This window comes from Corvus cornix, chromosome Z, assembly GCF_000738735.6.
Source record: "Corvus cornix cornix isolate S_Up_H32 chromosome Z, ASM73873v5, whole genome shotgun sequence".
NCBI classification, from domain to species: Eukaryota; Metazoa; Chordata; class Aves; order Passeriformes; family Corvidae; genus Corvus; species Corvus cornix.
This window is the reverse complement of record NC_046357.1, coordinates 30,141,581-30,266,804: the sequence shown is the minus strand read 5'-3', so window position 1 is coordinate 30,266,804 and position 125,224 is coordinate 30,141,581. Positions and strand designations below refer to the sequence as shown.

The window sequence follows — 125,224 nt, the reverse complement described above, 5'->3', positions numbered from 1 at the left end:
CAGGAAGCTACTTTAAATTACAAGCCTTGGTTTGCCATTGCAGGGGTGTTGCTGTGTGTACTGTGAAACACTGAGTGTTCCATAGTTTAATGTGTGAGTTTGGTGCTCCTGCTGGATCTGCTCCTCTCCTGACCCCTGCTAGCCCAGTCATTAATGTCAGTCTCATTAGAAAACTCAAAAATGCTGACAGCATTCCTAGAAGGTGTTAGTGGAGTGTCTGATCCAAAGACTTTCCTCTTGTCACCAGTTCCAAGATTTCACATTACTCTGGGCTTCTGAAGGTTTTAAAGCAACGGATTCACTAGACTTCATGTGGAAACTGACCTCCAGCGAAGCAGAACCAGAAACCGTCACCTACAGCAGTTAGCTACTGTGATATCTCATAGCTCTTCCTTTCTTGCTGCACACCTGCTCTGTTCACATCCTAGCTGTGGCTCACCTTAGAGGCAACTAAGGTGCCAGGTTCTGTTCTAGGCATGTATGAACCACAATAACTGGCCTCCTACATCTTTTTTCAATGGATTGGATTAAGGCTGTTGAATCCAGTGTATATGCTATGTAATTTCATGCTGAGACATTTTTATATAGTATGGCTAAACTTGTCGGTCGTACCTTTACTGACTCATCATGAAACCAGGGATGAATGCAGGAGTTTTATAATATTTGTTTTATTACCAACATTTTTTTTCCCCTCAACTATCTTCACTGCCCTCCCTTTTTCTTCCCCCACTCACTTCTCCTCACAAGGCTTTTCTGCTGCTCTTACCACCATGAGCCTAACACGTTATTGGACCTGGAAATTCCTCACCTGCTTCTGTGCGCCCACTGCAGCTGTTGCCCCATGTGTGCAAGGTACGAGCCTCTGTCAGACCTCTTTATTTCTTCCCTTGTGTGTGGGACCAATGAGGACCACATCTCCTGTGGAGAGTTGAACTGCAATTGTTTACCATCTTCAGATATATTAAAGGATGTTTGGGGGTTTCTTCAAAAATCTTCCTAGGAGTTCATCCAAGGGGGAGAGGCAGAAAGGATGTCAATCTGTGCTCTGCTTTTTCTAATGCAGGCAGCTCTTCTTGGCCTGTCCTTAGCCCACCAACCCTCCACCATGTATAAGCAACCCCTCGTGGTGGGTGGCAACTTCATTGCTCCCCTGAATAAAATGCACCTGACTTCATGTGGAATTATTGCTCGTCAGTAACCATGTTTCTTTGTTTTGATTGCCATCTGCTGGCAGAATGATGCATTCATCACCATTTCACACACCACATAGATTTTTTTACTACTAAGCCTTTTAAATGTGTTTGTGCAGTTTGTATGTGAATGTTGCAAAAAAGGGCTGCTTTTGGACATCTGAATTCACAGGCTGACAATGCCTGAGGAAGAACTCACAGCTCTCTGGAGCTAGAAGAGCAGCAGAGGCACACAGCTGCTCTACCCGAGCTCGGCTGGGGACTGTGCGGTGCAGCTGCTCCTTTTTGCAGAGAGGGCACTGCTGTCTCCTTTAGCCCTCCAGGAGCTCACAGCTCCTTTTAACTCCTACCCCATGAGAACAGGTGCTCCATTCCAAGTGGACAGAAGCAAGTAATCTATGCTGGAGAATGAGGCAGAGGAGACATGCAGCACACGAGTCCTGGAACTTTGGGTGGGGGGTTGGACACACGGACTGGAAACAGCACAGGAGAGCACAGGGCTGTGCACTGCATGTGCTCAGCCTGTGGTGAGCAGATGTGACCGCAGCACACACAGGGAATATTTAGAATGCAGGTACTCAGAGAGCTGCAGTGGGAGGAGGAAGGATAGACCAAAGCTTCCTGGCAGTGCGAAATGCTGTACTGTCCCAGCACCTGCTCTGAGTAAATGAGGCTGCCCTGACTGTTCGGCCCAGGCTGCTTCACCCATGTGAGGTTGTTGAGGTGACTGGGGTGAGGTTCCTGGGTGACTGAAAAGGGTACCTGCCTGCACGGTCCAGCACTACAGCCAGGGTTAGCAGCCTTAACAAGTGCTCTCAGAGAAAGGCCAATCTCTCACCAGTGTTCCTCTGCCCTACCAATAATGCCACAAAATTCATCTGGTGGGCATCCTGAATACTCAAACTCAGGTTTTGAATCAAGTTCTGTCCTGGAATATTTCCTGTATGAAAAAAAATGTCCACAGTTTCAAAGGAAAATTGATGTGCATTTATTCATCCTTGTACAGAATGGTATAAAACTCAGCCTAACTAACAGCAATTCAAAAGGATTTGATACTAACAAGACCTTAAAAATAAAGTTTGAGTTTTACCTGGATAAATGATTGGAAACTGCATTTTAATATGATCAAGCATCTTGTGTAAGGTAAATAAAATCAGATGAGCTTCAACTTTTAATTCCATTGCTGTCAAGTGTAATGTGTCTGCTTCAACTGAGACGTGATAAATGAAGTTCTTTAATTTCAGTGCTATGCAAATAATATTAGAAGATTACTCCTGATGCTGGAAAATCAGAATCTGCTGAATTTTTCAGCAGATCTTTAGCATAGGCTGGAATTCCTGTTGCTGTCATCTGTGGTGGCATTTAATACTTCATATCCTTTTCCACAGACAGACTGAAATGCAAATACATTTCCCAAAGACATTTCTCCTAGCAGTGTTAGCAATTTCTGCAGAAGCATACATGTTAGCAGACCATGCTCTTATCCAGAATTGTGAAATGAAGCTCCAGTTCTGCGGAGCAGTGGTGTACCTTTTTACCCCTTAACAGGACAAAGGCTGCATCAGTTTTAGTGATCCCCACTGGACAATGAACAGGAGAAGGCACACATCTACCTACTGTGCCAACCGTGTCCTCCTGCCAGACCCACCCCTGAATTTTCTCCCAGGAAGTCACTTGAGTTCAAGATAAAGAAAACCAAACAATTTTTCCTCACCTTCCTCTTAGAAATGGTTTGAGTGTTACGCATTCTCCCTCCCTACGTTGCTCTCGTGAGATGCCACCTGAAGTACTGAGTCCATCTCTGTAGTCCCCTGCATAAGGATATGGACCCGTTGGAGTGAGTTCCAAGGGGGCCACAGAGATCATCAGAGGGCTGAAGCCACTCTCCTGTGAAGACCTGGGATCGTTCAGCATGGAAAGAGAAGGCTCTGAGATGACCTCATTGTGGCCTTCCAGCACCTAAAGGATGCTTACAAAAAGAAGGGAGAGCGACTTTTGGAAAAAGCAGGTAGTGACAGGATAAGGGGCAGGAGTTTTATTGAAGCTCAAGAACCTGGACATGTCCTGGCTTCATCTGGGGCACAGCATTGCTCCTGAGCTGGCCTCTCCAACATAAGAAAAGGAAAAGAGCAAAAAGTTTGTCCTAAAAGGGACAATGCTTTGCTTGTAGCACTGGTTATTTCACCAGTATCTTGCCTTATCCCTTCCTGTACATTGCTCATTGGCATTTCACAGCATTTTCCAGGAAAATGCTTTGTGGATAATGGTTACTATTTTTCTTCTTTTTCTTGGGTACATTTAGGGAGATCTTTGTATGTATCAACCTCGCACATACTGGTAAGTTATACTTCCTTGTCTCCTGTGGGTCCACAGGATTAATTATATCATGATTATTCAGGTTTGCTGTTTCTTTGTGTAAGAAACAATTTCTTAGGAAGGAAGAGCAACACAATTGCATGAACTAAACAAAACTTACGCTAAAAGACATTTGAGGCAATAGCTCAAAGAAAAAAAGCTCAAAGCCACAGGACAAGAGCAGGCACAATTTTGCTGTTGCAGCTAAGACAAGCTAGATGCAGGTGATGCATCTTAACAGATTTTGCAAAGGTGGCCAAAATCAAGCAAAGATACATTTAAGGCCTGACAACTTGAGGTCTAATAAAGCAATGTCACGAAGCCCAAGATCTGTTGTTAGTATGTGTCATGGTTTAGTATAGTCTGGGTTTTTAGTTAGAGGTCTCCATCAGCCACGGAAGTGATTCTTTGCAAAGAGGTGCTTACAGCTTCCTCTATGACCTGACAGAACCAATCAATTGGCCAGTTTGAATATTGGCGACTTTTTAAGCCACTTAGGAAGCTTGACACGCCTCTGTGATCCACATTTAAGATTGAACAAAGCACGGGAAAGCTCTCTTGCTTCTGGCTTTCAGACAGGTAACTGGGGAGCCTGTGCAGCCCAGCGGGGCCGGGCCAGGCCCTATTCGGCCCAGGCCGGCCAGGAGAGCCATCCTGGAGCCGTGCGGCCCTGCGCCACCCACAGCCCCTCAGTGCAGGCCAGGCCCGCGGCCCTGCTCCGTGCGGGCTCCGTGCGGGCGGCGTGGCCCGGCTCCCCCCTCCAGTGCGGCTGAAATTCATCTCAGGCCGCTGTCCGCAAAGAGCAGGTGACCAACAGCGATAAGGGAATTCCAGCTGCGGGGCCGGGTGACATTAACCCTTGTAGGGCTGCAAGCTCCCTCCAGAACAGATGACGCCTGCAGACATCAATCCTCTCCCAAGTCGGAGGAAGAAGAGAGGTGGAGGCAAGTGAAGAAAACACCATAGAGACACCAAAGTCAGTGAAGAAAGAAGAGCTGAAACTCTGAGAGAGGAGAAAGAGGAGATGCTTCAAGCCTAGAAGCTGAAATTCTGTTGTAAAGCTATGGTGATGGACTATGACACATCAGAGTACCTGTTGTATGAAAGCATGGGGGGGTGGAGCGTTCAAACTGCAATTGTGAGCAAAAGTATCTGTGCTGAAACCAGCAAATGATGAAGTAGCTGTGATTTGATGAGAAGCTTGAACAGAGAGAGATGAAAGTGATGAAGACCCTTGCTCCCAGGGAAGAAGAAGACCTCTGTTCCTAGAGATGAAGAAGCTCCCAGAGATAGGTGAAGAGAACCTTTGCTTCTGAACAGCTCAACCTTAAAATGGTACCCCATCAGCTCAAGATTGAACCCTCGAAAGCAGTTGTGGGGAAAGCTGTAAGACAAGGGAAGGGACTTTCACATGCGAGCAGAGAACCATCCTGGGTAGCTGTCTGGCTGTGACATTGAAGCCATGAGAGAACTGTTTCTTGTGGAGATGTCTCCATAGCATGAGCAAGAGAGACTCCTCTCCCTAAGTGAACTGAACAAGGTTATTATAGAGGTGGTAAACTGACTGAAAGTCTCAAGGGTTGTCTTTTTACATTGTCAGTGGGAGAAGGGAGAAAGGTGGGGGGCAGAGAAGTGTTCTGAAGGTTTAGTCTGACTTTTTTTCCCTTCTTTTAGGTCTGTTAATAAACTTCTTTATATTCTTTTAAGTGTTGTGCCTGCTTTGCTTTCTCCTAATTCTTATCTCACAGAAGGAAAATAAGTAAGTAATGGATATTTTGAACCAAACCACTACACTTAATTGGTGCTTCTGCCCAGTTTACAAACTGAACCCGCTACAGTATGACTGAGCTACAAGGTTACAATTTCTAGGTGAGAGAAGGCAAATCCGAGGCCTCTTTGATATGGAAGATACGAAATGTCAGAAATTCTGTTTTCAGTGATATATTTGTGGAGAACAAACAGGCACTTTACTCTGTCAGGAGTTTCCAAAAGTTACAAGGAATTAAGCCCTTAAAGCAACCTACAGTACTGTGGACTTTACAATGGGAGGTCAATACGTCTGATAACTTAGGCAGCTTCCAAAAAATCTAAGGTTTTTAGATTTTCATGCCTTTAGTACAGGCCCTACAGGCCTATGTATTTTGTATTTTCTGATGTTTGACTGTGTCTGAAGTAATGTTTGCCCTTGTTTTACGCATCCAGTTATCAATGCTGAAGCTATTTATTTTTGGAGAAGTAAGCATGAACAAGAAAGCAGCCCAGCACCCTAGGCAAATATGTGCTGAGGCAGAGACTTGTTTTCAGATATGTGGCTTTTGCAGAACTATCTGCTTATCAATCTCTGAAACTCCAGCATCAGAGTCATCTGAAATAGTGGTGATTTATCTGTTTTTCTCACTATGGTATTTTTTGAATTCTGAAGTGGTTCCCCTGGCATTAAGCACTATGGCAGGCACATCCCCACTTATCTTTTTAGCTACAACTCAGGTTTCCACAGCAGTGATTGGCTAGTGCTGTGGGGTCCCTGGCTTGGGCAGATGTCTCTTTGGTGACACATGCACACTGTGTTGCCTGCGCCACCTGGAATGTGTTCCCAAGCCAGGCCCAGGAGTGGGGTCACAAGACTTCATGGAGGATAGAGAGAACTTCTGTGGCATTAGGAAAGTGCAGCCTTCCCAGCAGGAGAGTTTAGTAAGAAAATTATGCTTTGCATTTCTGCTTCTTGCTAAAGGGCAGAATAAATATTGGTGTGCTAGTAAGGTCCAGCTGAGCTGTCTGAATAATCCTCTAATAAATTGTATAATAAGGAAGTGAATTCAGTGGGAGATCAGCTGTTTATACTGATCTGTAATTGATCTCTAGCAAATAACACATGCATTTAGAATCTTTCTTGCTTTTAATATGGACATTTCAGCCCTGGGGACACGGAAGATGAGATGGCACAAGCCATTTCCTGCCTCTCTACTTGTAATATCACAGTTTGCATTGTCATCAGGACCAGGAGCATCCTGTGCAGTGGGAGCCACTGCTGGCCAACTGAACCCTGAGGCTCTGCATGAGCAGCATGCAGCTACACAGACTGATGTCAGGCAGAAATACCTCACTAGGCAGAATTGGTTCTGCTCCTGCTGCTGCAGGCTCAACAGGAGCTGACAAGGGAGCTGGCTCTGCATTGCTGCTGGGGGACTGTTTGCAGGAGCTTGCTCCAGGGCCGACAGAGGCTGCTGCAGGAAGCAGGGCAGCTCTGGAGTTCTGGGTACCTGCTGTGGTCTTGGATCTCTGACTTCAGAGCAGACCTTTTAGAAGCAAGGCACGTGACAGTTGGGAATCTGCACACTGCTTCCCCAGGGACCCTGAACTAGATCCACCTGCCTTGTGTGGTCTGGACCCCTGGAAGAGAGTCTTTGTATGTTTACTCTTTTGGCTGTGGGGCTATCATATCCTGGGGTTTCTGGGAAGCTTGATACAGTGTCTGTGATGTTGTGAGCCTGAAGCAGTGGAACAGCTGACCATGCAAATGCAGATCTAACAGCTCAGCATCAGAGAAGGGTTCTTCCCTTCCCCAGGGGCTGGTGTCGTGGTAACGTACCCATTTGTGCCATGGGACAATGAACTGAATAAAAGGAATCAGGTTCCTTCAACCAGCCCTCCAGGCTCTCCTTCTCCTGCTGTTTCCCCCTGACATACCTCATGCTGGGGCAGGAGACCAGAGGAACCTGCCTGTTGTTGCATGTCCTGTAAGTCCTGCCCCAGGTGTCTTGGAGAGGCCTGCCCCTGCTCCTCTTACTGTCACAGCAGCTAAAAAGCAAGGGACGCAATGTTCTCCTTATGGTCCAAAGCTGCACTTCTTAAGTCTTTTACGTGCCCTTCTGCAACAGACACACCTCTGTGTCGTACAACAGCACAAGAGGCCCTGCTGCTCAGCCTGGTTTTCCTTGGTACCACAGAGGGACAGGCACTTCCCACAGGCCTCCCTCCTGCTGCCCTGCCTGTGACAGCCATGCTGAGCTGCAGGGCACGACACCTTTTAAAGCTTCCCACCCACCCTCTGCTGAGGAGCTGCCCTGACGCTGGGCTTGAGGCGGCAGGGTTTGTGCCTAGCAGCAAGCACGGAGCGTGCTTTGGCCCCAGAACAGGTTTTATGTGTGTACTTTGAAGCCCTGGTGCGTGTCCGGGTGAAAGGCTTGTTGGGCTGCAAACGATGCCGAGCCCTGGGTCGACGCAGCCTGTCAGTGGGACCCAGCTGACAGCACCGCCTTCCTGTCATGCACAGCACGATCTGCCTCCTCCCGAGGCCACAGGCTCCATCTGCCAGTGAGCAGACGCCTCGGGAATGCAGAGCACGTTGCCATACACATGGCCAGCTTCACTGCTAGGAAGGCTTTATTTAGTGCCTGTGAAATGAGATAAGCCAGACAGCGCTACATTGGTATCAGTGGACAAAAGAATTGAAAGTAAGGGCTCTGCATAACAGCAACAACAACAACAAAAAAAGACGTACCAAGTCTGATGTTAGATGATTCATAAAATAATTGGCGTTTCTGAGCGTGTCCTAATTTCAGACAAAAGTGAAAATACAACAAGATGAGCAGAAAATGATGGGTTATGCTTTTGGAACAAGGCACTTTAATTGAGCCAGATGGGCCCAGATGTTTCCTCACAGTCTGACTGAAATGATCACCTATTCAGAGAGATATGTTGTGGGAGAAACTGTAACAAATATGCAAGAGGAAATTTTCCACAAGCAATGATTACATTAAGGAAACTTGAGGCAGCTCTTACTGCTCTAGTGAGGCTAATTGTGTATGAAAATAGGAACATTTCACATCTGACTTAAAGAGGTGCTTGCTGCCGCTAATGCTTCAGTTTGCATTTTGATCCAAGAAAGACTTTATAATCATTCTTCTCTCTCATCAGCTGGTTTTCACTCCAGGTTTCCTTTTGGTCCTCTGCTCTTTCTGTTCTTGGTTAATGCAAGCAAATCTCCCCTCTCCATGCTTCAGCTTTCCTGATGAGTTTGGTAACAGTGACTGTTTTTCTTCTAACCTGTTTTTAGAGTTTCAGTTTGAAGTTACACCTGAGAGAAATGGCTTTATATGATTGCAGCATTTGACACGATCAACCTAACCACAGATCTCTGAAGTGTCTCACACTGTGAAGGCCTCCCTTCTTCCCTGCAGATGCACTTGGAGTTGCCAAGGGATTATGCATGTGTGAGGAGCTGTTAAGCATGTGTGCATTCATGCAGTCCACACAAGAGAATGGAAATTTAAGACTATAACAGTAGGAGGCTAGTTGGTGTTAGGAAGACAGTGAGGCCATCAGGTCTGGAATGGGTCTGGGGATGCTTGATCTGTCTGTCCTGAGTGCTCCCTCGCTCCCTGCACTCCACTTCACCCTCTTGGCTGCAGTCAGTCACATGTGGTATGAGAAAGAAGGTTCGGTTTATTTTTCTGCTCCAGATGGTGGTGCTCAGGTGCACAGCTGTCTAGAAGTTGTCCTTGGACAGCCCTGACTGCATACCTCAGTATCCTGTTACTTGACCCTCTGCTTTGCTGTCCTCATCCTTCCCTTTTGCAGCTCAATCCTCTCTCAGATAAACAGAACATACAAAAAAGACACTACAGGGGTGTGGCTGGGAAAGTGAGGCAACCATCTTCATCATTATGAAAGTCTTGTAAAGGAAGCCTCACAAGTCTGTGAGGCAATTCTCTTCTTCTAAATGCTCTCAGAGTGAGGAAAAGGGGCCTCTCCCACCTGGCCTAATCTTCAAAGTGCTCCACTGTCAGCCTCTGCATTGGAGCTGTGGCTCTTAGAGCCCACCACACACCAAGAAGGAGCTGATGGGCCTTGGATAACATGGAGTAGGGCGTCTGTCTCTTCAGAGAAGTTCATTGGGAGCTGTGTACCCCTCCTCCACGGGCTGTATCTCAGTCCAGCTCAGCTGGACAGGAAGGCAGGGTATAGTTTTTTAGTATTAATGCTAATTCACATTGCAGAGCAGTGTTTCTTTCTCGGGTGCACCTGACCCAGCTCCTCCACTGTTTGGAACTAGTTCCTGCTACAGAGGTTTTCCTCAGGATGGCAGAGCAAAAACCTCCAATGAGATCCAACGCTTCCTTCTCCTTCTTGCTTGATGAAAATGTTTGTCCCAGGGACCTGGATTTTCTTTACAGCCAAACAGGAGACCAGTTCCTGAGACTAACTTAGGCCAGCATGTTTCTCACCACATGCTTCAAATGCCATTGCAGAACGGCAGAGGACTTACACAAACACAGTGTCTGAGATGGTGCTTGAGGCACGAGAAGCTGCTGCACCCATCAAACACAGCCAGGTTCTTCTTGGGAAGGGATTCCCTAAAGGAGGGCAGTGGAGAGCTGAACAGCAGTACCAACAAACATTTCTGTGGAGGCTTGCTCCTCCTCAGCTTGGCAGCTTTCCTCTGAGCCCCTGTTGAGCACAACTGGTGTTCTGATTCTTGCTGTGGAGGCTGTTTGCAGGTCTCAAATTGTCTAGAGCTGTACTGGTAGCATAATAGTCCCTGAGGTGAATTGTCTTATCGTTTCTATTCTTCATATAAGAAAAGCTTAAAGTCGTTAGTCAAATCTTTAGCTGAGCTCTGGATCCCTGTATTGTGGATTAACCACTGAGAGCCCCAGTGAGCAGAGCTCACATGCATGTTCATTTGTTTCAAGCAATGCTGCAAGCACACAGCTGTTAAAAAAAAAATCTTATGCAGGTAGTAACTCCTCACCGCCCCCTCACACCTGCTACTTAGTAGCTTACAAAATCTCCTTTCTGCTGATGGGAATAAAGAGGATTTGTTCTTTCCTCCCTTTTCAGTAGGTTTCTGGGTAGGAGTTAGTTGTGCAGAAACAAAAATTACACGAGCTCCTGGCCTGATCTTGGTGTAGGAAGCAGCACCCTCCCCACGCTCTCCCTGGGCAGCTGCAACGCAGAGTGGATCAGCAAACGCAGCTGGGAGAGAGGGAGGGAGAGAAGAGGGAGGCGCAAAGGCTCCCTGGGCATCCTCAGGCACTATAGCAGCACAGAGACATAAACCTGCCTTGAAATATGCCTTGGTAGATGGTTACCTGCAGCTATTGGTACCACTGGACCTCAGGAATGATGGATATTTATTTAGGACTGGGTAACCACCAATCTTTCCTTCTGTTACAATGCACAGAAGTGCGTGAACCACAACTCCCAAATGCAAAGTATTTTTTGCACGCACTCTGGGATGTGGGAACATTGTTCCCTCTGCCTTGGCAACCCAAATGCAACACTACTGATGATCTGGACAACCTCTCCCTTGCGACTGCATCACAAGCTTTCCTCGGTTTTGGGTTTTTTTCCTTGGAAATAGAGGGCAGTGAGAAGATGAGATAAAGACAAACTGCAGTGCTGTGAGACACAGTGGTTCCTCAGCAGATTCACAGAAACTCTCCCAGGAGTGCAAAAGCTGGTCTCAGATCTCTGTTTTATGCTGGTGTTTGAGCACTTACCATATGAGATACTGCAGGAGGCACTGAATCCTAGTCAAAGCAACTTTCAAAAAGAGAGGAGCTGCTTGACAACGAATCTGGACACAAGGGGCTCAGGCATTTTGAACCTGGCATTCAGCAGCTGTTACCTGGAGGGACTCCTCTAGGGGATCTGGTATTTCAGAGAACTCCTTTCAAAGAGTCAGTTGTTAAACCAGGCACAGGGGAGTCTGAATATTTATTCAGCCTTAGCTCTGCCCCTTTGAGCGTGACACAGCAGTTTGCTATTGTGAACACCCGCCTGCTGTCAAATTAGCAGGACTGCAGCTTAGACAGGGGGTTGTGTTCACAGAAATCCTGGGAAGCAGCTTTTTGTATGCTGAAAACACTGCACTCTGCTTCCTGGAAGCACAGAAACAGGCAATAATGTATTTGGTCACTCTAGTTTCTTCCAAATATATGTGCATCCCACCACTGGTGGTAGAGGAATTGGCTTGCCTCACGGGGTATAAATACAGGTTTTGGGAGTTATTTTTGGATGCGGACACAGAAATTCTTCAGCAGTTCTTAATTTCTAAAATCATTTTAGTTCATAGTGAATTGTAGTATTATAACATCTTCCAGTGAAAATCTTTGTTGCTGTCACTGCCAGTTTAGGACATGCCTTCTCACATGGGACAGGGGTCAGTAAAGGCAAAAAGAAACTTTAAAAAACCCAAACCAAACCAAAACACAAGGTCAAGTCACTTTTATTAATGTTACCTGGTTACCGGCAATACAGTGTTGAGCAAACACAAGCCACTGATCAATAAATGATGACTAGCTCTTGGCTGTGGTTCAGTCCTGGAGAACACGTACAGTACATGGGACACTATCAAAATGAAAATGTCATGGGTCCTCATCTCCACACACAGCTGCACTCCAGTCTGTCCTGGGCTCTGCAGAACACTGCAGCTGGGGCTGTTTACTGCTCCCAAAGTGTTGGTGAATCCTCTTCAGTGAGGGCACCCGCACGATTAAAAGGCATGTTCTTGTACCACCTGAACCCCAGGTATGGACTGAGCCCTCTTGTCTCCAAAGCCCTTGGGAAGGAAATCGGCTTTAAATGGATGATCAAAGGCTGCCAAGCAGTTAGCAGAAGTGGTGTCCTCAAGTCATGCCCAGTGCACGCCTCCTGCACAGTGGGCTGGGAAAGAAGCGACCGGCCTGTGTGCTGTCATGGGGTGCCTGTGTACCTGGTGTGAACTATGAGGGGGTCTGCATGTGCTCTCAAGGGGCTTTGCAGGGGCCAGGGTAAGTGAGAGGCTCTGCAATGTCTGGCCTGGAGCTGAGACATCTCCCTGAGACAAAGTCCTCTGGCGGCAGCATATGTGAACCCCTCCCACTGTCCCACCATTGTGGGGACTTCAGTGTCCAGGAGAAAACATGCCTGAGCACCTCTACCAGAAACACATTTCTGAGGGTCCCCCCGAGGAGAAACCCCCCCTGATTTGGGTCAATTCTGCTTCCTGCATTTTGCAAACAACTGTTGTAAAGATGTGACTTATTTCTGTATGCCACCTGAAACAAGTCAAATGCCCTCAAAAACATCAGAGAAACCTCTGCCACCCTGGATTATCTGTGCAACCAATCCCCAACAGATCCTGCTCTAACAACAGCATCCTGTCTTCCTCCTTTTTCCCAGTTAGTGTCAGGTCTAACATTTATTAGATTTGGGAGTTCTTCTGTTTCAACAATATGATAATCATTCTCTCTCTGCCCTACTTCTATGCTTTTTGGCATTCAGAAAGGTCAATAGTTTAATTCCTAAAGGAGCTGAACATGTATTTCTTTTGTACCTGAAGAACTGAATAAAACAGAGGATGATTTATTTTTGGGGCAGCCTAAAACTTTCTTGTTAGTGTAGTTCCCCTGGTATACCTGCACTGCGTGGACTTTGCAACTCCAGCAAGCAAAGAAGCTCTACCAGCAAAAAGCACCTTTTGCCAGCTGGTGTACAGCATCTGTTTTGCCCGTGGTAACACACTTTTTAAACAACACTCTTTTGAGAAAACAGAGGATGTAGCATCAATGTGCTGCAGGGGAGGGGTGTCAAACTGTCCAGGGAGCTGGTGCAAGAAGGAGGAGCAGTGGAGAGTGCAAGAGAGCTCAAGCATAAGAGCCCCTGTGAACATACCCACAGCTGTGCCTTAGAGAGGATGCTGAGAGGAACTTCCCCAAGGACCTACGGGGCCTCTGGCTGAGGCTGAAGGGAGTTACTGAGTGCTGGTATGACATGTGTGCCATGGAACTGCCTACCGTGCCTGGAAACTGCTGCAAGCTGGAGGGAATTCATTTACTATGCCTTGATTTCTATTCATCTCGAGCAGGTTGTCCAGTGCCTGTTCTGACAAAAATGTGTCCCCAGTAAGGTTCATGGTATCTTCATGCACCACGGTGAGTGTAGCCACAACACAGAGATGGTGAAAACATCACTTACATTTGTTCAGACTGAGTAGGAAGGTGGAAAAGTGGGGGTCACTCCACCGTAGTGGTTGGATGACTTGTTATGCTTCCCTTGCATAGGTAAGAGGGAGAGAAGTTGGTGCCTACTGTCCTCACTGCAGTCTCAGCAGGCTTAACATCAACATGGTGGTGACCCTAAATGTCAGGCAGTTTCATGAGGATGCAGAGCATGTGCTGTTGTTTTAGCAGATTTCCCAGGTGGTGGTCTCTGGCTAAGAACTCAATTCCAGGGGTTAGCTCAAGAGAAAGCAGACTTTGCAATGAAACTGAAATTAGAAATTATGTATTAAAAACCAACTGTGTATTGCAGCAGGTGAATAGAAATGAATGCATTATAAATAATAAATAGAATAAATAGCATGTGATTTAAATACTATAAATGTAACAGAAGAGAATACACAAGTATTGAACATTTTGAAATCTTGAAAATGTTAAAATAACACGGATGGGTAGCCAAACATTGCACAGACTTCTGATGCAGCCCAGTTTTGTTACTTTGGTTTTACAAGAAGTAGCCTGGTTTGTAGACAGTCTGAGGGTAAAAATAAAAAAAGAGTCTACATTATTTCCATAGCTTCTTACTGAAGACCACATTCTCTGGTTCCTCTTTCCTCTTTGATCCAGCTTAAACTGAAGGTCTTAACATAATACTCATAATCCTTCAAAGAAATCTAAGGCTCTGAAAGAAATGCAAAAATTTACTGCCTTTGCTACTTTCCTACTTCCCTTTTTGTATATGCAGCTTGGGATTAAAAGCAGCTGCTCTTTGGTTTTGTTTGCACAACACTCAAATCAGCAGATTTGGTCCCTCTCTGAGTTTTCTATACTCTGCTGAAAAGTCTGCATTTTCCAGGCAGCCATCAAAGTCGCATTCCTGCAGGAGCCCAGACTGAACCTGTCTGCCTGAAGGCACTACCAGGTGCTTTGCTCTTGCACCCTCCTTTGCCTCATGCCACTTCTGAAAACGACACAGCTGTCCTTACAAGATATCTCCGCTTCCATTTGTATCATCTGCACCATCCTGGAAAGCAGAATATTCCCACTGCTTGTACAAACAGCTACATGGTAGTGCTCGCTGCATCCCACGGCAGGGGGGTTGGAGCTAGATGATCTCTCCTGTCTCTTTCAACCCAAACCATTCTGATGATATGATTCCCTGATTTCACCGCAGTCCTTAAGCAAAGTCTCAGGCACTCATTTGAAAATATTTGCTTTAAATGGGGGATCACTGTGCCCTGGAGGCTTTGTGAAATAAAATTCTTTTGCATAGCATAGTGAAACAAGAAGCTCTGAAATAATTTCTCCACCAGTGCTACATCATATTGTCCTTTCCTTATTTTTCATGTCATTTCCCGTTTCTACAAGCTTCAAATTAAGAAATTCTTTGTATCAGGAACATATAACAAAGCTGCTGCTTGGCTACAGCTCTTGAATTTAGAGATGTCGGCATTCCTTTCCTGGAGCAGTCCTGACTCTTAATAGAATACTGTGTGCCACTCAGTGCCTGACCCCAAGACTGGCCCCGTGCAAATAATCAAAACTTCCCATGGAATAAAGTTCTGCTCATTCCAAGTAAAAAAGCAGCTCTTTCATTAACTTTACTGCCGTTTACCCATGCTATTCTTGTGAGAGTAGTCCCCAGATGGCACTGTTTGGCCATTTAATGTGATTTTTTCTTGTCTGCCTTTTTTTTTTTTTTAAGTTCATATGCAGTGTAGTCTTTGAAGAAATACTATACATTCCCTTGATACAGAAGGAAAGGACTGCTTCCTAGGAGCTGTGGCTTGATGATGGGATTATTTATTTCTTCTTGTTCTTAGAGTCTCCTCCATTGAAATGGCTTAATTCTTTTTGAATGCCAATGTTCCACAGTTCTCTGCTCTCCTGGAGTCCCTTTCTCCCATGATAGATCTTCTCTCTTGCCTTTGAATGTTCTTCAAGTATTGCAGGCAGCATGAAGCTGACAGCAAGGCCCTGCTGTACTTGGCTAGGTGGTAGATGCTGAAGCATCATACTCACAACCCGCCATCCTTCTTTGCAGCGTCAGATTCCCATACTTACACTGCCAAGGGTGTTTATGTTTCTTTACTTTTTTTTAATGTCTTTTTTTTATGACTGCTTCCATTGTTAAGTCACACTTCGGCTACTTATAAGAAAACCAAGGTGACTTTGATACATTTTTCTCCAGACTTTCAAGCTAATAAAGGACTTCTAAACTGTTAATAACTAGTAAGATTGGTACTTTTTTGAGAAAAAGCCAAAGTATAATTTTTCTTGTTGCATTCAGTACTCAGGAAGGGGACACAGAACTAGATAAAAACAGGGCAACACAATGGACAGAAATATGCAGGGAAGGAGGCATAGTGGCAGTGAAACCTGTTCTCAGGTGGAAAGAATTAAGTTCCTCATCTAGTAAGGGAAATGATGAGCTTCAGAAAGAAAGAGCATGTCTATTCAGTAAAGTCATGTTAACCCAACAAAATGAAGGAGACAGATTTATTGGTACTCAGCTTGGGATTCTGAGGAGCAGCTGATTAAGAGAAGTCAAAGGTGGTAGGTGCTGACTGCAATAGCCCATTCAGAGACAGGATTGATTTGTGCTGTCCTGTGGATGGTAACTTATTTACATCTTTACTGGTGATTTTTGGCACAAGAACTAGAACTGGATTATTTAAGGAGATGAGAGCAATTATACAAACGTGAGTTTCAGTAACCTAAAGTGATAAGATTATGGTCTTGAGAACCAGTGGCTAGAATCTTTGAGATCAGCTGGAAATACATCAGAGGTCGTGTAGGAGGAACAAAATACATGACAGCATGGCAGTTACAAAATGATCAGAGTACTGGTGGGGCACAGCTGGGAGAAATCTTCAGATATATCATGGCCACAGCCAGCAGAGAGGAAAGAGACTCTCAGGGTCCCTCAGGACCTACTGAGGCCTTCTTCAAAACACTGTGGGCAACGCTGGTCACTTGCAATACTGAAATGAGGCCCGGTGTGACGAACTATAATCTTGGTGGGTGCAGCACAGCCAAAAGGGGTCAAAGTGCAGTGACAGTGTTCTCCACAAAGTTACCAGTGTAGGGGGATGAAAAACCTGGTGAGAGTGAGAGGAGCTAAGCTGGATGACATGAAGTTCTGGCATATGAACAAGGGATCACCAATATGCTGAAGGTGGAAATTTATAGCTTCCCAGCAATGGCAATTCATCTTCTTGGAACCGCCTAAAAGACCAAATAACAACAAGATGGAGTGTGACAGGTTTAAGGAAGCCAGCATGTAAGATGATAGGAAAATGATGGTTTCAGTCTCTAAGGTGTGCCCTCTTAATCTATTTCCCTGTGCCATTTTGCTTGAAAAAAGCAGATGTGATTTGTCACAGTTCATTCATCCTTGTAGAGTTTTTGGGATTGATCTTAATCACTGTTACAAGTAAAATAAAATGAAAAAAATCCTCCAGAAACAAAACAGAGGGGGAAAAAAACAACTAAAAGAAATCTTGACCTGCTGTTGTACCTATTACACTGTGTAGTTTTGGTGTTCAGCCTGTGTTCATAATTAAACTCACAGTAGAGTCCGTCGCAGTTTAAAATGGAGTGGGTAAGGAAGGCTCCAATAAAAGAGGATACTCAGATACCTGTCCTAATAATACAGGCATTCAAGGAATTGAAAACCTTTCTTACAAAGGGCTATATAGAAATCTCATCCTCTTGACAGTTTTTGATTCTTGGTTATAGTAATTCTGGTGCTCATTGAAAGCTTTCAAAATTCATTAAAATGGACACAAAACAGTACATTTTTTTTTCTTTTTCTACTGTCAGGAACACTGGTGATCTTTGAACATCTTCCAAAAGCTCAGCCAATTCCAGTGTTGCTGAGACCCAAGTCTCATTCTCCATCTACCTCCTGAGAAAACAGGCACTGAGAAGAGCCTAAGTGAGGAAGAAATCCTGCTTAATATTTGTTTAATTTGAGGGATATGCCTGAAGCTGTTTTGGAAATGAAAAAAAAAAAAAGCTCAGACAAGGAAACTTTTTCAGTTTACAAGTGCAGATAAGATAAGGAGCCTGCAATCAGATGTAAGGAGTTCTTGACTGATTTCCTCTTGAAATAGGATTTACAGGCTTATAATGTCTCTATATATCACTGTCAGTCCATCTCAACATTTTATTCCCCTTATCAAGTACAAAGAAACATACAGAAAGGCAGCAATGTCGCATGACTTGAGGAGACGGGTGGGTGAATAAGGTAGCCAGAACCTATGAAAGGCTGGAAGTGATATTGAGTCCCTCAAGATTTGAACCTCTCAAAATCTTAATCAAACTTCACAAATTTTTTTGTTGCTGTCAGTCAGTAGATGTAGCTAGACAGTTATGATTAAGCAATTGCATTGTGAACATTACATGCTTGGCTAATGTTTGTTTTAAGGAAAAGGGAAGACAATCCCAAGATGAATGGGCTGTCTGGATGAGAGCCACCAGGAGTAAGGTCAGGACTGAGCAGTAACTGGGAGAAAGGTAATTCCAGCAGTGGGAGATCTCGACCACCAACTCAAGGATCACCTCCTCCAAACAGACCCCAGGGCCAGACGGAGGGAAGAACTGTGCCTGCAGACTGATTAGCACGAGGAGCAAGAGACATAATGAGCAAACAGGGTGTTGAGTACTAATTAATGAAAAAGTCCTGTAATCTGTAAGCAATGAATGCTGGTGCCTTTGTTAGAATTTACAAATGGTGCAAAGTTTTGATGACTGGGGAGCCAGCCTTCTGTGGGCTACCACCCTGCTGCCTCCTTTGCACAAACCAGAATAAAAGGTAGGAATACCTCGCCTGGGTGTGTGAGTTGGCACTGTGCGTCAGGGAAGAAGTCCGTGGTCCAGACAAGAGAAGCACTAAAGCAAACTTACATCTTATTAGACCTTAGGAATCCATGAGACATAATAATTGGATCAATTATGAGGCAGGGGAAGCAAGAGGTCCAGCCATATAAAGAAATGAAACTCTAAAAAACCGAGATGGTTTCATTTTTCTGCCTGGCTCTGTTTTCTTGGCTGCAGGAGTCAGATGTGAACACAGGGACAGGTGACTCAAATGTGGTAATGCAGATAGTCTGTCTCAGGATCCTACTTCCATTGGGTGACACTACACCAGGCTTGGCTCCCTGCTACCACTCAGGCAGGTTAAGTTCCCTCTGATCCCCTATGCTCCTTCACAGGGCATGCAACAACGACAGCTTCCCCTCAAGGAAAACACAGCACTCTGCCATTGCAGAAGCAAGCTGGGAAAACCCCAAAATCAATGTTCTTGGAGAGCTAGTTGATTCAGGGTGTGGAGGGGAGAGGGCCCAAGTGGGATGACTCTGGCTCATGAAGGGGCAGCCAACCTTTTCCCCCAGGGAAGGAAATGGGTACATCTGCATGACAGGCTGCTCCTCCATGACAAAACTATGAGAGCAAGAAATTCTAGGTACACAGCACTGGAAGAAATTTATCCTGAAAATATAAACACTTGAAAACCTTTTTCAGAATTTACTGATGCCGGGGCTTGATGATGCTGATTAATTACCCTAGGTGACTAAAGACAGCTAAATTGCTGTTTCCTCCCCTCTCACAAACACTTTTGCTTTGGATAATTTACCAGCTGATAGGTTCTTGTTTCCCTGAGCTCTCTGCAGCCACTAACACATAGTATTAAGGCCCCTTGTATAGTTTCAGCTTCTCCCTTGGCGATGATTTGGCTATTCAGCGTGAAATTTGACGAAGTACACACTTCAGTTAGCAAGCGCACCAACAGCCTGCACTCTCAACGCCTGCCAGCCTTCCTCACTCTCTGCTTTCTTAGCTGCTTGGACAGCTGAAGAGCATCTGAACATTAAGCTGAGTAGGCTTATGATGCTGACTTGGTAGAGCATGGCAATTCCCTGCAGTAAAAGCAACACATAAAGACCTCTCTCCTGGAAACAAGTGCAGTAAGAGGTGTCAGAGAAGAAGTTGGTTTCTATATCAAGAAGCTCTTACATTATGCATTGGTATTTTTTAACACAATGTAGTGTTTGGCTAGTAAAAAATATCTAGGCCTAAAGTAAATAAAGGCAGTGTTACCGAACATCTGATACCTGCAGGTGAATCACTTTAAAAAGAAGGCTTGGGCTTACAGAACAGAGAGATGTGAGGCAAGAAGTCTATGAAGATAAAAAGAAGCTTTACTAGGTTATTTTAGGAAGGTTATTTAGTTATTTTAGTAAAGTCATATGTCATGGAAGAATGTAGCTACATTTCCTACTTCGTCGTTGTAATTGTTTATCACTATTGCTCATAGGGACGCAGGAAAAGAGGATTTCTGCACCATGAGAAATTCTCAGTAGGACAAAGACCATGTGACTAAAGAAAGCCCTATAGAACTAGGCAGATCAGGCAAGCAAGGAGAACTGGAGGGAGCTAAAGTCATCACCAGCATGCTGAGTACAATGTACTAACGTCATGGAGAAGCAGTAGCTAAGCAGGAAAAGGGACAGCCCAGTTTCTCTTGCAGTTGCAGGCTGGAGTCGCTGGATTCCCTGGTAACCAAGATGCAAACATTTGGGTTTTGCACATGTTTCTGGATGGGGTGTTTTGGCACCTGATAAGGAGTCATCTTACACAATAGACAGTTTCCTTGGTGGGGACATGGACAAAGTCTGATTGCTGTTTGCAGTTCTCATTAAATATGGAAAAACCTAGTATCACTGGGTTCCCTGTTCATCACCTCTCTAAAAAATAGCTAAGGCTGTCAGGAAGAGCAAGAGAGAGACTGTCAAACATAAAGCATGACTGCAAAAGCTTTTACTTTAGGAAGAAGAAGCAGATTAGGAAAGAAAATGGGATCAAAGGAAGGAACAGCAAGATAAGTGGGTAAAATTGTAGGGAGGAGAGATTATGGTTAGTTTTCATGTGTAATGAAAAGATGTTGTTTCAGCTGAGCCCTGATTTGGCTCTCAATGCCTGCCCTGAAGTCTAGATGACTGGCATTATTCTAACTTGTGGAGCCTGCTGACATTTGGGGGGAGTTTCAGAGACTTGTACTGCCAGAATAAGTCCATCTACTTAAGTGGTTTTGGAAATTTTCCTTGAGCTTTTACTCTTTTTCATTCATGTTTTAACCAGTCCATTTAGACTGGATGAAAAACTAACCTTGGGTCAGCATCCCATGATCTACTCTAATCAGCAGCACATATGGGGTTCATGCTCAGTGATCCCAATTTATGGCTGCAGCTCTGAGAGAACTGGCCTGGGTGAGCGCACAAATGCAGCTCTAAAGCCAGGGCTTTCCTAAGCAGGAATGACTATTTACATCTCTGTACAACCCTGCGAGGAGAAAGGGGGATGCAGATATCACTACTAAACTATGTAAGGTTTGAGTGCAAGGCCCTAGGCGAAACTAACAAGCAGCCTCTTTCTTCAACTAGCTCTTGCTCTGCAGCTTTGCTTTCCCTTCAAAAGCAAGTAATCTCATACTGCAGCAAGTAACAAGTTTGCAGTCTACAGAAACAATCCAGGCTTTGGCTCCCTACAGCTCACCAGCTCAGGGGTTATCAGGGGTTATCGTCTTCAGTGATCCCTGGTTGCCTCAATCTCAAATCCCATAAACTCTGCAAGCATGGTTTCCAAAATAGCTAAATCTGAAGGTAGACTTCTGTGCATGTGTGCACATGTGCATGTGTGCACAGAGATAGATAATCAATTATTTGATGTGGATGAAGCTACTGAATTATTTCTTAACATGTTTTTTTTCTATATGAAGAAATTCCTGTTCAGTCTTGGATTTCAGAAGCTGGGTTTACAATGCAGTGCTTCTGCTTTGTCTTTTGCCTCAGCAACTACAAATCTCTGGAGGCTTTGCAGTGCACCAGAATGGAGGAGGGAGAGTCACACTTCAGCAGAGAGTCTTTTATAACCTTTTCTGATGTTTTACTGTGGCTTAAATACAGCAGAGACCTGACATACATTCGAATTGCCATGTACTGAAGAATGGAGAAATGATAAGAGAGAAAAAATTACTATGTGTCCTTCTGATTTTCTAACTATATCACAGTGCTTTTGGAGTATCGGACCACCTTGGGAAGTCTTGTTTTTTATTACAGCTTCACTCAATTTTGAATTAATTTTGTCTCACACCCCCTGTATGTAAAAATGGTTGCTTTTACTTATACATGTCAATTTCGTCACTGTCCATATTCCTGCTCCACTTGCGTGTTCCCCAATACATTATTAAATGCATTAGAGACAAGTTTAAGAGGTTCCACTGATTACAGAAAAGAGATGTTTGTTTAAACCATTGGCATGGGATGTTCACATATCTGACATTGTCAGTGTCAGAAGAGATGTGCAGGTTTCAAATAAACACACATATTCAGATGTGAAATCCTGTTAAATTAGATCCAGAGAGGGAGAATAATCGAGGCAGTTCAAAAAGCAAGGTGGTGAGCTGCAGATCCCCATAACTTATGAACATCAGGCCTGAGAGCAAAACTGCAAAGGAATCAGTCAAAATAAAGCTAAGAAAGAGAATGAGAAAGATGAAAAGAAACCTGAGAAAACTGGCTGCATATTGTCTGTGTTTGAAACTAGACGAAAAGGGAAGATAGGGCCTGTTTTTCTAGCCAAATTGTGAAACATAAGAAGTGAAAGAATCAGGAGAAAAGGAGCTGAAGAAGCAGACATGCTGAGTGCTGACCAATGGGCAGTGTTTCATTAAGTGCTGGCAGAGGACACAGAGACTGTTTGAAGGGGGTTTGCTCCTCCCTCACGGGACACACCAAATTTTTACCGTATCTGCTTTTTACTAGTTGCCTCAGTAAAGAAAAGACCTGAGGGATGCCAGAGAGACTAACAATATCACCTGGCTGCTTTAAATGTCGGTTGCAAAGATACTCACCAAAACATGTTCCTACTGGTTTAGTGGAACCAGTGGTACATATGCCTGTAGAAGACAAGGCTTGGATGGCTTTCGGTCTGCTGATTTCTCAGATTTGGAACAATGCCTCTAGAGAGGACTTTGCACAGAGCCTTAAATTCCTTCTTCTTCCTCAACACACAGAGATGAAAGTTGCTTGAGGGGCTCTTCACAACAGCAGCAGTAGCAACGTGCTCTCTTGTTGCGAAAGATGCAAATTCATCTCCCACAGGGATGGGTTGTACTGTGCTCTAAAATGCTTGCTGGCTGCGATGAAACAAAAGCCTTCTGAATCACATTAATTGCACTATATTGCACCTTTCCTGACACTCTGACATGAACCTTTAACCTTCCAAAAGCTCTTTAAGTCGGCCAGCACCCCTTGACATAAATTGATGCATGCAACACTGTTTGTGCGCTTACAAACTGAGAAGCACACAAACATTTCCTCTAAATGCTCACAAAATGACCAGCTCTCAGGGCATAAATGTGTTATGCACAAAAGAGGAGGTTATACCCAAGAGCTTGTAAAACGGCCACAGCAGTGCACAGCAGTGATTGTCAATATATTATGTTGTAACATGCTTGTAGACTCATAGACAGTCAGACTTAAAGTCTTGTACAAGAATCTTGCTCAAGATTCTTCCTGCATTTGACCCCTGCAGTTAAGTGCTACAGTAATGGACTTCAAAGCATGTTGCTGCAAGAACTTGCCAAATGGTGATGGTACTCAGTAAATACCCAGTGATAGGACCCAGGGAGTGTGAATCACACGCTAAACAGTGTTTTTATGTCTGTGGAGAAATCCTTTTGCCTGAACACAGAAATTCTGATCTTATGTGGGAATTTGAAGGTTTGAATGATGGGATAAAGATGCAGTTTGGGGAATTTTGACTTTCTGAAAGGAAAAGTAAAATTCATGCCTGAAATAAAAAGAAGACAGACATTTCTTAGATGCTGTTTTGTGATTCATAAACACTGCCTACATTAGGGTGATTTGTATTTGTTAGGCAACCTTTCCTAGCTTCTGGTTGGAGAGACTCACTCACTAGTTCAAGGTTTATAGGAGAGGAAAAACACCTCTAAAAAGCAACAAATACAGCTTTTCTTGGACATACAAATACTGTAACTTTAAGGCACATTACCTAAAGCCATTTTAAAGTTTGAATACAATGGCCCAAAGTTTCCTTCTGCCCTTTCCTACTGATTCAAGCAACATTCCTTGCATGTTTTTTCTGAATTTCATTACACTGCTCATAGTCAGCTGAAGTTAATTACTGAATACTAACTTTCATGGGCCTTGAGAGTCATGCTTCTGCAAAGAAACAAGTGAATTGCAAAAATGCAATTTCTTTTTAACATAATTGTTTTGGATCATCTTAAGAAATGAAAATGTTAACAGCATTCTGAGTAGAAGCATAAAGTGGTAAGAGTGGCCAGAAAAACCACTTAGGTAGGTGGTAAAGGTAGCATAGTGCTCAGAGATGCTGAAATGTAAACAGCATGAATCCACAGGACCCCGTCTCCTTGATTTTTTTCTCTGTATTTGGAGACTCTAGGAAAGGCCAAATACAGAACTTTTATCCTGAACCCACTCACACATGCTTCTCACATCACGGCAACTTTGCCTTGTGGCAGGTGTTGCAAAAGCCCAGAATTAACCGGGCTGGCCAGTGGAAATGGCAGTAAAATGCAACGGCTACAGTAAGCACAGCCGGCAGGGTGCTGTGCCTGTTGGCTCAGGGAAAATGTGCCGCTCACAAGTAAAGCTACAGACTCATGTATGCTGCAGAAATATGTGCCACATCTTTCCAGCACAGTGGTGGGCCATACAGAAACTGCCTGGGTAGAAATGAGGAGCAGTTTTGTTTGGGAGAATGACATTTTCAGGCTATCTTCCTGTTTCAGTGATACAACGAGACTGGTATTGTTGAGAGTCTTTCTGAAGAATGGCTAAAAAGCAAAGGTCATGATGACACAGCAGGCTTAGTAAAGATGCAGACTTGGCAAGGACACTGAATTCTTGAGCAAGAAGTTGTATAAATAACAGGATGTGAGTCCAGATAAGTAAGCAGAAAGAAACCATATGGAAGAGGAAAGTAAGACCCCTGTGTTTGCAGATCTCACGGAATAGCTCCCACCAATAAGGAGCTCAGCTTTTGCAATATGTATGAGCTAATTAGTAGCACTATAAGTATGTGTAGATTATTACAATAAACGAGACTTGCTGATCACAATGCCTTGAGTGCTTGTCTCCCGCGACTCCACCCGACATGGTATAAACTCTGCTTCACTTTGCAGAGCGTCTTTGGTTTCCTTTCTCAGAAAATTTAAGTTTTAAAACTTACTTCTCCTCATTCCTCTGTCATGATCTGCCTGCTACAGTTTATTTCCATTCCAATTGAAGGACTAAAAGCTATCACTATTCAGTTTTATTAATAAGTGTGTGTGCTTGTGCGGGGAAAGATTCTGCTTGTCAAACACCTGCAACAGCCACTGTCCAGGACTCCTCCCTCACCTACCAAGCACTCTGCTGCAACATTGCATCAAACCTCCTTTTCCCTCCCGCCGGGGAACGCGGGTCGGGACGCGGGGTGGGATGAGGGCTTGGAATGCGGGGCTGGGTTGCAGGTGTGGGACGCGGAACCGGGATGCGGGAGTGGCAAGCAGGGGCTGGAATGCAGACCTGAGATGCGCGGTGGAACGCGGAGCCCTTACGTGGGTCCAGGAAGCGGGAGGTGGGGCCGGGAGATGGGGCCGAGAGGCGAAACGCAGGGGCGGGACGCGGAGCCGGGAGGCGGGGGGCGGGAGAGGCGGGAGGTGGGTCCGGAGGCAGGGCCGGGAGGCGGGATGTGGGTCCGGAGGCGGGTCCGGAGGCGGGTCCGGAGGCGGGTCCGGGATGCGGGGCCGGGAGGCGGGGCCGGAGGCGGGTCCGGGATGCGGGCCGGGAGGCGGGGCCGGAGGCGGGGGCGGGAGGTGGGATGCGGGGGAGACGGGAGGTGGGTCCGGAGGCGGGTCCGGAGGCGGGATGCGGGTCCGGGAGGCGGGGCCGGAGGCGGGATGCGGAGCCGGAGGCGGGGCCGGAGGCGGGATGCGGAGCCGGAGGCGGGATGCGGAGCGGGGATGCAGAGCCGGGAGGCGGGGCTGTACTTCCGGTTCGGTGCTGCCGCTACGCGCTCGCGGAGGGGCAGCCTTGGCCGCTGGCCAATAGCGAGGCTTGGCGGAAGCGCGTAGTGGCCGCTGGTTGGCCAGCGGCGTGCAGGGGCGGGGCGAGGCGGGAGGGGCGGGGCGCCTCAGGTGCCGCCCCTCAGAGCCGGCGTAGCGCCGGCCGGGTCGGGTGGGTGCTGCTGTCGCCGGGGCCGAGCCAGGATGCGGCTGCGCTCGGGGGTGTTCGCCTCCTCCTGCCTCCTTGTGCAGGCTTTGGGGCGTCGCGCTGTTCCTCCGCGGCTTCTTCCCGGTGCCCGTCAGGTCCCTGCCCCGCAGAGAGGCCCGCGCGGACCCTCCCGCCGAGCCGGCCCCGCCCGGCGCAGGTAACGCGAGCAGCTGCCGGGCGCGCCCCGTCGCTCGGCGTCGCGGGTCACCTTTCTGTAGCGCCCTCGTGTTTCCAGACCAGTTTCCGGAGTAGTTTAGAACTTAACTGCTTTTCACGTAGTTACGGATCACAGCCAGGGGAATCTGCTCGCAGTCGCAAAAAGCCTCAAGTGTCAGCTGTCACTTTTTTGAAGGGTGCGCTTTCCTGTCGTTTTATTTCCCTTTCCCGGACTCTGATTGAGCCGGGATACCCGGTTTTGTTTAATGGCAAGTTGTTTGCATTGAGTGATGCCGCCTCAGCTAAAACGCCTCACGCGTTTCTTGTGATAATTCGCTGGGTGTGTTGTGCCCGAGATTCATTGTTTCCGTGATATTTCGGTGGTGTTTGAGTGTCTTAATGCCACCTCAGGGAGACTTTTAACACCTCACTACTGACAAATGCGGTAGTAATGCACGTTGCAATATGCACAGTATCGCCGTTTCCGTGAAATCACGGTCTTTACAGGTCCTGCTGTGTTCCATAGATGAATTTGCGAAACTAGAAATTTCAAGACTCTTTTTAAGGAGTCAGTAGAGGATGTGCTAATAATGTAGTTGTCTTATATGTCCACTCACAAATTGTATTAAAGTAATGTGGAGAGGACTGTGTACTTGAGGGAGTGTTGTCCACCAGTGTTTGGAGGTTGTGGGGTCAAACTTCAGATTCACTTGACAGCTGGATCAGGTAGTATTTTGCTCGTAGAAAGCTCTTGCTTGGGACACCTACTTGTGGTTAACTTTGTGGAATAGGACTGTAACTGCCAAACTGGGTCTTTAGCTGCTTGATATTTATTGTTAATTCTTCTGAAGTGTGTGATGTGATGCGTGTGGGGACACGCTTACTTAAATTGTGAGACACAGTGAAGAGAACAGAAGGTTGTGTGGTTTTAGCGTGTGGTTTGCTGGTATTGTTTAAGCAGGAGCACTGAAAGAATCTAATCTGTTAACATACTGAGTGGTTTCTGCTGAATGGCAGGTTGATTTTTAGCTGGAGTTTACCAAGATTGTCACAGATATTTGATAGGCTGCTGTGAGTGAAGTATTGCATTCACATGTGATATTAGCAGGAGACTAATGTAGAAGGAGACGGTTAAGGTGGGAAGCAGATGTCAGACAATTTCATTTTGAAAGGACTGGTTTGTGTTGAAGAGTGTAAGTGTGCACCACAGGGCTCTATGAGCAGTTTAAATTTAGGCATGTCACTAGCAAGCCTAGGTGTAGTAGACAAAAATGGAGTGACAGTGGAAGAATACTTACTTTCTGTAGTTCTTGGTTACGATTTGCTTGCAGAGTGATGTCTGGATGATAAGGTCTAAAGGCAGGGAATTGCCTACTAAACCATGATGTAGAAGGCTTTCAACCTATGTTAGACATATTCAGAAAATAATATTTCTCCAATTCTTCTGTAACTCCTGAATGTTTTACTTTGTGAGTCCTGACTGCCATTGAGTGCATCCTGTCTTGGCTGTGAGAAGGTTGTGATACTGAATGCTTGCAGCACATTGTTGTAATAAGTTCTTGGTAGAGAACTTACAGTTTTCTTCACAGAAGTCTAGGTTCATTTCAAGTAACTTTTCTAAGTAACCCTGGCAGAAGTAGATAAGCATGCTGCATGGCAAGACTTGGACAATGTGTTGCTTTAGCTGTCTTAATAGTAATTATTTTCACGGGGCTTGTAAATGACTCCAGATTCATTTGAACTTCTTAATACTTTTGACTTTCTGATAAATTACACTGCAGGAGGAAGTTAGGAGTAGGGTGTATGTGTTTGTGATCTGAACATTTTTTGTGTCCAGCAAGCTTTTTTTCACTAAGCAAGTGGATAGGAGAAAGGTTTAACTAACAGAACATCCAGTGGTGCCTTCTTGTTTTTCATGGAGAGCCAAAGTATGCCTGCTAAGTTGATAATTCAAGTCCTGGAAAAACAAAATTATCAGTTTAATTAGGATTGTTTGCAGTTAGCATTTTGTTGTTGAGATTTCCTCCTTCTCCCTGCTGTGTCCTCCTCCCCCATTTCCTGATCTGGAAAATCAGTAGCAGTAACTAGTCTGTGAATGTCAGTTTGTTGTGCTTATCTATGTACCCCAAAATACGGTTTCTGAGGTCGTTTCTGAGATTGTTTTGTTAGACACACCATTATTTCCAAATTGTCAACCACTTAGGCAGTTTACTCTAAAGATGTGTAAAACCCTAACTTTATATAATGCATGCTTCAACACAATGATGTCTGGATAGAGGTCTGTGGGTAGGATACATTTTGCTTCCATTTTGCCCTTCTGTATTTTTTCCTGAAAGAGAAATGAGACCTGTAAAGCCTGGGGCAAAAATGCTGCTGTAAGTGGACCAAGTTTGCTGCAGATGAAGAGTTGCTGTGGCCAGAATTAAGTCCATGCAAAAGGAAGAGGTTGGCTTGAAGGCATGACATTGCCTCCTACTTGATGCACAGCCGTGTTTTTCTGTACACCTATATACTCTATCCAGGGAATTCTGGATTTGTATTTTTGCCCTGCAGCTGTCATCACTGAACTAGCCTGGCATACAGTCTTCTGTCTTGAAGGGAGTGAATGTGCACAAATCTTTTTCATACAAGTTTCAGTGAAATTGTCTCTTTCTTTGTAATCTTCCTGTTATCCTGTGGTGAGATTTGATAAAGAGGCATTGTTTATGTTGTGATGTGCAAAATTGGGTATTAGCACAAGTGAATGCTGTTTCTTTTTTCTAACAAAAGTTGTCTGTCAGATGCAATTAGTTCAGCTTTACTGAATTAAAAAGAGAGAAGGTAGCAGCTATCCCTTCTTATTACTTTGAACACTCTCCATTTCAAAGATTTTCCTTAGTTTTCCCAATTTCACATCACATACTCCGTTCACATTTTGTTTTACTTCTAGAGGTGGTATTGGAGTTGTTGTGTTATTCCTGTGCTGGATGGCTTGAAGAACTCATCTTCCTCAGATTACTTCTTGTGTTTGCTGTTTGCAGCTTCTCATTTCTGGGTGTAAAATTAATAAAGAAGTTGAAAACACTTATTTATGTGGTGAAGTTGTCCTTTAACTTCCGTCTAGCCTTTGGTAAAATTTGTTGATGACTTTTATATACTCTTGTTTTTGTTGCTTAGGAATGGTTTCTAACTGGACCAAGATTCCTCCACCGCTTTTCAAAAAAGTTGTCATTGTGCTGATAGATGCTTTGAGAGATGACTTTGTGTTTGGATCCAAAGGGAAACAGTTCATGCCATATACTACGCAAGTTGTAGAAAAAGGGACTTCCTACAGTTTCATTGCTGAAGCCAAGCCACCCACTGTGACTATGCCTCGAATTAAGGTAAGTGGGGTTCTTTTCTGTCGTTTCTTTGGAGAAGCTTTTGAAATATGAGTTGTTTCACATGCTTGAAGTTGGTATAAAGGGCAGGTTTGTGGTGTTAGTGCAATCTATGGGTGAATCTCTCTTTGCTGTAGTAGTGCATGTCATAGAGTCCTGATTTGCAATGGCCAAGAGGTTAAGGACAGATAAGGCCCTAGTGCAGGCTTAAATGATTGACGTAGCCTTTTTATTTGTAATCATGGGAAGGCAGTAGCCTCTTAGTTGTTGAGTTTTCCAATTGTCTTCTATCCAGGAATATTTTTATTGTATTTCTCCGTGTTCTTGTAACTTCTGAGAGAAAATCCAGTTTAGTATAAAATGGTTTTGTCATAGGGATGTTTTTGAAGAGCTTAAAAAGGAAACTGTGCCAAGTTCCAGGTAACTAAAAGATGAGTTGTGGTGGTGTCATCAAAATGCATGATTGTCCAGGCTTGTCAGTGGTAGATCTGAGTAACACTTTTGCTCTGAAGAAGCTGAGGGAGGGATCACTGGTAGGTCAACTAGCACGTGAGTGAGAGAGTGAGGGGGAGACAGTCTGGTAACTCTTTATAGGTGGACCTCATTGCTTTTTCTAGAAGTTTCTTACTTACTGTCTTGAAGGTACTGTCATTGTTAATGTTGAGTCAGTTTACTTAGACCTAAACTGTCTTTTGGTGGTTTAATGACCTGTAAATGAAGCAAATTTCAACTGTCATAGAAAGTCTCTTTTCTGTCAATTAATTAAGACAGTATTATTTTTATCTTTTGTAAAGCAGTTAGCTCTGACATCAACTAGCACTGTGTTGTGGCAGATGAGATTATGTGGCAAGAGAGCTTGTGTTCTTTTACTTTGTTATGTTTCCTTACCAAAAATATAATTTGTCTGCCATCTGGCTTATTGCTTCCTCCCACTTACATTGCTGCTGTCTTCTGAGCACTGGAATTTTCGTGTTTAATGTGTCTCTTTTCTTGTTTCATTAGGCTTTGATGACAGGTAGCATACCTGGTTTCATCGATGTTGTTGTGAACCTAAATTCTCCAGCTCTGTTGGATGACAATTTGATATGGCAGGCAAAAACAGCTGGGAAAAGAATAATATTTTACGGCGATGATACTTGGGTCAAATTGTTCCCAAAGCACTTTGTGGAATATGATGGAACAACATCGTTTTTTGTGTCAGACTTCACAGAGGTGAGAGGCTTTGTATGATCCCAAGTTAAATAAAGTGAGTACAAACAAACAGTGTCAGTTTCTGAGAATGAATGAGTAAAGCTACCCTTGTTCTGAAATATGTACCTGGCAATTAAACAGAAATTGGATTTGTATGTCTTTTTAGTATGGGCACTGTGAAGCTAAGCATTTCAGTCCCTCATGCATATACTGTAAGAAGTGTTGGGAGGATACAGTAATCATCAATGTATTACTCTATAACTTTCCTAAACATACCATTTTCTCACAAAACTTGTTGTGGTTGGAAGTTAGACCAGTTGCTTTGTTGAAAAATTCCACTATCTACATTTTCCGTTTGCTGTCAGATTTTTATTAGTTAGTGCAATCTGTAAGAGGCCCATTGATACATTACCTTGATCTCTTAGAGGCATACTTTTATAGTATTGCATCACTTGTGTAATTGCAATGGGAGTAGTGTTTCTTTATGTTATCAAACAGGGAGCATAGAAAGTAAGTGAAACAAATTCTGAAAATTCTTGCTCTGGTCACATTAGAAAAGCAAATGTAAAACCTTGAGCCATTGGCCTGCTGGTGCTGACTGAAGTATTTTATTATCTGAGGAAGTTAGAAAGGTCTGATGTGAATTGGAAGACATGTTTAATTGGTTATGCTAATAAGACTTACAAAAGCTTCAACCTGGAGTGAAAAGGACAAATGTTCTATGGGATCTGTGGTTATGTGGCCCTCAAGCTCTTTATGCAGTCCTTATGCTTTCTTAATATGGTCTGTTAAAAACACAGCTTTTTATAGTTTTTTTGGTAGTTATATGCAGACTCAACAAAGTAATGTCACATGTGAAGTATTGTAGGGATTTTTAATAACCAAAGAGAATATACACAACTAAAAATGTATTGTCAACCTAAGAAGGAAAACAGGTGAGTTAGGCCCCAAGTAGTACTTTTCAAATAGTTTTTCTTTATCACTATGTCATCAGTTCTTTTACTCATAGCAAGTACATTCCTCTTGTGTTTGCACACTAGCAAAAATTGAGTTGAAAGACCAGGGTTTGTTGTACCCCTGAGCTTCCCATTGCTAAACTGAGGCTTTTTATTGTACTTGTGATACTTGATGTATCACATGTGAAGTAATAATCTGGAGTGTGAAGGATGAAAGTGACTGAAAAGTTCTAGAAACAGATTTAAAAGGTTCTGTGGAAGCTTGGCAACCCATTTACCTTGTCTGTATGTAAGCTGATGCATTATTACCAGAAAGATTAAATGGGGTGAAGAACCTATTTTGTAAGACAAATATATTTGGCTGCCTGACATTGAAGTAAATAATTTTTTTTTCTTATTAACATTATGAGTGACTGTAATTCTCATCAACTTCTGTAGAATTTTCATGGGTAGTGTAGTTGATTTTCTTGTGCTTTTTACATCAGGGAATTTTTTTTTACCTTATAGTTGTTTTCGTTTTCTTTGAGGTTGATGATAATGTTACCAGACATTTGGATAGAGTGTTAAAGAGAGAAGACTGGGATCTCCTAATTCTACATTACCTGGGGTTGGACCATATTGGTCATATGACTGGGCCTAACAGCCCATTAGTGGGACCAAAACTTCGTGAAATGGATAACATAGTGAAGAAGATTCATATTTCTCTTCTTTCAAAGGTAATACAACTTCCTCTTGGGTCAGTGTTTGTTAGCTGGGGACTGACATTAAAATGCTTTCAGGTTGTTGTTGGTAGCTTCTTTATTCCTAGACTAAAGTGTATATTCCATTCTTGGCCTTCCTGGGCCATTTCCTAGTGTAACATTTTTAAGGATTTGCTGGTTGACCTTAGTAACATCTGTCTCTTCTGGGCAGCTGTGGGAAATAACACCCCCCTGGCGTGTGGGAAGACGAGAGGAATGCCTGCCAAAATTCTCTCATCACTTGTGAATTAAAATGGTTGTTGGTGTGCTTTCTGGTAATGAAATTCAGCAGAAGGAGTAATGGGCATGTGTAACTAATGGCTCTGATGTCCAGAATTGTGAAAGCATACCTAATTCTTAGATATTTGGTAAATTCAAATGGAAGTGGTGGTCTTAAACTGCAATTTTTTGATGGTAAATGTGGTACATCTGAATCTGGTTTTAGATTTGTAAATACTGGTTGTCACTTACCTAAGCAGCCTGGGTTTTGAAATACCAAGTCCTAGTTCCAAGTGGCCTGAAGCTTTTTTGTTATTTGTTTTTGGCTACTGCAATTCAGAATAGCTGATCATGAAATTTCAATAGTATTTTTAGTCAACTGGATACTATTACATGAAAAGAGAGGTTAAATCCTGTGTGTGGAAGTTCCATGAATGTTACAGTGGTTTTGCTGCTGTTTTTTAGTATGTTTGCTTTTGCCATTTATATTCAAGCCTTTATCTCAGTTTTAGAATACAGACATAATAAAAGCACTTTACTTTTTGGATAGAACAGGTACTGGTAGTAACTAGAGATGGCAAAAAGCTACTCTGTTGCTGAATGACTGTTAATTTTCTGCCACTTCAATTTGTTAGCTCAAAATTCTTGGACAGGCCTCACTTAAGTTTCTGATTCTCTTTATTCAGAAGCATACACATTGTTTAACATCAGCCTTGATTGACTGTCAGATTTCAACCCCTAAATCCCTTGGGAAACTACTGACTGTTAGAAATTTAGAAATAGGATTATTTTAAAATATTGAATTGATATTATGTTAATATTTACAATACTAGTAGTTCAGCATGTCATATTAAAACTTAGTGAAGCTGAAGAAATGAAGAGGAAGAATATTTCTCTGTTAATGTTCTGGGATTCTTGATTTTCTTCTCACAGTGGGATAGCCTTTATTTAATCTTCCAGAGAGTTTCTAGTGACTCCATAAATTCAGGGGTTTTTTAAAGCTTTTTTGTGCTTTTTTTTTTTTTTTGGCTAAGGTACTGTTAGTGTGTTAGACGTATATGTCTTAACTTCTAAGTAACACTTAATTGCAGCCATCTCTTGTTATCTGCTCCAGGGTGTTGTGAGCAAGTTTTAAAAATGAAATTATTTTGAGACATATTCATGTTTGAAAATGATGAATATAGTGAAATTATATAAATGAATTGTGTTTGTGTGATAACTTAGATTTTTTTCCTGTGATTTACAGGAGGAAGCTTCTCTGCCCAATTTGCTAGTTGTTTGTGGGGATCACGGGATGTCTGAAACAGGCAGTCATGGTGGTTCTTCAGAAGGAGAAGTGCGCACACCACTGCTGTTTATCAGCTCTGCTTTTGAAAAGAGAAGTGGTAAGGATCAAAGAAGCATGACCTTTTCTAGACCTATCTTAGTTTCAGCTGGAGTAGAGTTAATTTTCTTCCTAGTAGCTGGTACAGGGCTGTTTTTTGGATTCAGTATGACAATAATGTTGATAACACACAGGTACTTTACTGTTTACTCTGAATCAAGGACTTGTCTGTTTCCCATGCTCTGCCAGTGAGCAGGTGCAAAAGGAGCCCTTAAGGAGCATAGCTAGGACAGCTGACCTGAACTGGCCAGAGAGATATTGCATACCATGGAACATCATGCCTAGGGTATAAACTGGGGCTGCCAGTTGCTGCTCGGGGATGGACTGGACATCGGTCAGCAGGTGGTTAAAATTTTATTGTGAATCACTTGTTTCTATTGGGTTTTATTCTTCTCCCTGTCCCCTTTTTAATAATTATTATTTCATTTTGTTTCAATTCTCAAATTGTTCTAGTCTCAACCCATGAGCTTTACCTTTTCTTTCTGATTCTCCTCCCCACCAGGATGGGGGATATGAGTGAGCGAGTGGCTGCATCGTACTTGTGTAAGGCTCCAGTAGATACCAGTGCATAGTGTACTCTAATAGGATGAGAACACTACTGTCTATAACTAACAAGAACAGCAATAATAATTATAGGTAGATTGTAGTAGTCATTATTGTAATGGAAAGGGGAGAGAGAGAGGAATAAAACCTAAGAGGGAGAGGAATAAAACCCAAGAGAAACATGTGATGCACAGTACTATTGCTCACCACCTGCTGATCGGTGCCCAGCCCATCTTCAAGCAACAATCCACAGACCCCAGTCAACTCCCTCCAGTTTGTATATGGGCTATGATTCTCTCTGGTATAGACTATTCCATTAACCAGTTCTGGTGAGCTGCCCCAACTGCCTTCCCTCCCAGCTCCTCATGCATCTGCTCACTGGCAGAGTACAGGAGGTGGAAAAGTTCTTGATTTAGAGAAAGCCCTCCTTGCCAGCAGCTAAAAACATCAGTGTTTTATCAACATTATTCTCACAGTGAATCCAAAACACAGCCCCTGTACCAGATAACTCGGAAGAAAAGTAACTCTGTCCAGTTGAAACCAGGACAAGAACACACTGGCAACTCTAATTTATGATATTCTAGAATTCTTTCTGAAAAAGTGCTTTGGTTTGTTCTACAGCTATTTGGGAAAGCCCATTCCGTGTGACCCAAACCTCTGGTTTTAGCCGAAGTTAGCATCTGTTTCTTGGTGAAACCATGAATCAAGCTTTGTAACCACTGAGAGAATTGTGTATTTCTTAGATGATAATCTTTTACAGCACTGTCCTATCTGAGTTTTCAGAGTAATGAGATCTGTTGTCAGGATTCTGGGCTAATTGTAAATGAGTAGGTTTAGATGTAAAATCCTTTTTGAAGTGAGCTTAAATTTTGTCTTTCATGGCCATAATATTTCCTTGGCCTCCATTTTTCCCTCTCACACAGCTAGTTTAGAGGAATAATGAATGACAATTTCTCACACAGAGTTAACCAGAAAGAGGAAGAAAGCCCTTGGGAGACTAAAGACTATTAAAAATAGCATTATTTTTTAATATTAAATTTATCTGACTCTTGTGAAAGTGTGAGAGGTGATGGCAGTGATAACATGACTATTAATCAGTAAGTCTTAAGGACAGAATATGGAGCGTGAGTGTGTTTACTGTATGGGCCAGTTAATTTTATATCACTGATGTGAGTTTACATGTTTCTGAAGCTGATTTTCTATTTGTAGATAATAATAAAAAATAAAAGCAAGGTAGTTAAAGGCAAGAGGCAATAAAGAAATGGAGTGGTAGAGAATCTTTGGTCTACTTTGTAGAATCGTGCTTAAATAAACTCCTTGACTGAGTGAATCGGTGGAATGTAATTATACCAAGAGTGAGTATTTTCCCCAAAATAATGCTCCCTTCTGCCTTTCATTCTGCCACTTGCTCATTTCCATCTGATTTCTTTTCTTCTGAAGGCTGTGTGCAGAGCCTTGATTTATTTATCTTGCTGGAGGTTCCTGCAGCACAGTGGAGGTAGATTTTTCTGTCTGTCATTTATAAAGCTGTTATCCAGCTGCAATAGGAAGCATTGCTTGAGGAGTCATTGATCTCTTCTCAGGTCTGAAAACAAAACAAAGTCAAGAATGGATCAAAGCTCTTGACTAAGTTTTTATTTTATGAATTTCACTGGCAGTTGTTGACAGTCAGACCACAAGAGTATAGATTCTGCAAATGCAGTCTCCTGCTCATTGGAATTAGTTTCTATGAGGTTTAAACTGAACAAGCAGTTTTTACAATACAGTGAAATAGACATATTTACCTGTCTTTTGGGATAGAGTTTGGGATTTCTGATGCCTTCGTAAATATCCAGCAGTTTACTTTTCATCGGTAAAGTAATCAGGATTCTATTGACTGCTCCTTATGATCCTCCTGTAAACAAAATGTTCTGTGGTTAATTTGGTAGACCTCAAAATAGTAATCCTGTGGGCTTTTTGCATCTAGTATGCTGTCAGAGTATTACTTGTATAGCCTTCTACAGAGATGTGTCACCCATGAATGGCTAAATGTGTTTGGTAGTTTGGCTTTTTTTTAACCAGTTAAGAACTTGCCTTTAACGATAAAATCTGAAAACTGCTGACATACAGGCACTCATGCAAAGAGGCTTTACGGATTATAGATGCTATTCTGTACAAGTATGGGATTAATCGGAGCTAGATGAGAAATGAGGGAAATTTTAATGCTCCTAAAGGGAGCCTTGAGAGGAATAAAGACTATATAGAGTTCTTTCTATACAGTATTTAAGTCAAAACACTGAATGCCTGAAGTTACAAAGAGGATGAAATAACAGCATAATAGAAAAACACTGCTACCTAACTAGTTCAACACGAAAAGTGTGTAGATTTCTGTGGAACTGACAGCTAATCCTGATAACTGCAGTAAGTTAATGGAATCCTACACAGGACGCTTTAAAAATCACTGGGTTTGCCTGCATGTAGCCGTGGATTTTGAGCCTCAGCATTCTTTATCTGATCACTGATTCTGTTTGCCTAGCAACCTGATATTAATTAAATCTTGAGTTGTTGTCATTATGTTGAGAAGCTTCTAGAACGCTGTCAGCATTATTTTAGATTCTAATTCTTTATTCATACATTAAATTAGCCTACTGTAGTGCTTTTTATTATTTCTAATGTAAAAGTTATGAAACTCTCTTAGGATGTAGGCTGCAACTTGATAGTAAGGTGATCTTGTGGACCATCTGTTTCCTTACTTGTACTTGTTTAACATTTATGTTGTGTTTACAGTAGTTGTTAGCATTGAAGAGTCATGCTGGCTAAGAATTTAATAAATTTTGGATTTACAGCAGCAGAGGATAGCAGCTGAAAAAGATCAGTCAGCTCTCTGCAGACCACTTAAAACAGCTGACGTAACACCAATGAAATAATTTTGAAACTAATAAGGTACCAGCTGTCTCTGGAGAAATAGAATGGGCCTGTAACTGAAATACTTCTTTTCCTCTCTCTTTTTCTTACTTGTTTTTTTTTGTTTTGTTTTGTTTGTTTGTTGTTTTTTGTTGTTGACTCTAGGTCCTCTGGCCCAACCTGAACATGTGCAGCAAACAGATTTAGCTAGCACACTGGCAATAGGTCTTGGTCTACCAATTTCAAGAAACAGTGTTGGGAACCTCATATTGCCGGTTGTTGGAGGCAAGACAATGAGAGAACAGCTACGTTTTGTGCACTTGAATGGGTTCCAGCTTAGCAGATTGCTGCAACAGAATACACTTGCATACGAAAAAGGTAAATTAGCTGGAAAAAAAAAAAGTTACAGATACACTAAAAGGAGATTGTTTATAAAACAGTTTGGACTTTTAAATTCAATAGTATGGCATTGCACTGCAAATTAGCTATTCTTTTGAGAGCAGTATTCAGAGCAATTGTACCGAATTCAATCTTTACTGCAACCTACTTTGATACACTGCTTCTGAATACAGGTCTTTTTAATGACTAGTAATATTCCTAGTAGGCAAAAGAACAAAAGTAATGATGGAGTAAGATTAAAGTAAAACTGCCGGTGTAGTTAAATCTCAGTGGTTTCATAACTGCTCTTTGTGAGGTGTCCTACATAGGGCACTGACTCTGAGCTATTTGGAGACTTAACACAATGGAGTGAATTTTCTAGTTTAAGTAAAAAGGTGCTTCAAGTAAGGCTGGGAGATAATTTAGGGTAAGTTATCTTTTTACTTTTTATGTATGAATTTACTTGGAGTGAGAACCTAGAGAACTGCTTATTAAAAACGCGTGTGTATGTATGTATATCTGGAGGAAAGAATAAAAAACAAGTAGAAAAAATACACCAAACCTAGCAAAATGTGATATGTCATTAGGAAACGTGATACAAACTGCAGTTTAAATAATGAAGTTAATATGATAATTTTGTGAAAAAAATTGAGTCGGGGGTGAAGGAGAATATTTTACCATTGACATTAGAAGATGTTGTTGTCTTAAAATGACTGTGAAGCTTGTCAATTGATTTATAATCTGTTGAATTATTAAAATAACTAGATGAGAATGCAGAGTTGTTTTACAGCTAGGAATAATTAAAGTGGATAGCAACATAAATTTAAGCAAGATGATTGCTGTAGGTCAAGAATCAATTATCTTTCAACATCACTGCTTCTAATCATAATTAAACCTTGTCCAAGAATCTCAACAGAACAAATTCTGCTTGTTGCAGCAACATGCATATAGCAGGACCCATGTTCCATCTCTTCTCATATTTTTTTCTGCACAGATTTCCTCACTTAACCCGGTTGTGTCAAGTGAGGAAACTTGCCCTGTTGGGTGGTATAGGACTGTGTTGCTGAAAATGCCATCACAAAACTCCATCTGACAGTATTTCTGCAAACACTGATGAAACAGACTGAAGTTTCTGCCAGCTTCTGGTTTATATCTTCATTTTCATTTTATTTTTTGTCTGGGAGCAGCTTAATTTTTAACTTGTAGCTTTCGTCTGAGGAATGAAAGTTAAAATTCTGAGGATAAAAAGGTGAGAATTTTTTATGTTGCTTGCTTATGACTGCAAACCTAATAGAGGTGCTGCTTTACTGAGATGAGGTTGAGAGGTAAAGCATCCACAGTGACTTTCTCTCCTTTTCTGAAAGTCTCAGTAACGTGGTGCGAGTCTAGGTCCAAGTCATGGTAGCTTTTTTTTCAGAGTCTTAATGTCAATTTTCCCTGTTTCTATAGTACTACTGCAACCCTAGGGTATATCACCATGTCCCGCAGCCATAGGGAGGAGGAGAGAAGATCCAGCAGGCAGGAATTGTGCAGCAAGATTGATTTATTTAATTATTTTACAAACTCCTTTATAGACTTTTTTCTTAGTAGTCTAATTGGACAAAGGATCAGCCACCCCCTGGGGTGACTGGCGAAAATCCTAAAACATCCATTGTCAAAATACTTTTCTACTATACCATAAACAAGACTTCTTAAGGTTGCAGGTGTTTGGTTGTTTACATAACTCTGCTACCTCTTCTGTGAGAGAGAAAAGTCTCTCACGGACTTAGAAAATAGCAAGAAAATCCTTGCTAGCAGCATTTTTATATCTACACTGTAGACTTCTTGGAGGGGCCTTGTTTTTCTTGGAGTGCTCTAGATGTGCAAGACTATAGGTTAATGCTTTGGTCTGTGCATTTAAGATTGGCAGGGAAACAGTATGTTCTGTTTGTTTAGCGTTGTTTGCTTGATGTGGATACTTCAGGTTTAGAAATACTAAAGAAAATGTCACTAACTCAGTGACTAATATATGTAACTTAAGAGCATGCATGAATGGCCATTTATTTTGCATGGTTTTTAAGTGAAGATAAATGCCATCCCACTACTCCACTACAGGCACATACACATCTGACAGGATTCCCCTAGAAAGAGGTTACCTTGCAGAGGAGTCATTATATTCAGTAATCTGATTCATGTTCAAGAAGGTTGCCCTCTTTTTAAGAAAGGTAAAAAGGAGGATCCTGGGAACTGCTTAACCAGTCAGTCTCACCTCTGTGCTTGGTAACATCACAAAACAGATCTTCCTGGAAGATATATCAAAACACATGGAGGACAAAAAGGTTATTAGAGATGCCTGACACTACTTTGCCAAGGGCACATTGTGCCTGACTAATTTAGTGTCCTTCTGTGATGGAGTAAATCCATCAGTGGACAAAAGAAGATGTGTCATCTACTTAGACTTCTGTAAGGCCTTTGGTAAGGCCTCCCTCAACATTCCTGCTGCTGTTGTTAAGAGTGATATGGTTTGACAAATGGACTCTAATGAATAAGAAAGTGACTTCATGTCTGTAAAGTCAGTGGCATAATGTCTAATTGGAAACCAGTAATGAGTGGTGATCTAGTGAAAGATGTCTCCATTAACAGTGCTGCAGATGAATGAGATAATCTTTAAAGCCACCTTCCAGCCTGAACAATTCTACAATTCTAAGATTGTGCATTGGGAATCTGAGGAGGGAAAATTGATCTTTATGTGAGAGAGTGGTGACAGGCATGGAGCTCTGCCTGTGAGTGGATGGTGAAATAGTTGAGAACTTCTGGCTTAGGATTGGTGCACAGACCAACAAGGGCAATATTGTTATGGGTGTCTAGTGCAGACAGTCCGATTGTAAGGGATTCGTAGATTTTCAGACAACTAGAGGAAGTCCTGTGTTCACCATCCATGGTTCTCATAGGGTGCTTCAGCCATCCTGTTGCATTTCAGGCTAGATAACTGGACAGTGAGATGGACTGAAAAGCGGCTCAGCTGCTGGGTTCATGTGAATGTGATCAGCAGCACAAAGTTGACCTGAAGGCTACTCATTTGTGATCAATACAGGGCTTGACTTGGGACAGAACTGTTGAACATCTTCATCAATGATCTGGGCGGTGGGACAAAGTGACCTGTCAGCAAGGGAAGGACACAATAGAAATCTTGGAGAAGTGCTTGATGCAGTAGGTGGGTCTGCTGCCTCTCAGAGGCACCTTGACAGCTGGAGGAATGGGGTGACAGGAAGCTCTTATGGTTCAGCAAAGGGAAATGGCAAATTCTGCACCTGGGAAGAAGTAATCCCAACATACCAGTGCAGATTGGATATTGACTGACTGGAAATAGCTTGCTGAAGAACCACCAAGGGGTGACTGAGACACCAAGTTGAGCATCAGGCAGCAGAGCACTGTCGTGACAGAATGGCAGTAACATCCAAGGTGGCATTAGGAGGACAGTCATCAGCAGGTCAATCCTTCCTCTTGTATCAGCTGTGGTGAGCCGACATGAGGAGTCTTGGGTCTGGTTCTGGGCTTCTCAGTACCATAATTTAGTGAATATAATGTAGTGAGTGCAGTGCATGGCCATGAAGGTGATAAAGGGATTGGAACATCTATCATACAAGGAGGGGCTGAGGGTGCAAGGACTGTTCAGCAGGGATCTTATCAATGTAGGTAATATGTGATGGGAGGGAATAAAAAAGAGGGAACTGGGGTCTAATTGGTGGTCCCCACAAAAAATTTAGAGGAAACATTTTTAGGTGAGGTTTGTCAAACACTAGAATGAGTTGGCAAGAGAGGTTGTGGAGACTTCATACCTGGAAACATTCAAGACCTGACTGGACACAGATCTGAGCAATCTTCTTTAGCTCACCCTGCTCAGAGCCTTTTGGTCTTTATTTGTAGAACATTTGAACATTCATCAGAGTTGTGCTGACAGCTCTTGGGCTATATCATTCCTGAATTCCACAGACAAGGTCTGCTGCCAGGTTTTTGAGGGAAAGAAACCCCAGAAGATAGTCACTTGGACATCACTCATATTTGCTGGTGTAGTTTCAAGCTTTTCAATGCAGATTCTCAACTAGTAACAACTAGTGGATCATAACATTTCAGTTGAATGCTAAGAGAAATGCCTATGACTGGAACTTCAGTTTAAAGTGAAAGATATACTTGAAGTTACTTGCAAAGATAGCATAAGACTTTTTTTTAAAAAAAAAATATATATTTTTTCAGCTCCTGAGGTCAAAACCAATAAGCTCTGCTGAAGGGGAAAACATGTCATTCCTGTCCAGTGTTGTAATTTACACACAGGGGTTAGAGCACCAGCTGTTGGGACCATGAGGATGATGACTGAGTCAGTCATAGGAGGAAAAGATTCACCCATTGTGAGCTATAGCATAACATACACATTCATTTTTGGTGCAATATTAGTTTCCTTCTTAACACAGTGAGATGAAGTCAGATGTCAGTTGAGTTGAACTGCAATCAGATGGGAAGGCAGCATGACCTTTACAAGCTGTTTCATAACGAAGCCATAGAGTTCCCTGGATTCAGCTGCTCCAATGTTAAGAACAAACCATAACAGTACACAAAAATTTGTTTTCATCTTCAAGTGTCTGTTAATGAAGTGCAGAATGAAGGCAGGTCAGTAATTTTTTCCCCCCCAGTGTTTGTTCATACAAACATGCATTTTCAAACTAAGAGGTGTACAACATTTAATGGGACTTGGGCTTTGCTCTGTTGAGGTACAAAACAATCCTCCCAGTTAAACCTATCTTCAAGTAAATTAAATTTTACATGAGAAACTAGAAGCTTGACTAAGGGCTTTATTATTTTAAACATATCTTTTTGAAACATGCTAATGAATTATAATGTGAGGCATGAAGTTTTGATAGATGTGGATACATGCAGCTAAAGAAAAAGTCTGAAAAACGAGGATAAAAATAGCTGACAAAAATTAAGAAGCTGAAAGAAGAAGTATCTAAAAACACACTTTGGGGTTTTGAGCAAATTCATACCTCAGTGTGAGATAGGCAGCTCTAGGTATCTAGCAATGCTTCCCTCAAGTTCTGAACTTCTGAACATTGAACAGTTGAATGTTCGGAATAGTTCAGTAGTAGCTGAATGGTAAACTAGGACTGTTTGTTTGGAAGACGTTTTAAAATGGAATGAAGAGTCATGCTTGAGAGCAAGTTGGGTGTTGTTATTAAAATGAGTGCAAGCTTATCAATTTGGGACTGATCCTGAATTTGTATTAGATTGAAATAATTTGACTTTTACTGGGACGTTTATATATTGAAACTGGAGAAGTCACTTTTACATTATTCATTCTTTTCTTATAACTCTTTTTAAATGATTGCTGTCTGTGACTGTGGAACGAAGTGAAATTTTTGTCAAACAGATGATTGCAAAGCTTATCCATCTGCTTGTGATAAGGTGGTAGTGATGCTGAAGCACAAATTGCTAATGTAGTATTATGTAAGTAAAACATTGCCAGTGCTTTGGGAAATGTGCATCTGAGGAAGCTCGCTTTGGATTTTGCTTTAATTTTGACTTTTCTTATGAGTATCCCATGTGGGAGTGACTTGCCAATATTACCTGCCTGTTACCAAAATGCTTCTCCAACAACTTAGTGTCCATGACTCTTCTTATTTTATACTTCCTGCATATAAATGTGCCACTGAACCAATATTACTGGAGTTCTCAAATGAAATTTGGCAGCCATGGTCCTTTATTCCTGTCTGCAAGGTCTTTAAATCATTCACTCATGAGGGTTTGACTAGAAGTCATCTTTCATAACATGGACACAATAGTTTTGGTGAGCAGTTAGCGTGGCAAGCAGTAGATGAGAATGAAATAAAATTGCTAAAAAGAATGAAGAGGGAGACTAGTCAGAAGCATGAAAAGGGAGCAGAAGAGAAGATGTGAAGGAAATTTATTTATGTTTCAAAATATAGCTTGAACTCATTTCAGTGTTCTGTATAATGAAAAAGTGTCATGTCAAATCTCAGTTTGATTAAAGCTCATTTTAGGTGATCCTTTATGGATGTCCTCAAACGTATGAATATTTAACTCTTATTTCAAATATACTGGAAGAGTCACTTTACAGGAAAGTTCAAAGAATTACAGGAAGGAAATTAAATCCTCTGTGTGCACTGGCAACTATCTTGATATACAAGTGTTTGCTGCTGGCTGTATTGTATTTTCTAGAGATCCCTGCAAGCCCCCTGCATAGCAGGATCAGCATGCCTAGAAGTCTTGGGAGAACAGACTGGACATTCTGAGTTAAACATTGCCTTTTAAAATCCTCACTTGGAATTCAGTCCACAGTAGATGACAAAGTGTCTTTTATGATAAGAGACTTAGAAATAGTAAGCATGATTCCTTCATGACTATACAAGAATTGTGAATAGAAATACTTCATTCATCTTCATTCACTTGAAATAAAATTTAAAACATTTCTGGATTTAATAATGTATTTTTGCTGAAAAGGCTTAACAAAAAATAAAGACTTTTTTCCAAGTAGAATGTACTGTTCATCTATGAGGAGTGAAAAAGAACTGTAACTGAAATCTTTGTGACACCCGTGTTATTTCAGTCATTGTTGTAACCTTTCTTGTCTGAAACTTCATAGCAAATGTTTCACCCTACTTTCAGCTAAGAAGGGAAGAGCTGCAAGTTATATAAAGATTTCCAAATTGACCTTTTGTACTTAAGTTATCATTACCTTTCAAGTCAAATTGCAGGGAAATAGCAAGTACTATTAGTGTGAAGTGAAATTAAACATTTATTTTTTGAAAAAAAGGCAGATAAATGTGAATATTCATTCATAGCATAATGTCCAGTGAGATGCAAGTTTCTGAAAGTTATGTTCTTGCTTTCCACGTGTTATATGGAAAACTTAATTTGTGTTGTGACCGCATACTGTATTCAATGACCAATATTTGAAAAGCAGAACCACAGATTAGATAAAGCAGAAATGGATCACTGCAGGTTATCTAGTCCAACCTCCCTGCTCAAGCAGGGTCCCCCACAGCACATTACTCAGGAATGTGTTCAGACAACTTTTGCATATTTTGAGAGAAGGATTCTGCACCCTCTCCATACAACTGGTTCCAGTGCTTGGCCACCCACAGAGTAAAGAAGTTCTTCCTCATGTTTAGGTAAAACTTCCTGTGTTCCACTTTCTGCCTGTTGCCTCTTGTCAACGGGCAGACAGCTGCCTGTTGCTGGGCACCATTGGGAAGAGCCTGGCTCTATCCTCTTGACACCCTCCCTTCAGATACTGACAGACATTGATGAGATCCCCTCTCAGCCATCTCTTCTCGAGGCTGAGCAGGCCCGGGTCCCTCAGCCTTTCCTCGTAAGAGAGATGCTTCAGTCCCCTAATCATCTTTGTTGCCCTCTGCTGGCCCTGCTCCAGTGCATCACTAGATTATGATTTTTTGCCTTTTTTTAAATATACCTTTTATATATCCTCAGTGCTTTTAGCATGCATACTTGTAATTCCTTCAGTCCAATAATTTAGCATAGTCCTAATATTCTCTTAAGCCAGGAGACCAAACATCCTGGAGGGCTCATGGTTGGAGGCCAGAAAGTCTTATGCTATCCTGAGAAACCAAGGTCTTCTCTAGAACACATCCTGTAAACTAAAATAGGCCCATCCAGGGGGGAATTCCTTGGGATGAGGGGGTATCACACTATTCATTTAAGCTTCTCATTGGGGAATCTTTGATAGATATGCTAATTTGCAAGGTCTATAAATTGTATATGCGATCTATCATGTGGGTGCATTTCGGCGCATTCCACCATGGCAAAGTGGTGCACCTTAAGGATCCTTATTAAATACCAAGGTAAAAACCCCTTTTTCCATTAACTGTGTCTGGCTCTTAATTTTAAGACCAGGGAAAGGCAACACCAGGAGCTCCATGTCTCTCTTGTACTGAGGAGCCCAGACCTGGACACAGCACTCGGGATGTGCCTCACCAGGGCTGAGTAGAGGGTCATGATCAGCTCACTCAGCCTCCTGGCAATGCTATTCCTAGTGTACCCCAGGATCCCATCGGCCTTCTTGGCCCCCAGGACAGATTGCTGGCTCATGGACAGCTTGTTGTCCACCAGGACCCCCAGGTCCTTCTCCCCAGAGCTGCTTTCCAGCAGGTCAGCCCCCAGCCTGTGCTGGTGCCTGGGGTTTTTTCTCCTCAGGTGCAGGACCCTGCACTTGCCTTTGTTGAATTTCAGATGGTTCTTTCCGTCCTGTCCCTCCAGCCTGTCCAGTCCTTCTGAAGGGCTGCCCAGCCCTCTGGCATATTGGCCACTCCTCCCAGCTTTGTGTCATTGGGGAGCTTGCTGAGGAGGCCTCTGTTCCTTCATCCACGTCATTGGTGAATAAATTGAACTACAGTGTACTCAGTGTTGACCCTTAGGGGACACTGCTACTAACAGGCCTCCAACTAGATAGATCTTACTTACACTGCTTATTAAAACCCTCTGAGCTCTGCCATTCATTCAGTTCTCAGTCCACCTCACCATCTGCTCATCCAGCCCTCACTACCAAGTGATGCAATGCATGTGTTGTCTCTGGTGTTTTCCCTAGACATCAGCTATTTGATAATTTCCCACTTAGCTTACACAATGTGTTCTGGATAATGAGTAGTTCCAGTGGAAAACATTGCTTCCTTTTTTCCCCCTCCCCCCATAGTATCTGAAGCATTTGAATTGCTTGTACTGGAAACCCTCTGTAAAAATGAATGGTTATTTTAATAAGTTCGTCAATTGTTAGAGGTCTTGACCGTTTATTAGATTAGAATTAATTGCTTTTATTCCAAGTAAGTGGTATTGCTGCAGGAAGATAGTGTAATTTTGTACCTGTGAAAAAAGTTTCAACTGCCATAGCAATTATATATTTTTATACGCTTTACAAGCAAATATAAAAATACGATCACATTTCCGAGTAATCTTTCTCTGTTCATGGATCCTCTTACTTCTTTTCTTTTCTCCCCTTCTCTTCAGATCCTGGATATGAACATTTTAAGATAGCAGAAAAATCCCATGGTAATTGGATCAAACTGTATTTAGAGGGGAATAATTCAGAAATACTCTTAAATCTTGGCAAGAAGGTCCTGAAGCAATACTTGGAGGCTCTCAAGACTTTGAGTTCTTCATTAAGCAAACAAGTGGCACAATATGACATGTATTCGATGATGGTGGGGACTGTGATCATTATGGAGGTATGAAAATAGATCTTCCTGTGAAAAAGTTAAGTGCACAAAAGTAAAAGTATCTTGATTTCGGATATGTAATGTATACACTTACTGGTCTTTAAAATTACTGCGTATGGATTTTTAGGGTTGACTGACATTCTGCTTGGATGAGATTAATACTCTTTTAAAAGTAAAATCTGGCCTTTAAAATGATTCAAGAGTGCTTTTGATACGAATTACTTAAGTTTTAGTGTAGGTAGTTACAGTAGATATGCAGATGTGCTACAACTTAAATTACTCCCATATCAGTCTTCTATTTTTGAATAGCTTTATTGCATTAGGAAAAAAAAAAAGGTCTGGCAAGTAAATTCCTAGCTGTTCCTCTTTATCTAACATTGAGAATAGCTGCTTCAAACAGGCAATACCTTATATGGAAAACTTTCACCGTTCCAGGAATTGTTCTTTGTACTGATAGATTTAGAGCCCTGAAATAAATGCTTGCTTTAGGGTCACCTCTTCATACCTCCTGTAGTTACAAAGATAAGAGGATCTCTCCAACTGATGTTTTGGGCAAAACTCAAGTGCTGGAAATAGTCTCAAAAGCTTGGAAATATTAATGCTTTGAGAACTTTCAGAAGGGATGCCGTGATACCATGTCTGGACTCTGAAGTGCCAAAGTTTGTACTGACCTTTTAGATTACAGGATTGCCAGCTTTTCTAACACTGTTCTCTAGGATGGAAGTACCTACCAGAAGCTTAACTAAGTCCTTGAATGTGTGTAGTTCTGTACAAGACTCTATGTGCTATATCTCTGTTCCTGTTCTGGGCTTAGAACTAATAACAAAGTGTGAGCAGCCAGCTGATATTTGAGTCTCCTTTGTCCTAGCAGGGCTCTGAGCCTTGTCTCCCATGCACTGGTCTCTGCATGCAGAGTGCTTCTGAAATGGCTTTCTGGTAGACTGCTCAGTGGGGTTTGTCACTCTGCTGATCGCTTCACTGGAATGAGTTCCACGGTGCCCTTGGGGAGATGAGACAGTGGGTTCTGTTCCTGCTCCAGAGCTGAAAGATCTGGAGGTGGATGAAGTTCGGCGCAAAGCTGAAGGTGCTTATCTTTCTTCAGTCCTTTGTTTTCAGAACCTGTGCATTCAAGGTGTTTACAGTTACTTTAGACCTGAAGCACTGGATTTCTTTTTTTTCTGGAATGCAGTTGTAGATGGTTATATATAGCCATCTACATATATAGCCTTGAAATAATTTCTAGAAAACAAATCTTAGGTGTTATATGCAATCAGCCTTCATTTAAGAAATGCAGCCACTAATCACAGAAATTTCTATTGAGAAGTGTATGCTCAGCATCACTGTAAGACTCCAGCAAAATGGCTGGGGTTTTTTCTTTTCTCCAGTGCAATACTCAGGAAACTGCCTTGCTTTCTAAAATGTTTTGTCTTAATATCGATTTTCCACCTTCACTCAATAAGTAAGTGTACACATGTCACTTCAAACTATGCTATGCTATAAATGCCAATTATCCTGTATTTTACATGAGGACAATACCTCTGGGATATGAACTGATAACACTGCTTTTGCTCAAAAGACCTAAATTTAGTCTGGTAGATATCTACAGTTTGAGCATTTTCCTGCCATGAGTGCTGTCTTAGTTTTAATTTTAAGTGCTGGGCTGAAATGTAAGACATAAGCCAGTATGATACTCAAAACTGCATATTTTCATAGTTAAATGAAATACAAAGTAGAATATAAAGAAGCAGCAGACTACTGCAAAGCATTTGACTTCTTTTGGTCTACTTTACTGTGTCTCACTGTAGTGTGAGGAAAATTTTAGGCATAGGTCATTGCAAGTGACAGTGAAAGATTACAGGTCGACAGTGGTCTGATACAGTTGTTTTTATTTTGATTTGTTTTAATCTTGCCCTAGCACAAGCTGATGAGGTCCGTCTAGTCCTAGTTCCATCTCTGCAGCTTGCAAAGCATTTTAGCATGTGGCTGAGCTTTCCCATTTTTTTGTAAAGATTTGTATACAAGTAGCAGAAAGTTTCATTGTATTGTTCATCTCTGTTGCAGCACTTACATAAGAGGAAGATTGGAGTTCTGCTTGGTCTATGTGAGACATGGATGACAACAGCATGATTTTTTTGTGTGAATTCTTACTGTATGTTTTAGCTAACTCCAATTTATTAATCCTCTGTTTTTTTCCTAGGTTCTGCTACTGCTTTTGCTCAGTGTTCCTAAAGCCCTGAGCAAGCGGGCAGAATTTGAAGTGCCCCTCTCCCCTCCACTATTCTCTCTGCTGTTTTACTTGATGTGTCTGCTGCTGTGTGCTGTTCATGTCATTGTATGCACATCAGCAGAAAGTTTGTGCTATTTCTGCAGTATGTCCTGGTTAACAGCAGTTGGAGTGATGATGCTGATTTCTGCGCTCATGTGTGGTATTTTATCTGCTATTGCAAAGATGTTTGAGAATTCCAGACCTCCACCAAAGGTAAGAGCATGCATTAATTAGGGTTAAATAGGTTTTGTTTTTCATGGTATACTGTCAGTTAAAATTTTGTTTTCTCTGGGTATGCTTAAAGAAATTCTTATTTGTAAAGTAGTTAGAATAGTTTAAAACTGTAATTGAAATGGGCTGCTTTCACTGTGGCATGATGCCTACTGATGAAGATCTAAGAAGTGCTTATTTTGACATAATTGAAGGAATGTTTTAAATACTGTACAATATTTTTCAGTAGACTTTGTGAGATTGGAAACAGTTATGCTGTGTACAGATCCTATGCTGTTACACAGTTACATTTCACAATTGTAATTAAAGCAAGATGTATAGTACTTTACAGCAATATGCACAAAGTACAGTGATGATCTGTCCTTTCCCATATTCAACAGACAGTAATGCTCTAAAAAGAATTTGTTCTGCCAGTATACCTTTTCTTATATTGGTATTATTAATGCTTGGGGTTTTCTTTTTTAATAGTTTTGAAAATGCAACAGCGGGAGCTAATTTAATCTGTCTTTTCTACTTTTTAAGTTTAAGAAATAGAGTTTGTTAAAAACTTTGGCATTGTCAAAGCGTTCTCAGTGCAAGGAGTTACCTTCTGTAAGTTACTTGATGAGTTTTATTGTTATGTTGAATAGAATACAGGTAATTCCAAGGAAATAGAATTTGCAATGTCCTTTCTTCCACTGTGAATGTTAGTGTGCCAAGAGCTGTCAGTCACACCATAAAATAAGCTTCTAGCTGTTTTTTCTACTGCTTGTTAGTCATAGTTTTCAAAGGTCTCTGATGTTCAATAGCTTCACTGCTCATAGTACTCCGTTGGATGGTGCAGCCTCTGTGTAGTACAGTCCTTCATCAACCTGTGTTTCTTAGAATCATGCTTGGGGGTTTAGTATCTTTTTTTAAAATGTGTGACAAAGTATGGCAAGTACATTGCTTTAATGATATGATGACATATTCCATCAGGATAAAAAGCAAACTTTCTGACTGGAAGAAACATTTAGAAACAGCTGTATTTCTTACAGTTCAGAAAATTCAGTATTCCTGAGTAAAGATTAATTTTTCACTCTGTGCAGATATGTGCTGTAATTTCTGAGCATAGATTTAAATCTAAATTCTTAAAAGTAAGGTTGCTAATATTTTTTATCCAGACTATACCAGATTATAATTTTGTTTCTGTAATTTCTGATTCTTTTTCTTAGAAAAAGAAGACGAATACAGCCTTGAAATAATAATTAATGTCCCAGTGTATTCTGTAGAGATCTCACATGTACTTGGTGTGCAATGACAAACAAACACAACTAAGAAAGATAAACTTGTTTTTCATTGTGTTACCAGTTTTTCTAATTTTAGTAAACAGTAAAAATCTAGCTATGTTGAGTTTTGTAGACCTGCATAAAATTTACATACATTCCACTTCAAAAGCATGGAGAGCAATGACAACAGATTTCTTCTCCAGGTGGATAGTCTCAAAGAATCACAGAATGTTAGAATGGTCTGGATTGGAAGAGATCTGAAAGATTCTCCGCTTCCAAATCCCTTCCGTGGGCAGGCACACCTTCTACTGGACCAGGTTGCTCAGACCTCTGTGTAGCCTGACCTTGAACACTTCCAGGGATGGGGCATCCACAGCTTCTCTGGGCAACCTATTGTAGTGTCTCACCACACTGAGATAATCTGCTTCAAGTTGATAATACACAAATGAGATTTTCAGCAACATTTTCCAGATTTGTATGTGTGTTTGTTTTTTCAGGGCTGGGGCAGATAGAAATAAAAAATACTGGATTCTCCATCCCCGGTTGGTCCGTGATCATATTCCTGTCTGAGATATATCTGAAAATGTGGGAAGCTTAAGTATGTCTTATGAAGTATAGGCAATAATAATTCTGATTGAGGCAGACATGACTTTGTATTCAGACCTGTAGAAACACATTTTTGTCATCCTGTCTTCACTCCTATTCCATAAGTGACTGAATTTCTGAATGTATGTCTCATCTCATCAGTCAGGGAGGCTTTGCTGTCTCTGTTCAAGTTCCAAAGAAAGCTTGAAATATTTCGTAGGTTTAGTTACTATGTAACTTAATTCCAGACATGTATAAAAGCAGTGTCTTGGTTCTCATTAATATTTTTACCAGTCTCAGGGCTGCTGTAGAATGTTATGGTGGGGTTGTTTTGGGTCACTGTTTAGACAAAAACGGAGTCTGGAGAAGGTGAAAGGAGCTGTGTATAAATCTGGTGCTGCTCGTAATGCAAATGTGTTCCAAACATTCATCTCTGCCTTTCATCACCTTTCCAGTAGAATGCCTAGATTTTGGGGGAGAAACAGATTGTTTTTATATGCTGTGTGTTGATCTCGAAGGGCCTGCGGTGTGAGTTATGAGTATCACTTATGCTAAAATATCTCTGAATCTAAGTGTTTTGTGACCTGTACATCTCCACATTGTGAATCTGCGTGTGGGGTTGACTTCTAAAAGAATTCTGAAGCCCTGGTCTTCTAATGGTGGGAGTAGAATCCTGAATCGTGGTCTTTCTGGTTAAAAAAAAAAAAGCCTAAAAAGCCTTTTCTAAGCTGAAGCTCTACGATAAAATGTAGGTATTTTAAAAGTAATTAAGATAAGCTCTCCTGTTAATGGCTTCAGAGCTTTCTTCCTTCAAATTGTTTCCGTTCACATCTAGAGATTTCTCTGAAGTGCTTCTCATTTGTAATGCTTTTTTTTCCCCACTGTGGCTGAATATAGAAACTGATTACCAAGTTCATGAATTTTCTGAAGACCAGTGCAGGCAGTGTTAGCATCTGCTTCCTGACTGTTATTTATAGATTCTGATTGCTATGTTTCTAGCAGCACCAGTCCCTTCTTTTAATGATACTTCAGGCTTTAAATAGTTTTGCAGCCCTTTATGAATTCCAGAAAATGTTAAAAATTTTAACTTCTTGTTCATAGTTTCAGTGTAATTGCTTGGTAGTTGATTGAAGTGTGTTATTTACTACTACTAGTTGTGGGTTTTTTCCCCCCATTTCTGATAGAAATAAAAACGAACTTTTTTTTTGAAACTAGAACACAAAAGTTAAGGCTTATCAAGTAGAGGTCTTGAGAATTTTCATTATGCAGAATTTTAGTGGGTTTTTATTACATCTACAAAATGTCCTTCTTTCTGTTTATTTTAAAGCACCTGTTCATTTAACAGTATTTTTGGTTTTCCTCCTTTGTTTGATATTCTTGATGAGTTGAACAATGTTACATTTTTATGCAATTGCACCTAAAATATTTTTGGCATTTTTTGACTTGGGGAGAAGAAAGCTGATTGGGTGGTGTCTTTACCAGATAGCTTTCAAAAATGATCCCAAACTACTGTGAAAATGTAGGAGCATCTGTGATCTGTAGTACTTTGTCATGGAAAAGTTACCATCATGGAGAATCAAGACTGGGTTCTGGGAGCTCAAGTATCAGAAGGGAACATATTGACAAGTGTTTAAATTGTGAGCATGAAAAACAGAATGTTTCTCACCTGAAATGTAGTTGCAGAATTTCTCAGGCATTGACTGTGGATGGTTAACAAAATAAAAACCCCTGATAACTGGAATAAGACTCAGAACATAGACTACAGGAGGTCTTATTTCAAAGTGAAGAAGTTTCAAAATTTAATGGTCAAAGGTGCATATATTCCATCATTTATGTACTGGCACTTCTGCAAGCTAGCAAGGTATGTTCAAAGACAGGGCAGAGAGGTCAGTTTCTGTATTGCTTGAATACTAGTGCTACCAGTTGTTGAAGCTGCCTTGGTTTGGGAGATGATATGCTTACATCATTTGCAGCCTGGGATTTAAAAATTTCTAAACAAAAGATTCTGTATTGTTTGCCAAGATATCAAACAAGCTGAGAGTCATACAGGTTTTTTAGTATCTGGAGTGTCTGCTGAGTTTGTGAGGGTTGGACATGTTCAGCAGCTGGGAAAACAGAGCTGTGAGTATCAGAGTAAGACCTACGTTTCAGTGCCTTTAAACCAAATCTAAAAACTAGGTACAATCTAAGTAATCTAAGGTCAGACTGTATATGACACCATACTCATGGCATTCCTAATAAGGCGCAGTTCATATATAAGGGATTAGACATAAATTTAGAAAACTTTGATGGAGGTATTTCCAGAATTTCTTAAGATTATCAAGTCTCAGGAGATTATAATAGCATCATAATTTTTAATTTTGTGTAGTGATTTAACTCTGATCTGAAATGTGGTTTATCAGTAAATGTCATTCAATTTTAATCCTTTGATGTGAATGTAAGAGTCATTTTTTTTCTCTTTTCACTGAAGTTGTAAGAGACAAGCAGGCAAGAAATACGGATTTCTAATCCTGGGACATTTCACATTAGTGCCATCATTTTAATGAGGTTTTTGTATGTTCCCCATTGATAATGCATCACTTCTTCAGTTTTCATATCAGTTGCTGACAGCAACCAGGTACAAGATACCAATCCTTCTATAGATTTTATGTTTTGTCTTACAAAGAAGACAAATTATATCACAGACTTGTTCATTCTTATTTATTTAGGATCTCAGATTCCTTTGTCTCTGCAAGCAGATGGTGCTTACATGCTCATTTATTTAGTTAGCCAAGATCTTTAAGGTCAGCATGGTAGAATTATTGGAATTTAAACTTGCTGAAGATCAGTCATGTACTGTTCTTGTCTCAGCTTTGTGAATTTCATGCTCTTTGGTCTTTGCACAGACAACCTTGTCCTTTTGTTCCAAATACCAGCTTATGGTATTTACTTTTCAGAATAGCATACTAAACAAACCTGAGTGGTCTTTAGAACAGCAAAGAAATTTCAAATGCTAGTAAATTTAGATTGAAACTGGGCATTTTTTCAGATTATTAGTATTTTTTCCCCCATTATTGTTGTGTGTAACCTCATAGGGACTTTTTTGGTTGTGTGGGGTTTTGTTTGTGTGTTTGTGTGTTTGTTTGTTTGTTTGTGTTGTTGGTTTCTTTTAAGTGAAATGACTTTGGTGTAATGTATTCTTTAACAGCACAAGAAATGAAGGAGATGTGAATAGTTTATATTTGTAGCTATAGCTCCTGCATTCTTTCACAGGTCTCATAAAATTTCGGTTTTGCAAAAGTTTTTTTCCCCTAAAGCAAAATTTCTAGTAATGTTAACTATCTTCTTGCATTGTGTATTTGTTGTCTTCTCTGTATTACATACTCTTGGTTATTGAACAAAAATATGTATGCTGCTGTCAGTAAGTCATAAACACAAGTGAGATTTGCATCTAAGATGCTCAGAGATACTGGTATTGTTTATACCTGCTCTCTTGTTACCTGCTCAAACGTCAGTTTGTTTCAATTTTCTTTCAACATGATTTATACCGTGCAGGAATTTTAGTACACTGTGCATCTTTTAATGTAGCATGTTCTCTGTGAAATTTACCCCTGTGAATATTCAAGATTTTTTTTAAAGTTTGTTCATAGGTCAAATGTAGGAGGATGATGTGGTTAAAATACACAGTTAAAGAAATAAATGTGAAAGTAGTTTCAGAGATCTTTGTTCTGGAGTAAAAATGGCATGCAGTAATTTAGATCTGGCTTTTAAATTTTTGTTTTATTAGGTGCTTAAAATACCAGTTTAAGAGATGCTCTATGATATTCTCTAATAGAGCAAAAATAGAGAAAATTAAATAGTAATGTATGATTTTCGACAGTGTCTTTCCCAAAATTCTTCACAAGTATGTATATTATCCTATTTGTTAAGGTATGTTAGGAAGCTCCTGCTGTCCTCTAGGGCTGGGGTGTTTGTCTTGCCTTGCTGTTGGAGCACAGCTGTGCATGCCCATCCTAGGTCACTGTCCCCACCTCTGGCTCTGACTTTGAGGGGAGGTTAAACAGACAGGTGTTTCCAGTCAGTCGCCCTGTGACCACCCACACGTAGGTGTGTACTCTGGGCCCTCCAGTTAATAATGCTGTCCTACAAGCTTGGTGATCCACTGTCTCTTTTCCCGTTGCTGACACCCTTACCTGTCTTGTATGTACTCTGATCCCTCCAGCTGCTGGCACCTTGGGCTTATGGTCCTGGTGGCCAGTAGTACCCTCTCCAGTGACTCTGGCACATGCTGCAGTCATGGCACTGCAGATGTGTGGGTCCGGTGACCCATGATCACTCTGCAGCTGCTGGCACCTGCTTTTACTTGCTCTGGTCTCAGGTTGCTGACATGCAGGCTTGTCCCCAGCTACTTGCAGTGGTGTCTCGCAACACCCACATTTGGGACAGGGTGTGGAGTTGCACAGAAAGATAGGAGAAGATTTAATAAGACAGGATAGGCCACAGAGACCAGGCACAGGGCTCAGTCAGAAAAGAGCACTGACTCCTGCTTATATGTAACTTTCCCCTTTCTCCTCTTACTTTGCCCCTGTTTCCAGCATGTTCCTCATCGCCTCCTCTTCCCCACCCTTGACGCTTTCTTGAAGCTTTGCTTTATGAGTTGGTACAGATCCACAGGTGCCATTGGATATCTGTAACACCCATGTACTGTCACTTCCCACTTACCTGTTACAGAGTCCAGACTGATGCTCTTCAGAGCTATGCCTGTGATTTCTTACTGCCCTGTCAGTTAATGGCTGAAGAGTTTTGGTCATCTTTATGGTCTCCCTTAGTGCTTACTTATCATGGTTGTGTCTCTGTGTGGTCTTTTTATAGCTTTTGCTGTGTGCTGAAAAGGTTCTTTACCTGATAACATCAATGAACCAGGTGCTCTCAACTTCCTCATGCCTTTATGCTTTATCTTAAGCCCTGTCATTGAAGGTAGTGATGATAAGGCAATTCCAATTAGCTGCTGAGAACAGAAAATTGACCTAATGGAGGCATTAGACAAAAAATATTGTGGTTTTAGATAGGCATGGTGTGTGAATAAATAATAAAAAGGTAAAGATTTAAAGTAGATTTTATGATGAAAGACTCATTTCAAGCTAAGCAAGGTCAAGGAGTGCCATCAGGCAGTAACTTTGTTAACTTGAGTAGTGAAGGCTGTCACTATATTGAGTTGAAGATATCACGGATTTGAACTACTAGAGAAGTACCTATTATCTATATCTCAGGTTTGATTTCTGCAGGATTTCTATTTTTACTTCTACAAATATGCAACAGGGCATGAACTTACAGGGTGATAGGGAATCTTAATCTGTACAGTTGTGATGTTTATTCATAGAGAAGTTTTATTCCTTAAACAAAATGCAGTTTTAAAAATTACTACTATGTTGTAGTGCTAAGTATGCTTAACTGAAATGATTCTTCTATAAATTTTTGAGATTTCTTAAGATAGAAATGTTATCCTGCTGTATATTTTGTTTTCATTGCTGTAAGCACTCTATGAATACTTACAAATGAAATTTTTACTCCTTCACCATGGCTTTTTTGTTTGTTTGTTTACAGAATCCTACTGTGTCCAGTTCTAGCTGGTCAGAAATAGATGTGCTGATTCTGGCTGGAACTATTGGCCATGTTTTGAGCTTGGGGGCAAGCAGTTTTATAGAAGAGGAACATCAAACCTGGTATTTCCTTATCAATACTCTTTGTTTGGTGCTGTGTCAGGAACTTTGTAGAAATTATTTTCTTCTGAAAGAATGTGACCCTCAACATAGCACCAATGTGAAACAAAATTTTGATAGTATTGGGGAAACCTCTGAGTACAAGAATATAGACATTCCAGCAGCAAGTAATTCAAAACTGGGCAAGGCCACCTCTTCATCTGAATTCGTAAAAGGATCAGATAAGTGGATAAGTGTAGCAACTCCATGGATCATCCTTATTTGCTGTCGGCTGCTTCGATCCTTGAATCAGACAGGTGTCCAGTGGGCTCATCGGCCAGACTTTGGACACTGGTTGACAAGGTGGGTATCTGATGTATTTTCACACTTTCTGCCTCATTTAAAAATTAATGTGTGTTTCATTTGGTGAAATATGTATATATTTCTGTATGGTCTCTGACCAGAAAGTGCTGCAGACATACAAAACAGATAAACAGTGAAGTGACATAAGAAATTTTTCATTTCTATTTCATGCAGGAGTAATTCCTTGTGTGTTATCAATAGTTTATAATCTTTGCCCTGCACCATGACTTATCTAATTAATGCCAATTATACATGATAGGTTTATCAGAAGCAAAAAGTAAATATTTTCCTTACATAAGTCAACAGTGTCTGGTTTGAGAAATTAAAAATCACTTAATAGAATTAAACTCTTGAAATTCAAGACAGTAAGGTTCTGCATAATTCCAAACTTTATGAAGTCACAGGAGAAGATGCCACACATAGAATTCTTCCTTGTCTATCACATGCTTGTAATGTGTGAGTGAAAAGCTGAAGGAATTTTTTGAGTGTATGTAATATGATAAACTAGAAAAGGACTTTTTTATAACTGAAGGTACAGCGGAGAAGGGCTTCTGCTTTTTCTAATACTTTCAGTACTTATGAGAACTACAGTTACTATTCAGTGATACTTGAACTGTTTCATGTAGTTCAGTTGGTACATGGAGAAGCAATACTTTTTGACTGTCTAGTCAGGGTTTTGGAAACAGCAGATGAAGAGGCTCTGCTGTGTAATATAAATAGATTTCTTGCCAGTATCTTACAATACCTGGATGAAATGTCATTCGTCATTCATTAAAAATTACATGAGCAAATGGACTAATATGAGACTTGTTTTTTATTGGCAGCCTCACAGATGAAATGCTAATTGCAGTGACAGGCATGAGTGCTGAAAAACATGAGTTATGAGGGAATTTATCGTATTATAGCGATTGTTCTATACCAGAGTTTTTACCATGCATTTTTGCTCTTGAGGGGAGGAAATGAGGAAAAAATGTTGTGTTTCCTACATCAAGACTGTGTGATAGGTAACTCACTCCTTCATTGTGAGCTAAGCCAATGTGTGAACAGTATGAGATGTAATTTGGTGTGACTGTGAGGATTTTTACAATTAATCCTGAGCATCTGTGAAAGATTTATTTGCCCAATAATGTCCTGAGCCAGATTTTTTCTTCAGACTGTCAGTCCTTTTCTTTGGAGTGTGCTGGTGCTACAAAGCCATGAAACAAGGACCTGATAAAGCTGAAAAATTTGGTTTGTTTCAAATATATCAAATATATGCTTTTACTCATGTGGTCCCCCAGAGATGTTTATTGACTCTTGGAAATGTTACCAGACTTCTAATAATTGTGTGTGCATTTATGGACTTAACTTTCAAAGATCCTGTCTCACTTTAATACGCTCCCACCTCTGATTTTGTGGCGCTAAGTATGCCTGTAGAGCAGTGAAACGTTTTACAGCCTTGGGCTGTGGGTGCCTCAGGGAGATAACACAGGTGGAGTGTAGACTGCAGGTAGACCAGGTGCTTCCTGATTTATAACAAAAGTGGGAAATCCTGTGTGCCCAGCTGTAACACTGTTGCCTGTCGGGAATGTAGAAGCAACCCGCTCAGGTAGACCCAAGGTTTTTTACACCTGTTCTGTCTTACTCTGTGGTTTTTTTTGTTGTTGTTGAGGAAGGAGGGGGGACAAGGAAGGGAGGAGGCTATTTTTGTGTTTGATTTTTGTCCCTGTGGATTGGAATTAATGTGGATTTGAATTATGTCCATATCTTTCTCTGTAGTGGGTAATGCATAACTGGACCCCTGGCTGAACACAGAGTAAGTAATAACCTTTCTCTGTCTTCTGGTAATGTTCTTCATATGCAGCTCCAAATGCTGTTGGTTGCCTTTGCTACAAGGGCATGTTGTGTGCTGACTGTCGAGCTGGGGTCCACCCAGGCACTCAGAGTCACCTCTGAAAAGCTGGACAGCCCCCAGTCTGTCCTGATGTGTGTAGCTATTTGTTCCAAGGTGCAGGACTTGCTTCTTGCCCTTGTTGAACTTCGTAAGATGCCTGGTGGTCCATTTCTCCAGCCTATCAAGGGGCCTTTGAGTTCTGTATTGTGTGCAGACTTGTGGAGGGAGCACTGCCCCATCGCCCAGGTCATTAGTGAAGACATCAAACAGTATAGGCCCCAGTGGGGGCCAACCCATATGTCCTGGGGTTGACAGAGAGTGACTGGTCTCCAGGTGGACTTTGTGCTGCTTATGGCAACCCTGTGAATCCATCATTTGAGTACTTTCCAGTCCACCTAACTGTCCACTTTTCTAGCATGAGATTTCCTATGGGGATGTTACGGGAGCTGGAGTTAAAAGCCTTGTTAAAGCACAGAGAAACAACAATGCCTGCTTTATGCTCTTCCACTGAGTTTATCTCATCACAAAAATCTGTCAGGTTGATAAAGTATTGTCCTTTATAAAGCCATCACAACCCTATTATTAAAGCTGTCTGCCTCCCCCTTCAGTAAGGCTGAAGTACAGCAGCTAGATATCAAAACAAAAACATCAGAATTTTACAGGCAAATTTCTTCCTCTGTTCACTATCAAAGTGGCCTCACATTGAGTGTATTTGCTTGGGTCTTGAAGCAGGTAGAAGAGAGAAGATTCTACAGCTATACTCTTAGGCTATGACTGATTATTTGGCTAAAACAGTATACTGTAGGAGCTTTTGCCATACAAGGCAAGGAACCTGCTCTCTTTCTGCTTGCCTCACTTGCCCTGTATTTTATGTGTTCCTGTGTCAGTATGGTGAACTAAATCACTGAATAGACGTGTCTGGAAAAATAACTCAAGATAGCATGAGAAACTCTTGGCTTTCAGCTGGATCACTTCTCACTCTGATTTACCATCAGTCTTCACAGGCAAATGGGCTGGCTTGGTAACAGGAATGCAGGACGGGAAGAGTGTACAAGTCAGCAGTGCTGCTGTTGAGATTACTGTAAGAAGAGAATGTGGAAATATCTGGATCTTTTGAAGTGTTGCAGACATACAGATTTTTCTTTCTGCCACTGTCAAGCATTCCTTAAAAAAACCCCCTTGCCTTTCAAATCTAATTGAGAAAGAAGCAGTGATTCCCGACCCTGTACTTTGGGAGGCTTAAAAAGATTATGCAACAGTCCAGAGTGTTGTGCCATGGCAGGATAAGAGGATGTGTGATTAGGACTGTCACTGTCACAGTTCTGCCTTCTCCCTTCCATTGATGTGTACTAGTTTGAAAACAAGCCAGTGGGAGGCACCAAGTCAGAATAACAACTTAATGGGGAAATTTAAAAAAAGGGGGAAAAAACTAAAAGAAAACACTGGTTCAAACTGACAGAGTCAAGATACAACCTGAGTCCCTGTTAGGCAGGGTGGTGGTAGCAGTCTGGGAGAAGTGATCCTGTAGAAAAAAGGGTCTGCTCCTCCTCAGAAGGTCCAGTGGTGGCTGTGTAGCTCCTGTCCTCTGGAAATCCAGTGGAAAGAGTTCCCTCTGGTGTTGAGAGTCCCAGATTATATCCACGATGGGATGCTTGGTTCCTCCCTCTGGGTGGAGCATCTCACAATGGGGTAATGAGTCATGAGGCCAAGTGTTGATTAGGCTCATTAACAGAAGATAGTCCAGAGGGAGTTATCTCTGAGTCATGCTGCAGGATAATGATGGGCCATTAACAGAAAGACAGTCTGGGGGGAGGAGGCAAGGAAACACTGCCCCACCTGATTTCAACAGCTGATGGGGATGGTAATAGAATACACTGCAACCCAGGACAGGTGTAACTACTTCTGCTGTGCCTGGGGAGCAGGTGAAAGAATGGAACCCTGGCAGCCCTGGCACAGGTTGGCTCATGCTGCTGTGGAGCTACATCCTGATTTAAAACAAAGGAGCAGTTTTCAGCCTAACAGGAGAATATTATGTATGTCTCCATGCTGACAGATACTTCAGTTGCAATATAGGGTTAAAAGATGAGTAGTATTTGAAGTATTACAGTTTTTGGACTTGAGTAATGGGATGTAGTTGAGTTCTTGTCTCTGTTATGGCTCACTGAACAAGCTTTAGAAAGATTAGTCAATGATGCAACTAAATCTTTACACATCCTGTGGTCTGTAAAGTGTCTGGGAATTCCTGTTTGGCCAGCTTGCTTGCATTTTCTTTGGTTGCAGGTTTTAACATCTGTGTTCCTTTTCCTTCACACAATAACAGGGTTGTAGAAATGTCTGTTTCCCTAGTGATTTGATCAGGGTTGAGATTATGTGTTTTCCTTGTAGCATGAATTGAAAGTTGGTGATAAACTGAGTTGCATAAAGCACTTACTCCTCTTCCCAAAGTGCTTTGCTAGTCTGTAAGGTTGATAGTTATTCTATTTTTAGTATTAGTTTAATTGGCATAGTTATGTCTTAATAGCATGTTTTTTGCTAATAAGAATTTAGAACCTTACTTAGATCATTAGCCCTTACTTAGCCCTTGTTAGTTTGAGTTCAGGCTGCTTAGGCCTTTTCTAGCCAGCCTTGTCTCAAAGACAAACTAATGAACAAATGGCCCTCTTTTTTTATTCCCCTGTATTGATCTTTTGGACATCTGTGCTCATGCTCAGACTAGTATTTTGCTTAACTAGACAATGCTTAAGAGGCTCAACATTTGAGACAGAGGCCCTGTTGTTCAGGTTTTCCTGTTTGATGTAAGCATCAAAACACAGAAAATCAATCCTACCTATAGTGTGTTGAAATTGGCTACTAGGAATGTATTCAGCAGTGCTGAAATAAGGAAAGTGTTCTTTTGTTATTTGCAGACAGACTGTGAAACCTGAAAAATACTTTGTTGGGAAAAAGAGCAAAAGAAAATCAGACAGTAGATGAAGTGGAAGAAAACATGCAATCTAAATCTCACTGGAAATCAGGTTTTCTTTTTTATTGGTTGGTACTCAGCTTTATTTGGCTGTTAATCTTGGTCAGTGCTGATACTTGAAAGCTGTCAGAGCTGCTACATGGCAGTGTCAGCTTGAAGAGAAGTGACAAGAAGCGTCAGCATGGGAAGATGATAATGTTTTCTTTTACTAATGTACTTAACCATCCCCAATGCCCTTCCCCTCAAAGCTAGCACACCTTGTGACTTCTATGTATCCAGTTGTAAAATGAAAGAAACAATTTAAAAAGGCCATATATACCTAAGTTATTAATCATGCACATTTGTAATGCCTTTCACTCTACTTGTATTTACAGTAATGAGGTGAAGTCCAAGCAGTGGAAGAAAATGTCTTCAACCTTCATTCTATTACCAGAAGTATGAATGTAGACCACAAGCTGTTACAGTAGAAAGATAGAGCCAAAGTTATCTTTTTTCCTTCACTTCTCAACAGGTTTTCTTTCAGGAAGTTATTGGTTCTTCGCTTTCAATTTTGTGGTTTGTGCAAAACCCACTACATTGCAGCTGAGATCAGAGTAGCTTGTTTGTGCATGTGTTTGTGAGCAGACTATCAAAATCATTTAGGACTTTGCTAAATGACTGGACTCTGTGTTCAGCAGCTACCATCTCCTTTCAAAATATATGCTAATTACATATGCTTTTAGCTGCCTAAGTGTCAGAACCTTGGCTGGAAAACTTTGAAACTGTAGGTGATTTGTGCTGACCTGACTTTGCTTGCTGTAAATCCTTTTCTTGTTTCTTCAGCAAATGCTATGAAACACTCAGGTAGGGGTTTTTTAAACAACTTTGTATGGCTCAAAAAAATTCCAAATGGAGATCACGGAGGACTGTTACCAGAAAACCTGGACATGAGATGTGTATTAGTCCCTGTGCTAGGGGTCAAGTATGCAAACTCAAAGTGTATTGAATTTTTTAGATAAAGAGACAAAGATGATGATGATGAGGATGTACTGTTATTTATCCCTGATTTGTCTTGCTCTCATACAATGAATAGCCAAGGAGAATATGACCTGAAGACTTAAAATTTTCTGTAATGCTCATTTGAAAGGTTTAGTGTCTACTAGATTAGTTAATTATGTTTTGATCATAAAGGAAGTGGTGCTTGAGTTACCTTCACAGCTTGCTGCAGGAATCTATTCACTGCTTCTGCTGTCTCCTTCTGTAGAGGAACAATTGTGAGGAGAAACATCAAGACTACATTTTCTGTCTCATAGCATTCTAGATCTTATTCCTCTCACTTTTCACCCCTGGCTTTCAGAGAGCAGTGCATCTCTTGGGAATCTTGTTAAGGTGTATGAACTACGTGACTGGGTCCTGCATGCAGAACTGATGTGACAATTTATCTGCCCTGCAACCTTTCTTCTGTGACTTTTCAAGCACGATAGCTGGAACATACATTGATCAAGCTCCTGATAAAGTGTATACTAAGGAATAGGAAAGCAAACCTGTTTGAAGTACAGTAATTTTTATTAAATCAGAGATAAAATTGGAATTTGGTGTGATTAGATTCAATGCAGGTAACAGCCCAGGCACACTGTTAGTTTCCTGAAGTTAGTGATCTTTTATCATGGGATTTTGAGTTGTGGAAAACAGAAGATGGAGCCCTTAGCTCTCAAAATCTACATGATGTTCTTAACTCAAAGCAAATGTAACAAAATTAGTGGTTTTATATCATTTGGGATACTGGGAGTATTTTCAGGAGGCATGGGTTGGCAATTCTTGTACTACAGTAGGCTTACTGAAACTACGTGTTAGGGGATGGTTGCAGATCTTTGCCTTACCCCTTACATTTTGCAGTGCTAATTCATATTACTGAAGATTTAAATACATAACACTGGCAGCATGCTCAGTGAAATGCCCTTGATTCTGGAACGAGTGTTGCCTATTTAGGATGCAGGGGAACAAACAAACAAACTGTATCTGTAATCTTCTCTGCCAGTGATGCAGATTTTGTGTCTATCTCTTGTATGTATTGACACAGTACGAGGTGCCGTAGTTGCATAAGGGAATCATATTGTGCTAATGAGTTTGTGTGTGTGTTTTAAACTATGTAAGTATATTTTTGGTCATTTTGGGTAGGTAGTGTATTCTATAGGTAGTAGGGTAGCTAATGTGTCTAAAATTAAACAAATACATATGCAGTTATTTCAAAAGACAGAATAGTTCTAATCCTGTAGTGCAAAAATCTTTTCTGTTGTGCTAGAAAATGAAATGCTGTAGTATAAGCAAAACACACTTAAAAAAAAATGTATAAATAACAAACCCCTAGTTTAAAAGCAGTAGACTCATTTCCATTATGCAATATGCATCTCAGTTTTTATATAATTAACAAAATAACTAGCATATGGTGGAACACAATAATTACACTTTTAAATATGCATGCTCGAATAGAAAACCTCATTAATAAAACTGCTTTTCTAAAAATACTAAAATATTTTACCATACCTCTTAGAAAGTTCATAACAGGTACCACTGCAGTGATTAATTTGCTCCTGCATCAATTAATATGGTTTATTTAATACAGTGCTGTAGCTAAGCCTCTATCAAATGCGTTTGGCACTAATTACTGTTTTAAAAGGGGTTTTTTTGTTTGTTTTTTCCCAGCTCTGAACATAAATCTGAACTCTCCTTCCTGGCTGCAGTCTCCCTACTTATGATCTTCTTTCTGGTTCAGAGAAGATGCTCCCTAGTTTCAAAAATTGCTATGGCACTCGGGCTCCTGGGAGTCTACAGTTACCGGGCAGCTATTGGAAATGTCATATTTCCATGGCAACATGGTGGCAGAGATATTTCCAAGTAAGTTAATCAACAGATAAGTAACTGTTTCTAGCGAGGTGTTGAACGCTTTGGCTGTCAGGGGATGAGGTGGATGGGATGTTCTAGGTTGGAATTACATTCTTACGAATAGAACTGTAGTGTGTAGGTGACCAGCACTGAATTTTTGTGATGTGTGCCTAATTTTAAGCCCCATGAAGTGTCTTTTGACTGTGACAGATGAGAAGCCAGTCAGATAAGAATTAATATGAGGAAAATCTAGTATTTATACCCTATGTTTTTGCTACAAAGAAACTGTGCCATATCTTGTTGTTTTAGATGGACTTGCCACATCTAGCAGAGCGCAAACCAAGCTCATCTAGCTGTTTCTTAGTTTCGAAAGTGCTTAGGCAGTAGTTCAGAGAGCTGCTTTTCCATACCTTGCTTTTGCAGTTGAGTATTCTATAACATGGGCTTTCAAGATGTAACCATGTGCTTCTCAAGGTTTCACCTGTGCAGCACACTGCATACTAGGATTTTTGGTTTGATGTTAAGTTTCCTAAAGAACTAGTCAGTAACTGTAAAGAAGTTATTAACTCTTTCACCAATGACTACTTCTGGAATGTAGATAAGTGGCTTTACACCTGGCTCTGCAGCCCCAAGGTTTACTAAATGTCAAAGAGTTGTGGAAAACTTCCAGAGTCGGAAAATTTGATGAGAAGTAGGAGATTATGGAAGAGAAGCTGTTGAAACCATTGTCTTCTGGATGTAATAAACTTTCTCTCACACTTGTTTTGAATTTTATATCAATACAAATGGTTTCTGTTGGAGCTTCTTAGTCAGAGGCCAGAGATTCACAAGATGTGTAGAGATGGAAAAAGGCCTGCAGGGTAAGATGTTAGGACATAAAGAAGATCAGGTTTGCTAACATGGCATTTTTACAAGAAATATTTGTTTGTATGTGTATCTGGATATATTTACATACATTCCATCTCTCCAAATACTGAAGATAACACAAGTATACAACTAGAATTAAGTTAACTTTGTGTGTTAGTCATGCTGCATGAGAAAGTAATGATAATCTTTACTTAGTGTGCAGGATTTGGGTCTATGCTTGAAACATGCCTGATTTTTGAGTGTGATCTCTAGTTTTGCTTTGTGTTTGAGTAAAATCCTTGGAGAATAATACTGTCCTTGCAGCATGGGACAGAACATTAAATACAGAAATTGAGCCACAAATAAAATGCAATAAGAGAAATAAATGCTTTACTTAAATACTGAAGTCAAACATTTACTTGAAACTTGTTCATTTTATAGTCAGCATATTAATCTCAATTATTACAAGATACAAAGCTTTTTGTATTATTTCTATCATTAAATAAATAACGAACACAGTGATTTACTTAAGTTATGTCAGAGCTCTATATAAACCCCAAGTGAACCTTCCCATGGCACACTGTGGCACATGGGTCTCATCTGAAGAGAGGTTCTGCTTCCCTCCCATACCATGGTGCCTTTTATTTCACATAAAAATGAACCAGCAAACATTCCAAAATGAACTCATGTGTCTATGCCTGCCAGATCAGAACATTGTCTCTGCCATAATACCTACCAGTGCACAGCACAGGCTGGCTTAGGGCTTCCAGCATGCTCCCTGGCAGTGGCCACTCATGTGCTAATATGTGGGCTTCTCAGGAGTAAAGTACAAGTCCTGATAAGGAGACATAGTTTGCCCAAGATCACTGACTCATCAAACATTATCTTCAGCAAGGCTCCCAGTCTTAGTCAAAAGAGATGGTAGGCAAATCTTAGTAGATTGATAGGTGACATGTTGACACAGTGATACTAGCTTGTCTTTTTTAGATGGTTGATGTGATATATGTGTTAAAAGCCTGTTTAAAATGCCCCCCAAAACCACAGAACTTTCCTTTAAATAGGTTTAGAGGTATCTTCAGTGTCTTCATGATCTGGAATAGCTCCAGATCCAGGTGCAAGGTAGAGGTATTTTTGTGTAATATGAGAAAAAGCTGTAGGCAGCCACTGTGTTTTCCGTGCATAGTGAGTGCATTCTTCTCTAAGATGGAGAAACTTTGCTCTGAAGCTCTGTTCCCTCTCTGAAGATTTTCTCTGAATGTGACAACTGCTGGGAGGTGGATGAGGGAGAAGAGGCATTTTAAGAGTTCTGTGTTTTTTGTGGCTTACACTAAGAAAACCTGTAAATTAAAAAATGTGAAGAAGTGATTTGGCCTTCTTTTTACCTCAGTTATTTTTTAAAAAAAATGTAGTCTGTACAAAGAAAAAGATGAGTATGTAGTGTACTAAAACAAACAAAATAATAGTAGTGCATTTGCTGAGGGATACTTTTTCTAGTTTGAATTAACCATCAACTGGTTAATTCCAGTTTTCACTCAACTTACTGAATAGGGAAATACCCCAAGCTATTTCCTAAAGTTTTACTTACAAAGTAAATATGTGGTAATAATGACATCAGACTTACCAGAGACACTGAAAAGGGGCACTGAATTTCTGCATTAGCCAGAAACACAGGAATTCTCTAAACTTTACTAGCTTTTACCTTTATTTTTTTTTCTCTAAAGGAAAAATGCAATGGTCATTACAGGGTTTTTACAAAGGTTGCTATGTAAGGGAATAAAATAGTAAAGCCCTTTTGCATAGGCTGTTAAGTATAATTTTGAACCGTTGAAAGGTAAACAACAGAACAGTGTACTGTATTCAGGTTTAGTAAAATCACATTACTGTTGTGTCATGGTTTTGCCTTTTTTCTTGGTTCTGTACATGCAAAAAGAAAATTGAATATGTAAATGCTCTTGTTTATTATTTCTCTTCTTGCTTTTTCTTTCCTGTATTTGAAAAGAAAGATTGAATTCATGCTTATTTTTTAATAATTGGTTGAGAAGGATCGTGACCTAAGACTGAAAAAAAAATTATATTTATAAAACTTCTTTTAGAAATTTTGACTAGTGGCATCTTTTTGTGGTCAGTTAGTTACATTGGTTATGTGAGTATAACTATGCTTTTACTATTTTTAGAGTCCTGGTCTAATCCTCTACATATTGCTGAGTGTAGATGACTCAGGAATCCTCACTTCTGAGTGAATTATATTAACTATGTAGGAGACCATGTTCACTCATTACTCACGTATAGGGAAGACTGGTAATAAGAGATTGGCTGGTGGAGGCGCACTCTGCTGTGCCTCAGACAAACAGACCTGACATCCAATTCACAAGAAGCAATGGACCCCCCACCCTCTCACCACCAGCCAGAAGGAGCTCGGGGTGGAGGGGAGTGAAAATGCGTTTCTGCTTTGGGTGGCAGGTGAAACCCCTCCTGACCTCTCTCACCTCCTCAAGTGTCCATATGCAATAGATACGAGGCCCTGGAATCTGAGAAGCAGGGAAATGAGGACTGGAGAAATGAGAATGTGGGTGACAGTCCATCCGGGTTGATGAGGCTGCCTATGGCACAGCAGCTTACCCCCCACATCACAGCCTCCTCAGCTATGAAAAAGAAGAGTAGTCATTGGTGACTCCCTTTTGAGAGGAATGGAGGGCCTGATGTGCCAGCTGGATCCAATCCGTAGGGAGGTGTGTTGCCTCTCTGGGGCCTGGGTAAGGGACATCACCAAGAAACTTCCCAGCCTGCTGCAGCCCACTGATGATTACCCACTGCTGGTTTTCCAGGTGGGTAATGACCCAAGTCCAAACAACAAGGATGCAGATGATCAAAAGGGACCTCAGGGGCTTGGGGACAGCTGGTCAAGGGCTCTGGAGCACCAGTTGTGTTCTCTTCTATCCTGCCAGTTTCAGGGATTGATGGAGCAAGAAACTGGAAAACCAGGCAGATGAACACCTGGCTTTGAAACTGGTATTACCAGCAGAGTTCTGAAGGTTTTTACCACAGGTCAGTTTATAAGATGCCAAGCCTGCTGATGATAAATGGGGTCCACCTGCCTTAAGGAGGCAATCTTAGCTCAGAATTTAGCAGGGCTCATTGAGAGAGCTTTAAACTAGATTTGAAGGCAGATGTGGACGTAGACTTGGCAGAGATAAGGTTACAAAGACATGGTGGGGTACCTCGCATGACTGAAATATTGTCATGAAGGGCCACACGTTGCTTATCAAAGAGACCAGGAAGGTGCATTGGTGGAGCTTCCCTCTATGTGAGGAAACACTTGGAATATATCAAGCTCTATCTGGGGTGGATGTTGAGATAATCGAGAGCTTATGGGTCAGGATAAAAGAGCAGACTAGGATGATTTTGTTGTGGGTGTTTGCTACAGGCCACCTGATGAGGAAGAAGTGGATGAGGATTTCTACAGGCAGCTTGAAGCAGCCTCAAAGTCACAGGTTCTTGTGGGGGACTTTAACTACCCTGACATCTGCTGGATAAGCAACACAACAAAGCACAAACAGTTCAGGAGGTTTCTGGAAAGCACTGATGGCAACATTCTGACACAGGTAGTGGAGGATCCCACAAGGAATGGTGTGCTGCTCAACTTCCTAACAACAAACAGAGGAGGCCTTGTTGGAGATGTGAAAGTTGGGGGCAGCCTTAGCTGTAGTGATCATGAGATTGTGGAGTTCAGTGTTGGGCAAAGAGGAAGCAGGGCAACAAGCAATCATGGACTTCCGGAGAGCTAATGTTAGCCTCTTTAGATATCTTCTTGGAAGTATCCCATGGGAACAGGCCATGCCAGGAAGAGAGGCCCAAGAGAGTTGGTTGATATTCAAGGGTTATGTCCTCCAGGCTTAAGAATGACACATCCTGATGAGCAAGAAATTGGGGAAATAGGGTAAGAGACCTGTGTGGATGATCAAGGAACTCCTGACGTTACTGAAGTGTAAGCAGGAAATACACAGGAGGTGAAAGCAGGGTCAGACCACTTGGAATGAGTATAGAGAGGTTGTCAGAGAAGGTAGAAATGAGAAAGGAAGTCCAAGGCTCATCTGGAACTAAAACTGGCTGAGGACGTCAAAGAGAACAAAAAGGGCTTTTTCAAATACATGAAAAACAAAAGAAAAACCAGGGATAGTGTGGGCCCTGTACTAGATGGAGCAGGGGCCCCTGTAACAGAGAACGTAGAGAAATCAGAATTACTGAATGCCTTCTTTGTACTCATCTTCGCTGACAAGACCAGCCAGGGATCTCTGACCCAGGAGACCATGGTAAAAGAATGTTGAAAGAAAGACTTTCCCTTGGTCAAGGAGGATTGGGTAAGAGAACGTGTAGGCAAACCTGACATCCGCAAACTCATGGGTCCTGATGGAAAGCATCCACAGGTGCTGAGGGAGCTGATGGACACAGTGAGGCTTTTAATGATCATCTTTGAAAGGTCATAGCAATCAGGAGAGATGCCTCGGGACTGGAAGAAAGAAAATGTCACCCCCATCTTCAAAAAGGGCATGAAGGAGGATCCAGAAGTCAGCCTTACCGCAGTCCCTGGAAAGGTGATGGAGCACCTCATTCTGAAATGAGGCCAGCTCTATCCACATGAATGACAAGAACATGATCAGGAGTAGTCAGCCTGGATTCCCTAAAGGGAAATCATGCTTGACCAACCTGCCTGCCTTCTGCAATGAAACAAATACCAGATTGAACAAGGGGAAAGCAGTGGTTGTTGTCTACCCTGACTTCAGCAGGGAATTGAACACTGTCTCTCACAATACTCTTACAGACAAACTCAAGAAGTGTGGACTGGATGAGTGGACGCTGAGGTCCTGGCTGAATGGCAGATCTGTGCAGCCCTTCAGAAGGACCTCGACAGGCTGGAGAGTTGGGCAGAGAAGTGTCCAAAGTTCAACAAAGGCAAGTGCAGAGTCCTGCACCTGGGGAGGAATAACCTCAGGCACCAGCACAGGCTGGGGGCTGACCTGCTGGAAAGCAGCTCTGGGGAGAAGGACCTGGGGGTCCTGGTGGACAACAAGCTGTCTGTGAGCCAACAGTGTCCTGGGGGCCAGGAAGGCCAATGGGATCCTGGGGAATAGGATGAGCATTGCCAGCAGGTTGAGGGAGGTGATCCTGCCCCTTCACTCAGCCCTGGTGAGGCACATCTGGAGTGCTGTGTCCAGGTCTGGGCTCCTCAGTACAAGAGAGACATGGAGGTCCTAGAGTGGGTCCAGAGCTGAACTCTGAAAGTGGTTAAGGGACTGGAGCATCTCTTTTATGAGGAAGCTGGGCCCGTTCAGCCTTGAGAAGAGAACAACTGAGAGACAACCTCAGTAATGTCTCTGAAGGAAGGGTGTCAGAGGATGGATCCAGGCTCTTCTTGGTAGTGCCAAGCAATGGGACAAGAGACAATGGGCAGAAACTGGTGCACAGGAAGTTCCACCTGAATATGAGGAAGAACTTCTTTGCTGTGAGGGTGACCAGGCACTGGAAGAGATTGCATGGAGATGTTGTGGGATCTCCCTCACAGGTGATACTCAAGAACTGTCTGAACACAATCCTGTGCAATGTGCTCTAGGATGACACTGCTTGAGCCTTGAGCAGGAAGATTGGACCAGGTAACTTGCTGTAGTCCATTTCAGTCTTAGTTTCTCAGACCCTTCACTTCTAGAATATGAGGTCACAGTGTTTAAGCTTACTGGTCCTTGTCCTTGTCAGCTTTTTTGGGCAATGTTTTGTGTTTCCTTCAGAAGCTTGCTTTCACGGGAAATGAAGAGGCAAATGAATTTATAGGTGGTTTGAAGATAATGTAACTGCTAATTACTCTTACAACTTAAAACATGGTTTGGTTTTTTTTTTTTTTTTGGTAATGGAATTGCTTAGGGATTTGAAAAATACTAGCCTTGGATTTTAACCTGTTAGGCAGAACTGGTTGGTTTTGACTTCTCTTGAAAGACTCTGAAATAGATATTAGTAAGTAACTAATTTTTCTGGTTTATTTATTAATTTTTTTTTTCAATTTTATTTTCTCTTTAGGGGGATTACTGAAGCTCGTTTTGTTTATGTCTTTGTTCTTGGCATAGTCTTCACTGGCACTAAAGATTTACTAAAGTCACAGGTTATTTCTACAGACTCCAGCATGAAGAGCACAGGATTATGGGAAGTGTATAGCGGATTGGTTCTACTAGCAGCTCTTCTATTTAGACCTCACAATTTACCAGTCTTGCTGTTTTGTCTGCTGATTCAGACAATGATGACAAAATATATTTGGAGACCTTTGAAATTTGATGCAGCACAGATTACTATCATGCACTACTGGTTTGGCCAAGCTTTCTTCTATTTTCAGGTAAGCTGAATGCTCTCTCTGCTGCCTAGGAGGGAAAGGGAATAGTTTTTCAAAAAAATATTGTCCATTGTAAATAAAATGCTAATTAAATATTACAGTGGAAACTGTAATATTTATACAGTGGAAACTTTACTGAGTTCTCAGAAGGGTTTAGTTTCTAAATGTTTTACTAATGTTTTGTTTTCAGAATCGAGGAAAGATGCATACCTTAGTGTCTTATCCTCTGTGTAGATTTCCAAAAGTGTTACAAGGATCAGGGACCTATACCAGGATGATTTTGGTCTGTTAATGGGCCTTGTAAGTACTTTTCAGGTGATAATTAATTAAAAAATGTTGTCTGAATTGATTAATACCAGTAAAAGGCAGGTGGCTTTTGTCACTGGTTCTTGAGGCTTACAGTAGGTCTACATACTGTTTAAGACTGAAGGAAAGTTCTGTGGCGTGTAATACCTCTTATGAGAACCAGAACCAATCTTCTTTCTTATTATATCAAATGATACCTTCTTTCCTGAGAAGCCTTACTAGCTTCAATAACGTAGTTCTCTGCACTGCAAATAAGGTTGCAATTCCACAAAAATTTTACTATGCATTGAAGCTGGAGAGGTTCTTTCTGCTTCTAGTATTGTTGGAACCTTACCGTAACAGGCTGTCTAAAGAGGGCATTTGTTAAGTTGAGAATCAGGTTTAAGAGGTGGGGTTTGCAAAATTTCAGTGTGGGACCTGTGTTGACTTTACCTCTGAGGCATGGCTGGGGATGTTAAAACTCTGGTCAAGCTTAGGGCACTTCCTACTCTGTTTCTGATCCGGTAACTGCAGACTGAGGATTGGCTTGATTGAGAGTGTATGTCCAGATAGGGAATTGCTAATGCAGGTAAGATCATATGATTCATCCCTTCCTACCCACTTTTCCTGTTCAGGGGGCTTAGCATGTCTTGGTTGAATGGCTTTTGCATGTTTTGAACATTACTGTTCAGGCAGCCAGCTTTGATTATAGCCTTCTGAGAGCACTCCTTGGTGCAGTTGGCAAAATGCTGAAGATGGAGCCCTCTGTACTGAGGTACCAAATTAAAACAGCTGCCAGAAATTTAATGGTGGGGAGGCTGGCAAGAAAATCCTAGTTATGGAAAAGAGACTAATAAAGAATGGTTCAGATGTTTTCATAAAGCAGCAAATGGTTCATAAATGTTTTCAGAGATGCTGAATTCTTGGTACACTTGGCCGAGAATTTCACAGAACTCTGAAATTACTGGTGAGTTGAATTTGGAAGATGTCTCCGGAGATCATTCAATCCAAGTGGACCCCATGAAACAGCAGGTCAAACAGACCAGGTTGGTCTGAACTGTGTCCATTCCCTATTTTGAATACCTGAAAGGGTGAGGACTGCAAGATCTCTGGGCAGATGATCCCAGGGCTTGACCACCCTAGCTAGTAAAAAAAAAAAAAAAAAGCTTTTTCTAGTTTTAATTAGAACTTCTTGTATTTCTGTTTCTGTGTGTTGCTTTTTATCCCTTTGCTAGTCACTATTGGGTCACCAAGGAAGTCACAGTCTGGCTACATTTTGTGTACTTCTCCATATCAGGTATTTATACACGTTGTTATGATCCCTGCTGAGCTTTCTCCTCTTGAGAGTAAACAGACCCAGAGAGTTGCTTGTATGACAGGTGCTTTGTTCCCATCATCATCTGTGGTGCTTCAGTGGATTTTTTCTGATGCACCCATGGGTTTTTTGTGGTGTCAAGCCCAGAACTGGACCCAGGCACCCAAATGGGGATCTCACCACTGCTTATTAGAGAGAATGGAGCATCTCCCTTAAACAGCTAGTAAGGCTCTCCCTAATGGAATCCCAGGTGCTGTTGGTCTTTGCACAAAAAGGACAGTGACTGGCTGATCTCTTCCAAGCTGCTTTTCATATGATTGATTTCTGGTGTGACCAAAGGCATGGTTTTATTCCTGCCCAAGTGCTGGATTTGACATTTCCCTTTGGTGCACTTTCTGAATGTCTTGTCATTTCATTTCTTCAGCCTGTTGAGGTGCCTCTGAGTGGCAGCAGACCCATCTGCTATATCAACCGCTCTTCTGTATTGTGTGCAGACTTCCTGAGAAGACTCTCGGTCCCATTGCTCACGTCATTGATAAAGATGTTAATATCAGCCCCAGTGTCAGTCCTTCTGGCTAATCACTAGTGATTGGCCTCCAGATGGGCTTCAAGCTGCTGATGGCAGCTCTGTGAGCTCAACAATTGAGCAGTTTCCAGTCCACGTGATTGTCCAGCTTCCTAGCCTGGACTGCATCCGTTTGTTTGCCTGAGGAGATGCTTAAAAGTGCTTGTGAGGCGAAAGCGCGTTAGATAGATGTAGCCCATGTATCTTCAGCCAGTACAGCGTGATGCAATAGAAAATAAGAACTTCTTGAAGAAATAGTTTTGTTTTGGAAGTGTAATGTGGCAGGTTAAATGTGTTTTTTCTACTCTGAATGATGCCAAAAATGTGGTACTAAATTTTCTGGAAAAATTTACGTGAACTTTGAAGCAGCTGTAAACATTTTCCAGAAATAAGCTATTAGAGCTGTCAAGAGCTTGATACATCTTTCTATTTGACTCTGCTGTGTCAAAGGGTTTTTTCTTACACCAATAAAAATGTATTTATGCAAGACCAATAGAAGGTAACAGGATCTGGTAACATCTGTTTTGGCTTTCTAGTTGTCTTAAACTGGTGTTATTGGAAAGACTTTCCTTTTTCATGACTAATGTTTTGCAATTTCAACTACCCTTGCAATTGAGGATTTTTTTTGTTTTTAGAAGACTGGAAGAAGTGATTTCCATTTTACTTGGCTACAAATTGTGTTTTTGGATATCCTGCAGTTTCAGAGCATCTGGCTAGGCCCCATCACTCTGCTGGCAATTTTGACATTTCTTCTAGAAGTGCTTCCTTTGGAAATAATAACTTCCAGTATGATACAGATTTCAATAAACTTTAGGATATTTGAAAAATTAGTTCTGACAAGGGAATTTCTTCCATGTAATGTGTTGCTAAGTCACAGCATCCAAACCTTGTAAATGAGAAATTTTCCATTGCTTTGTTATGAGCCAGATTTCTGCATCTTGTAAGACTGTAAGATCTGGAAAATGATCTGGGTGATAGTTATTTACCAGAACTATTGTTAGAAGCACAGCAAAGCTTTTTCCCCCATGTTGTCTCCCATGATGGTTTGTATGAAATAGAAAAGGTCCAGATAAGAAGCTGCCTTTTTTGTCCCATCACATGTCCCAAAGCTCCAGCTTTGAAAAGATTATTTTGAATTAGCAATGGCTTAGCAAAAATTCTGAGAAGTCATTTTAGCACAGGACCTTTAAAAATGTATCAGTTGCGGAAGAACATGCTAACAGTCTTCCAGAATTTTTTTGTGTGTTTCTCCACTTGAAAAATCAAGGTGTGTGCATGTTCACCATGCCCAAGACTGATTAAAATGACAAATGAATTATAATAGAACAGGAAGGATTTCTTCCATTTTCTCTCTTTATTTCTCTTTTTATTTTTCTATTTTCAGAATATCTTAGAAATGTTTCAGAAATAGAGAAATCAATTCTACTAGTGAAAAAAGTGCTTTTAAGAGTTGACAGATGGAATTTTCTTTCACAATCCCTCCCCCCACTCCTTACAGAACAAGTTTTTGATTCTCTTTTAAAATTATTGTAAGTACCTTCATATTAGATGCCTTTTTAGGATGGAGATTAAGAGTTTGACAAAAATACCTGTCTTTAGATGTTAGCTTGTTCTTTTATTCTCTGATGAAAAAACTGTTCTGAAGGTATGGAAAGAAACAAATCTAATCATACAAAGCTAGCACGGACCTCTTTTTTTGCATTTCACAATTGAAAGCAGTTATCTGATATACAAAATATTAGCATAGAAAAGTAGAATGGCTGAGCTGATAATTCATAAATTACAGAGGCTACAGAGGTGCCTCAAAATCTAATTAATGCTCTCTCTTCAATTCATAAATTTCTCTCATTTTATTCTGAGAATAGCTTTTCCAGTCTGGGGTGGTGTTTTCAAGGGCTGAAGGAACTTCTTCCAGAAATGATGTATAATTTCGTTCCTCTTTTATGTTGTTTTTCTCAGTATGTGGCATTCTGATCTGCATTATCTCGGAAAATCAAAAAGCTAACAACATACAAAACCGAATTCTTCATTATTGGTTTTTTAAAAATATATTTAAGTATCTCCTTCCCTTTCCTTTGAGTTCTGTCTGGGGTATGAACGACTTGTTGCAAAGGGAAAACTCAGTTTGTATAACTTAAAATCAGGATTGAAATGTTTCTTTGGTTTATTAGTAACACATAATTAACTGACAACTATATATTGATAATTAACTGTCAGTCACTGAACTATAGATGCAGGACCCATACCAGATAGAACTTTTTCACTACAGGTGAACTTTTACCAATGTGTACATGCACAAAAAAACCCCTTTCCCCTGCACTGGGACACCCATCTCCCAAACACGTGGAGGTAATCTCTCCCCTTGAGGTGTGTTTCAGTCTCTTCTCATGGCAGTGCAGATTTCCCTGTTTACTCACAGCTCCTGTGACAAGTGCAGGCACTCAAGCTTTAAGTCTTTATATATCTCAAGAGTACCATAGACAAGTGACTCAGGTGAAGCTATAGATGATTCTGCATGGTTGTGTACATTTTCCAGCTTTTCCTTAAGTGAGTGATGAATGGTGGAGCTCTGGATGTACCCATACTGGTTTAGTAACAGATATTAATTGTTTGAATAAGCCATTTAATCTTTTTCCTTTATGTTGTGGGAAAACCAGGAAGGTCTTTTCTTGATGACAGCTTCCAGATCCTCGCCTTACTTCTGTGCCTTCCAGTGAAGTGACACTGTGCTTACTGAGTAAAGTTCAGGTGTCCCAGGTTTAGCAACTACCTGTCCTGTCCATGACCATCAGTGCTGGGTGCTTACATTTTGACTGACTTAGGACAGGGTTGTGTTTCAGACAAAGCATGTATGATTTGTTCTGAGATACTGAATAAATATTAAGGAAGCACATCTGGGTTGTTTCTGCTGGAGCAGTCCATCAAATTCTCACCTTCATATTGACCTCTGTTCAGCTTGTCTTGGTAACAGATTGTCACTTGTTTACTTCCTCAGGAGCGAGAATATCTATGCTAAAATTCTAGAGGAGAGATGTGAAGGAAGCACAACTGTATTATTAGGCATGATGTGTACTGGTGGCATAGATTAAATTGTCTTCCCTGACTTTGTTTCTTTAAGTTTTGTGGTCACTAGAGCTATCACTATTAAACTGCCTGGGTTCAGAGTGGTACTAGGGTTTTAATTTCCAGACAGGTGTAAAGCTCTAATGTAGCATTCAAAAAAATAGCAGGCTTATGGTTGAAATACAAAAATTGAAAACCAGTGAAATTTGTTGGTGATACAGATCACATTGGATACTAAATTTAAACTGTGCTAGCTAAATGAGGCAAGAGAAGAGAAATATAAATGAAATGTGGAACACTTCCATCTGGAAATAGGAGAGAGGTTTGGAGAACTACTTTTTGCACATATCTTGGTGTGATTATGAAGAAAATGAGACTTGCCCATGTTGCTGAGCCTTTATTAAATCTTGGTAGACAATACGGTACATAATGATTAAACCAGTAACTGTGTCTTGCTGTGTGTGGCTTGTAAGTGATGGCCTTTTGAATAAGATAGTAAAAATAGCCTCGTTCAGGATAGCATATTTAATGAATGAGGCACTGTTCTTCCAAAAAAGTTTTGTAGGGTCCTTCAAGACTTTATGGAAGTACATCTGTGAAAATCTTAAGTGTACAGAGTGAGCAAGGCTGATAGGAATGGATACAGCTCTTCATTAGTCAGTTGCTGTAGCTGATGAACATGGGGAAAGAAATGAAGTGCCTGGGTGTGGAAGCTAATCTTTTGATTTTGAATGTAAGTATGAAAAAAAAAAAATTAAGGGTGGGTTGAAAACAAATGCCTTGATCTTACACTTGGTTTTGCATTCTACACTTCACTGTGCCAGAACCCTGAGTGCCTCTCCTGTCTCAGACTTTAGTTGGCAGACTTCAAGGTCATCTCCTTGACTGAGAGAGGAGCTGATGGGAGAAAAGCAGAGCGAGGGGCCTCGCCCTTCTTTCTGTTTCGTTCTGCTTTAATCCGATGCTTTACTGCCTGTGTTGTATCCCAGCTATGTAAGCAGGTATGTGTGTGCCTGTCTTGTTGTTTCTTGATCCTGGCCTGGACCTGGACCTGGACCTGGTGGCTGGCCTTTCTGGCCTAGTCTTGGACTTGCCTTGTCACTACAGACTTGCAGTTCCTGGACTGTATCTAGCCCTGATCACTGTCTCTGGATCCAGCCCTGACCTGGACATGCCACTGAAGAATCCTGACTTAGTGCTCTCACCTGCCTTGTTCTCACACTCATTTCCCAGCTTACCTTCCTTGGCAGAACCATCTGTCCCTTTCTGCTGACAATTTGAATCTAAAAGGCAAATTTATTAAACGGTTTTAACTTAAATGGGTAGACTATGCATGATGTCATTTTTCCAGCATTTTAGCAAGATTTTTGTGAATAGTAAGCAGAGGAAAAGGTTGCTCACACAGGTTGTGCGGTCTTCATGCTTAGAGGTTTTTAGAGATTGTCTGAATAAAGTGCTGTGTTATTAATGTGGAAGCTGGGTAAACCCAATTTGTTTTCTAGTCTTGTTTTAGTAATTAAGGTCTTCGCTTTATTTATCACTTTGTGTAAATTGATGAAGAGAAGCAAAGTCTAAAATACTCCAGTATTGTCAAAAATAGATGAAATTAATACATTTAGTCAGAATGCTACTTATTTATCAGGATATTATTGCAAGCTTGAGAATCTCTTGATGAATTTTTCAATGAGCTTGAATAATTGATTGTCTTCTCCTAAGCCCTGAGTTGTCCGTGTCTCATAACTCAGCAGTCATTTCCCAAAAGTATGTTGTATCTTTATCATTACTATTTATCCTTAAAATGCAGTGAGAATAGAAATAAATAACTTGGTGGTTCCTCTTTAATAAACCAGCTCTTAAAAAATTTATTTTGCAGTAAATATTGCTAAAAATATTTTCATTACCTTGCATGAAAACTCATATATGAACAAAAATGCCATGTATTTATTTATTAGTCTTGTGGGGACTTGTTGCCATGCTTAGAGCAGTGTATCTGCAGAACGGGAGAAGGAAAATACAGTTCCAGTTTCTGGTGGTTTTTATCACTGGAGGAAACCAGAATAGATTTGTACATTTTTAGAATCATTTATATCTAATTCATCTTGCCTTTAGGTAAAAGAGATGGACTGAGTGACATTTTAAAGTGACGTTAACTTTTTCTTGTTATGATTTCAAAGCACTGTAGGATAATTTACATTGGAAAGGACTTCAGCAGGTTGACAGTTCAGTCCCATTTTCACAACAGCATCAGCTGTGAGGTCACAGGGTGTTGAAACCTCCAAGGTCTGTCCAGAGGCAGAGAACCTTTCTGGCCAACATTTTCTGAAATACTAGAGTGATATGTTAAAATAAAAGGAGGCACTCTGAATTGTCAGTTATTTATGCATTGTGTGGAGTATTAGAGTTTATAAGCTATGAAAATTTAGTGTAAATACACGGATTTGTCTTGGAGAAAGATACCTAATGTGAAGAAAAACTGCTTCTTACCACTTAGCAGGGCTCTTCCAGTATTGGTGGCAGTAGTATCCATCAGGCTTGGTAGATTCATGGTAGGAGTAAGATGTTTGGACACTTCTCAGTGTGACTGGAGTTGTAAGTTTGTGGATCCAAATGTGTGCATCCTTGTTCTACAGCTATGTCACTTTAAACAATGTCAAAGCCAGATGGAGTGAACCCTGTGGGGAAGCAACTCAGGGAGTTGGGAGAAGGGGGAAAGCACTGTTCCTTCCTCCAGGTTCCTTACTTTGTCCTGACGTGCTTCCAGAGAGGAGTACATCTTTTTGCCTGCACTTTTTCTGCAGGACCAGTGGCATGCACTGCAGTGCTATATTTATTCTTGCGTCTTCTCACATACAGTATGATGGGGAGTTGCCTCAAGGTGCCAAAGATCAACCATGTGCATGTGCCCGTGGAGTAAACTGTAAAGACACCTTTCAGCTCTTCCTGACATGAGCAGGGAGGATCTCCTGATATCTCAGCTTTTCTACTCTGCACGCATCATGCAGAGGAGAAAGAGAGGAATGAAAAATAAATAGATATGATGGGCAAAAGGCCTGCTGCTGTGGACAGGGACTGGGGGAAAAGAGAGCAGGTTCCCTCCCTACCTGTCCCTGTCAAACTCTTGCTTGTTGAGAAGCAGCACCCTGCCCAGCACTCAATGCTACACTTAACTTTCTGTTCTTTCCCATGACCTCAGTTTCTTAAACCGGAGGAGTTGAACCTGAGGAGTAGCCTTATCTTACAGCTTTCTTTTCCAGTCCCATAGTATGAATTCTAGGGCGCAGATATGCTTTTATTTAGCTGCTTATCCTTAGTTGTGCTTTGCTTTGCTCCCCTGGCATTGCTGGACATTACATTAAGTGCTTAACAATATTTGGTTACACTGGTGCAGTGATTTACTACAGTGGTGCATGATGAAAGTCAAAGTGAGGAAGACTAATTGCCATAAGTCAAGATTCTTCTATTGTATGATATCTTTGTAAAATCCATGCCATATTGCCCTCTTACAGTTTCAGATTCGACTTAAATTCTGGGGATGCCTTCATGGTGGGATTCATGGGGACAGTAGCTGCCTGTAATGAGCTCTGAATGGTTCTGTCAACACAGATGGGTTTTTTTCTCTTGAGATTTTAGAGCTGTTTCAGGAACAGTTTTTTTGCTGGTGCCTAGTTAGCTGTGTAGCTGAAAAAGCTACCTATCTTTTGTGGTTCCCTGTGTGCTCTGGTCTTTGTGACAGAAGTGTGTATTTGATGATGGCACTTCCTTGCTAGGGTAACTTGCAGTTCAAGAGGACTGCTGCCACTAAGGTGAGCTGAGGTCAGGTTTGAAGAAAGTGGGGAGCCACCACACCTCATATGCTCTGCTGGGATTGAGTCTGAGGCAATTGGTGGTGACAGCCCTTACATTTGTGTTGTTCTGGAATTCTGTAGGTGGAAAAGGAGGGGTTTATGGCTGTTAGAATATCGGTGCTGGATCAGTTTCTCATGGTACAGCAAGAATATCTGAGAGCTTTCTCACTAGTCTGAGGAAACCTATCTGTTACCTGTTAATTTAAGAAATTTTATGCCTTCATAGGGTGTGTTTGCTACTTTAGATATTTGGGTAAAGTTAAATACTTTGGGATTTTCAGTGGAAGACACTTCCTTCAGTTTTACATTGTTCCTTGTTATTTAGTGGTCTTGGTCACTGGAAAAGAAAACTAGGTAAAACATACTGGACTTTGACAGCTCTTGATACTTTAATTGCTGTATGTTCCTTCTATTTTTCTCTTGGTAGGTTTAAATGCCTTTTATTTATGATTCAGGCTATCTAGACCGACTTCTGGTCTATTTCAATGCAACCTTATGTGGTATAGAGACTTGGGAAGGAGAAACCTCTCTAAATTTGCTTGTCTTAATCTGTGTACATGTGGGAACTTGTGCCGTGAGGCAGGCAGGTGGGCGATGTAGTGTTCCATTACAGCTCTAATTTAGAGTCCTGTTGTGTCTAAGGGCAAGAAATATTTATTTCCTGGTGTAATTTTAGGCAGCAGGCCTAAAATCTTGTATTTGAACATGGTGTGATGAAAAATGCATCCTTTTCATTAATGTGACTGAAGTGTAGCTGTTTATTTTAAATTCTTTTTTAAAATGTAACTTATTAAACAATGGACATGTTAGCTTGCAGACAAAATAAGGCAAGCAAAATAGCATGCTGTTTATGCCTTTGTTAATCTGTAAATCGTTACTAAAAGCACTGGTTTGGTAAGCTGTTTTATGGAAATTCAGATGTAAAGAATATTGGTCAGTGTACACTAAAGCAATTTAAAGTGTAAGTCATTAATGGGTGCAATAATTAATATTACTCTAATGCATTCTAAATATATCTTTGGAGATATTTAGATATTTACTATTTTATCCCTGTTTTCAGGGAAATTCAAATGGCATTGCTACTGTGGATGTTTCAGCAGGTTTTGTGGGACTAGACAGCTATGTGGAGATACCAGCTATCTTCCTCACAGCATTTGCAACATATGCGGGACCTTTGCTTTGGGCCATCCATCTGCTGTGCTACTTGAGTTCTGAAGTTAGCAGGTAATAATTTTTGAACTGAAGTAATACTTCTCTATGTACTGCAGATATAAATACCATCCTTAAAATGTATACCTTTTCAAAGAAATTTTTGTTCACATAATCTTTTTCCCTGAAAGTTAGTTCTGTATTAAAAAAATGCATGTTCTTTTTTTCGGTATTTGTTTGTATCACCTAACTCTTCCAGTTTCATTTTATCTGCAGAAGTTTTGCTCTGGGAATTTACATGTATGTTTTACTAATTTGTTTCTTAATGAGTTCTCAGTTTGCTGTGCTAAATTACTTAAAATTTTCTTACGCTTTTATGACAGCATGTTCTGCCTAAAAACATTTTTCTTGAAACCTTTTAAGTCAGAGACCTGAGAAGGACTTTTTAAAGTAATAGAATAGAATTCAAATTTAACTAACATGATGTTCTTTGAATGTCCCTCTTTGACAGAGTGACATGCAAGGTTTAATTAATAAAACGTACTAATATTATTGTATGTTACTGGTTATTGCAGTCATTTGTAGCTAAAATATTTGTACTTCTGGGTGTCTTGTGTGGTGAATGAGTTAAAGTAAAATGAATTAATGCATTGGAATTTTAAGAAGACAGTTGTAAAATACTAATGGAATTTAAGAGTATGCATATAAAATCCAATTTGACTCTCTAAAATTGCTTTTACCTCATCATTCGGGGTATTTAAACTGAGTGATACAATATGTTAAAATAGAAGAGTTGTGAATTCCATATTGTATCGTATCAGTGCACAAATGCCAGAACTTGATGTATTTTCACAGAATTAACATTTGACAGTGACTAAATTCTTGCCATCTCAGAGTCTTTTCTCTATTATCTGTGGAATTTAAATCTACTTTTTTTTTTTTTTTTTTAGTGATGAAAAGAATATTGCAGTAGGCTTGGCAGGTGGGATTTTAGACAGTATTTAGTTTATCACAACTTTTTGCTTTACACATTCTCATCCTCTCTAAACCTCTGACTTCTTTTTATCTACACAGTGTCATCTGGTCTCACCCTGTCAGTGACTTGTTTTCTGGCTTCTCTCTTCTCCTCTTGCTCGTTTGTTTTGGGCTATGCCTGCACTGTGTACTTGTGTTAGCTCGGTTGTGTTCATTAATGGTGTAAGGAGATGGGATCACCAGCTGACCAAGCTGGACAGACCAGTGGAGGTTTTTGAGCCAGGAGGCACCTGTTCTAACAGACTAATTCCTGCACAGTCACTGTGTCCACTTTCTGTATTAACAGGCTCATTTAACAGGTATTCACAGTGATTAACCTTTGTTTACTGATTTGCCTGTCTGCTACATGGCTCTCTAAAGATGTCTAGCGCTCTGCTTGGTTGCTGTGGATTTATGCAGCCTAGTGCTGGGCCATTGATCTACTCATGCACTCATTAGTGTAAATTGAGATGCCCTGTAGAACTTTACCTCTTAGTCTGAGGCCAGTTACCCTGAAGTCATCTTTGGTCTTAAATAGATTGATACGGTCTAAGTACCTGTGTTTGAGTATAATACTTCTGAAAGCCAGACTTTACTCTGTTTTTTTGCTTCAGGAGGAGTAGATGTGGAGTACACTAGTTATTGATGTCTTGATTTGTGTAATCTCAGAAAGCCCTTTCTTGAATTTTCCTTACTACCTGCTGACTTGACACCAAACTGAGTTTTAACTCTGTTTCTAATGCTCCCCAATTTAGCTTTAGTTACTGCTTTGCTCAGTCAATAAATTTTTCCAGTATCCAAACTCTTCAAGTTTTCTCCATTCTTTCTGCTCTATTTAAGAAAAGTGTGACCATGTACATATAAAAAGTGTTGCTACTTGTTTTCTGGTAAATATGTGACCCATGAATCTGGGTATTGCTTGCATTCTATGAATGTCCTGTTTTTCCCAATTCCTGTATACCTCTGCCATGATTTGTTTCAAATAGCACGGTGCCATTTAACTGTTTACATCAGTGTTTCTGCTGTGGTGGCTTTTTTTAGTGGTCCCCCTCTCTGTTCTTCATCATTACACTGTAGGTACTTTGGAACTGACGCTTTTTGCTTGAGCTTGGAGGCTTCTGAGCACTGTAGAGAACAATGCCTTGGTGGCATTGTATGGGGAAGGAGAAGAAAAAAAAAATGAGCTCCCGTAATTTAAAGAACTGCCGTTTTATTGTTGTTTAAAATCTAGACTGCATGAACACTAGTGATGAACACTACCATACAATGATGAAGAGAAAATTATAACATACAGCATGTTTTTGGAAAGCTCTTCTAACAAAACAATGAAAAAATTTCAGAGACAAAATCTTTGAGTATCTGTACTTGTTTAATAGTGCTTCAAATAATATGCCTCTACAGTAGTGCTGGTTGTTGTTCTGATGTTTTCCTGGTTGAATTTTTGCAGATTAAACCTCAGCTAGTAGTGTTGCCAGGTACAGTGCTGGCTTAACCTGCTCTCAAGTGGGTAGCTATGGCCTGTAACACCCACATCACTTATGTAAATAGATTCCATCAAGCAGCTTGTGTCTGTAGCCATTTTAAGGTTCATTTGGGTCAAGTGGTTAGGCTGTTTCCTCAACAAAACTACATAAATATGGACTGGAATCTCTAGCTGCTGGGACTTGCTTAAATTGGTATGTTAATCTGCTCAGAACTCTGTATGCTTTTTATTTTACTCTTGTGCTTTGCCATTGCTGTCCAAATAATTGTCTTATTACTTGGTTGTTACTTCTTGGAACCTAAGCTGAAACTGCAGAAGGCGGGGGGTCTGCTGCTTCATGTGTTTTGTTAAATATACGGGAGACTGAACTTTAAAAAAAAATGTGCTAGATGCTTTAGGATGTTCTTTATAAAAGCTTCTTATTAACTGTTTCATAGCAATGTGCCTTGGTCAGGGGAATTCAAACCCCTACTTTTTACTGTGGTCCTGAGAGCAAGATGAAGATGTGCCCAGAGCCACTCAGCAGTGTCACTCTTAGCAAAAAGCCTTGCATTCTGCAGCCTGTTTTAGAGCTGTTGCATCTGAGGAGGTTGGCCTGGATAGGAAGGCCTGGCTTCAGGGCTGTCTTTGTTAATTTCAGCCACTTGCAGAGCCCATGTAATTTACAGCTGCTTCAGTTGGGTTGGCTTACCAGAGCTTCTTGCTGAAATTCTTTAAAGCCACGTTGTATTGGGCATCACTGCCTAGGGGCAAGTATGCACTCATACCATTCCCCCTTTTGGGACTTTGCATTTATGCAGCCGCAGAATACTTGAGACTGGAGTCCAACCCTCCTGTCCAAAGGAGGGTCAGCCAGAGCAAGCAGAGATACTCCAGGGTCTTCTTGAGCAACTTGCTCCAGCATATAGCAACACGTGGAGTTAACAGTTGTTCACTGGTGTTTAAGGGGAATGTGTTGTAGATCATTCATCCTTTCACTGAGCACCAGTGAGAAGAGTCTGAGTACATCTTCTTTACTTCCGCCCATGAGACGTTTGTGAACATTGGTGAGAACCCTGCCAAACTTTCTCTGCTCAAGTTAAACAATCCTGGCTTTCTCAGCCTCTCACTTTGTCAGATGCTCCAATCCCTGAGACATCTTTGTGAGCTTTTGGATTTGCTCCAGGACACCCATGTCTGTCTCGTACTGGGGACCCCAAAACTGGATCCAGAACCCCATATGTGATCTCACAACTGCTCAACAGAGAGGAAAGATCACCTCCTTCAACCTGCTGGCTCTGCCTTTTGCACTACAGCCCTAGGTTGGTTCATGGGAACATTGCTTGCTCGTGCTCAATTTGTTGTCCAGCAGGAGTGACGTATGTCCTTCTCTACTTACCTACTTTCCAGATGGTCAACCCCAAGCCTGTTCTGGTGCAGGATTTGGTGTCTCCCTTTGTTAAACTTACTGAGTTTCTTGTTGGTCCATTTCTCCAGCCTGTCAAGATGCCCCTGAGTAGCAGCAGACCCATCTGCAGACCCAGTTCCTGTGCAAACTGCTCCTCCCAGTTCTGCATTGTGAGCAGACTTGCTGAGGGCGTACTGCCCCATTGCCTAGTTTATTAGTGAAGACATTAAGCAGTACTGGCCTCTGTGTGACATCCTGTGGTTGATCACCGGTGACTGGCCTTCAGATGGAATTTCTGCAGCATCTAAATAGTTTTTCAGTTCACCTGAATGTCCACTTTTCCTAGCCTGGATTGCATCCGTTTGCCTGTGATGGGATGAGAGACATTAAGAGCCTACTTGTGAGATGAAAGTGCATTAGGTACACGTAGCCCGTATGTATTTTGCCGGTATGGTAAGGTGGAATAGAACGTAAGGAGGTTTTTGGATAATACATTTGCTGTGGAAATGTAGTTTGGAAGTCCTTAAATAATTTGCTTTCATCTGAACAAATTTGTGAAACTATAAGATATTCTCCTCATATGGAAAGGTAAATGTGTTTCTAAAATAATTAAGTGGCATGTGATAGACACTAACATGGATATTACTGCCACTTTTAATCCTTCAGGCTCTCCTGAGAAACTTGGCAGCATAAATGTGAAGGGATTTTCACAGACAGAAATAGAAAGAACTCTTTAGGTTCAGTCTCCATGGAAACTGTGCAATAACTCTTGAAACTATTTTTGAGATGGGGAGTACTGATTAAACTGATGCCTGAACTTAACCAAGTGTTCTGTGTGTGACTTGCATAAATTCCCGTGAGCACCTGGTTCATGTAGAAGGTAGTTTTTACAGTGACCACTCTATTGCTCTGGTCTGAAGTAGAATTTTGGATTTTTGGGTCCTTATGACTGGAAAAGGGCCATGTTGTTGGATAATTTGACCTATATTATATGACCTCACTGTGCGTACACTCCAGATGGATTCAGTTTCCAAGCTCCTACCCAAACAAAATTGTCATGTGGGTGATGTTCACAGTGTTGTGTAATTACCACTCTTCAGTTAGGCATCGTGATAGTTTTCAGGTTACCAGCACATTAAAATCTGTGTTTTAGTTGGTTTCGTTAGTTAGGTGTCAGGGTGAACTGGTGGGCGTTTCCTAGCACTAGAAGGCTGTGTGCCTGTTCGTTTTTCTTCTTCAGTTATCAAATGTTGTAACAGTGTTTTCACATTAGCAAGTGGCTTTCAGATACCGAAAATGAATGCACGCCCAACAGGAGGGTGTTAATAGTTGCATAACTTTAATGTTATGCCTTGACTTTGTTAATGTAGAACTCCAGCACAGCAAACTTAAATTTTGCTGTGAATTCTTTTATAATGCTAATCTAAACAGAATTAGGAAGGTGTGCTAGCTAAAGGAATTTCAGCAGTTAACGTCAGCTTTTGCCATCTTCAGCCTAATGTGTTTGATTGATCGAGTCCCCCATTCACTACCCATGTTAGTGCATTAATAATTGTTCTTTCTGATGTAAGCTGGACATGCAGTGAGTGTTTCAATATACCTTTCTTTTTGAGTCCTAGGTAGAAAGTGCAGCCTTCCTTAAATACAAAGGAACAATCCAAACATTTTCCACTGAACCCTTCAGTATTTTATACAAGTAGATTTTAATTCTTCTATTTAACCCCATTCTGTCTTACTTTGGTCAACTAAAGCTGAAAAAAATGTTTGCATCTAAGAGTGTATGCTGCTGCATTCTCTAGAATTGTAATCCTTGTTATCTGTTGTACTGCCAGCAGTCTCATTCTCTAAATAAATTTTTAAAAAAGATACAGAGGTCATCTACTTGTTTGTTGATATGCATGGAAATTTGGAAGTGATTGGCTAAAACTGGGCTGGGGTTTTATTGCCACCAGCTGGAAGAGTATTCTACTCACTTAGATTTTTCCTGAGATGCTGTCATTGTATAAATGGCTGAAGATTTCTCTTGGACTTTGTTACTGCTCTATGATGGATACCTGTTCATTCATTCCTTTTTCATGTTGTCAAGACCCTGACTTTTCCTATGAGACTTCCTCCAGGCAGCCATGACTCTCAGTATTGGAAAGTATTTTCTAATTGGAAAGTGATCCAGCAAAATAGGGTTCCCTCTGTTATAAATAAATAACAAATTGCTTCAAAGCCTTTTGCAACATAAATGTCATCGTTTTGCTCCATGGACCAATTTTAGGCACTGAAGCACTTTCTGTGTAAATATTAAGGAATGTTGTGTGTGCACAGAATTTATAAAAACACAGATTTGGGGTAGGTTAGGTTATTTTTGTTTTCTGTAGATGAAAGTAAGCATCCAAATAGATTCGGAACTTAAAAAATAATGATCTAATTTTCAGTAGAGTTAGCATATCCAGCATGAGGTTTGCTTTCCAGTAGTGACTGATGACCCTAATTGAGAACTTGTCCTCCAGCGTGCTAGCTACTGCCCAGGTTGTTGTAGAGTTATCCACTTGGCTTTTAAATGCTCTTACTGGTGCTATTTATTGCCATTGCTATGAGATTTATTCTCATTGGCAGAACTGCAGTCTGAGGTAGAGACCACTTCGAGTAACATCAAAAAAGCTGTACTTCATAATTTAAGTAGTCTAACACTTATTCTTTGTGGATAATACTGATTTGAAAGGGTTCTGAAAATCTTTTTGATTTCTGCCCAAGCTCTGATTTGAGGTTGTCATGGTTACATTGTCTTCTTCCTCTTGTTCTTCTGGTTTTCATGTGACTTATGCTCAAGAGCACATAGCTGAGTTGTCAGTTCTCATTGCACCTGTAAAGCTGCAGCTACCTAGAGTGCAGGTATGCAGTACCACTTTGCTCTGCAAAAGGATAGTATTTGTCCTTTATTTCTGTTTGGAACCTCTGTGTTGTGAGACAGTGTTTTTCTGCCATCCTGTATGGTTAGATTTCCAAATGTTGCTTACAAAGAGCAACATTTTAAAGAGTTCATAAAATGTTAATACATGCAGAGCGTACTGAATACATTAAGACAATCAGTATTAACAATGTTGGACATGGGTAACCTAGAGGAAATTTTGTGTTCCAATGGTAAGCATACAGAGTATCCTCAAAGAATAATGACAGTCCAGCAGAAACTGTTAGCAGGACTCTAAAAAGACTTGAAAAGCTGAAAAGATAATAATGAAACATTGGTTTTTTGTCTGTAAATAAACTTATGGCAGTCCTTCCTATTGTTACTGAACTATGGCTACTGAAACTTAACAAAGGAAAGCTAACTTTCATCAAAATTGCAGGATAATAGGTGGTAATGCAGCGTGTTATTTTCAAAAACCACATCATTCCACAATAAACAGAATTTTAGTAAATTATTATGAAAGGGATTAGGTTTTTCTACACTGCCATGTAAGAAAATGTTGATTAGTCAGCCCAGCTGATAGTAGATGAAGGACTGTGAAGCTTGGTGCTGCTGTAAAATGAAGTTTCATTTTCCTGTGTGCTTTCCCACTGTCTCTGACTCACTGTTCTTCATTATCTCTTGCTTGCTATCTCTCCTCTCATTCCTCTCTATCCCTTTCTTTACCTTGATTTCCTATCCCTCTCTTGTTATCCTCTTGCCACCACCACACCATCCCTTTCCAAACTTCCCTTCTCTCTTGGACACACTTTGTACCTGTTTCTCTTACTTTGTCTCACTTGCATGTGCATCACCTCTCTCCCTCTCACACTTGCATCAAAACAAGACTGTTCCATGTAGACTGAGAGACCAAGGTGGAAGGCACAGAATTACAAGAGTAAATATTTAGTTATGCATATGAGGTGCCCCAGTCAAACTGAGGCACCTGGATGTGGTTTAACACCTTTGTTCATGCTCCTTTCTCACTGTCCCAGTCTCTCTCTCTCTCTCAGTCTAGTGCTACACCTGTCTTGTGTCCACCCCCCTCAATTGTTACTCCCTCTTGCTTTCCTACTGTGTCAGATGCTTGCCTTTCTTGTGCACTTTGCCTGTCTCTCCTGGCTGTGCTTTCATCACCCCTCGTGGTTGGGTTTCCCACCTTTTTAATGTGCAGACTTTTCCCACTTGCCACATGTGTGTGCTTCTTGCCTCTTGTGCATGAACTTCCGGTCCTTGCCATGCTTACCTCTCTCTTACGGGCTTTCCCACTCTTGTGTTCTCCTCTTCTGTGCACCCCTGTCACTCTCATGCTTCTGACCCCTTGCAAGCATGCTTCTCCCCGTCTTGTGCATCTGCACGAGCTTTCCTCCCCATGCTCTTCCTCACTCACACTTCATGGCTCCCTGACTCTCCATCATGGCTTTTCTCCCTTTCTCATGGTCACTTTCTCCACCTCCCATATATGCTTCTCACATATATGTTCTTCCTGCTTTATGTACTTTTTCTACCTTCTCTCACATACCTTTCTCCCTCTCTCTCATCTGCTTCCCTCACCTTTATGCTCTTCCCCTGGCTGGCCCAGTTCTCTTCTCTTTTGTGTGTTCTCGTCTTGCAGCTCTCCCCTTATGTGCTTCCCTGTCTCATGCATGCAACTCTCCTTGCTCATGCACTTTCTCCCTTTTGCAGGCATGCAAATGCTCTCTCCCTCTCTCATTTCAATGTGCTTTGTTTTTCTCTTGCTTTCTTGTACATGTTCGGTCTCTTGTGTCTTTGTCTTGTGCATCCTTCTGTCTCTTGTTTTTCCTTTTTGTGTCTTCCTTTCCCTTCTGTGGCTTTTCTCCTTTCTTGCATGCTTTGCCATGTTTCACAGATTTTCCAGCTCTCACATGCACTCAAATACTTTCATATGCAAATTGCTTGCACTCTCCCTCTCTGTCCAATGGTAAATATTTTACTTGGGTCCTCCTCTCCCACCCTTCTTCTTTCACATGCCTTTTCTTCCTGTAGCACTTCCCTCCCTCATTCCCTTTGCCTCTTTGTCTTCTACCTTCTCCTCTATATGCTTTCCAGTCTCTTGACAGACATACTTTCTTGCATGCACTCCGCCTCTTCTGAGCTTGCACTTGTGCTTTCTCCTCCCCACTTGTTCTCTGTCCTTTCTATCTCTATAGTTCTTCTAAATCTGTAGAGCTTCCCCCAGCCATACGCTGCTTTCGGCTTGCGTTGAACCTGCTTTTCCTCCCTCTTAGATTTGCATTTATTCTCTCTTGGGGATTTCCTATTTGTCTTTCATCTTTCTTGAGTCCTTCCCAAAACAGAGTGGCTTCCTCTTCTCTCTCCCCTCTCTCATTTTCTCCACTTGTTCCTCTTCCTCTTCTCTGTTATTCCTTTCCCACATCTCTTCCCCCTCTCACTGTGAGGCTTCTTCTCTCTCTCTGCACCCATATTTCCCTCTCTCTGATAGGCTTTGCCTTTTTCTCATGTGCTTTGCTTTGCCTGTTCCTCATCTGTATCTTCAGTGATCTATACAAGGGGATCAAGTCACCTTTAGTCAATTTGCAGATGACACCAAGTTGGGCAGGAGTGTTGATCTGCTGGAGGGCAGGAAGGCTGTGCAGAAGGATCTGGACAGGCTGGATTGATGGGCCAAGGCCAGTGGTATGAGACTCAATAAGGCCAAGTGCTGGGTCCTGCCCTTTGGTCACAACAGCGCCATGCAGTGCTATAGGCTGGGGGCAGAGTGGCTGGAAAGCTGCCCGATGGAAAAGGACCTGGGGGTGCCGGTTGGCAGCAGCTGAACATGAACCATCGAGTGCTCAGGTGGCCAAGAAGGCCAGTGGCATCCTGACCTGTATCAGCACTAGAGTGGCCAGCAGGACCAGGGCAGGGATTGTCCCAGTGTACTTGACACTGGTGAGACTGCACTGTGAGTTCTATGTCCAGTTCTGAGCCCCGCACTACAGGAAGGACATAGAGGTGCTGGAGCATGTCCTGAGAAGGGCAAGGGAGCTGGTGAAGGGTCTGGAGCACAAGTCCTATGAGGAGCAGCTGAGAGAATGGGATTATTTAGCCCAAAGGAAAGGAGGCTCTCTACAATTACCAGAAAGGAAGTTGTAACAAGGGGGGGGGTCAGTCTCTACTCCCAAGTAGCAAGTCATAGGACAAAAGGAAGTGGCCTCAAGTTGTGCCAGGGGAAGTTTAGATTGGATATTAAGAAAAAGTTTCTTCACTGAAATGATTGTCAAGGATTGGAACAAGCTGCCCAGGGAAGTAGCTGAGTCACCACCCCTAGAGGTATTTAGATGTGCAGATGTGGCACTTTGGGACATGGTTTAGGGGTGGACTTGACAGTTCATCGTTGTACTCAAAGATCCTAAGAGTCTTTTCCGACCTAAGAGATTTTATATGCTTTTTGCTTAAATGTTCCCTCTCATGCTTTCCCTGCTATCCAATGCTTGCTTTCTCCTGCATGTTTTGCCTCTCCTGCCTTTCACCTGTGTATTGTGCTGGGCCTCTCTCACGTGCCTTTTTTTTCTTCTAATTCCAAACTTCCCTTTCTCATTCTGTCACTTTGTCCTTGTGCTTTGACCTTTGCGTCTTGTGTGTACTTCCCTCCACTTGTATTGTTCTTCTTGCACGCATTTTCCCTCCTTTTTACACTTCTCCCCTTACATACATTTCATTCCCTTCTGCGTGTTGTCATCTTTATGTGCACATTGCTTCTCTCTCACACACTTCGTCTTCCATGTGGGCTTTACCTGTCACATGCTCTGCTGTTCCCTCATTTGAGCTTTCTTGTGTCGTGCACTTTGCCTTTCTCTCTTTTTTTCTCTCTTTCTCTCTGCTTCTCTCTCCTCAGTGTTTTGTGCTCTTGCTTACCTCTTGTGCATGTGAGTTTTGTCTCTTGTGTGCGTGCTTTGCCACTCTGTCTCCCTCATATGCATTTTGCAGCTCTGTCCTCTGTGCTTTGCAGTCAATGTGTTGATTTAGGCACTTTCCTCTCCTAGTCTCTCTTGCTATAGTATCTAACATTCTTCTCTCTCATGCATTTTCATCTTCCAGTTTTTCCCTATTTGCACTTTGTCTCTCTCACTACAGCTTTCTGTCTCTCACTATCCCCCTTGTCTCACTTGCTGTCCCACTCTCTGCCTCACTGTACTTCTGCCTTCTGCTCGCTGTCCCTCCCTCTCAATCACACCTCCCAACCATTCCTCTCCTTCCTGAACTTTCCATCTCTCTCTGCATCTCTTTTTGCCTCCCTCTTCCCCATCAATCTATCTCTCTCTGGCCTCTTTCCTTCTCTTCCTTCATTTCTTCTGCTCTGTCTTATCTTTCCCTCTCCCTGAGATGGGCTTTTCCTCTCTCATTTGTGTCCCTGCTCCACAGCTTTTCTTGTCTTCCAGACATGTTTTGCCTCTCACTCACTTTGCTTCTCGCACGATGTATTTTCCTGTGCTTGCCTTTTTACATTCTCCCTTGCTTTGCCTCTTTCACTTTCTCCGTTCCTCATGTGCTTTCTCACCTCTTTGACACATTCTCGCATGCACTTTCCCTCTCTTTCATGCTTTCATTCCCTTGTGCTTTCCCTACACTGCTTGCTATTTCTTGCTCTTGGCATCCCATCTTCTGGTCTCTATCCATCTGTCTCTTGGGCTTTCCCTTTGTCTTAGATGAGTTTTTTCTCCCTCCCCTCCTCACAAATGACCTCCCAGTCTCACTCTTATTTTTCTTCTCTTTGTGTAGCTTTTGCCTTTGTCTCTCTTGTCTTAGGCTTTCTCTGGACACCTCTCTGCCCTTCCGCTTGTCTCTCTCCCTCCCTGTTTTCTCTCTTAGCAGTGTGCTTTTTTCAGTCAGTTCCCTCTGACCTCTCAACCTTTGCCTCCCTCTTGGCCATGTCACCCCTTTCTCACAGAAACTCTGTCTCCTTCTTGTAGGTGTGCTTTCTCTCCCATTCTGATCAGCCTTCTCTTTCACAGACCCCTCCCCTCTCCTACAACTTTAAACACACCTGCTTTCTCTCACAGATGTTGCCTTTCACACACATGTTGTTTTTCTCTTGGTTTCCTTTTCTCTTATGTTCTTGTGAACATTCATGCTCTTGTATGTTTCTTCTCTATTTTTTCTGTGTTCCTCACTTTTCTTCCCTGTTGTCATCCCATGGACTTCTCTTTCTTTTTCTCTCACTTTACCTATGTATTTTTCTCTCTTCTGTCTCCAAATTCCCCTTCTTTCTGAGATGTGCTTTCCTTCTCTCGAATAGGTTTTTCCTCTTTCTCTAATGTGTTCCTGCTTTGGCTGTTTTCCTCTTTTACTTGCACTTTCAGACTTGTGCTTTCTTGTTCTTGTGCTATTCCTTACTATCTGTTGCTGTCCCTCTCTCATGTTTCCCTTTTTTCTCTTTCCCTTTCATCTTCTCATTCCCTTTCCCCATCCCTTGGCCTTCCTACCCACTTTGTTTTGCCTGGTTTTCTGTCTTCAACTGCCTTGTTCCCCCGCCTCCTTGTACCTCTCTCTCAAACTGTCTTTGCCTGTGACTCACGTGCTATTCCATCACTGAGAATTTTCTGCTTTCTTGTGCATGCTCTCACACTTATGCTTGTGGCTTCTTATTTGTCCTCTGTTCACTATTTCATTCTCAATTGCTCACTTCCTCCCTCTCTTGTTTACTCTCTCCTGAGCCTTCCATTTGTCTCAGACACATTTTCCCTCTCTTTTGGATGTGCTTTGCCATTCTATTGGACATACTTTCCCACTCTCTGGCAAGCTTTCCCTCCTGCTTTTGCTTTTCTTCTCTGTCCTGCTTTCCTCATCTCCCTGAGGCACTCACACTCACCAGCACTCCCTCTAGCATGCTTATTTTCTCATGGTTTCTCACTTTCTCCCTGTCTTGCATATTTTCTCTCCTCTCTTCCATGCACGCATTCCAGCTAGCTCACCTTTACTTGTGCTTCTGCTCCCTTTCATGTTTTCCCCTCCTGTTGTACCTCTCCGTGACACACATTCCCTTTCTCATAGGTGGCTCACTTCTCTCTCATGTTACCTGCCTCTCTGAATGTTGCATCATCGTGGTGTGTGTTTTTGTATCTCCATGCACTTTCCTTCTCTTGACCCCCTTCCCTTCGCTTGTCTTCTCCCTTGGACACACTCTTCCCCCCATTTTGTCTTTCCTGTTTTTTGCATTTTTCTTCCTTGTTCTGCTTCACTTTCCCTCTCCCTCTTTTGCTCTGCTGCTCAGTCTTAAGTTTTTCTCGTCCCTTGCATACTTTTCCATCTCTGAAACGTCCTTTATTGTCCTCATTTATACTTTTAGTCTCCCTTTCTCATGTCTTGCCCTCTCTTTGGTCCATTATCATGCATGCCCCGCACTATCCGTGTGTCTCTTGGCTGCATTGTCACTTTCTTGCACATACTTTTAACACTCTCTTATGCTTTCCTTTTGCGTCTCATGTGCTTTGATTCTCTTGTATGTTTCTTTTTCTCGTTTCCTTCTCACTCTTTTGCTTTGTCTTTCTCTGCCTTGCATGCCCAGTCTCACTTTCCTCGTGTTGCATGCTTTCTCCCTGTTCCACAATTTTCCTATCTCCTGCTTTCAGTTTTCCTTTTGCTCATGCTTCCTGTACTTGGTGATTTTCCTTTGTGCTTCCCTTTCTTGCATGAGTCCTTGCTAACCCTTATATATAACCGTTATATCCATATATCTGTTTTGCTTCCCCCCTTCACCCACTCTCTTCCTTTCTCCCCCACACTCTTCTCTCTCTCCCAGCTTGATTTATTTTCCTTTTATTTTTATTTTTTCTTACTACCCCCCTCATTTGCTCTCTCTGTGTCTCTGGCTTACCTTTCAACTGTATAATCTTTCCCCTGGCTTATTTTTGCTCCCTTTCCCATACTTTCCCAAAGTTGTCTGCTTTCTTCTATCTTAGCTTACCCTCTTTCAGGTGCTTTTTTTCTGTCATATGCACTTTGCATCTCTTTGTAGTTTCCCAGCCTTGCATGTGCTTCTTCTTTCTCTTGCCCTTGCTTACTCCTCTCTCTTCCTCTCCCTAACATGCTTTCTATTGCACAATCCCTTTCTCTCCTGCTAGTACCTTGCCTCTCTCATATTTTGCCTCTTGTGCTTCCCCACCTTCTTTCATGCTATCCCCCTCTCCCACAATCCTTCTTTCTCAACCCCCTTCTTTCTCTCACTTTCCCCCTTTCAATCTCTTGTTTCTTTTTCCTCCCCTCCCTTCCCCCTCACTCTATCCCTCCTTTGATATTCCCACTCTGTGTCTCTCTTTACCCTTTACTCCATCTCAGGCATTTTCCCTTTTGCATTCACTCTCTCACATGGTCTTCCTTCTTTACTTTCTTTGCCTCTCTCACACTGCTTCTGACATGTCCTTTGTCCCCTCTCTCACATGCTTTGCTTTTCTTGAGTGCTGTTACTTTCTTTTGCACTTCCTTCTTCCCACTCTTACTTCTCTCTGTCATTCTTTCCTCCCCTTTGGGTGCTTTTCTACCTCAGACACATTTTTCTACTTTGATGAGTGCGCTTTTCCTCTTGCTCATGCTTACAGTCTCTTGCTCATACTTCCCCTACTCCTGTTGCTTGCCATCTGTTCCCATTGCTTGCTAGCCTTACTTCTCTCTAAGTATCCTTGTCTTTTCTCCTTGTTATCCCTTTCTTTTCATCTCTATCATTTGCCCATTAGCCTCAGGCATGCTTTTCCTCTTCGATGTGCTTGTTTTCCCCTTTCCTCACAGATTTCTCTCTCAAGCATTCCCCCTGTCTTGGTCACCCCATCTGACATGATTCATCTCTTGTATGCACTTTGCCTGCTGTGCTCCTGCCTTGCCTCATTCAGATGCTTCCCTGCTCTTTTGGGTTTGCTTCGCCTCTCTCTCATGCAGTTGCATTCTCTGGCATACTTGCCCTCTCTCTGATGTGATTTCCTGCTTGCTCCTGCATTCCTGATGTGATTTCCCTCTCGCCTGTGCTTTCAGTCTCTTACATGTGCTTTTCTTCTTTCTCTCCTGCTTTGCATCTGTTGCCACGCTCTCTCTGGTTCCTTTTCCCCCCAGTGCTCACCAGCACTCCTCCTTTCCCTCCACCTGTCTTCTCTCCCTTCATTGTCCTACATATATTCCCTTTCTAACTGGCACACTTCACATGTCTCCATCATCCCATCTGCATGTCTCTCTCATGAATCTCACCTCTCTGTCTTCTTTCTCAGAGGCCTTACCTCACTCTTTCTAGTGTTTTCCCTCTCACTTTCACTTTGCCTCTCTCATTTGGCATTTTTCTTTTGCCTTTGCTGTCCTGTATATTTACTCTTTCTCAGGTGCTTCCTTGTCTCAGTGTCTGTTGTTCTAATCTCTTCATCTCGCATCCCCCTCTCTCATGTACTTCATCCCTCTTTCACACACTTCTCTCTTTTGATTTCATTTTCCTCTTGCTTCCACTTTTACCTGTTCTTTTCCTCCCTTCACCTCCTGGTATTCCTGTTTGCTTTGCCTTTCTTGTACTTTGCCTCTTTCCCTCTTCTGCACTTCTTTTTCCTCACAGTTTCCCTTTCACAGGCTTCCCACACCCTTTTCTTCTCTCTGTTGTGCCCTTTACCCTGTGTGGTGGACCTTGTGCCTGTCTGTCTCTCTCACATGCATCCTCCTCACTCTCGTGTGTTTCCCCTCTCACATGAATTCTGCCTGTCATGCCTACAGTATCTCCAATGCATGCTTTTCCTTGCTTGCTGTTCTTACTCTCTGGCACTCCCCTCGCTCACGTGTATTACTGTTCTTCATTTCTATGTCTTCCTCTCTCTCTTGGATGCTTTCTATCTCACAAAATTACCCTTCGTGTTTGCACTTCCAATGCCACTTGTGGTGTCTTGTCTAGTGTCATTGTTCCCTCTCTCTTGCTGTCACTATCCCTCTATCTTGCTCCTTCTCTTTTTCTCTAGCTTTCTCTCTCTCATCATTCCCTCTTTCTTATTGTCCTCAGTTCCCCCTTACCTCTCTCTTTCTTCAACTCCCACCCTCTCTGTCACTTGCCTCATCTTTCTTACACACTTTCCCAGCAGCACACGATTTGCTTCCCTTTCACCTGCCATGCCTCTCTCTGTCATGTGCTTCCCCTGAACTTACCGTGGTTAACTGATGTCATGTTCTCCTCACCTCGCACTTTCTCACACCCTTTTCCCATCTTCATACTCCCTCTCTCATGCACATCTTCCTTCCTGTTGTCATTCAGTTTTATTGTCTGGCATGTGTTTTTTTTGTCTTGGGCATGCACTTCGTGCTCACTCTCTAATACGTCGCTTCCCTTGCATGCTTTTTCTTTCCCCTGTGCTTTACTGTTTCCTTTTTTATCTCATGTCAAATCACTCTCTCTCACTAGCCTTCTCTCTCATGCTTTCCCACCTTTCTCACATTTTTTCTCTTTCTTGGATTTCCTTCTTGTTTACGCTTCTAGTCTCTGGGTAATGCTTTCCCCCTCTAGCTTGCTACGTCCCTCTCTATTGCTCTCTGTCCTTGTCCCACTTGCTGCCTTTCACACTTCCTCTAGCTTTACATCTCTCACAGTATGTTTCCCTCTCTGCCATATGCCCTTACTGCTGTCCTGGATGTTCATGTCCTCTCTTTTGAATGTGCATTTTCTCTCTCTTGGATGCACTTTGACTCCTTCTCTTGCTTGCTATCTCTCACTTCCATGCCTTCGCTCAATTGTGTGTCATCTTTCTCTTGCACACCCTTGCCCTCTCTGTTGTTTTGCTCTTCTGCTGCCCCGCTTTCTTGCATTGCTGTACAAGGCACACAGTTCTCCTCTCTTCTGCTTGCACTTCCTCTCTTACTCATACTCTCAATTTCCTGTCCTCCTTTCCTCCCTTTCTCTCATGCAGCCTCTTTTGATCTTTTATTATCTCTACTTGCTTCCTCTTCCCCTTCTTTATTTCTTTCTCATCCTCCTGTTTTCCTTCCCTCTCTCACATGCTTTCCTGTTTTTCCCCATCTTTCCCACACTCTTCCCCCTACCATGCTCTCTCACTTTGCCATCTTGTAGTTTTTTCCCTTGCGTGCTTCATGTAACTCACTTGCACTTTACCCCCTGCACATGCTGTCACTCTTGGTTGTGCTTCCTGTGTGTCTCTCACTCAGTAGCACTCCTCTCACTGTCTGCTTGCTAGTTCCCTCTCTCTTTGTGTTCCTCTCCTCCACAATTTTATTCATCTTGATGCCCCCTCACTTCCCTTCCAAAACTCGCTGTAACACTCCCTCTCTTGCTTCCCTACTCTTGCCTCTCACGCACCTTGGCACTCACTGGCATACACAGGTTCTGTCACACCCACATGCTCCTTCCCCGTCTGTCTGTCTTCGGGTCTTTCCCTCTCCCTTGCACTCCCTTCACCCCCCTCTGGACATCCTTTCCCTCCCACCCACTGTACCTTTGGCTCCCCCTATCAGACATCTCTCACACTCTTACCCTCTTTTACTTTTTCACACACTTCCCTCTATCGCTTGCTTGCGTTCTCGCACTTGCCTCACAGGGCTTCCCCTTCTACCATGCTTTCCTTGGCTCCTACTCTTCTGCATATGCTCTTCCTTATCACTACTGCACTCATTACTTTTTTTTTTCCTTTTCTTGTGGGTTCTCTCACACATTTTGTTTCTCTTTTATGCTTCATTGTCTTTAATGCTTTCCCTTTACCATGTTTAGTTTCGGTTGAACAATATCCCAATCTCTCTTGCTTGTACTTTTCTAAGTTCATGCCCACTGCCCCTTTCTTCCCCATGCTTTCACTTGCTCTTTCACTTCCCTTCTTCTCCTCTTTCCTCGTGCCTTCTGTCCCTCTTTTACACATTCCATGCCTGTTTATTTTTTATGCTTTCCTTTTAGTTAATGTTTTCAGTTCCTAGAATACTCCCTCTCTCATGCCTTTACTTTGTTGCAGGTACTTTTCCTTTTGTCTACTGCAGTTTTCCTTCCATGCCCTTGTACACTTTTCTCCCTTGTTTATAATTCCACTCCCTCTTTGCCTCATACTCTGTTGTTGGTTTCCTCATCTCTCAAGTTTCCACTCCCTTGCATCCATGCCTTTCTTCTCTCTCTATAGCATGTCCCCCTTCTTCTGCATGTATTTTTCCTCTTTGGTACACTTTCTCCACCTCACAGCCTTCTGCTTTCTCTCTATTGATTATTTTTATCCTCTCGCTTTTAGTTTCCCTCTCTTGGGCATAGTTTCCCTCCCTTATGCAGCTGTTTTCCTTCCTCCCTGTGCTGACTTGGTAACTTTCCCTCTCACTTGTGTACTTTCCTGTTCTGTCACATGCTTGTGATCTTCCACATGTGTATTCCTAATAAAAATATCTTGTTTTTTCTATACATAAATTCCCTCTAATTTTTTCAGCCATTTCCCCCCGCCTTTCCCCTCTGACACCATTTCATTCTTTCCGTTGCACCTTTCCTCTCTCTTGTGCACACTCTCATTTTCTCTCTTGCTTCCCCATATGCACACACCCACAGACACATTCAGTATGCTGGTATGCTTTCCCTCTTTTTCCCTGATGTTTTTCATCTTCCCTCATACTTTTCATACTTCTCTCATGTGCCTTCCCTTCCTCGGTTTCTTGCTCTATTGTGCACATTCCCTCTCTGATAGGCTCTTTCATTTTCTCATACACACTTTACCTTGTTTGCTCAAGCCTCGCTTGTCTCTCCTGTGGATATTTATCACTTTTGCGTTCTCTTGGTGTCTCTCATTCAACATATGTTCCCCTCTTGTGCCTATTTCCCCTCTCACATAGTTTCCTTCTTGATTCAATGTCTGTCTGATCCTATTTCAGTCCCTGTTGCATGCTTTCTCTACTTTCCTGTAATGAAAGGTTTCCTGTCCTCTCTTATGTGCTTTACCTCTGTCCTGTGCATCTCTTCCTCTCTCAGACCCTCTTGACACTTTCCAATAATTTCTTGATTTCTCTTTTCCGCTTTCTCTCTTCTAACCACTTTTCTGTCATGCAGGATTCCTTTAAGGTGTGAGCTTTTCCTTCCTCCTTGGCACACAATACATGTCCTCTCTCCTGCACCATCGCTTGCTCATTGATGTGCTTTCCTGCACTTTCTTCTTATGATTTCTTTCTCTAAGGCACATTTATCCTTTCTCTGTCACATGCCTTATTACAATTGCTGTCTCATCATGCTTTCCCTTTTTCCTTTGCCTGATTCCCTGCTCTGTCTGCACCTTCCCCTGTACTTCGCATGTGTTACATGCCAGATGTCTCACTTTTTGTCTGCCTTCCACTTTGTTTTGTTAACAGTCTCACTTTCCCTTCTTACATGCTTCCTCTGTCAAGAGTTTCCTTGCATCTCATGTTTACCTCTTGTACTTTCTGTCTTGCATTGTTCCCCCCTTATGCATGCTCTCTCTGACTCTCTTGTGTCTGCTTTATAGTTTCTTACAGATTTTGTGTAATTCTGCTCTCTTGTGTGTTCTTTTCATTAATTTTGAGCACTTTCTTGCACATACACATGCTGTCCCTTTCTCTTACATGCACTTTTCCTCTTTTTCTTTCTTGTGCTCCCTCTCTGTTGTGCCTCTTTCTTCTTTTTGTCAAGCTCTTTGCCTCTTCTTGCATGTGAGGGCTTTCCTCTCTCCTGTGCACATCCTCTTTTGCTTCTATTTCTTGCTGTTCTGGGCATTTTTATGTCTCCCTCATGCAACTTTACTTCTTTACCTCATGTCATGCTTGCTGTCTTACCTGCTACCTCTTTTCTGTGTCCTTCACTCTTGTTTCCCCCCTGTCAGTCTCTGCCTATGCTTGCCCTTTCCCTCTTACTCTCCTTTCCACCTTGCTTGCTCTCTTACCTTTGCTTTTCTTCCCCTCTGCCTGATTGACTTTATTCCCTTCTCACTCTTTTCTGTCTGATCTTTTTTCTCTCCCAATTCCACTCTGGCTTTCTTTGCCCTGCTTGTATTTATGTTTCTTTGGATCTCAGTCAGTCTGTCTATCCCACATGCTCCTTTCCAAGTCTCTGAAATTCTCATTCTCACTTTCCTTCTTTCCTTTGCATATCTTGTTGTCTTTGCTTGCTCCTTCTGCCATTTCTGTTCCACTACACCTTTGTATCTTCCTCTTTAGTGCCTTCTTTTTCAATCCCGTTTTCTCTCCTCCTCTCCTCCTTTCCCCTCAGTCCCCTCATTGCTCTCACACTCCCTCTACTCACTGTCATGTCACCCACAGCCATCCATTCTTTTCCTTACCTCACTCTCTTCCTATCTGTCCCTCTCTCCCTTTTTTCTGCACTCCCTTCTTTCTCCACCTCACCTCCACGTCATCTCCCTCTCATGCCAACCTTTGCTCATCTAACTTCCCCTCTCTCCCTCCAGTGCTCTTCCCCACCCTCTCACTTGCCCAGTTTCTCCACTTTCCTTATCTTACTTCCATTGCATGTGTAGTTTCCTTCATGCACACTTTCCACCTTTGTATTAGCCTCTTTTCCATTCTTTTCCTTCCTTCCTTCCTTCCTTCCTTCCTTCCTTCCGTCCGTCCGTCCGTCCATCTGTCCGTCCCCTTACTCAAAGTGCAAATTAACATCTGCAGTCTTCTGAAAGTTGTATCCTGTCTGCTTTACGTTTTCTGTCTCAGAGCCAGGATTACAATTACAGTATCACCAAAACTATGGCATAAAAAATCCTGTGCTGATTTTTCTGTCTTCTCAGCTAGAGTCCAGGGAGGAAGAGGGTCTGCAGCTACTAAATCAAGGTATCTTATTCAAAAATCAGATCGGTCTTGCGATTAATTACTTCCCGAGATGAAACCATTTTTGTTTACTGTTCCTTTTATGCGTAATGGTGTTAGCATCATCTCATCCTTTGCACAGATCTTAGGGTATGGGTTTACAGGTCATGCTGTAATCCATTTTGTCTTCAGGAGAAAGTACGTGGGGCTCTCCAGTCTTTATCCTAATTGAGTATTGTTCTTAAAAGTAATTTGCACAAAGCTGAATTACTAAGAAGTCCAACACTCCTATAAACTTACCAAAGTAAAAAGTGTGTATGATGCTATGCTTGGGCTTAGTAAGAGTATTCCTGTGTAATCCTGGAAGATATCTCATTGCACCACAAGGAATAGAGTCTCTGAAGATGAATGTGCTGTGCATTGTGCTAGAAAAAGCTGTGAAGAAAGTTGGGAGCAATATTCTGATACAATGCATGAAGTATACACAGTGCACTGAAGAAATTACCCCCTTTCTCTTCAGTACTTTGCGTATTCCTTCCTCTTTATTCTGACACAGATTGGAGCATAGTACCAACTTTGTTTCCCCTCTTAAATTAGCAAGAGCTGCATGATAATGTTGGACTCTGAGTGGTTTATGCTGCTGCTCAAGCAGAAGCAGAGTTATTCAGAAGAACACTTCTGGAAGGAGAGGGTCATATTTGTAGGCTTTTGCTTACATACTTCTTTATTGTAGCAATGTTTCTAGATGTAACCTGTACTTTTGCTGGTATTGGCCTAGTCCTAGTATTATTACAGTTTTTTCCTTTTTCCCCATTAGTTTTCTTTCTCCTCTGCTGTATGGCCAACATAACTGACTGCTTGGTTCTGGTAGCTGTGGATAGGACTGTACATGAGATACTGTCCTTCTGCATTTATCTAGGATTTTTCTATCTTTTCTCACACCTTTTCTTGAAGTTAACAAAATCTTCTTGAATGTATGTGTTAGTGGGATGGCAGGAGTAATTTGAGGAGAGAGCTGTTATTTTATTTAAGTCGCAAGTTTAAAAATAGTTACTGTAGTGGAAAAATACAAGAAAGAATTGACTCTGCCCTCAGTGCAGAAAAGTGAGCATTGCTTCACAGAACCAAAGAAGGCACCCCAGGTTGGAGATGCCCTTAAAAGAGCATCTGGTTCAACCTTTTCTGGGAGCAGGAGCCTCCATGAGATCATCTAGCATGCTGTCCAGTCTTTTCTTGAAAATCTGCAGTGATGAGGACTCTACCACATCCCTGGCAAGATTGTATCAGTGATTTGATTGTTCTCACTCTAGAACATGTCTTTCTTACACTGAAACCTCTCCCAGTGCAACTTTACCCATTGCCCTGTGTTTTCTCCATGTACTACTTGGTGAGGAGAGCACCTCTATCCTTTGTAGCCATCTTTAAGTACTTAAGTACTGGAATGCTGTGATGAAGTCTCTCTGAGCCTTCTCCATGAAGAAGAGACTTAACTCCTACAGTCTTACCAGAGCTCTTTCATCCTCTCCAGTCCTTCTTGAGAGCCTCTCCACCCTGTCCATGTCTTTTTGGAAGGGTGGGGACCAGAACTGAACATAGTACTACAGGCATGGCCCAGCAAGCACTCAATAGAGTGGGATAATCACATCTCTCCCTGCTAGTCATGCCCCTGAGGATGCAGCCCAGGACGTGATACCTGTTGCTGCAGCAGTGCTCTGCTGACTCACGTTTAGCTTGTTGTCCCCCAATACCCCCAGGTCCCTTTCAGCAACACTGTTCCCCAGCCACATGCATCCTAGGCCTCCTACTGGGCCCTTCGGACATTGTGACCAGGTGCAAGACTTTGCATTTGTCTTTGTTAAGCTTCATACAGGTCTCGGTAGCCTGACCAGATCTCACTGTAAGACAGCTTCTGATGTCTCTACCTTGACGCCCAGTTTAGTGTCAACAGCACATCAATGGAGGTGCTTTCAGTCCTACCATCTAGATAATTTATGGAAATGTTGAGCAGTTTGGGGTTCAGTAACATTCACTGTGGGACCCTACACCTGTGACTGGGTGCCACAATGAGTAAAAAACACAGATCACCACCCTTTGTGGCCTTGTTGGCCAGTTTCCTACCCGTACTTTAAAAATTGTGCTTCATCTTTCTAGAAATGCCTTGTGTCACTGTCGATGTATCTTGTTATACTGGTATATTTTAACCTGTTAAGTCTGAATTTAATTGAATAACGTGGACACTAACAGTCTGTGTTAAATTTCTTCAGATCCCATCTGTCAGTAACAATTGTTGGATGCAATTTTTCTTTACCCCTTTAGCTATGATCATGAAGAATAACTGTTTACAAAGATGGGCAGGAAAGCCTGCAGATGCACCTTAACAGAAAATCAAGCTATAAATTTCCTTGTTATTCCTTGCATGTATGACACCAGTGTAAAATGCTTTGGGTTTTTTTCCTACTGGAAGACTTCGGAAGTGTTAAGTGAATTTTGGAAGAGTACTCACAAAAAATTGCCCAATGCTGGGCTTTGAAGTACTTAAGATTTGTGTTTTTCATGTTAGGATGGCTTTTTTAGCTTATTTTGCTGACATGAAGCCCACAGTGCAACTGATTATGCCAGCAGTGAGAACAGGAAAAAACATTGATACAATTCTATTTTTCCTACTCTTGGTGCTGAAATGAAGAGAATTAAAGTTGCAAGTCCTAATAGCTTTTTACAGCTAAATCTTTGTGAGAACCTGCTGAACCCTTCCTGCAGTCCACATGGGCTACAGTCCCCAATAACTTAACTGCCACAGACACGACCTTGCTTGGGTAGTTGTACCTTCTCTGCCTTTCTTACTGGGAGAGAGAATGGAGAGGGCAGAGAAAAATCAGTCATCCCCAAGTTCCATAATTTCCATGGTAACAGAATATACTTTACAGCCCTTTTATCTTGCTGGCAACCACCATTTTTGGCATCTATCCATTGATAGGGTGTGGTGACAAAAATTGTGACTTCATAGCATTATAAATGTTGTTCTGATTGGTAATCTCTACCAGAGTTGGTTATGTAAATTTCCAGAGGACTGTTGATTCCCTTGAAACTGCTAAAAATATAGTGTTTTTCCATGACAATCCAGGATTGCATTCTATAATCTAAAATAGTATTGTAGAATTATACTAGGTGAGAGTGGGACATGTGGGAGAGACATAGCAAATTTATTGTTGCTGCTGAACTGATTGATATTTGCTTAGATGAGAGAAATTTCTTACACATTGCAGATACTCTTAAGATGTTGGAAACATTTGGTGTGCTACAGAGTTTGTTTCTGAGTGCAACCCTTCATAAGTATATATAGGGCAGATGACCAAAATGCCAAGTATTTTTCAGAGGGCACTAAACAGGGAGATCTTTGAAACTGCAGAATGCCTAGAAAAAAAAGTGATGCTTAATACTGTAGAAAATGTTAATACGGTAAAAATTGCCTTCAATTAGGCAAATTCAGTATCTCCAGTAGGAGATAACTTAGGCAGTGATATTCATCTAGAAAAGGGGGGATGGAAGGGCAAAAATGCTGGAGGGTAACTTGCATTGAAAGGATTCAGCACTTTTCATACTGAAACCCTCCAGACATGACCCTCCTCCTCCAACCTAGGAAAGTGACAATACTGGGGTATTCCTCCCTCATATACTTGCATATTTCTAAACTGTTTATTTGATATGGTGTGTTGGAAGAAGGGTTGGAACACTGTAAACTAGTGTATTTTAAAATCCGCATGGATGCACTTGTAGGGCTGTCTGTGGAGATTTTTTCCTTGATTTTTAAGCTACAAAACTTGTTGCCATCAGCTGCCAAGTATCCTATATAACTAGGAGACATGTTTTCACAAGAAAAGAGTTTTCTTTCTTTCTTTCTTTCTTTCTTTCTGCATCATAATTTTTCATTTTGCACGCCTTGTATTTACTCATTTTAGCGGCACCTTAGAGATGGATTGAGAGGTGAAAGATTTGTTGACAAAACATCGACAATTAGGGTTTAGGATATCCAAAGAAGCAGCAAACCTATTAATGTAACAGTTTCTGGGCCATAGTTTTGTACATATTAAATATCTTCCATTAAAAGAGGCAGTTTTTGTTTAAAGCCAGTATGTTCTCTAGGCCGTGCTTAATGTTTGCATTCTAATTACATCATGTTTAATGATATGTGTCTGTAGTGTTCTTCGCTTCAGAAGTCTCCAAAGACATCGTTTTTTCCTGTATCTCACATGAAGTTTGGATATGCTTTGTCAGCTGTAACACATATGGATTTCTCTTTCAATTCCCCATAAAGCTAACTTCCTAAATGAGCTGAATGTTAGAGGCTGAATATTCCTTTTTGTTACTCGTGCATTGTGCAGGGGCCTTCGTAGTGGGCTGGTGTTGTCAGAACATGGAGGTAGTGTGCGCAGTTTATATCTCTCTATGCTCTTCTCCTTTAAATAATGAAAGGTATTAATTGCTGAAGAGACAGTTCAGTATGGACTAGTTACAGGTTGATACTTTAGATGTATCCTGTAGTCTTCCATTATTTTAATTGAAACAGCACTGAGAATTTGCAAGGTTATTCATTACTGGCTGATCCAGATCATAAATGTTAGGATTCATGAGTGGCATCCCACATCCAGCCTTCTCTGTTCTCCTGATGAATTCATTTGGAATAACTCGGATTGTCATGGTCATGTTATCGGTAGCTGCCTGATCCCTGGCTGCTGCCTGCCTTGTGGCCTGGAGATGCTGTGGTTACTGTGTCTATGGGATGAGGAGAAGGAGCACACAAAGGCATAATTCTTAGCTGGTCAAATTTTGTCCCTGGACGAAGCAAGAGGAAAGAATGATGATGTGCTTGAAGAGTTAAGTTGTTGCTTTAGGATCAGAATGGCCAAATAGATCTAACTGCTTGTGCTCAGTCATTCCAGTGATCTGTCTGCAGCAATGCATGTGTGAACGCTTTCACCAGCTCTGAAGTAAACCCAATTACTCTGTTGTTGAATCCCACTAACAGTTTAACTTTGTGGATACAGTGTGCTTTTGTTGCCTTCTCTAAATTGCACACTGCATTATACTGTGAAACTGCCCAAGTTTTCCCTCTGAAGGGTAGGTGTGATGTTATCTTGGGAGCTGAGGTGAGTACTGAGAGCTTTTGTAAGTAAAGGTACCTTATAAGTAAAAACAGTTAGCTATTTTTATGATACCAGAATACAGAAGGAATTGTATCATTGACCTGGGGATTCATCTATGTGGTCTATCAAGTGCATTTTTTAACTCTAGAAAATGGTTTAAAAAATGCCTGTTTGTCTGAGTGAAAAGCCATTTCCTGTCTTTATTCAGTGGTCATCTGACTATTACAAATACTATTTTTACTACAAATACTATTTTTACTCGTTACCAGCATGAAAACAGCTAAGACTGAGTGAACTGCACTTTGTTTAATCCTTGCCAACAGACTCAGTTATTAAACATAAAGCTGGTTATTTTTACAAGTTCACTGACGATTAAGATAGTTATGCAGAAGCAGGAAGCAGTCTAGTTCAGTCCCATGTCTCAGTTTCCTTGGCTAAGCAGCAAGGGAGATAGTTTTCTGTGAACTGAATGTATGTTTTTCAGTCATTCATGCCTGCTGTTCTTGATTTTATAACTCTGCTTTCATGACCTGTTCTTCCTTCTACTGAAAGCCTTGGTAATTTAAATCTTGACTTTGCTGGAAAATAGGGCTGTATCCCAGTTATTTTTATTCAAAGAGTAAGAAGTTTAGTGGTTTATGTAAAATACTGCATTCTGTAGCTTACTTAGTCATAAGTGACTAATTAACATCTTGCAGAAGTGCTAGCCATGTTAAATTTTTATTACTTGGAACAAGATTAGTATTAAAAACTGGGAGGAGCAGAACAGATTCTCAGATCAGGATTTCACTGTTAAACATTTCCACTCTTTGCCAGTGTGTTCTTTTGGGAGCTGATGTTGTAAAATATTTTGATGGGAGAGGAAAATGTTCTGCTTATTATTCCAGTGAAACAGTTTTTTCCTTCCTTTTGTTTGAAGGGGTAAACATCTGAATTTGGTGTAAATTAGTCTCTGCACATGAATTTTGGGGAAATTGAACAGGTGCCAACCCAGCATCATTGCTTCAAGTTGGTGCCTCAGGAGAGGGAGGACAATCAAAGTGCAGAAAACCTTTTCACTTCCAGTTTCACCTGATTCTTGTCACCCACCAAAATAAAACAGTGTGGCAAATTTGGACCATGTAGGTTACATATGGGGCTGACGTTTCTTGGGATGCAGTGGACCCAGCTAAGCTAAGTGGCTGTGACAGGAATGCAGTGTATCACTCCTGTGAGCCTGAGAATATGGTATTCTTTGGAGAATATTATGTTAGTTAGCTTTGCAAAGTTTTCCAATAGCACCATTTCTATGTTGTTTTGTACAGTGTTGCTGGCTATGGACAGCAGTGTACTCTGACAAATTTTATGCTCTTTACAAAGGGGTTGCAGACTCCCTCTGATTATCTGTTGAATGGGCTAGGAAGCTTTGTGAAGAGTATTGAAGTCCTCTCTTCCTCTTACCATTCAGGTTCTCTGGAAAGGCACTGTAAGGCCAACAGGAGACAAAGCTGTCTAGAAACTGCTTAATAGAGACTTTGACAATTAGAATAAAATATATTAAAGCACAGAACAATTGAAGTGTGAGGTGAACTACTGGGGGCACCTTTATTGCAATGACAGTTGCTATGCTTACACCGACATACACATTCTAGGATATATAGAGGTGACAAGAACAAACTTACTTAGTTCATTGTTGCATTAACATTCAGTTTTCTAACACAAAGTGGAGATCTCTGAATACTCCTTGTGTTGTGAAATAATGCTAAAGAGTGGGGGAACTCCAATGTCTTTTCTGAGTTTGCCTGAGAATGAACTCCTCTGTTTTTGTTACCAGGAATCCTGCAGCAGTGGGTCATGGCTGTTTCTGCTACGCCCTAATGCGTTCAATTCCAGTTGCCATCTACGTTGTTTTGGTAACAGGTCTGCGCTACCACCTGTTCATATGGAGCGTCTTCTCGCCAAAGCTGCTGTATGAGGGAGTGCATGTGTTCATCACAGCTGCTGTCTGCCTGTTCTTCACAGCAATGGATCAGAGCCACTCCTACAGAGTGCAAGACTGACAATAAGTGTGTGGTATGTGGTTCTGCATTGCAATGTCCAGTGTGCCACTGGAATGGAAGAAGGAAAATACCAGCTTTAAATTGTTGTGCAGATTTTGAAGAGTAAATTGTTAAAAGGGCTGTTTATTTTAGTCAAGATCAGGATTTGAAAGGTCTGTCCTGTGTTAAAACTGAGTTTGCTAAAGTGTTGAATTGAAATAAACTGTTTTTTCATTGATACCTTTTGTTCTGCAGCTGGCATTATAGCACTCTCCAAATAACAGAATGGTGATATTACATGTTTTGAATTTAAAAATATACATCTTAATATAAATACAGACCAGTCCCTCATGGGCACAGAAAAAATCTTTTGTGCATACATTTTTTTTACCTTCTTAGACTATAGAATCCTAAAAATGTACAGGATTTCTCGGTGCTGTTCGCAAGATCCTGAATCTGTTAGCCTCAGGGGGTTTTTGTGTTTGTTTTCTTTCTAATGGATGCATTGAAATTATTATTAAATTATTATTGTACACACGTCCCAGGTAAAAGATTTTGTTTGTTTTGCATAGGCAGCAAGCATTTCTATTTAAAAGCAGCATTTTCTTTGTAAGACGAGTGCAGTCATTTTGTGTAATGGATTTCGATCTGCACTTCAGACACTGAGTAAGAAACACTTATTGTCTAACAGAGTAATGAATCTTCTATGAAGTCCATTCACTGCTAAAATGTTGTTTCTTCTTATCAATGTATAAATGATAAATCAGGTCGGTGGCAGCCACGTTGAACATTTGATCATGTTTTCCACACATGGGTAGAGGGTTGTGAGCAGTGAAGAGGAAAACAGTTTAATGGACTAAGTTACCAGCAGAATAAAAGGTGCAAAAGGTGTGTTTGCAGTTTGCATCACCATCCCCCTAGTGACCTGTTTAGCCAGCTCACTTGAATGCTGTAATTAAGTTCTAACAATGTTGTTTTCCTTGCTTCTGTCAAGAAGATACATGTTAATGACTATACTATCAGTATTCATGTGGGGTTTTTTTGCCTGATAGTTTTGTCCATGTTAGGAGCTAATATGAGTTAGTCTAAATGTGTTCAAGGTATATCAGAAGAGAAGCATACAGAGAACTTTTAAATTTTGTTATAAATATGAAAAAATAAAGCTTTCAAGACCTATATAGCTGACAGAACAGTTGTTAAATTTACTGGTGCACTTTTTGTTTCATGTTTCAGACAATGGAAATCTCAAAATGTAGTCCTTTAGTTTTTATACATTAATAATACTCCATCTTGATTACTAATAATGAAATATTTTTTCACCTATAAAACAACCAAAATTTTCAATACACTGGCAACATATTGCTCTTTACCTGAAGGAGAGATTACTGGATCTTAATGTCATTTACTGTGACCTGCTGGAGGATTGAAAATTAAATACTTTTAATAAATCACTTTTTACTGCCAACTATGGTTATTTAAAGCAGTTTGTGTTTGTGAATGTGCATCTACCATTTTCACAGTTCTCAGTATTTTTTTGGTTACCTGCTGGCTAGCAGCTGTGTTGGCATTGTCAACATATTCTCTGTTTACTTACATGGTTAATTTGTAAGCAGTCCTCCCTATAATTCATACAGAGTATGTTTATAAGATATTTGAGTCAGAGAGAAAGGGTGCTAATAAAGAGGTGGAAGGAATAGAGCAGAAGTTGCTTGTGGTATAGAGTATCCTAAATGAATGTGGGATGACATTCACAAGATCCTTTATTCCTTCCTTCTGGTTTGGTTTTTTTTTGTGTGTGTTTTGGGGTTTTTTTTGTTTTGTTTTGGTTTTTGGGTTTTTTTTGTTTTCTTTCTTCTAGTATATCTCTTTTATCCAATAGTGGAATCTAAACTACTGTGTGTGTATTAAAATTGCATTTTTTCAGATTACTTAGTTAAATAATCAGTGTCCCCCTTCTCCTCTGAAGTTGAAAGATGTCCAGATTGGATCCAGGATAAAATAAATGGCTTGGGAAACCTGTTATTTAGGTCTTCAAGACCAGGAAAGGAAGGAAGAAGAAGAGACTGCATGTCTGTCTTAAGGAGACTCATGAGTTTGCATGATATGTGAAAGAAACATGGTGCTTTCAACTTCAGAATCGACATTTTTATTCTTTTTCACCCTTTCCCCTTGGGTGTAGGCAATGAAATAATATTTTAGCTTCATGAGCTTATGGGCTGTAGCATTGCAAAGCTGAAGCAGTGAAGAAATGAATTAGTTCTTGCTGCAGGCAAACAGGCTTTAACTGGGGGATTATGTTACAATAATTTTATTTTAAATCTACATAAAATTTTGGCATTTGATCTGAATGTACAGAGAAAGCAAATGCTGAACACAAATTCTTATCTCACTAGTTAGTTGTTCCACCTCACTTCTTGTCATGTTTAGCATGTTTCAAACCCTCAGACAAGGAGACAAGTGACGTGGGAAGCAGGAATGGTACTGGGGATGTTTTTTGCCATTCTGAGCATACCAGTTTCTTCTGTCCAATTCATCTGTAGTCCCTGCTCCAGTGTGGGATCAGCCTGGGCTGCAGCTTCCTCGGTAGTGCCATGCGCACGGGCACAAACTCGTCCTTAAATACCTTCTGAGCAGGGATGTTTTCTCTCTTTGGATAAAGTTTTGCCATGTTAAATATTTCTGCTCAGCACCTTCACGGTGGGTCAGAGACAGGTTCATCCAGTTACTATGGTCTACAGCCTGCTCTGCTAGATTTCGCTAGATCACCATCAGTCAGCACAGCTCAAAGCTTGTAACTATGTCCAGTATGGTCCCACAGATTCGCAGTGGTGAAACTTGAGCTTCATTCTTGTAAATGAATTCATGTTTAAGAAAAAATTATTAAATCTATTTGTATTTCAGATACTAGATACCTGTATTTCTGCTCTCTAGGAAGAAGAGCCTCTGTTTTCCTTGCCTCTACATAAGTGAGCAGAAAATCCACAGCGTGAACCCCAGCCTTTCCAGCAGGCAGGGCATGTGTAGTAGGCCACTGTTCCTCTGTGGTTTTCTCTCTAAGGGTCAGCGCAGTTTCTGGAATCCCTCACATAAGGCATTTGCAAATGAAACAAGATTTAGCTCCACAACTGCATAGTTGCAGGAGGAGGGGCCATCGTTGCAAGTTACCATGAAGGGCTTCCTCTGAAAAATCAAGGTTTCCCTGGCTGCTTCACCAGCAGAAGGAGGGGAAAGAAGCTGTGATCCCACTGATCAGTGGGGCAGGAGAAGAAGCTGGCTGGTGTCATTATAGGCCTCCCACTCTCCTGACTATGAAAGACTGTAATCAGGAGGTGCTTGTGAGCCTGGCATTGCACCATCCAGCAGAAGTAAGGAAAGTCTGGGAAACAGCCTCTCTTCAGTCCACAGGCAGATAATATATAGGGAGACTTAGTCAAGAACTAGGTGGAGGGAAAATGACTGAGGGAGATTGCAGGACAACTTGTGCCTGGCCTGTTGGTACCTGATCTCTTCACTTAAGAGATGACAGACTCTGGGGAGAAGGGAAGAGCACTGCATGTTGGACAACTTCAGCAAGGTCTTCAGCAGGGTGTACTTGGCCACAACACGCTGAGCTAATAGATGAGTGGGCTTGAAGGTGGGCTGGATCTCTGGGCTCTGACTTCAGTGGTCTGAGTCTTAGTTGGCTGAGAAGAAGTGATGTGATACTACGACAAAGCCCTTTGGGATCATTCTTAAGCTGGATGAGGGGAGAGACCAGAGCAAATCTGGAAATGAAAAATAGGAGGAGAGGTGTATATGCTGGAGGGGAGGACCACCCTGTGGAGGGAGCACTGGAGAAATGGGCTGCTGACAACCTGCAGTACAGCCTAGGCACATGCCCCTGGCTGGTGATGGTGCAGGATGGTGCCCATGGGCTGCTGAGCAGCCCTGACAGCCTGATCCTGTTGCCCTGCTCATCATTGTTCAAGGACAAAACATCCCCCCGTGTGTTTATTCAGTACCTGGCCCAGATCCCGGTGGCCTGCCCTACTGCTGTCACCCAGACAAGGGTACCCCAGAGGTTTCCAGCTTCTGTTGCTGGTATCCAGACCTCTTCTCTTACGAATGAGTCCAGTTTGAAGGTCACTGCTGTTCACACACACCTACCAAGAGCAGAGGATGCACTCACAAAAAAGTAGGATTTAATGAGAGGATGAGGCACTCAGCAGTGATGAAGTGAAGGACTCACACAGAGAAACGCACACACTAGAGGCCTGTTTATATGGAGCCAGCACTTTTTCTCCACTTTTTCCTCTGCTTTCCCATGTTTATTCCTTTCTGAGCCATCTTGGTCTTTCCTTTTCCTGTCCTTTTGTCTCTTCCCTAAGTATTATGTAATGACTCGCATGTTCCATCAATCCCCTTAAACACATGCCATAAGTTTTACTGAATCCTGAAGTGCTTTTCCCTGTGCATCCCATGAGTCCTATGCTCCTTCAGGAAGTAAATTCCTTGAGTCTGCAAGATATTTAGGGGGAGGTGTTTCTTTTTTTGACTAATCTTGGTGCACTTCACACCAGGGGTAATTGTCCAGTTGCTTAGTAAGTGGTTATTTATATGGTCATCTAAATAAATGACTATAATTTGCTGATTGAGCAATTAGGTTAGCAGAGATCCTCAGCAAGTCCTTGCCCTTCTGACCTTTGTGCAATCATGAACAGTCTGTTGTCACCTAAGTTGACAGTGATTTGTGCCTTGTTTCAGCCTGGGGATGAGGAAGCATCAGAGACCTGTTGGCTGCAGTCAGCTCCAAGGAGGGGAGGCATGGGGATAGTGGAGGTGAATTCTTCTCAGAAGGGCATGGGGAGAGCCTCAAAGGCAACAGGCGCAAGCTGCAGTACAATACGTTTCCAGGTCAGATTTTTTTCTTACCTGAGTGTTTACTGTGGGGATGGGGCCCAGGCCTCCACCCTGGGAGATCTTCCAACATTGGAGCAACCTCATTTAATTGCCCCTGCTGTGGGCTGGAAGTTGTACTGTGTGTGCTCCAAAGATCTCTTCCAGCCAGCGTTCGGCAAGGATTCTGTGGTTTTGTTGTGTTTGAAGTTGTCTCTGCAATTTGTTACTGACCATTTCACAGGTTATTTCTTGAAGTAAAAAAGCTTTGTAATTGATTTCATAATTAAAAAAAAATTAAAAAAATAAACCAACAAAAAAAGAAAATGTCTGTGTCATTTTTTTAAAAGAGATAAACATCACAGCTGGAAACTGTTTTTAATTTTGGTTTTATTTACTGTAGCCATGCATTTACACGTTAGTTGCAATGTCACCTGCCCTTCAGTGCCTCCATAGCTTGAGGATTCCCAGACTTGATGACAAAAGGTGTCCTGTTCTGCCATTTCCTCTGTTATGATTCAGATGGTTCCCCAAAATGCTCAGCTTGCCTATCAGGACTGAAGTAATAGTTATGGCCTGGCTGTGATTTCTGCAGGTCCATGCTGGGTATGTTTGGTAGGACACACATAGGTGACTAACTTTCTGAAGTTGTTTCTTTGTTTTCAGATTGAGAAATAGGCCTGTGGACATTAATTCCATTTGTTTTGCCTGATGGGGGACAGAGGGTCATCCCAAAGGACCTGTTATCTGTCTCTCAACATTTGATGAAAAGCTTGGGTTGCCATGAGAAATAGCCCTGTTCCTTCAGCATCTGTCTCTCCCACTCAGTGTAATACCATTGTCCTCCCCTCCTTTGCAGGGTACTGAGGACACATTTTCAGTGTGGTACTAGGTTAAGGTGGTACTAGGTTAAGGTGTAACTCGGTGGGATGTTCCATCTGTTGCTCAAAGCACCACTGTTTTTGCATGACATCATTATCATCTGAAGAATTAAGGATGCTAGCCACTAGAGATGGGCCTTAAGCATCAGACTTAGTCTCAAGAAGAACTATACATAGCAAAAATTTAATCCCCTATGCGTTTTTTAGATCTCTGATTTTACTACTGCAATGTGTTGTATTTGGTGATGTCTGTTGCAAAGACCACTGGTGATGGAGAACCTGACCCAGCTGCACTTACACAGCAAATGTGCTCCCAGTACTGCATGTTGGTGTATTGCTCACCAGCAGGAAGACATGAGGTTCCAAACACTCAGAAGACCCTGCACCTGTTATTCTGAGAGCTGGTTATATCTGTCAAGACAGGAAGACTTGAGCTCAGCTTTTCTTAATAGAAAAAAACTTCTGAAAGCTGCTGTCTTTGGAGGCTGAAGGACTTCACATGATAGCCCTTCTTGGTCTTAAGCTTTTGCTGACCTGCAAGGGCTGTTTGTATGGGGTCATTGAGTCACAGGGACAGCACTGGAAAGCAGTGTAGTGCCTGCAGTTGTTCCGGCTTGCTGGTTTGGTACGAGTTGGTTTGTCACCATTGGTGCACAGCAGTTGTTGAGCAGGGTTAGTCCATAGATCTTTCAGTGGCTGGGCACAAGATCACATTAAAGAAAACATGCTGCTGAATCATACCTTGGGCTGTAGAAATCAACATGTTATTCTCTGGAGAAAATAAAAAGTGGGAGTTAAAAGGAAAAGGGACAAACGGATCCACTGGTTCCAGTTCTGCCTCGGTCCTAGCATGTTGGCAGTAGACTCCCAGAGGTGCTTGACTGATGAGAAATGTAAGATGTGGGAACAGAAAGGAAATTTTGAGGCAATATTTGTTTGTATTGTGGGTGACTTTTTGTTTTGAATAAATCCTTAATAGACTAACATGAGTGGAGTCAACAGCCCAGAGCAGCAAACGGCTTAGGAGTGGGTGAACAGCTTCTTAGATCTTGGCTGCACATGAACTCACCGTGCACATCATTGCTCAGGACTTTTGGCAGTGGCACTGAAGGCCTAGTTCCTCCACAAAAGCCATGTTGGAGGGGCCTTGTCAGTGGACTAAAATCCTTAGTCCTTCCCTTTCACAACTGGAACACAAGGCAGCTCCTGAGAAAAGACAGAGGATAGAGAGGATTTCCACAGCTGGAGATACAGTTATGACGGGGGTTTTGTTGTCCACAGCTCTGACAAAGACATGCTTCTGGGAATGTGAACACCTCCTTTCTGCTCTGTGTAGGCAGAAAGTCTCCAACGTTGCCTGTTTAATGCTGCCCAACAGTGTGCCACAGCACATAAATACTGGCTTCCCTCCTGCTTTGCCACAAGCGTTCAGGGCAACCCTGTGGAGATCCACCATGGGAGGGAAACGGGTGGCACTGCCTCAGGGACCACAGCACAGCACAACACTTAGTGTTGGCACTTGCACTGAGATTCCTGCATGTGATAAATCCTTTGGTGAACAGCAGCATGGGGCACGGCTTTGGTTTGCAAAGCACAGTCTGATGTGTGAAGTGTGTGAAAGATTAATATGTGGAGAGCCACTCTCAGCTGTGTGTGATTAGAAGCTTGATGCCTGGCAGGCCTGGGTGCACAGAGGGCAGCCTGGGGAACCCCTGTGAGGGCACTGGGGCTCCTTCCCAAGGCTCTGAGACTGAGATGATATCCTGATGGGATGTGAAGAACACTTAAGGGAAAGTATAGCTGTGGTAAGGGATGTGCAAGGACAAAACAGAATCATAGTTATTGGGAGCAACTGAGATTAATTTTTCTGTTGTGGGGTAGTTTTTGTAGGGTGGGCTTTGCTGTCAATCCCATCTACCCTTTCAACACATGTAGCATCTCAGAGTGAGCCAAAATGAATCCCTTTTATGAAAACTCCAGAATTAAAAAGAAAAGAAAAACCAACTAAGCAAAAAACCCAAAACCAAAACAAACCAAAACTCAACTAGAGAAACCCAACCACAATAATCAAGACAGTTCCCTGACTGGAACTACATATAAATTCACAACAGCTGACTTCCAATAGACTTTCATTTCAACATCCTACTCAGAGAGTTTTGGTAGTGGAGAGAAAAGGGAACAGAAGGAAACAAAATGTGTGTGACCTTTTTGGTACTGCTGACCTGTTTGAATCAAACCTGGAGCAAAACAGAGGTCACAGGATATTTTGAGTTCCCATATCTCTTGGCTAAACATCCACAATATTTCAATTATAAAGTCCCCAGGGCAGGCCTCTGCTACCTTGACTTCAGCAATGCTTTTGTCACTGTCTCCCATAACATCCTTGCAGGTAAGCTCAGGAAATGTGGGTTAGCTGAACAGAGAGTGAGCTGGATCAAGAACTGGCTGAATGGCAGAGCTCAGAGGGTTGTGATCAGCAGAGTGGGAGCCGGTTGGAGGCCTGGAGTGGTGGCATTCCCCAGGGATCAATACTGGGTCCAGTCTTACTCAGCTTGTTTATCAACAACTGGGGTGAAGGGGTAGAAAGGACCCTAAGCCAGTTTGCAGCTGATACAAAACTGGGGGGAGTGGCTGACACACCTGAAGGCTTTGCTGCCACTCAGAGGGACCTTGATAGGCTGGAGAATTGGGCAGAGGGAAACCTAATGGGGTCCAACAGGGGCAAGTTTAGGGTCCTGCACCTGGGGAGAACAACCCCAGGCACCAGCACAGGCTGGGGACTGACCTGCTGGAAAGCAGCGCTGCGGAGAAGGACCTGGGGGTCCTGGTGGACAACATGCTGTCCATGAGCCAGCAGTGCCCTCGCAGCCAGGAGGGCCAGTGGGATCCTGGGGGGCATCGGGAAGAGTGTGGCCAGCAGGTCAAGGGAGGTGATTGTCCCCCATACTCAGCTGTAGTGAGGCCACATCTGGAGTGCTGTGTCCAGGTCTGGGCTCCACAGTACAAGAAAGACAAGAAGGTCCAGTGGAGAGTCACTAAGATGGTTTGGAGTCCGGAGCATGTCTCTTAGGAGAGGGGAGAGAGAGAGAGAGAGAGAGAGAGAGAGAGCAGGAGCTGGGCCTGTTTAGTCCAGAGAAGAGAAGACTGAGAGGGGATCTCATCAATACATACAAATATCTCCAAGGCGGATGCCAAGAGGATGGTGCCAGACCCTTCTCAGTGGTGCCAGCAACAGAGCAAGGATTAATGGCCATAACCAAAACACAAGAAATTCCACCTCAACATGAGGAAGAACTTCTTTCCATTGAGGGTGGCAGAGCACTGGAAGAGGCTGCCCAGGGAGGTCATGGATTCTCCCTCTCTGGGGACATTCAAACCCCACCTGGACATGTTCCTGTGTCACCTGCTCAGGGTGACCCTGCTTTGGCAGCAGGGCTGGACTGGATGATCTTCTGAGGTCCCTTCCAACCTTAAAAATTCTGTGATTCTGTAAGGACTGGGCAGTCAAGACTTGGCTGGTGTCCATTGCACATAACAGCAGCTTGACCAGTCCATGCACATGGGCTTTGGGCAAAGAACAGGTGTTGAAACCTGGCTTTGCTCATTCTCCTGGTCCTGGAGCAACCTTATTTAAATGCAAAGTGAAGAAGCTCCTACTAGTTCCTCCTTACTCACTCTAAAGAGACTGTCATCTGACAAACATGCCTCAGTATCAGAATTTTACCGGGCTTTTGATGAAGGCTCTCATCTACAGCCATGGTCAACACCTGCAACTCTGCCTTAGCATCCTTGTGATGGAGTCTGGACAGCTGCTGCCTGTTTTGATTCCTGAGTACAAGTGCAGGATAGAAATGAGTCACCCCTTCCCTCTTTCCTTCACGCTGCTGCATCTGTCAGGGTATGTGACACTGTCTGCTCTGGATTCCCATTTCAGCAGAAAGGGAGCCAGGAGTGTCACGTAGCCTGCCTGAGACTTGGACTGTGAGTTGGGAATGAAAGCTTTTTCCTCTTCACTGAATGCTGTAGGGACATGACTGGGGGCTGTCTGCTACCTGAAGGGACATGCAACACTCTCTTAGCTCACAGATCAGCAGAGATAGACAGATAAATGTCTGACTTTCCTTTGCATTTTGTGGAAAACTTGTGTGGAGCCTGCTTGCTTGCCCTAGGGTGAATTTTGCAGAGTGAATGTCATGATACCAAAAGTATACCATGTGCTGTACCACAGCTAGCAGACAGGTATACACAAACAAGATATTTAAAGCCTGAAACTCAGATGATAAAATACTAGTTGATTAGCAAAGTAATTTTACTCCATTTGTAACAAATGTGCTCATTTGCATGAGGAGTGCAATGAACGTAGATTAGATGAAACAAAAGCACAGAGATTGGGCAGTTTTCCTCTTTTATGCAAAGACTATAATTAGTCTGTATTTTGGTATGTGATGGTTTGAAAATGTCTTAGCTGAATACAGAGCAAGTGTAACTTCCCTGGAAGGGTTTCACCTGCTGTTAGATGCTGAAATCAAATTGCTGGATTCTTTTCATCAGACCAATTAGATTATCTTACATGCTTACATGTGACATGCCCCCCCCAAACCCCTCTAAACATACTCTTTCCCTGGAATGGGCTTTTAAATTGAGCCTTGCTCATTCTCACTGAAATCAGGGAAATTTTGCTCATACCAAGAGACCCCTAATGTGCAAATCATTTCCAGTTGCCATCACTGAAATCTCTTACTTGCCTGATGCTGTATTGCTTAAGATCTATGAAGTACTCTTAGAAAATAAAGACCAAATCAGTTTAATTCTGCATTTGAAATGTCAATGCCATGCTGCTTTTATGTAGGCATATGCATATTGAGTATTATTTTCTGAGTGTAATTGCCTTAAGTGCTGTTGATTGTGCAAAGAGAATGGTGCATTCATTCAAGGGTATCAAAGATCCAGCTCCTGAAAACGCTTAAGCATGTGGAGTAGGCCTTCTCAAGGGATGACACAGACATCCAGCTACTCTTGTTTTCAAGGCTGGGGTCTGCATGTAGCAGACTGATACTAGGAGAAGCAATCTGCATCTTATCCCTGAGCAGTGCTGGTCTTTGGAGGGAGAGACATGGCAGGAGAGAAGTGGTGAGAACAAGTGCAGGCAGGAAAAGAGCAGTGTGGATGGAGTGTTTGGAATCAGATGGAAGTAGCCAAATGGGACATAGAAAGCACCAGGAAGGCAAATGAACAGAGGAAAAAGAGGAAGACTAAAATATGTGAATCCAGTGTCTGGCAGCAATCCTTATTGGATCCTTATTAACTTATCGGTGGCAATGTGAAAAAGCTAGGTTGAAATCTGTTTTCAAGGTGTTTCTTGAGGGCTTGTGACTAACTTCAATCCACTCTATTTCTGAATTGAAATGCAGAGAAAATGAAAGGGGGCTTGAAAGCATAGGCTGGACAAAATGACCAGTGCTGGAAAATCAGTCTAGTTTGAAGACCAGTAGCATTTTTAAGAACTGCCAATTCAAACTACCTGCTCTTACTGAGAACTCTCCCCCTCCATCTCATGGAACATTCATTCTGTTCCATGCTGGATGACTTCTTACGAGCAGCATCCCACAGTACAATATTAGAGTGCTGAGATCTCATTATCTTCAGCCTTGCTTGCTGACTAGAAAGCACTTCATGGGATCCTGTCATGATCACCCTCGCAGCTTCAGACCTGCACAGAGCAGCGTGTCTTGAGGTAGTGGAGGCAGAAAGACAGTACAAGAAAACATGGACCTAAGCAGATCCACCTAGTGGGTCCGGAGAAGAGCCACAAAAATGATCAGAGGAGCACTTCTAGGAGGACAGGATGAGAGAGTTTGGGCTGTTCAGCCTGGAGAAGAAAAACCTCTAAGAAGACTTACAGTGCCACCCAGTACTTAAAAGGATTTTGTAAGAAAGATGTGGACAAACATTTTAGTACAGCCTGTAGCAATGATTTTAAACAAAAAGAAGGTGGATTTGGGATTAAGAAAAAATTCTTCTCTGTGAGGGTGGTGCTCAGAGAATCTGTGGATGCCCCATCCCTGGCAGCAATCAAGGTCAGGCTGGGTGGAACTCTGAGCAATCTGGTCTCCTGAAATGTGTCCAGGCCCATGGCAAGGGGGTTGGAACCAGATGATCTTTGAGATCCCTTCAAACTCAAACCATTCCATGATTCTATGACTCTATGAGATTTAGACTAGATATAGGGAACAAATATTTCATGATGAGGGTGGTGAAACAATGGCACAGGTTTCCCACGGAGGTGGTGGATGCCCCATTCCCAGAAACTTTCAAGGCCAAGTTGGACAGGTCTCTGAGCTAACTGGTAGAGTTGAAGATGTCCCTGCTGATTGCAGGGGTCTTGGGCCACAGGATCTTTAAATATCCCTTACAAGCGAAATCTTTCGATGATGCTATGAAAAAGCAGGAATAGGGCGGGAAAGCTGTAAATGTCATGTACAAATATCCATAGACATTGCACCCTGAGCATTGCTGGAATTGATAGTACTGAGCAATTTCCTTTTTCATGCATGAATGTTTTACAAAATACTCATTTTATGGCTCCTACTTCACAGAGCTGCTTGCTTCCTTACAGTAACATCTGAAGAAAGGTCCTTCCACAGCTTGTGAATGAAGGAGGGAAGCTTGTGTTAAGAAGGAAAAAGCCAAAATTCTAGAAAGCGGTTGAGAATTTCTTTGCTTTAAAGAGAGAGGGTTTTACTGGTGAAAGAAAAACACAGCAAGTCTGTGAATAGGTAGATATCTGGAAATCCCTTATTTTCTGAACACAGCCTCTTACAGGAACATGTAAGACTGCTCCAAATGGAAGACAGCACCTGTTTTTGCTTGTCTTGCTTGTTTCTGTGTCATCACTTCTAGCTTTCAGGCAACTTCTACCCTCTCTTGCTTTAACTACTGCAGCTGCTGAGTCCTTGCACCACTCAGCTGCACACAAGCCAGCTTGTGGGAACATCAGTATCATGTGCTTCTTTCAGGGTGCATCTCAAAACTTTATGCATGCCTTTCTGTGTATGTGTTTGTCCATCTGCTGCAATTCACATCGCTGTGTTGAGAGAAACTAAACTACGCTTCAAGAAGGGAAGAAGCTCTTTTAGATTAGTAGTGTTGTGCCTCTACTTTCACAGGGAGATTTCTGCCTTGTTGGTATGTAGACAAATGCAGCAGGGGGAAGTTTTGGGATTCTACTCCTTTAAATGACAAATTAAATTCTTTCCCAAATAAAATGACAGATATCAAACTCATCCTCTTCTGCATACCTCTCCATAACTGCTGTCTATTGTGTGAAACAACACTTACGAAAACTCGAGTATTTCAGTCTGGTAACTGATAAGGCTGGCAGCATGCTATGGCCTGGAAACTGCAGCTGGTCCAGCTCTGATCCTGCAGGAGGAGGCATGAGGAGGGTAAAAGGGGAAGATTTAGTCTATCCTTTCTTCTGCTCTGCAGTGTTTTCACAGGAAAATGAGCTTCTACCCATGCTTAGCTTCCCCAGTCCAGGCTGAATTCACAGCACTGATTTTATGGTTAAAGTGGAAAATTTGGCGATCAATCACAAAATGGAACAGAAAACTGGCAGTCTTTCTCCAGAGCCCTCTGATTAGAGCTTCAACATGGCCAAGATGAGGGGACAGTTGTCTGAGTCCCCTCAGCTCTGGGCAGTCAGGAGCTTTAATTGAAGTGTGTTTTTACCCTTGTAGTGGTTTGACCCTGGCTGGATGCCAGGCACCTACCAAAGGCACTCTCTCACTCCAACAGTGCACAGGGGAAAGAAAATACAACAAAGGGTTAATGAGTTGAGATAAGGGAGAGATCACTCACCAAATACTGTCATGGGCAAAACTGACTCAGCTTGAGGATATTAATTGAATTTATTACTAGCAAAATCAGAGCAGGACAATGAGAAATAAAGTAAGTCTTCAAAAACAATCTTCCCCTCCTCTCCCCCTGTCCCTTCCCAGCTCTACCTCCTTTCCCAGAGGAGCAGGGAGACAGTGAATGGGGGTCAGTTCATTGCATGTTGTTTCTGCTGCTGCTCAGGGACAGGAGTCCTTCCCCTGCTCCAGCATGGCATCCCTCTCACTGGAGACAGTTCTCCATGAACTGCAGCAATGTGGGTCACTCTTCCATAGGGTGCAGTCCTTCAGGCACAGTCTGATCCAGCATGGGTACTCTGCAGGGTCACAAGTCTTACCAGGAAATCTGCTCCAGCTCATCTCTGCATGGGTCTTCCAGGATCCTGCCCCAGCACGGCCTCCCAAGGGGTCACAGCCTCCTCCAGGCATCCACCTGCTCTAGCGTGTGGCTCCTCCATGGGCTGTGGGTAAATTTCTGCATCCCCTATGGATCCCCATGGGCTGTAGGGGCACAGCTGCTTCACCATGGCCTGCACCACGGGCTGCACCAGGGGCTGCAGGGGAATCCCAGCTCTGGCACCTGGGGGACCTCCTGCCCCTCCTTCTCCACTGACCTTGGTGTCTGCAGAGATGTTCCTCTTAGATATTCTCACCCCACCCTTCTCTGGCCACAATTACACCTGCAGAGTAACTTTTTTTTCCTTCTAACGTATGTTATCACAGAGGCATTGCTGTAATTCCTGAGTGGCTCAGCGCTGGCCAGCGGCAGGTCCGTCCTGGAGCCACCTGGCATTGGCTCTGTTGGACATGGGGCCACCCTTGTAGTCCCCCCGCTACAAAAGCTGTCCACACAAACCCAATACAACCCCCTTCTGCTGACTCTCTTTTCCTTTGTATGAAGCAGCTGAGCGTGTGTTGGAGCTGAGGTCCCTCCCTCAGTTAATGAGTTGTTTTCCTCTGTATGCTATGAATATTTACATGAATTATGCAAGCTGAAGAACCGAGAGGGAAAAAAAGGAGCACTGCCCCCAGCACAGCTTGCAGTGTGACCTGCAGGGAGCCAGGTGAGATGTCACTGTGCACAAAGACAGTTTCCGCTGGTCAGATCTACAAAGGATGTGACTTCTTGTAAAGGCAGGGCTTGCAGGGGGAGAGAATAAATTTTATTAGCTAAGACAAAAATCAAGCAAGTTCTTCTTATATGCATGTCTGCACAAAGAATATGCATGTGAGGGAAATATCAGTGATGAAAGGTAGAAAAGCCAAAGGAAAACATGTCCCACCTTCCAGAAACCCCAGCTAATGACATTTACTGATATGGCCATCCTCAAGGGCTTGTGAAAGAAGGCAGCTTACTACACTGCAGGTGGCTGGGCAAAGCCCTGGAAACATCTCACTCCCATCTGATGTGTGGAAGAAAGGCCTTGGCAATTCCTGCAGCTCTGTGCGAAGCTTTCAACTGGTGCTGTTTGAGACTGCTGTCCTTTAAGCTAGGGCTC

At 41.9% G+C, this 125,224-nt stretch overlaps 1 protein-coding gene and 1 long non-coding RNA gene across 3 annotated transcripts; one reads left to right on the top strand and one right to left on the bottom strand.

The window, feature by feature from the left end:
• Positions 1–11,762: 11,762 nt before the first annotated feature.
• Positions 11,763–25,241, bottom strand: LOC109144641. 2 transcript variants are annotated; one of them, XR_005603965.1, is made up of 3 exons: positions 24,989–25,241; positions 22,449–22,733; positions 11,763–13,800 (listed from the first exon to the last, which is right to left on the bottom strand). It is a non-coding gene; the product is annotated as an uncharacterized LOC109144641 (long non-coding RNA). The 2 variants fall into 2 exon arrangements; XR_002045520.3 differs by having other exon boundaries at positions 25,153–25,241.
• A 594-nt stretch (positions 25,242–25,835) lies between these two features.
• PIGG (phosphatidylinositol glycan anchor biosynthesis class G) lies at positions 25,836–111,539 on the top strand. The gene is given in 14 exon segments (XM_039566674.1): positions 25,836–25,889; positions 25,891–25,996; positions 29,152–29,357; positions 30,357–30,566; positions 32,029–32,217; positions 33,707–33,845; positions 37,436–37,648; positions 46,661–46,878; positions 49,067–49,348; positions 56,782–57,239; positions 64,757–64,948; positions 71,849–72,158; positions 82,289–82,452; positions 109,870–111,539. Coding segments are annotated over 14 exon segments (2,967 nt in total). The 3' UTR covers positions 110,096–111,539.
• The last annotated feature ends 13,685 nt before the right edge of the window (positions 111,540–125,224 follow it).